This window comes from Sus scrofa, chromosome 10 (genome assembly GCF_000003025.6).
Source record: "Sus scrofa isolate TJ Tabasco breed Duroc chromosome 10, Sscrofa11.1, whole genome shotgun sequence".
Lineage (NCBI taxonomy): Eukaryota > Metazoa > Chordata > Mammalia > Artiodactyla > Suidae > Sus > Sus scrofa.
In genome coordinates this window covers 66,525,085-66,669,263 of record NC_010452.4, presented here as the reverse complement: position 1 = coordinate 66,669,263, position 144,179 = coordinate 66,525,085, and the positions used below count along the sequence as shown (strand labels likewise).

At 43.7% G+C, this 144,179-nt stretch overlaps 1 long non-coding RNA gene across 1 annotated transcript; it reads right to left on the bottom strand.

Moving 5' to 3' along the window:
• On the bottom strand, positions 91,704-131,558 carry LOC102157904. Its single transcript, XR_002336444.1, has 3 exons — positions 128,087-131,558; positions 105,114-105,267; positions 91,704-98,023 (listed from the first exon to the last, which is right to left on the bottom strand). It is a non-coding gene; the product is annotated as an uncharacterized LOC102157904 (long non-coding RNA).

Sequence of the window (144,179 nt, the reverse complement as noted above, 5' to 3'; positions counted from 1 at the left end):
CATAAAATCAAAGTGCAGACTCTTCCCCACTGCTGTGACAAAATCTGTCCCCCAAAGTGAAGCAAATCTCCTTGCTCCGCTCACAGGAGGGGGTGTATAAAAGTACATATGCACCTGCCCATACATACTTTCTTCATACCAAAATAACTATGGATATTAAACAAGAATGTATTTATTTGAAGAACAGATTTGAAAGATCAAGCTACCTGATTTCAAGACTTATGAAGCTACCACAATCAACACAGTGTGGTGCTGGCCTAAGGAAGAAAAGTAGATGACAGTAACCTAACACAAATTCTAGAAACAGACCTGACAAGGGCGCCGCGATGCTGCAACATGGAGGGCAAAGTCTTCAACCAACGCCACCTCAAATGCTACCTCACACCACAGAGGAAACATGAGCTGAAATCATAAAGCTTCTGGAAGAAAACCTAAGAGGATGTCCTCTTAGCCTGAGGTAGGCAAATATTTCATACATAGGACACAAAAATGCACCAACTGTAAAAGGGGGAAAAAAATAAAATCAACTTCATCAAAATTAAGTCTTAGGAGTTCCTGTTGTGGCTCAGTAGTAATGAACCCAACTAACATCCATGGGGACTGAGGTTCAATCCCTGGCCTCGCTCAGTGGGTTAAAGCCTCTTGCATTGCTGTGAGCTGTGGTGGAGGTTGCAGATGAGGCTGAGATCCCATGTTGCTGTGGCTGTGGCATGGGCCCGCAGCTACAGCTCTGATTTGACCCCTGGCCTGGGAACTTCCATAGGCCATGGGTGAGGCCCTAAAAAGACCAAAAAAAAAAAAAAAAAAAGTCTTCTTTGCATCAAAAGTTAAGAAAGTGAAAAAGTAGCCAAAGACTGGGAGAATATGTCACAATACATATATCTGCAAAAAGACTTCAATCCACTAGCAATAAAAATACCATACACACAAACACACACACATACACTCACACACACAGAGGGAAAGAGAGACAGAGAGAGAGAGAGAGAGAGAGAGAGAGAGATGGAAGCAGGGCAGGAAAGAGAGAACGTGCAAAAGGCCTGAAAATTGAGGTGAATATCCCATAAACACATTAAAAGGGGTCCCCCATCATTAGCCATCAGAGAGATGCAATAATGTGAGCGTGTAAAATGGTATGACCCTCTGGAAAGCGGCAGTTTCCTACACAGTGAAGGAGATTCCTACTCTGTGATCCTGAAAGTTCATTTATAGGTATCTGCCCAAGAGAAAACACTTGTACAAGACTGTTTACAATAGTCTTTACTCATAACAGCTCCAAATGGAGAACAACCCAAATTTTCATCAGCAGGGGGATGGATGAACTGTTTGTAATCATACCATGGATCACTGATCAGCAGAAAAAGAAAGAACGACTGATACACGCAGCAACACAGATGAATCACAGAAATATGCTGACCTAAGAAGGTGGACACAGATGGAAATGTTCTGTATGATCTCATCTATAGGAACATCAAGAACAGACAAAGCGAATTCTGATGATACAAATCAAAACAGGTGCTGCCAACAGAGGGTGGAAATTTACCGGAAGGGCACAGGGAACGAGGTTCTGCGATGACGGGAACGTCCTGTACCTCAAGTAGGCTGCTGGTCATGGGCACACACATTCACCAAACACACGGAGTTTACACTTAAGATCTGTGCATGTCACTGTATATACATGCTAACCTCAATTTAAAACATATTTCAGGTAAACCCTTCTGCGTCAAGGCAAGTAAATCAACCTTGTTGGTTAAAGCACTTTAAAAGTGCCCTTTGATAATAACCAGGAATTGGTTTAGAATCAAGAATGATAGAATCCTCTCCAAATCTCATCTATGAGTTTCTACATTACTCAATGAATTTATTATATTTATACTTGTACAATGATCACCACAACTCAATTTTATAGAATTTCCATCCCAAACCCCCAGCACATCCCCCAACTCCCCGACCTCTCTCCTTTGGAAACCATAAGTTTTTCAAAGTCTGTGAGTCAGCATCTGTTCTGCGAAGAAGTTCATTGTGTCCTTTTCTCAGATTCCACATGTGACTGATAGCATCTGATGTTGGTGTCTCATCATCTGACTGACTTCACTTCATGTAATTTCTAGGTCCATCCATGTTGCTGCAAATGCCATTATTTCATTCCTTTTAATGGCTGAGTAATATTCCATCATGTGTGTGGACCACATCTTTTCCATGTGATTCCTTCAGAGCATGTGATGTTTTCTGATTTCTGTGACTATGGGGTAATGTCTTGTAAAAATTTACCTCAATTCTTATAGTATCTGTCACCGTAGATTCTGGCAAAGACACACTAGGGAACTATGTAAATTCACTTCGCCTACACATCCCTCGTCTCCTTTGATATACCTGCGATGGCCGCAGGATGGTACAGAAAATTCGCTCAGCTGCACTTGAGTGCCGTAGTTAGAGAAACGTAGTGGAACCTCAGGGAAGAAGCAAATGTGGTCCAGCGAAAGACGTCAGCAACCCGACTAGATGCTGTGGGAGGGAGTATGGCTTCTGGCGTGCCCTTTAAGCTATATTTTAGGCATAGCGATTTGTTTAATTTCAGGTGGCTGAGGTGAGGAAATGCATGGGAGGCCAAAAGAAGATTGAAGAAAGTGAGAACAAAACAGAAACTGCCAAGTCAGGGCGGCTGCGTGCCGATATGAATGGAAGAACAGTAAGCATTTGGATGAGCTGGAAGCCAAAGATAAAAGCACAGTAAATTTCCATAAAACTGATTAGAGAGAGAACCATGCTCAATTAAAAAGCTACAGAAATCACAAATTTGGATTAAAGGGTATTTATTTTCTATTAAGCTTATATATTTAATGTTCATTTAACCTAAGGCTCTCATTATTTTTAAGTTTTATATATAAAACAATTTTTATACATTTACATACAATTCATAATAGTTATATATTGTACTATATATTTATATATATATAACATAGAAGGTTTTATATAAATATAACTTCTTTTTTAAATGTTTTTTATATTCTTGTTGATATTATATACACATAAGTCATCCTAAAGTTATACTCAGCCTTTGATTTTTCCAAGTGCTTTCCCCCACAGTGAGCTTAGTATTTTTGTAACCATGACAACATGCCCTGTAATACCTTTTTTTTGACATTCTGTACTAAGGGTTGGCTGAGAAGATATAGTAAAAACCATCTTCCATTTGATTAGGAAGGTCCATCTTCTTTCAGACCTAAGGGATTTTTAAAAACCCATCCCAGGTTATCCAGATTGCAAAGACCTTGCAGGGGTCTGACGGTTTTCTGGATGTGGGATTTCACTCCGAAACAATTTCAGAGGGAATGGATGACAAGACATTAGCTGCTAGAGTTGAAAAGGAAATGCTGTACGTGTCTCCTTCATGGCAGAATTGTACCAGGAGAGAAGGAACACTTTCTGTTCAGTGGAGCCAGCAGGTCAGCATTTGGTACAAGTTAGAACGTTTCTGAAAAATTCTATTGTACATGTGGACGACAAAGACACAAGCTGAATAAAATGAGGGAATGATAATATTCTCTTTCCTCGATATCTTCCCTCTGAATCTAAAGTATAATTCAATAGAGGAGAGGTGAAAACAGGTTATGAAGCAGGAGATGGCTCTTTGCCAGTTCATCCTGAAAACAAGCATTCTCTGCCCAATGCTGTCTTTTTTTTTTTTTTTTTTGTCTTTTTGCCTTTTCTAGGGCCGCTCCCGCGGCATATGGAGGTTCCCAGGCTAGGGGTTGAATCAGAGCTGTAGCTGCCAGCCTACGCCAGAGCCACACCAACGCGGGATCTGAGCAGCGTCTGCGACCTAGACCACAGCTCACGGCAACGCTGGATCCTTAACCCACTGTGCAAGGCCAGGGATCGAACCCGCAACCTCATGGTTCCTAGTCAGGTTCGTTAACCACTGAGCCACGACGGGAACTCCAATGCTGTCACTTTTCATAAGCAGTGATAATGAGTCAGAGGCTTCATCTGGATCTCCCACATAACTGACCGGAGACTATAAGACACGATGGCTAAACTTGAGCTGTTTTATTTCTTTATAGAGAAACCTTTGGAAAATAATAAATCAAACAATAAGATATATAATGTGCAACAAACAGCATTACCATGAAATCCCCAGGAGCAATGCAAACATCCTTTATTTTATTTCATTTTATTTTTGCTTTTTAGGACTGCACCTGTGGCATATGGAGGGTCCCAGGCTGGGGGTCAAATGAGAGCTGCAGCCACGGGCCTACGCCACAGGCACAGCAACATGGGATCTGAGCTGCATCTGTAACCTACACGGCAGCTCATAGCAACACTGGGTCCCAACCCACTGAACGAGGCCAGGGATGGAACCCGAATCCTCACGGATCCTAGTCAGGTTCCTTAATCGCTGAGCCACAAAGGGAACTCACCAAACATCCTTTCACATGGACTTTGCCATGCTGGGTATTGTGAGGATCACAGAGAATATGCTGAGACATTGGCAATATTCCAAGTTCACTTCAGTAAACTGCACTGCTCGAAGTTCACGATAACCATGTCCATTTAAACACTTTCCCAACTTGAGAATGTGGTTTGTTTTATTACAAAAAAGAACTTATCACAGTTTATAACACACCTCTTTTCCTAAAACTCTGTTCCATGTTAACATAGACTCCCAAATACGTTTTGAAATGTAAAGTGCCAAGTTGCTGTGTAATATTCCCAAGTCATGGAGATAGAAAAACATGAGTAAACACTAAACTCTAGTTAACAAACAGAACTTGTTTTTCACTTATCACTATAGTTGAATAAACCAGATCTGATGGACAATACACATTACTACATTAAAATACTTTCTTCGTTCCATAGATTAGTTTTCAGGACGAAACGAAACCACTAAATTTCGGCGGTAAGAGAAAAAAGAACGAAGTAGAGCCGGATTTAGGCCACCATGAGAGGGATGCTCCCGAAATCCAAGCACCTCCCACTGTCACCTGCCTCTGTCTGAACACGGGAAACAAGCGAGGTGACCTTTGGGAGGAAGGCAGTGCCGCCTCAGCAGTGCCTGGGAGAGCAGAGCAGGAAGGGAAAAGGCAGGGCCTCGTGTGACACCCAGGACCAGCACTGCCTCTGGGTGACACGTGAGTGTGAGTTCTGGCCACCTCAACCACCAGACCTTGGTCCTCTCAAAATCCACCCAAACACGTCAGGCACCCTCTCTAGATACGCCCGTCCCTTCCCTTCCAATCCAAAGCACTGGGACGAGCACACAGCTCGAAGGAAAGTGACGCTTAACCAGGCTTTAAGGAGGAGATTATATCCATTATAAATGTGCTCAAACCATGGCACATGCCAATCCATCTGCGGGATCCAAGAGCACCGGAGATTTACTCCTTAGCTGGACTCTTCCAAGTATGAATTTTCAAATGCAAACACGTGACATTCGGTTTCTTTTGTTGAGCCTCATTTCCAACAAATGAAAGAAACCTCATCAGCTGGATACCTCAGCCGATTTCAGCTAGGATTCCGTCCTCTTTTCAGGGACACATGGACCAGCCAAGTGGGGAGTGGGGAGAGGGGAGTCTGGGTTTGCACAGCGTCCCCTACCCTTGCCGGCACTGTGCGGGAGCCCCAGTTCTGCTGTGTCTCCAGCCTCGGGGTCACACCGACCGTTGTCCTCCCCACGGCAAACGCAGCCCTCCCTCCTGAACAGCCGAGGAGTTCCGACTGCTCCCCGTACACTGCTGGTGCAACAAGGGTGCCACCTGGGTCTCCCGAGACGGCCCCCTCCCCAGAAGCAGTCCAGGACGGGGTGTCAGGGAGGCAGGGTGAAGGCTTTACCCCCAGAACACACACTGACGTCTAATCTAGCCCTTCTCCCCCTCCCTCCTTCTCATCTTTTTTTTTTCTTGGGGGCAAGGAGTTTTTAGCTCCTCTACTGAAGGGAAACTAGTTCTTAATAACTGAATAATTACCTTTTATTCAAATGCCATGGATCTTGGCTTTTTTTAAAGATTAAGGAACAGCCACATAGACGAGCACAGTCAAGGCCTCTTGCTGAAACAAGAGGACAAGAAGCCACTAGGATGCCTGCGGGACTGTCTTCAGCGATGCTCCTTTCCCTTTATTCTGGACCCCAGGTGCAATCAGCAACGCAGCAAATTCACAGTGAACGCTTGTGATGAGGCATCAACAAGGAAGCGTTGTGCGCAAAGCCTCACACGCACCTCCAATTTTCAGGCGGGCCCTCTGCGCCCTCCTGTGCCCCCTTCTGGAGAGTTTCTAACAGCCCCCCCGCCCCCGTTTTCTCCCCCAGGGTATAATCTGGAAGTTCTGCTCTACTATGGCCACTTTCACTACCATGTCCACACCCAACCACAGTCTGACCTCTCAGAACTGAGCCTGACTGTTTAAAGTCAGAAGCCAAGACCTTATCTTCCTGAGGTCAGTGACCACTGAATGTCCAGCACAAGCTGTCCAGAGTCGTACTTCTTCCCCACAAATCTTCGTGTCCCCAAGTCTGTGTCTCACGCAAGTCCCCACACTCCAAGGAGGGAGGTGTCCTGTGGAGGGTTCTCTGAGAGGTGACACGACACACAGGAGGCACGAGGCGCTCCGGGAACCCGGGCCTTGGTAGGGAACCCAGACCCCCGAAGGTCCCCGCTCTGGAGGGCTCACTGTCCTTCTCCCCAGACGACCGGTCCACTCCCCTCCCGGCGCCCCCAGCCAGGTGTGCTCTTCAGTGGGCTGATTCCTCTGTGCTTCCAAGGACGGGTGCTGGGCTACAGCACGGATTCTAATCCCGCGAGGCGTCCTCACTGCGGTGCTGATTCCCACATCTCTAGGCCTCGACTGGGTGGTCTGAGCAAAGGGGGCTCTCAGCTGAGCCCAAATCTCTGGGCATCAGTGGGTCTCTCTCCAGCTGTGGATCCCTCCCAAGGCCTCCTACCACGCACGAGGTGGCTCTGCGGTAACTTTCCCCTGGAAAAGCCCTCGCTCTCTGTGCAGCACAAAGAGAAGGGCCACTGGGCCCCCCATCCAGGTCACCCCTTCCACGCTGGCCAGGCCAGCATCCTCTCCCAAGCCCAGGCTCCCACAGGCCCCCGGCCTCCACTTTTGGACCTCAGAGGAGGACTCTGCACAGCTTGACAGCTGAGGGCAGGCCCCTCGGCTTCGGAGGCTCAGGAGTTGCCCTCCTCTCCAGGAGAAACCCTGGGCGACCAAAACTCGGAGGCACAGATGAAGCTCCTGTGCAGACCCAAAGCAGGGCCGTGCCTTCTTTCTGCTCTGCAGGACATTGTTGGAATCTCCTAGAAGCGTAAAGCATTCAGCAGTATATTTTTACTGAGCTATAGGTGATATACAATATTATATGAATTTTAGGTGTACAATATAATGTTTCAAAAATTACACTCCACGTACAGTTATTATAAAATATTGGCCATATTCCCTCTGCTGCACACTATCTCCTAGAGCTTATTTATTTTCTGCAGGGTAGTCCGTGCCTCGTAAACCCACTCAGCGGTATTTTTAAGGCAGCTCACAGCCGTCTCGTCCTTTGCTTCAATGTCCCCACCTCTGCCGGGGGTCGTGGGTGTTGCCTGAAAACATTCTAGCCTAGGGTGTCAGCTCAGGAGAGGCTTGCAGCCCGCAAAGAATCTGCAGATCCCAGGTCTGTCAGGCACAAGGGTCAGGCCACAAAATTCAGGGGCAGGAGAAGTATCTTTTTATTTCTCTAAAATTAGCTTTAATTTCTACTTAGAGGCGCCATTCTTCCAGTGGTAGAACCACCTCTAGCCCCAAATCATGCCATTCCTTGTCTCCTGGAGCTCAGATACAGCACGAGAATCTGGCTCCAGCGTCCACCACCAGTACATAAAACAGATAAGACCCTACAGAGGAGAATGTGAGGGAAAAAAATCTCTTTTCAGTCTATTGACAGGTCGTGAGCTACGTGAGATATTTTAAAGACAGAACGGGGACTGGGGATCAAGAGGGTTCAAGCAAACATTAGCTAATTTCCATGCACACTGAACAACCGAAAGCGGTGTTTGAGGAAAACGCAGAATATACTAAACATATAAGATATGTGCACCATTTCCCTCCCTCCTGAGTGGTCGTTAACAGGAAAGCAGCACATCATGACCAAAATAATCCGAACAGATCACTGCCTTACCCTGGGTCCTGACTGCACTGACAAACAGACAACGCGGTCGGATCGGAGCCCGAAGGAGAACCACCTCGAACAGAAAGGCCGATCGGTATGGCATGAAGTTCTGTCCTGTCCTCCGATGGAATGCCATCCCACCACCACGGTGCGTCTGCCTGCTGACAGGACTGGGCCAGGGATCCCAGGGGAGGCAGCCCGGCACGGCCAGCGCCTGCAGGGAACCTGTCATCCAGGCCCAAGAGGAGGAGTGGGCTATGATGCCGCGGTGCGGGGTGACCCGGCCTCGGGTTGCTGCCGGCTGAGAGGCTGACCCGGGACTGGCTCTTCACGCCTTCCCCTGCTGGCTGCCCACACCTCTTCCCAAGGTCCTTCCCGTGGAACTCAAGCCCCGAGAGATCCTCCTTGAAGAGCAGTGATGCACCGAGGGCTCTCTCCGGCAACAAGGTCCTGGGAGAGTCGGGGGAGCTGCGGTGGGGTGACGGCCCCCCTTCATCATTACTTCTCTTTCACAGCCCAGTGCTATTCACCTCCTTCCTTTTATTAGCATCCTGCAGAACTGACGCCTGGAGCACCAACACTGGAAGTGCTGGTTAAATCAACTTCTCCAGACATACAGGCGAATCTTCTTCTTTTTTTCAGTAAGTATGGAGATTTGACCTCCCATCTTTGTACAGTTTTACCTGTAAAATTTTGAGTAGAGGGCCAGTGGCTGCTTATCATGAAGGACACCTTAGTTGCTTCCAAGTTTTGGAAATCACGAGTAAAGCTTCTCTAAACCACCACATGCGGACTGCATGGGACAGAGTTTTCAGGAGTGTGACTGCCGGATTCATACGGTACGCCTCTGTTTGCAGTCTTGTAAGAAACCGCCAAACTGTCTTCCAAAGCGGCTGCACCGCTTTGCACCCCCGGCAGTGAATGAGCGTTCCCGAAGCTCCACAGCCTCCCAGGATTTCGTGAGGTGGAGTGCTGGATTCTGGCCCTTCTACTGGGTGTGTGAGAGAAGAACCTTTGTCGTGGTAACACCCGGCATGCGAGGAGGGCTCAGGAGGAGGAGAGCCTTTTCCTGCTTGGCTGGGGAAAGCGTAAACCGGCACAGCCTCTGCATGAGGAGGGCGGCCAAGTGTCTCAAAAGACCTCACACGCTCACATGCACTGACCCAGGAGTTCTTTCCCCGGGAAACTAGCTACAGGAACAGTACGTGGGCATCGATATCCTTTACAGAGTCATTCTCAAAAGCAAAAAAGACGGATACAACCCAAATGAGATGGAATGACAATGAGATATAACCTAAAAGAGACGGCTGAAAATATTTATTATACAATAATGAGAAACCCCGGACCACCGTCACGAGACATATTGCGGAAGAATATTTAACTGTGAAGTTAAAAAGATAGGTTATATTTCAGAATGACCATAATACATTATAGAATGCAATTATTTTGATATGATGAGATTATGTAAGATTTGGGGGGGTTTTGGTCTTTTTTTCCCCTCTATTTTCCAAATTTTCAACAACTAACCTGTGCTACATTTCTATTTCTTAAGAAATTTAAAAAGCACATCAGACTCGGGCACAAAAGAGGATCCAGACAGACCACTACTGCTGGCCACTATTACCATTTTGATAGCTTTCGGAAAAACCTCTTTTGAAATTCCGGTCATATTTAAAGACCTATTTTTGAGTCCTTGTTTGAGGACTGGGTTATAAAGCTCTAAAGGAAAGTGACGATTGTGTGCCCCAACACAAGACTGACTCAAATTCAGGTGTTTAGCTGAGCTATAATATTTTAGGGCAGTTTACAAATTTCAAAAAAAAAAAATACAAGACTAATGTAAGTGAAATTCACTTTGGATATTTTCTATTTCAAATGTGACATATTTTCACCACACTAGCAGGCTGCTTGGAAAGAAGATGAAATATTTTAAAATAAATAAATCTTTTTTTAATCAAAATAACCTCTTTCATTTCAGCCTGTTGGAACCCACAGTTATACTGTACAACTGCCTAAGGAGATCCCAGAAAAAGGAGGAGCAGCAGCTGCCTTGGGATTAAAGAGCAAGGAAATGAAGGCAGAAACAAAGGCCCATGTCTCTGCCTTCCTTCAGCTACCAACTCAAATCTACACACAGCACTTAAAGGCAGTTGATCACCAGTCACTCTGCCTTCTGTCTAAAATGGTTTTTCTTCTAGAATCCTAGTAAGTCACATGAGCCAAGTTGTTATGGCAACAGGAATTTTTTAAGTAAATTAATTTCACTACAAGGCTTTTTTTTTATTTTTTGCTTTTTAGGGATGCACCCACAGCAAATGGTGGTTCCCAGGCTAGGGGTCTAAGTGGAGCTGCAGCTGCAGCTGCCAGCCTACACCACAGCCACATCAACGTGGGGTCCGAGCTGCATCTGTGACCTACACCACAGCTCACAGCAACGCCAGATCTTTAACCCACTGAGTGAGGCCAGCGATCAAACCTGCAACCTCATGGTTCCCAGTCAGATCTGTCTCCGCAGCACCACGACGGGAACGCCTACAAGGTGTTATTGAGACCAGGTGAGGGGCTTGAATCACAGCGGCTCCTTGCTGCTGGCAAGAGCACCAAGCAACCTCCCTCCCCCACCACTGCCCCCAAGCTGCCAAGAGCCACACCCGGAAGGAAAGCTCTTGACTTGATGACTGATCATCTTTTCACAGTGCTTACAGGAAAGTGACCGTAAATTGTGTGGGTTTCACTGCAAGTCTGCATACTCCATTCTAATCCTCCACAAAATGATGAATGAGAGTTACGCTCCCTGGCCCAGTGGACTCTGAACAACACAAGGAACTTGGAAGGCAGACAGTTTCCCACGTGGGCTGACGATACCTTCCTAAGGAGTTTACATCACGAGAAGTTCTGACTTTTAATTTCAGAAGAGGGGCTAGAAAAAGTCCGGGACATAAAATGACACGGAACTGAGCTAACACGCAGATGAGCGTGTAACTGAGCAGGGATTCTGGGACAGAGGGGATGTTACGCCAGTCCTTTCTCCAAGTTCCAGGTTCTCCAGGCTCGAATTTCCCAATTACTTTTTTTTAACGTGATTCCTAGAAAAGTACTCCATGGTCAAATAATTATGGGTTAGAGTTCGTAATATAGGCCCTTCCCCTTAGAAAGTCACAAAGCCACTGTGCAGATGAAGAAAACCGCCAAGCCCTGCTGGAATGAACCCATCCTAATTGTGTTTTGGCCAGTATTTCACAAACATTTTTTGTCACCAAACCTGTTTTTAAATATCTCCTTAGTTTTTAGTAACCCTTGTGAACATCAGGTGGATGCATTTGAGAAATGCTCCTTAAATTAAAATTTTGAGGTCGCAATTAGTAATAACAAAATATTCAAAATCTGCATTCAAAAGATCACTTCAAATTTAAGAATACTTATTTCCTTTTTACTAATTTCTAGGGCTAACAAAACCACTATTACTCCTCCGCCCCCCGATTTTTTTTTTTTTTTTTGGTCTTTCTGTATTTTCTAGGGCAGCACCCATGGTATATGGAGGTTCCCAGGCTAGGCGTCCAATCGGAGCTGTAGGTACCAGCCTATACCACAGCCACAGCAATGCCAGATCTGCGCCATGTCTGCAACCTACACCACAGCTCACGGCAATGCTGGATCTTAACTCAATGAGCAAGGCCAGGGATTAAACCTGCAACCTCATGGTTCCTAGTCGGATTCATTAACCACTGCGCCATGACAGGAACTCCCCCCGCTCCCCGATTTTTTAAAAAATAATGTGTCATACACAGACCTAACAGCTTTGCACGTATCACAGCAGAGAAGCCGGCCATGCCTCTTCACTAGAGCAGAATGAACACGTGTGCCTGCATGTACAGGGCACACAGGATGCACACGCACTCACACACTCACACGTGCACGTGTACACACACACTCCATAACAAGGAGAGTAACAAACGCAATGGCCACCCACTCACTTTCAAGCAGCATGTGTCAGAATAAAGCAAGACCCCTCTAACCCTAGAAGACAGGTTTACACGGTAGCAATCCGAAATTTCTGGAAGTGAAACAAACAGCAAAGAGAGCAGCAGGGGAGCAGATGAGATGGTCGAGACGCTCGGCAGGGCCCACGAAGCGGAGGGGAAAATGAGGCTCCTTTCTCTGTCAGGAAAAACAGAGAAACTTCAAGGGCTTGTAAGCTGCCATAGAGGCATCCGCAGCAGGAAACTAGCCAGAAAAAAAAGGATCATTGTGCCACCTTACTTCTCTAACGAGCAGGCAGCTTCGGGATTTCTAATATGTTTTCTTACAATCGACCCTGGTCATCTGTCCTTGTTAAAATTTGTACTCAGCAGTTTCCTGTGGTGCCGTGGGTTAAGGCCTGGTGTTGCCACTGCAGCAGCGCAGGTCTCTGCTGTGGCATGAGTTTGATCCTTGGCCTAGGAACTTCCACCAAAAAAAAAAAAAAAGAAAGAAAAAAGAAAAAACAATTGTACTCAGCATATTGTAAATCTAAAAAAAAAAAGTTAATGTGAAATGACTTGAAAAAGAACCAAATCAGCAGGACAAAAGGTTATTTCCCACGAGTATCTGTACACATTTAAAATAAAATTATATTAATATTCCTCGCACCCACATCTTTTGTCTCTATAGCGCATACAGAAGTCGTTGAGATACTGAGTTTGCCCATGAACCATAGCATGTTAAAAACCAATGTTATACAAACACATAGCCCCCCAAACAGGCGGTCCACAGACATGTAGAGAAAGTGGTTTTCCGAGCCATTTCTCTGAAGCAGGGGGCAGTCACATCCCCCGTCCCCGAGGAACAGCCCAGCCCCTCTCTCCACCAGAACTGGCTGTCCGGGAGCCGCCACGAGCAGCCCTGGCATGGAGGGCTGAGGAAGAGCAGGCAAACTGGTGGGGACGCGGGCACAGGACGCAGGTAAGGCGCTGGCGGAGAGCAGGTGAGAGGGTCAGCCTGGTGTGAACCTGGGCAGGAGCAAATCGGCAGACGCCAGCCAAGGCGCTGTGGCAGCCTGAACGATGTGTGGAAGCTCAGAACAGCGAATCTCCTGGGAAGAGGACAGGCGGAAGCATGAGGCTGCAACGCCCCACTCACAGAAAGAGCCTCTGAGGGGCTGTGGGGAGGCGGAGAGGAGGCTGGAGCACGGGCAGCCAGGGGCCCGGCAGGCGAGAGGCCTGCACAGAACAGGAGGCGGGATCCACGGGGCAGCAGGCTGGGAAGAGCTCCGCACCAGACAGGAGCTGGGCTGCCCCTCCGAAGGCAAAATGGACTGATGAGAATGTTTTGTGCCAAAAAAGTGGTTAGTTATGCCCGAACCAAAAGCTTTGATTTAGTCCAGGACACCTGGATAGATGGCACTGCTGGGCAGAGTCGGAGGGGGTGGCCAGACGACACGAGGGTGGCCCGACACGGCGCCTGTGCAAATGGCTCTTTCATTTTGTTTATTTTACTCGTAAAAGAAACTTATTGCGATAATCATTTCCTACACTCTACTTTTTCTTTTAAATGTCTACTTGGGTTAGACATTACATGGCTTGTAATGAGAACGGTAAAATGCCTTGTTCTTATTATGGTAATTTGAATAACAAATATAGAACGAAACAACAAAATAGCCCAGACAATAAGAATAACTGTTAACTCATTTTACTAGCTCTGCGGCCAAATTATATTTTTATAAATTACAGTGCTGATGGAGGTACCTGTGCTCACAGGTTCTGTGTTAACAAGGTCACCAGCCTAATTTGAATGCTGTTGCCCTCACACCTAAAGAGGGAAGCGGCTCCAGCTATGTAGGGCAAGCGGCCGGGAATGCTAATGAGTCTAACACATTGGTTCAAAATAGAAGCAAAAACCTTCAATTCATGAGGACATGACAGTTACGAAACCAAAGCGGAGGAGAAATAATCTGTGTTCAGGAATTCAGCTCTGCAACATGGCTTGAATTTTTGACATAGTTCTTGACCCAGGCCTGGCAAAATGTGCACATTGTAAATAGCAGGACAGGGAAGGTGACAAGAGACCGTATAATTCCATGACCGTGAACTTCGCTTTTAGAAGAATCAACAAAGACTACACTGAAAATATGCTTCACTTCCTTTTAAAATAAATTTAGAGGACCTATCACTAGCAATGTCATGTAATACAGGACAAAGTTGAAATTCAGAACTCACAGTGATACAAGTGGCATTAGCTAACAGTGCACTGGAATTTTAATTTGCAGGTAAGAATCAGTCGTTGTTTACTGTTCTTTTTTTTTTTTAAATAGAGATGAGATAAACTTTAGTAACATTAGTAAATAATAAATCTTCATCTTTTAATGCCTGTTCTCATTTCCTGTGCCTTGAGCTCGACACCACTTGCAGGAACTCACCGTATGCAACCCTTGAGGCTGCAGGACAGGAGTGGGTGTATCGCCACACACAGGAAAACAGTCTGCCCAAGGACAACGTCCAAGTGGAGGCCCTAGGGTGGCCAGAAAGGTCAGGGGCTTCAAAGGACTATAGCTCTGAATGACACATGACAGCATGATGAAAATGTCACCGAGCCCTCCCCACACACTGCCTGAATGTGCACCTTACTCCACACGAGGCCAGGCACAGAGGGCGGAGGCTCCGGGAGCTGCAGGATTCCATCGAAGTCTGATTTCTTGGGATATGCCATCCAGACACTGATTCTCCCATCAGTTCCCTAGCATTTGGGGGCGGTGGGGGGTGGAGTTTAAAAAATCGGAGAAGTAAAAAGCAATGCTTTTCAATACTCCAGGTGATGGGCTGGAGATATCAAAGTCCAGCCTGATCCTCTGGTGGGCTGTGCTCGCACCTGGCTCACCTGTGAGTGTCCCCAGTTCCCTCGATGACATCAAGCATCTGGAGGCCCTGTAAGTCCCTAAGAGCCCAGAGGCTTGTGAAAGGGACAAGTGGAGATTATCACTTCGGGCAAATGGCCCTGAAATACGAGTGATGATTTATCTCATTAGTCTGATAGCCTGAAATGTGTTCTAAAGAAAAAGATAATGTGGCAATCTGGGACTCATTTGTGCTTAAGAAAAAGTAGATTAATGAACTGTAGAAACAAAAAGAGCATCCAATTGGATCACAAAATTCTCTCTGAGTAATTTTACTTGGTATTTCAGGACCTTCAAAAAGTTTCTTAGAGCTAAAATTTATTTTATTTTTAAGAAAACTTACCCTGAGTTTTGAACCAGGGGAAATATTTTACTTATGGAGGACTTTTTTCTTTCTTTCTTTCTTTTCGGTATTATAAGGCTCTTTTTTTTTTTCTAGATATGGTAATGAGGGTGGGGGGACAGAAGGAAGTAAGAAGGTAAATGAACACAGGGAAATTCTCTAACAATTTGTTTCGATTTACATTCGACAAGGGAGAGATTCTTCTCTGCAGATTTTAAGAGATTTAAATAGGGCCGTTTATGTTCAGCTCAGTTAAGCCACTGATAATTCCATTCTATTAGCAGTAAAGTGTCCTCAGACAATGAAGCAGCCGGGGCGTCCAGGCCTCCATGGAGCACTGTGCGCAGAGCTCGCTCGCGCAGTGGTTACCACGTGCCGACGCTTCCCCTCCACCAGGAAGTGGTAAACCCACGGGCTTGAGGGTCCAGACGTGCTCCTTGAAGGAGCAAAAAGAGAAAGCTGGATATCTAGTGCACAATGAAAAGACAGGAAATCTATTTTTTTTTAATTTCAAGAACTCAACAATTGTAAGTCTTGAGATATTACTAAAGACAAAACGAAGCAAAAAGCAAACACACGTACACGCTGCTCCAAAGCATCCCAGGAGAATTCTTCTATTGAATTTACGATGGTAAGTGATGCCCCTCCCTGATCAAGATAAGCCACGTCATAACTGAGATAACAACGTGGATAAATGGCAAGGTTAGATGTTAGACGGGTGTGTACATCAGCATAAGGTGGACCGTTCAGTTCATCTCCGTCTGAGCAATATTTATTCTGGGTTCTGAGTATGTCAGGTACGAAGGGAACAAGGGTGAGAAAAGCCCTGTCCAATCCTCCAGAAACTCTCAGGCCAGTTAAAACCTTCCGTCTAAAACAGGGAAAGTTCTTTTTCTAGCAATGCCCAACTAGCTGGTTTCTAACCCACCAGGCAACTCAAAATAATGAGACACATTATATATTAGATGTTACGAAGAACATACACGTTAAATAAGCATCTGTTTGAAGACGCTGTTGACCTACCTGGGAAGGATCAATCACCTCGCTTCACTAATGAGAACATGGGGCACATCCAGTTAACTACCAGCTCTCCTTTGGTTAAAGTGTAGGAATAAGGACAGTTACAAGCTGAATTTCATCCCAAAAGATGTGGAAGTTTCACTCCCCAGTGCCTGTGCAGGTGACTTATTTGGAACAGGGTCTTTGCAGATGACTGAATTGAGGTGAGGCTGTTCAGGTAGCCCAACCCACTAGGACTGTCTCTTTGTCACAGGAGGGAATCTGGACAGACAGAGACACACAGGGAGAACACCTAGTGAAAAATGAAGGCAGGGGGCAGTCCAAGAAATACCTGGTTGCCAAGAAACCACAGCAGCGAGGAAGAGGCCACAGAGCCTCTAGAGGGGATCGAGCTGCCAGCACCGTGGTCTCAGACTTCCTGTGACACAGTAAGTTTCTGCTGCTCTGAGCCATTCAGTTTGTGGTGCTTTTTTATGGCAAGCAAACTAACGCAAGTATCAGGGAGAGAGACACCTGTGCCTGGAGGCTGAAGCCAGCCTGGGAACAGCACAGCCAACCGTCTCCAGCTCTTCTCCGTCCGCCAGTGCACCTAGATGCCAGCCTGTCAGAACTGAGAATGAACCATCCCAGGAGGAAGATGATACCACTCAGAGCCTCAAGATACTTCTACATATGCCATGATCAGCACCACTCAGGAACAACCAGGCTCGGACTAAAATAAGATGGGAACAACGAGAAAACCATTTTTTTAAAAAGAAGTTATAAAAATGGCTAATAAACATATTTTAGTGTGCTCAAAGTAATTAGTCAGCATGGAAGTGCACCTTGCAATTGCATTATTACACATCTACATTTTTACCAGAATGCCTTCAGTTAAAGACACTGACAAGAACAGGTGTTGGCCAGGGTGCAAAGCAGCTGGAGCACCGCCTTTCAGTAAACTGGTTTGAGTACTGTGGACAACTCATTGGCACTATCTACAAAGTTCCACCACATTTGGCAAACTGCCACACCTGGGTACATACCCACTAGAAATGTACACACATGTCCACCAAAGACAGGTGTGAGAATGTCCACAGCAATGTTTCTCAGAGTAGCCCCGGAATGGAAATACTTCAAATGTCCATCCAGAGCAGACAGGAGAACTACACAGCAATGGAACGAACACATAACTTATAAGCATGATATTAAGTGCAAGAAGACGGTGGGCTACATACCATGCGGTTCTGTCTGTACAAAGTACAAGATGACGCCATCAGATGAGGGTGTTAAAAATCTGGAAGACAGGTCCCCTTCTGGGAGTAAAGTCGGCCTAATGACAAGAAGCAGGCACTTCTCTAGTGAGCTTACATCCTCCGTCTCGGTCTGGAAGGTGGTTATACCCCCACTGTGATAATTCATCAAGCTGCACACTTATGATCTGGACATTTTTTTCTGCATGTTTCTCAATATTTTAATTGAAGTGTAGTTGTTATAAATATATATGTTACAGGTATATGATACAATGATTTACAATTTTTGAAGGTTTTACTTCGTTTATAGTTATTGTAAAATACTGGCTATAGTTTCTGTGCTGTACAATCTATCCTTGCAGATTACTTTATATCTAATAGTTTGTACCTCTTACTCCCCTAATCCCTGAGACTTCCCTTCCCCCCTGAACTGGTAAAGTACTGAACAGGTACCTTTTTCTCAGTATCAGTCAGCCGGCTTATTTTTGTTATATTCTCTAATTTGTTGTATTTTTTAGACTCCACATATAAGTGAGATCATTCAATATTTGCCTCTGTCTGACTTTTTCACTGAGCGCAGTAATGCCCTCCAAGTCCATCTACATTGCTGCCAATGGCAGAATTTCCTTCTTCTTATGGTTTAGTAGTATTCCATCGTGTGTGTTTACACATATAACACACTCGACATGTTCTAATGTTACCACTTCAAAGAGCATTTTTAAAATGCTTTAAAAAATGAGCTTTATTTATCTAAAAAAATTCCACTTATCAGAGATGCAGGAATTATGAGGAGTTACAGCTGCATTTGTCAATGTTCTCTAAAGAAACCGAACCAACAACCAATAGGATCAGTACATTATATACATATATGATGATCTGTTATAAGGAATTGGTCCTGGAATTATGGGGGCTAAGAAATCTGTAATGTGGGCCAGCAGGTGGAGACTCAGGAGAGCCAATGATGCAGCGGAAATCTGAAGACTGAAAGGCTCTCTTCTGGAGGATTTCCCCTGTTTGACAAGGCCAGTCTCTTAATTCTAGTCATGCCTTCAGCTGTTTGGGGGAGGCCCACCCACACCAGGGAGAGCAATCTGCTTTACTCTGAGTACCTTGATTTAAACATGAATCTCATCTATTGATTACCCTCCAAGTTGACACATAAAGTTAACCATCACAACAGCACACACTAAAGAAAGAGACCAAGTCATGTGATGGTATAGTGGGCAATGGAAGCATTGATGTCTGAAAAGATGAACTTTAGCAAGAAAACTTCCAATCAAGTCATTTGCAGAGATGCACAGCTTTTATGCAGCAATTAACAAGTCTGATGTGTTACTAAGACTAATGTAGCTATTAGCCCTCATTTATCAATACACAGTATAGAAATAATAAACTTTCATGTATTTTTTGAAGTATATATATGCAATATTGCACCCCCACCAGTATTCTGGCTTAATCCTGCCTATTCTGGTCTTTTGGGCATCAGCCCGTTTCAGACACTGCAGTCAGAGCATTTATCTTCAAATCCAAGACCACATGTGTTCACATTAGTACTAAGTTAAAAGCCCCCCTCCTCAGCTCCCCAATGCCCACACATGAAAAAGCCCAGATTCCACAGAAGAACGTTCCAGTCCATCGACCTTCTCACCACCCCTCTCACACACCTGCCGTCACTGCATTCTGGGCTCACTTCTCATCCTATTTTCATCTTGTTTACACATTACGCTACCTCCTTCTTCTGCCCACTGGGTCCCTGGACATGCTCTATGTTTTCTGATCTCCACATGTGCAGGCAAGCCTTTTGGCTATTTCCTAATGCTGGGATAGCCATCCCTACCCTGCCCAGCTCTCTGCCTGGAGCCTCAAGTGGAGAAGAGGCCTGGACTAAGTGTAGGGGCCAGCTTGAAGTCCCCTACTGAGCTGCCTGACCCAGAGCAAGCCACATGGCCTCCCAAACCCCTACTATCACTATCGGGGCTCAAAACCCGTCAATGGACTAAAGATGCTGCTGTAGGTCAAACACTTCTGCTCACACTCTGATTCATAAGGCTTTCCCATCTTATTAAGAAAATGAAAGTATAAAAGGAAACACAGCACCAACTCCCTTCCTCCATCCCCTTCTCCTTTCTAGAGGCAACCCATGCCATCAGCTTCTTCTTTAATGTCTCTGAGCTACGTTCTCCACGTACAAAAAGATTATTTTTTCTTCTCTTGCACAACTGGTGACATGCTGTGTTTGCTATTTTGCATACTGCTTTTTTTCCACAATATAAAATAAGAGATAGTTCCATACATCCACAAAAGAGTCTAACCATTCCTTATAGCTACACAGTATTCCAGCGAATGGATTTTCATAATTTATCTACTGCCTAGTGATAGCCATTTAGATTCATTTCCAGTCTTGTGCTGGTGTTACTACAATAAGAAACCAGTAGAGAATCTATTTCACAGGTGTGTGCATTACATTTATTGAGTAAATTCTTAAAGTGGCAATGCCAGGGAAAATGGCACACCCATTTGTAACTTTTAAGCTGGTGCTAAATTGCATGTGAGAGAGGTGCACCCACTTACACTCTATCAGTGATACAGGAGAGTGTCTTCTTCCTCCACACGTTTGCCAAGAGAATGCCGGCCTAAGTTCTCTAAGAGCATGGCAGAAAACACCACTATGAGCTTCTACTTCGACACTTGTGAGTTGAGTGTGCTTTCGCTTATTTAAGATCTTTGTATTTCCTGCCTTTAAACTATTTGATCATAAAATATGCCCTTTTATCTACTGAGCTGCCTGACCTTTCTTACTGATTTTAGGAGCCCTTTATGTATTAATGAAAAGAGTCCTTTATAATATGCATCACAAATGATTCTTCATTTGTTTTGACTGTGGTAGTTTTTAATATGTAGATAGTTTATTTTTTGTAACACTATTCAAAGCCTTTTTTCATAGCTTTTTGGTTTTATGCCATATTAAAAATGCTTCATCATTCAGATTATCTTTAAAATATCTTCCTGTGGTTTCTTCTTATAAGTTTATTTGTAGTTTGCATTCATGTCTTGGATTCATCTGAAACTTATTCTGCTCTAAGGCATGAGGCATGAATTAAAATTTATCTATAGAAGACATTCAAAAATCTCATGAACCAACTCATGAGAGCAGTTACTTTTTTTTGTAATAGTTTAATAAATGTCATTTGAAAAAAATACATCATTTCCAAACTAAGCTGTAAGTTTTAAACGTAAAAGAGGAGAATAATACACCTCTGGGCGATACCGTATCTTACACACGGCTTTGGCGTCTTCTGTCTGGAACGCAAGGTATCCCCTCCCCCACATATATTCCCTACAGCCCACAGGAAGGCGCAGGCTGGCAATCACTCACAGCCTCTCCTGTGCCGAAGTGTACGTGACTCTACCTCTCCCCCTTCCCCTGCCATCATCCTATCATCTTTGGATATGATTTATGGTGATATAAAAGGCAACCCTCCTTGTTATTTTATCTTGCATTTGGAATGAGAAAGGGAAAAGGTATTTCAAGCCAGATTATTAAAGAAAAGCTTTGACCCAGTGGCATCATCAAACGTCTAGGAAGAAACTTAATTATATCCCATTAAAAAGCTCAACGCTGTCTCGTGCCTTGAGCAAATCAGTGCAATCCGAGGTTCAGTTCAAGATTCTTTCCTCTACGCCAAACGCACCTCTGAAAATCTCATGGAGATCATGGCTAGCTTCCTTCACTGGGAAAGCCCAACTGGCATAAGCAACCACTTCTGTTATTTTCAGGTATGGGCTACCACCGAACGTTTTTCTACTCCCTTAATTTGCTACAAGTTGTCAGCATTATAACTTTTCCACTTCAGGCACCATGTATATAATGGTTTTATGAGTTTTTATTTAATTCTCCTTTAGTTTGGCATAATTTTTGGCTTAGAATTTCTAACACTTCTTTTATATATACTCTTATTTCTCCCCTTAAAATACGTATGAAAGAAGATGTGACACATGTTGAAAGAAGATGTGAAATTAAGAAGGACACTTTGGTTTTTATAGCAGAACATGAAAACAGGGAAGGCGGTGGACGCGCTCTGCAAGAGAGACTCTCAGGGCTCCATCGGGGAGCACCGTTTCTGAGACACTTATTATTCATGCAGAAGGAGCTGTCGAGAAAAAGTCGGGGGTATCTGGCTGGAAAAAGAGATTTGGAGCATTCAGTATAGAGAGAATAGGATGGAATTACTTTTAAAAATGTAAAGTTAGGAGAGAGAGGAGGGCCCGAGTTGGTAGTGGAGAAAGAGTCTGTGGGAAAGCGTGAAACCTGAGCAGATGAGACAGAGGAACAAGGTTCCAGGGGCTCAAAACAGGGAGGTGTTGGGAGAGGGCCAGCACGCTGACTGCTACAGAGAGACAGCAGGGAGGGAAAGGCTCACAGGCGTGGGGAGAAGGACTCAGTGAGAGATGGGGGACGCAGGTCAGAGGGGACTGGAAAGTGCCCTGGGGGTGGACACATGGAACTGCGGGCAGGAGTTCCCGCTGTGGCACAGTGGGTTAAGAATCCAACTGCAGCGGATCAAGTGGCCGTGGAAGTGAGGGTTTGACCCCTAGCCCAGCGCAGTGGGTTGAAGGACCCAGTGTTGTCCCAGCTGCAGCTCAGATTCAGTCCCTGGCCTGGGAACTTCCATATGCTGCAGGTGTGGCCATAAAAAACAATTAAAAAAAGAAATTGGAGACAGCAAGATTGGACAACTCGTCTCCAAATAACTGAGGGACGGAGTGAGGAGAGGGCATGGCTGGATGGAGCAGCAAACCAAGAAGGGTTATGGCGTCTGTGAGATCTTACAGCCGATGTGGAGAAACAGCAGGAAGGCAACCCAGGACTGCTGGGTGGTGGCCAAGTGCCCGCCTGACATCTGTGGCTATTAATTTACAAGGAAGCCTTGGGTGACTTTGGCAGCTGAGGAGGAAGCAGACAGCTGAGCTGAACCAGCAAAGGGGCAATCCACGCAAAGAGCCTGTCTTCAGTGAAAGAGGGACGAGCTAGAAAGCGGGAGAGAGCATCACCAGGTACCTTAAAGAAGCAGCGGGCGTTGGGAGAGAAAGGAAGGGAGGGGCAAGATACCCTGTGCCTTCCTCTTTCTTGTAAACAGGAACCCATCTGAGTAGGTCTATGGTTAGATAACAGGAGGCTTGGCTACACAACGCGGAGGTGTGGTTTACTAAGCGTCTCCTGAGCATCCCGGCTCCAGCACACTCACGCCTGCTGTTCTGACAATCTCTCAACAGGAGTAACATCAAGGCAGATTTATGTTATCACTAGAGGAAGATGAAATGGAAAATTCTGTAACCTCGCTGACAGTAAAAACTTCATCCTGAGTTTTCTGTATGGTATTTTAAGTAAATTCTAATTTGGGAAATGGAACACAATCAATCAGCTTTACCTAAATTTCCCATTTACCCAGTGTAACATTTTCAAGTTCGAACTGTGATATACTATCGAGCAGGTCAGGCGTGGGGTGGGCGTGCTGGGAGCACATTCTCAGATTTTGATATACGAAGTAACTCATTTCCCTGGTACCCTGCACATTCTGTAACTGAGCAGCTGAACTCTTTGCCAAATCTCCTTCCTAAATCAGTAGCGAATGATGTGACTGTGCATTTATAAAAGTGTGATACACAGGCGCTAAGAGCCCCTCAGTGGAGTGCACATTAGAATGCAGGAGGTGCCCAGAAAAGGAAAGGCAAGGCCGTCAGAGATGCGGGGAAGCAGTGAAGCTGGAGGCAGCACTCGGAACATGCCTGCTGTAAAGAAAACCTTTCACGGTAACAGAAAATAAAATGCTACAGGCCAAGTAACAGGCCTTCTAAATCACATCTTACTGATTCAAGTGTCCTCTTCTCCACTTTTGCCAGAGTCTTGCCTCCTGAATTCTGAGCCCACCCCGAGCAGGTCATTCTCAAAAGTTTTGGCCAATGTTTCCCAAATTCCAGTCCAAAGAATAAGGCTGGGTTGGCTGCCTCAAAGTTTCCCAGAAGCTTTGTAAAACGAAGATTCCAGGGTGCTTCCCAGACACCTTCATTCAGTAGGTCTGAGGCGGGCCCTGGGACACTGTAATTAAAAACAGATTTGCCCAAGTGATTACAATACCCAGGTACCCAGGCAGATCAGAGAATCACTGCTCTAGACGATCTAATGGATAGTATCCATAAATAACTTTAAATGGTTTTACAATAAATCACATAAAATTAGAAATTTTATCTTCTAAATGCTGATGCTCCTCTGAGCTCTAACACTTCAAAGATGATTCCATCAAGAGCAACTGCTTGGAGTTCCCATTGTGGTGCAGCAGAAACAAACGTGACTAGTATCCATGAGGATGCAGGTTCAATCCCTGGCCTCGCTCAGTGGCTTAAGGATCCAGCATTGCCGTGAGCTGTGGCTTGAATCTGGCATGGCTGTGGCTGTGGCTGTGGTGCAGGCTGGCAGCTACAGCTCTGATTCGACCCCCGGCCTGGGAAGCTCCATATGCTGCAGGTGCAGCCCTAAAAAGACCAAAAAAGAAAAAAGAAGCAACCACTGCGATGAGCCCCACCATGCCTCTGATACCACCACGAAAGGCAGATGCAAGGCATGTGCACCCCTGCTCAGTGTGCCGCTCTCTATACAGCGTGACCGGACAGACCACCAGCACCTGTTTCTTCAGAGTGATGATGGTACGTGGCTACTCAAAACCACCTGACTTCCCATCTCCAGTGACTCCTGATTCACTAAGCAAGACCAAGAATTCATGTGTCAAGCTATCATCTGAACCATGCAGAACCTAAACAGATACAATCACTGTGATGCTTATGTTGGTTGATTGTGGTGATGATTCAAATAACAACTGAAAAGCGTAACTCCACTGATAATTCAAAGGTTACCTTCTTAGGTACTGTTAGGAGCTCCAGCTCAAGAAACACAGATGTCAATACGCTTGTGAACGGTTTTATTAATAACTGTTTTATAAACTGTAGATGGAAAATAATATTTCTAAGTTAACTTTTATAATAAGTGATTTTAAATATAAATTAGCAAGCAAATTCCTTAACCAAGGATTTAAGTACATATTTCAGTGTGTCATCTAAAGCTGTAAAGGTTTATAGTTTTCATCTCTTTCAGGGAGAATGAACGGGTCAGTCCACAGCAGGCCTCTGCACTCAGTGAATAAGCATGTGTCGATACATAAGGTAAGAGGCATCCAGACCCAGTAGATGTGGGGAAGTTACTGGGCCCTGCTGAGGATGTAGTTAGCAGCTCCTCAATATGTGTGCTCTCCTTTTTAGCAGCAGAGCTCTATTTTCAAGAAGCTCCACAGCCATGAGAATAAAGAGCACACTCATCAGCCTCCTCTAGACTGGACAAGGGGAGTCATGTGACTAAGCTCCATCCCATCGGGTGAGTGGGAGAGTGGGTGCAGGTTTTAACTACCTTAACTGCAGTGGCATCCTTGCCCCCTCCCCTCATCTGCCCAGCTGGAGGACTGCAGGGAGCTGGAGCCAACCTCTTAACCAAGTAGAAGCCACTTGTTATGTGTGGTGGCTCTACAAAGACGGGAGTCACAGAGGCCTCATGGCAATGCTGGAATGACCACATCAACTTCATCTCTGTAAGACAGAAATAAACCCTACTTACTAAAGTCCCTGTTACTTGGGTTGTATTATTCGCCATCCAACCTTGTCTTGAGTGACTTGGTTCGCTTACTGGCTGACCCTCCAGGTAGTCAGTACTTAATCTGGTGCCCTTCATATTTTTCTCCCTTAACTTTAGCCAAATCAAGAGAGGAAAAGTACGGAAGTTCCCATTATGGCTCAGCGGGTTACGAGCCCAATTGGCATCCAGGAGGATGCAGGTTTGATCCCTGAGCTCACTCCGTGGGTTAAGGATCCAGCATTGCAGTGAGCTGTGGTATAGGCTGCAGATGAGGCTTGGATATGGCATTGCCGAGACTGTGGTGTAGGCCATCAGCTACAGCTTCGATTTAATCCCTAGACTGGGAGCCCCCATATGCCACAGGTGCGGCCCTAAAAAGCAAAAAAGAAAAAGAAAGAAAGTAAAAAAGAAAAGCAAACCTCAGGCCAGACTGACAACAGGCTAGTAACTGTCCCCCGACCCATCTCCACCCAACGCCCAGAAGAAAGTCATCGGGAGAGCCAGGTATTGGGCCAGCAGGATGGCAGGAAGGGTCCACGGGTCCATCTGCAGGTCACTAACATGAGCTGGAACAGGTAAGCAAAGCCGGCTGCTTTCAATAAGGTCAGGGGTGAGTTACTGCCACAGTGAGTGCCATCTCCTGAAGAGCAAGAAGGAGTGTGGAAACCTCAATACATTTGATGAAAGGTGCTCCATGGATGCAAAATATTACTGCACGTATCACTCATGGAAATGGCTGGTGGCAAAGGCAGAGTCTTAGAGGCAACTGGCTATGGAGTCTCTTGTTTTTAATACCATGTGTGCCAGCCAAACAGACATATGCCTTAACAGCTTTTAATTATTTCTGCTGTTTGCTTACTTCTTTGCATTAAACATAATTTTAGTCGTTTTCATCTGAAATCTCCATTTCTTTATTCTCAGTAATAATAATTTAATAATCGCTGCCAGGTCTGTGGAGGTTTTAGTGAAAACAATCAGTGTTTCTTTAAGCTGTAACCATTCCATTTATCTTGAAGTTTTGTTTTGTTTCTTTCCTATTCATAGTTTCTGCTGATCTTTCCTGGCAGGAGGGCAGTTTCGATTGCTCCTGTACAGACTTGTTTTCTTACCTGCGGCTCAAGAATCACCTTGTTTGACAGCCGCCCCTGGCAGCGCTACGGTGCGAGCTGTCTCTGGGCAGAGGAAGCCACCCCTGGTTCTTGAGTACTAACTTCGTTAATTTCATGGGCAATTTCTGAGAAGGGCGGGTAGCATTTCATTGTGACTGTGCTGGTTTGGACTGAATGGACAGTGTGTCACCAGGGAAGAGACGTCTTTGTATGGTTTCCCACCAGGCTGCATCAGTGTCACCCAAAAGCCAGCCTACACTGTCTACACCCTCAACCTGTGCTTCCAGGAATAAGCACAGATTTGAACAGCAAAGGAAAATTTGGCGTGTGAAATACCAACACGCAACCTACAACACTCTCCATAAACAATCCACACGAGGAATGGAGAGATGAGAAACTAACGCATAAAGCTGAGAAGATGGGCCTCGGGGGAAAGGAAAGCAGAGACGGTAATCAAGGAGGCTCCTCGCGGAACTCCATTTTTCAGGACACTGGAGAGAACCACAGGTGGGCTGCCCACTGGGTGGGGAATCAGGAGGCAGTTGCGTGTTCCTCCGAGTATGTCCAAAGTCCTTCCCACCCGGCAGGGGTCTATGCCATTTACAGGACAGCTCTGGGAGCCTCGCGTGGCGTGCTCAGTGCCGCAGGGATGTTCCGCACGTGCACACCTGCGCCTCCCTCTCTCCGCAGTCCCAGCTGGGCTCCCGCGGCTCAGACACGTCACTGCTTCCTTCTCTAGACCAGCATCACCAAGTGGAAAGAAGCCTGCACTGAGACAGGATTTCATCCAAATTAGAGCTGTCTGAGACAACAGATGCTGCCCACTTAAAGCTGAATTTCAGATAGACAACAGGTTTTTTGTATGTTATGTCTCAAATATTATTTCCTATTTGAAGTTTAACTTTAACTGGGTGCCTTGTACAGATGGATGGATGGATGGATGGATGGATGGATGGATGGATGGATGGATGGATAGATGGATGGATAGACAGATAGACAGACAGACAGCTACGTATGGCAACCTTAGTCCAAATTTCATTTCTGCCACTAACTCAAACATGTCACTTAGCATCAGAATTTCTCAGTTTCTTCACAGCTGAAAGGAAAGGGCTGGGTTGCTGGGAGAAAAGAAGGAAGGTGGGTGCCAGTACTTGTCTCCCAACATCTGGCTCTATGTTAATCCATTCAATGGCCTTTATTAATTTGACAGATTCTTACTGAAAGATGTCTTGTGTGCCAAGTGATAACTTCCATACAAGTCATCAAAGATGTATTAGGCAGTGGCATGTTAGTTAGGAACTAACAGCAGTGGCCCGTCTTACATTTATAGTGATGCTCTGATGAAATGGTTATTGGAAACATGGAGGATTTGTCACAGAATCAGTCATAAAGGAATCAGAGATTGATGTGATCCCAAACCTGAATATATTCCCTACACTCTCTGCTTCCAAAAGCTCTCAAATGACAAGACAGGATGGAGTCTTAGCACCAAAAGTACTCTGACTCTGACCGGTGGATGCTCCTGTTCATTCTTTTACCCATGTGCATGATTTAAGCCTTCCAGGTATCCCAGAACTGGCAATGACATGTTCAAGGCCAGGTCTGGTAACACAGTCAGCTGGACAGTTGTTTCCCGTGGGGCATTTCAGTGACGCTCAAGGTGGCGTGTCCAAATGCCCATTACCAAAGACAACGTAGGATGTGTTACTAATGAGACAACTGGATTCGTTTTTCTCCTGCTGACTTTCCCCCTGCAACTGTCCTTGGATGGGATTTGAGGAGTTTCAGGAAGAGCTAAGGCCCTGGGAGATGGAAGGATGTTTGTTGAGTACATTACTTGGAATAAAAATAGCCGAAAGCTTAATGGTATCTTTTGAGGTCATGGTAAAATGCCCTGGGGTCGGCAGTGGTCGTCAGAGTTGCGTGCAAACATCGCCCTCACCCAGCTGAAGAGATGACAGGTTTACTCCTAACTGTTCACGTGCCACCTTCTGAAGCGAGGCCATTCTCTTCTGGAGGGTCTGACCAGTGCTGCAAAGAGGAAAGGGCTCCCTGTGCCTGCAGTGACTGCAGCTCACAGAAGAGGCATCTGTGATCCTCTGCTATCTGAACAGTTGTCCACATACTGCAAATGTGTGTTGGTTTGTTGGGCTTTATTTACATATAAAATATCTGCTCATGGCTCCAAAGACGTAAGGATGTCTGTAACACTCAGGCAAAGAACAGTCCCCCAACAATCTCCCTTATTTCTCAGAGCAACCAATTTCAAATTTTTTGGCTGGTTCTTTTGTGTATGCTTTTTTTTTTAATAAAATGGCTATAATGCTACTTTTTGACTTCTCAGATACAGGCAAAACCTATGGACTAGACACGCTGGAAAATGAGGCTCTGCTCTCTGTCACCCCAGTACTCAGCCATCTCCATGGGCCTAACTATCTTCCGTCCTCCTAACTGAGGTGACCCTGGTTATGTCGATACTCTTTGTTTCTGCTGTTATGGTTATGTAAGCACTATCCACAGGGGAGGCAAGCAGTATAATATGATGATTTTTTCATTTCCTGTATATTTCATTATCCTGTTTTAAAAATGTATCTCCCTTTTGACTGTCTAGCTCTCTATACTTGCCCTAAGTTTAACCCTAAACATTCTGCTCATTCTCTAAATCTCTCCATCATTTCAGATGTATCAGGCAGCTTGTCAGTTCTGTCTTTTCGAATAACGCCTCTGGAGTTCCAGCCTGCCCCAACGTGCATTAGCCATCCTGTGCCTGATTGCTAGCATCCCATGAGCAGGACCTCCGATGCATTGCAATCCCTGCTTTTGATCCATTGCAATCCCTGCTTTTGATCCATTATCCTTCCTTTTAGAAGAAGTGTATTGTGGAGTACTTCCTGCGAAAGGATTCTTGAGAAGAAAGTACAGAGAACTGGCAAGTATAAACATATGTTTATTCTAATAATTAACAGTTGGGCTGGGTATAGAATTCCAGGTTTAAGGTCACTTTCCTCCAGGATTTTAAGAGTATTTTTCTATTGTCTTCCAGCTTCACTGTTTTGTTGAGAACTCTGAACATTTCCACCTTTGCTACTGCTGTATGTTGTCCTGTTTGCTCTCTGGAAGCTAAGAGGACTTTCTCTTTGCTCCCAATGTGATGTCCACTTAATGTTACACACATATTCAAGACTAACTAGCCAATAAATATGCAGTTTTTACATCCTGGGCACTGCACTAGATGCTGGAGATTCTCAAAAAACATAACAGACTCCAGACAGCACTCAGACTTCAGAGAGGTGCAGTCTAGGGAGAATCAGAGATGCTGCTTTCTAACACAGACATTTGCTGTAGATTTAGACACATGATCCAGAGGATGAGCTAGGAATCAGTAGAGATCTTAGGCTCCTATAGCTGCATACTTCGCATCTGCAAGGACCATTTCCTGTTCAACAGATACACTTGCATGAAAACCAATGCCAAAATCTGAAACAGGAAAATATAGATCCACTGTCCAGCCATGAAGCAAGCCTTGGCAAGCAGATTATAACAAGAGAGAGTCTCCTTATATCAAGAAAGGAAATGATACAAAAAGACCTTTGTTGTCATAAACCTTATTGTATGACAACAAACTAAGACAAAATTTGACAGAAATGAGAAAAAAATGGTGGGATCCAAGTCTGGAAGGTTTCTCCTCTTTATCAATCATTCACTGATACTTTCCTGCACAAACTAGGAAGGCTTCTTCTTCATTACTTCATTATTAGAATAAGCATCTGCTGATGCCAACAGGAAGCAAAGCTGTAAACACTTAGTCACATAGAAGAGAACTCTGTAATCTCTGTCTCCACTGCCAAAGGTTCCAGACATACTAATAAACCCAGCAGGCGAGGAAGGTCAGAACATTTAGCCCACCTGTGACTCATCAACATGTCCACCAGGAGTAATTTTTTCCATGATAAAAATATGAGATGAGGTTGGGGACATATAAAGTTTAGAATGGAAATAATGGGGGAAGAAAATGATGGATATATAATAAGTAAAGAAAGAGAAAAATCTGAGGTTAACCTGAAACCTTCCACCTGTTCTTGGGGATAAGGGGGAAGCAGAGTGCAGCATCAACAGAGGACCAAGATTTCAGACATTCTCTGTGGCCCTGGTTTTGGAGGCTAATCAGAGGGTCACACACAGAGTCCTCAAAAGGGACTGCTTAGGATGACAAATGCCTGGGCCCTATCCCAGACATACTCTATTAGAGTTTCACATTTTAAATAAGCTTCCCAGATGGCCCAGAGGCTACAAAAGTCTGGGAACCACTGCTTGATGCTGACCTTGAAGTGAGAAGGAGCAGTGACTGGAATATACAACTGCTTGGAGGGAACAGCAGAGGGAGGGGGTTTCCACATTGGATTTGGGGCTCATATTCAAAACAAGATAGGTAACCAGCATCTAGTCTTTTCCTCCTGGTCTCTTATCTCTCCCCATTCACAACCAGACTTCAGGATGCCATGCTATTATTCCTTCCAAATTTAAGACTGCTTACATGCACTTGTGCATCTGTGCGTGCATGCCTATATGCGCGTGTATGTTTGTCGAGGTAGGATAGTAACTGGGAGAAAGCCCTCTTAATCTTTGGTGAACAAGAAAAGGACTTTTACTTAAAGATAGGACATGATTTATAACCTTCTATTCATTTTTGTACGTAATCAGAAAACTTGAAGATTTTGAGCTGCGGTCGGGGGGCAAGACAAGGCTGACTTACAAGCCTTTAACAGGTTGAAAGACATCCCCTCGGACTATCAATCTTCTCCATCACATAGGAAGTAAACTACTGTCCTCCTTCCCCAAAGCCAAGAGGACTGCAGATCCAGGGGGCACTGTGGCCCACCAGATGTGCTGGGAGTCCAGGTGAGGCGGGCCCTGAAATTGGATCCAGGGGGACAAATTCCACAATGACAATACCTCTGACTTCCTCCTCTCACCACACAGCCGAGTCTAAGGACAGAGGCAACTTGGAGGTTTGCATCCAGCTCTGCCCACAGTCAGGCTGGTGGACTGATTGCAAATGACAGGAATCCAACCCAAACTAGTTTAAACAAAAAGGGGATTGATCCCTACATAACTGGAAATCTAGGGATGAAGCTGGCCTGACCATTTTGGGAAATGAGTATTCTGGGTCTCCTCCTCCCTCTCTTCTCCATGTGGTGGCATCCTCTTGAAGCAGAAGTAGATGGTATTACATAGGCACTGGGGGTGGGAAGGCAGCTGCAGCAGATGCATACTCAGCCCAACAACTCCACGAGAAAGGGAAAACACGCACTGTTCTCAGTGGCTGTTTATAAAACCCCAGGAAGAATTCTCATTGGCTAGACTGGGGTCACATGCTCATCGTGTGACCGACCGTTATGGCCAGAAGGAACACAGAATTGGCCAGTCCTTGAGGATGCGGATGGGGCGGTGATGGGATGACAGCATCAATCAGAAATCTCGCTGGGAAGTTCTCTTGTGGCAGCAGGTTAATGACCTAGAGTTGTCACTGCAGTGGCTCTGGTTGCTGTTGTTGTGTGGGTTTGATCCTTGGCCCAGGAACTTTCGCATGCCGCAGGTGCAGCCAAAAAAGAAGTAAAGAAATCCCACTGGGAAGGGCGAGGCAATTGCCCAAATTAAGAGGTGACATCCGTAGAGGAAGAGACAAAGAAACACTGAGTGGATACAAACATCCATTATTGTCACCTGCCAGCTTTGTGACCTCAGCAAATTAATTCCTCAATGCCCCATGGGGTTGTTATGAGCATTAAATAAGAGATTACACCAAGCCTTAGCATGTAGTGGTAATCAATACAGCTACTACTACTGTCAAGCAGTTTCCTTCTCAAGAATTTATAAACCATGTGAATATATGAGCATAACTAAACCCAATTTTATTTATATGATTGAAAATCCCCAGGAATTCCAATGTAGGCATTTGACGAGAGGGTGTAGAGAGAAGACTAGCACCCACCTTGCCAGCTAAATTGCAAATAAATCGGTGAATTGGCCTACTGTCCAGGAGAATTGTCAGGTGTCATGGGCATGATGGAGATTTAAGAAATGAAACGTGGAGAAAGCTCCTTGCTCTAACGAGTCTAACAGTCCCTGGTCACAGATTAGGGCCCTGGCTTTGTTAGAGGCGTGTGAATCAAGCCCCAGAATGAGGATGGCCCTCAGGCAGGACTGCTGGTTCCCAGCTGCTCCCCTTCAACCTCCTGAGCAGCTTGGCAGGACAGGAGTGGACACAAGAACCTCAGGGCAGCCACTCAGGCCTTCTCAGAAATGCGTGAGGAGTGCATCTGCGGGCTCCACAGGCCCTGAAGCTGCTGGCCTCATACAGCCGACCCCATGGGGAGGTGCACTGAGCAGCTCCCCTCCATCTGCAGCACACCCTCTGCACTCCCAGGCCTGGGACAGTGGCAGGTGCCATGGCTGAGCTCCTCCCTCTGTACCATGTGCTCCTGCAGGCTCCTCTCCGTGGGCTCCACCTCGGCCACCACACTTGCTCTTGGCTCCCACAGCCCTGAAAGGAGGCAGGCATATTGTCTGCTGGTCTGCTGCCACCCTCCTCTGCCCGCCTGCCTGTCCCTCCCTAAGGGCTCGTCAACTTCAACCCCATTCCCTAAATTGACTAGCCTCATTTTATTCTGACTAACCTTTTCTTCCCAAGAAGCAGAGCCCCATCTGCATTCCTTCTTGGATCAACTCAGTGCACACAAGAAAAATATTTATTGCAAGGACGCTGTGCAGCCAAGGACACAGACAAGTAGACTGACTTGGGTTAAGTGGGGCTACAAAGTCTGCTATAAGAACACAGCCCTCCCCGGAAAGAGCACGCTTCAATAGCTACTGCGTACCTCCGATGAAAGGCTACTCTGCTGCAGTTCAGGTCTGATCACCTGGGGGTCACCTGAACACCCCCAATGCCAGGTGGGAGCAGTTTTCCCAGATGCTCAAGGGTTTGCTGACCCTCTTTCTCAATTTGGCAGCACAACAGCCGAGGAAGAAAAGACTAACAATGAAAAGGAGGAGAAACAGACCCTGAACTTCCCTTGGGCATTTCAAGGGCCGTCCACAGTTACTCTGCTGACACTGCAGCCCAGAGCTGGCTAAATTAGACGAGATGTGTGTCAGAGGGCAGCAGTAATGATTTTCATGGATTTTAGAGTAAGAACTACCAGTTTGAATCCTGGTTCTGGAACTTACATAACTTGGGGAAATTAAGCATTCCCAACCTCCCAATTCTCAATTTCAGTTTTATAAAACAAGGGTAACAATGTGTCTCAGGACATTATTTCATAGAATTAAATGAGATAATTGAGTACAATGTATAGCTGGTGCCTCCACTCAGTGAGAGAAAGGACATGCAAGATGCCACGTATGGGACACGTAAGAGAGCTGCACATGTGGCACAGAGCAATGCTGCATCGGGGATCATTTGGATTTAACATGGGGCTTCTTCCTGCAAGGTGCAAGGTGCAGGAAGAGGCACCAAAGTAGGCAGAAATTCATTTATCATGAATACAAGGCATATTTTAAAACAGTGAATACACACACACAAAACAAAGACACAGTCGAGACACCTCGGGAAGGCTGTGAGGAGGGACTGAACGTGAGGCTCAACAGACAGGTTCAGCCACTCCGAGTGGCCCTTCTACCCCATGGTGGCAACTCAGACTCCATGCTGCGGGTGACCAGGAGCCATTCTGGGTGACACTTGGTCAAAATCAATGTCCCTTGTGTCCTGAAGGATGCTTGGGACTCGGATGCCCTCTCTAGGTCTGTATACAAATCACAGAAGGTCCTTTGAAAGTAAGTTTCTCCATCGTAATGGTTACCTTAAATATGTTTGAGTTCACACTTTTTAAGTCCTCTTGTCATGATAACCATGGTGACGTGGTTGCCCTTTTTCCTCCGTGGGAATCTGGGGGTGGGGGAAGGATATGCTCTACCCCAGGAGCAGGAGAGGGAAGAGTCCTGTGTGAGCACAGGCGCCTCCCCAGGTGCAGATGAGTGACTTGTGGTCTTTAAAAATCTCCTGTCACTGGTGACTTTGGATTCAGTTATATTTGGCTTTGAATCCCCTTACTGCCTCTGCAATGCTGTGTGACCCTGGATAGGTCACTTAACTACTCTAAGGCTAAGTTTAGGAAAATTGTCAGAATAATGTCAATGATAGAGCACTATTGTTAAATTAATTGAAGTAATTAAATTGTACACATTCTGAGTATATAATCGGAGTTTGAGAAAGGGTGCTTATTATAAAAAGAACTTACTTTTTTATTAGAAATACAATCCACTGGGCATTTTGTTTATGATGGGTCTCCTGGTATAAAGCAAATAGCACATAGAGACAGTTTCTATCATTAAAAACCTTCATAACTGGGTAACTGCTACTTTGTAACACAGGGAGACTGGTTCTCAGGGCAGGTGAGATCTGACGATGGGATGTGGGGACGCCCGTGTAGAGGCTGGAGGCCCTCAGACCCCAGAGGAAGAATGGAGCCGAGAGGAAGCTTCAAGGAGACGAGGCAGCCACGGGAGGGAGATGAGCTGGACGTGGTGGTGGAGAGGGTCCGAGAGACGAAAAGCCCCCGTCGCAGCTCCGAAGCTCCTGGCGAGGCCCCAGATCACAGCCCACCTCCGGGACAGTCGGATAAGCACAGTCTGTGAGTCATGCGCACGAAAAAGACAGGAATGAGCGACTGTCCACACCACTTCTTTCATCCCTGCTGCTGGCCAGCCATTCCCCAAACCACCTCTCTTCTTTTCAGACTGCTGGAGGAGGAAGGCTCCGCCGCACTCTTGCTAAAAGCGTCTATTCTGTGCTGGCAAGTACGATTTTCATGCACTTATAATACCGATGGGGAGACAGGATATGTGAGAGTCGAGTAGTGTTACAATACTCCTCTTCCTAAGGGTGGAAGGGGCCAAGTTATGGTATTATGAAGTGAGGGCTGAATTACTGGCTATTCTTCAGGAAAGAAGGAAGTCATAAAATAATTTGCTGTGTAAAAGAAATTTTATTTTCTAGAATGAATAGTGTTTTGAGACTTTCCAAAAGGTTAACGACAAGGCTGGGGATGGAAAGAGTCCACAATGTACTGGTTTGTAGACAGACAGACTTTTTTATACATTATGCTGTATGTCAATAAAAAGTTTATGTAAAAATTATATAGATGTCACCTTATCCTGGTATGAACTACTAGCTCTTTCTTGTTAAAAGACAAGGAAATTCTCACTGAGGCATAAGCAGTTGCACTATTTTAGGGAAACCCCTAATTCAGACATGAAGCTGTGGTAGAGATAAAAATATCTTCAGCAAATATAGTTTTATTAAATGGTTTCTGTGCTCGAAGATTTACCTGTTCCTTCAAGTTGCCTGTCCGCATGAAGGCATCTGAGGAAGCCCTCGGTTGCTGTAAAAGAGCACATGCTGCCAGAAGCAATCATCCAGGAGGTGTGGGAGAGCCCCTGCCCAGCATGGAGCCTGCAGCCTATTTAATCACTCTGTTTCAGATGTGATTAAAAGAAATCCATGCTCAGCCAAGAAAAAAGGCTCAAGAATGTGCCAAGGTCTTCTTAGAACACACTGATGCAATCCTCTGCCTGAATATGCAAAGCCAGGTGGTGCCAGTTTCGACTAATTCAGAGAAGTCAGTCTTTGAGATTAAAACCTGCCTGTGGAGCTAGCCTCGGCCTGCACACATGCAGGCATGCACACCACATGCAAAAGCACACACACACACAGAGGCATCAAGTGTCTAGTAAGGATATTGCACAATGCCAGGTCTGGAAAGAAAACTGCCACTCATTGCCAACATCAAAATTGTGATCCTCAGGACACATGAGTCTAGGTGAAACTAGGTCAGCTAGGTTCTTATGGAGTTAACTCTGGATCTTCATAAAAAATGTCTCCAGAATGAAACTGACATGCTATTATAGTCATTCAAGCTTCTGTCCCTTCTCTGGTTATTTTACTTGCTGAAACTTACTACTTTACATGAAAAATTTGCGTATTTTTACACATAACTATTTTTTATTTTATGTAAGGCAAATTTTCTTATACATCATTATGGAACTATTATAGGACCCAAAAATCAATAGATTTAAATCCCAGGTTATAGTTGAAATAAAAGAGCAGTCTGTCTGAGAAATACAACCCTTTTCAGACTCTCTGCTAACTTATTTTCCCCTTAGATTTTGCAAACTAGCCCTTCCTCATTTTCTGTTTTATTCCAATCTACCTTACCCCTAAATCATGTCACTATACACAGAGAGAGGGAGAGAGAGAGGGAGAGAGACTTTCTTTCCCAAATGAATGACTGTGCTAAATATTTATTTGGTTCTTGGCACACAGATCCTAAAACCTGGTAATCTCTGCTGTGATAAGAGTGTCTTCTGTATGCTAATTAGACAAGTGGTGGCTGGGGGCCCTGAGATAGATTCAGGATAGGGGCTGGTGGCCAGAAAAACCAAGGCATAATTTTTTTTTCTTTTTTCTGTTGCACCAGCTGCATATGGAATTTCAGGGATTGAATCTGAGCTGCAGCCATAACATACAGCTTAACTCACTGTGCCAGGACAGGGATCGAACCCACGCCCCCGCAGAGACAACATCGAACCCTTAACCCACTGTGCCACAGCAGGAACTCCAAGACCCAGGTGTAATTAAAGGGTTGGAACTTTTAGCCCCACCTCCATCCCAACCCCACTGGGACGGGGCTGAGAGAGTTCCTAGGTTGGTGGACACATGGAGGTGCTGGAGTGGGGGGCACCCAGAGAGGGCACGGAGCCCCCGAGTACCTCCCCCTCTCCTCTTCCCCGCCCCCCCATCCCCTCCCTGGGGCTGCTCCTGACTCGCATCCTCGATAATAAACGGATAACAGCGAGTGGGGCACTGTTCTGAGGTCTGTGAGCCGTTCCACCAAGTTACTGAAGCTGAAAGGAGGGGGTTGGAGGACCCCAGACTTTGTAACCAAATTGGACAGAAGAGGGGGCGGTGGGCAGTTCCTGCAATGGGCACCTGAGGAGGGGCTGAACCCCTAACCTGTGGGATGTGGGCTCAAGCCAGAAAGTTTGAGAACTGAGCCGGAGAGCAGGACACACAGCCGCACGTGCACGCGTGGGGGCAGACGGCTGTGCGTGAAAAGACGACATAACTTTTTCAACCCCTTCTTCTCATCCTGGGGCCCTTACACCAAAACAGTCGGCACCAGCTCCTTCCCTTTTATATAGCCTCATGTTTCTCTTACTGTTGATTTTATAAATAACAATAATAGAAAATGAAAAAGACAAAACTAACAAAAATTGAAATAGGAATTTGACTTACTACATACCAGAGAGTTATAAGAACTCTCCTCAGTTAGGCTTCACAAAAGTCCTTCCAGGTGGGTCTAGCCCACACACCTGCCCTCCTCCCTCCCCTTCCCATCAGTCCCAGCTCCCCACTCACCCCCTCTCACCTCATCTCCCCCCCCCACTCTCTGCTCCTGTTTTGAATTGTGCACCCTTACTGAGCCCTGGACCCTCCGCTTTCTCTTGGTCCCCCTGCCTCTCTGACTTTTCCCCACCTCCTAAACTGTCTTCTATCTGCTCCTTAATGATATCCATTTCCTAAGGCTCTTGCTTCTCTCCTCTTTTTCAATCTTCCAAGCCTCTGAGAATCTATACTGCCAGCCCTAATGGCTCTCCTGAAATCCAGACCACATTTCCATTTGCCTGCAAGATACGGGCAAATGGATATTTTGTGGGCATATCAGATTCCACATGTGCCAACCTTCCCTCCAGCTGTTTTAACAATGCCTTTCTGACACGATGACTAACAGCACCAACCAGCCAGCTGCCAAGGCAGACATGCCCAGGGAATCACTTACTTCCTCCTTTTGCCAGAGACCCGGACTACAACGCACCACCAAGCCCGCGGCCTGTGCACCCCTCCTGTCCTACCCCCACTGCCCTGTTCTAGGTCAAGCCCCCGATACCAACTGTCAACAGAGGTGCTTGGATGACCCCAAACTTCGGATTTCCCATCGTAGTTAAGCTTTACATCGCCCCCCCCTCAGAGACGTGTTTCTCTCATGTGCCTTGTTTTAAAAGCTCCTGTATGTCACCCTTCCTTACAGACGAAACTGAAGCATTCGGATATGACCTGCAAGGTTCTGTGCATTTAGCTCAAAGTCCAGATTTTTACCAATATTTCTCTGACTCCTGCCCTATTTACCCTACCGTGTAACTAAAATAGATTTAGATGCTGGGCCATCTCTCATGTTAGATTGGTTCTGAGATGAGAATCCCTCAAAATCACAATTTAACGTCAGAGCTAGCTGAATAACTTGTGACTATCAGCCTCAGTTTATTTCTTGCTGCAGCCCAGAAGAGACTAAAAGGAACAGTCTTTGTAAAAGTCTTTTAAAACACGCAGGGAGTTTCTAAGCCTATGATCCATCTATACTTGCTATTGTCTATTATTTCTATTGGGATAAAAGCACGTACCTTGAGACAATGGCCTCCGTTGTACTTCAGATAACTTATCTGAAGGGGGCTGACTCTGCTTCGAGGGGGACATGAGGGGGCGGTTCTTGCAAGTCTTCCCCCAGAGGGCAAGTGGAGGTGCTAAGCCGGCCAAGGAGGATGGACCGCATCTTAGGACCCTACTGATGCCTTTGCGTAGACCTTAAAACTGCAGTAGGGAAAGCACTCGAAGCCACGGACACCACATGGTTAGAACGGGGTGCTGCCCTCCGAAGCACTGAGCTTCCAGTGAGGAAACAGATAAAAATGGAGTGTGAGCATGTGAGTCAGGGATCTCCAGAGAAAGAGAACCGGCAGGAAGTGCCGATTTGGAGATTTCCATAAAACTTTGCTCAGGTGATCATGGAGCCTAGCAAGGCTTCCTCTGCACCTGGAGACCCGGGAAGCCAGAGGTGTAGTCAGTCTGAGTCTGACGGCCTCAGAACCAGGAGCTCTGGTGTCTGAGGGCAGGAGGTGGGTGCGTCAGCTCAGCTCGAGCAAAAAGCAAGTCTCCCCCTCTGTCCTTTTGTTGCATCGGGTCCTCAGCAGATAAGACGAAGCTCAGCCACACTGGTAAGGGTGATCCTTACTCAGTGGACCCACTCTAATGCTTCCAGAAGCGTCCTCACAGGCGCACCTAGAAAGAATGTTTTACCAGCTATCTGGATCTCTCCTACCCAGGCAAGGTGATATATATAATTAACCATCACAGGGAATAACAGAGTACCCGTTTCCAAAAAATAAGAGCTTATAAAACTTACTAAAAACACAACATAACAAGCAAAAAGATTTAAATGACTTATTAACTTTTTGCCTTCACCTAGAAAATTTACCAGTAGTCTTTCTTTCATGTTACTAATAAAATAAAACCATAAATTTGTTTTGGCCGAAGGGCATGATTAGGTGATTCTTTGAAGAGTTATATTTCCATACATCAGGGAGGACAGACTGCTTTCCAGCATTTCACAATCAATAACTCTTTCAATTTCTCAGTATGTGAAAGGGAGGCTCCACCCTCACATTGGGCACTTTGGGCATCTGTGGGGTGGGTTGTGAGCCTGTAAGCAGGGGGCAGAGGGGCAGAAAATACAACATTCTTTCAGTGTGACATTTTAATTTAACAGAAGCATGCCACCTGTTCACAGCAGATATTTGAAAACTACCAAAGTTGACACAAGACACCATTGAGGAGGAGCTCTGTGAAGGCTGGCTCCCACCAAACTCCCTCTGGCCCTCCATGTCGGCAGCAGATGGCATCACATGTAAATCGGGTAAAGCAAATGACCCGACCAGGAGCCAGTGGGCACAGTGCTGAGCCGATGAGGGCAGCCCGGGACCTCGAGGCCAAATGGAGGCCATCCAACAAACAAGCATTCTCTTCGGGACGGGACTGCTCCCTGGTGCGGCTGCAGTGGGGTGCCCACTGTACCAGCTGTCAGGGTTTGAGGCAGAATACAAGGCAGAGCCCGACCACTTGTGTCCCCGGAACAGAGTCCAATTGGACATAGCACAGGGGGATCATGCCCACCGCTGACCCAGAAGTTTCCCTCCGGCAGGTGTGCTCCGAGTCCACGGTGGGAAAGACAAGGGCAGGACGTCAGGCAGGGAGTCGCAACGCCACCATTCCTAACTGAGACTTCCTTTTGCCTGCTGCTTTCTAGCTTACACTTTCCCCAAACTAGGAAATATAATTAAGGGCTTTGGTTTAAAGCTCTTTCCTTTTACATATGTGAGCCTGAGAGCTATAAATGAATAAACCTAAATGGTAACAATGTCCACGCAAAAATAAATTCCCTAAAAATAGAGCGGGTAACATCAACAAGAAGGTGAGAAATAAGAGCGGCCACCATAAACTGCTCTCCAGACACTGTTTGGAGCTATTATATGACGCCAGTCCCAGGCACCTTCTAGGTCATGCTCTGAGGGACGGCAGCAGAATGAGTTACATTTCCCGCCGAAATATGACTTTACTACAACAATGGTTTGCAGGGAAGACCTGCAAAGAGATCTCTATCTTTGGTTTTCCAAGTGGAATTTACTGCCAATTCCAACTTCAAAGTTTCCACATAAAGCGTTAAGAAGAGTATTTTGCCATAAAGAAAAACTTCTGAATTATAAGGGAAATTTAAGGAAGTGGAATACAACTTTCCTTCCACCTATTATTAATTTTTTCTTATGCGTCTGGTGCTTCTCTCTGCAACCGGAGAGGTGAGCTTTCCATTGTGGCGTAAGGCTCCCACTGTGGAGGCTGGAATCTAACTTTGATAGTTTTTAAATGACTATTTGTCATTACGTTTCCGTTTTTTCCGCCAACTTTACCATGGTGAAATACTCCGTTCTAGAATTCTCTCCCCCATACCTCTGTAACTCGTATTATGTTTGGATCATTTCCCTTTGCTGCGACATTGCCAAATTCTCCGCGATCAGCCACATGCTTCGGCAACAGGAGAAGAGGCTGAAACTGCTATTGTTTTGCCCAACTGGCCTGAGTCAGCCGACGGGAATTCTGATTATATGCTCCTAGGCCAAGATGTGAAGCTGGTTTGGAAAACTTTTGGAAATACCAATCCAAGAACATTTCTTTCCGACTTATGTGTATCAGTCATTTTATTTCCTACTGAGAATTATTTATATCATTCAGAGTTTCCATGTACAGAAAAACATGACTGAAATCCCGTGGTTTCTGGAAATCTTTCAGAATGGAAAAGGAGGTGAAGTGAACCACTAATCACAGACTAATTTCACTCTTGGCCCTTTGAAAAGCATTCTGTCTTATGACCTTAGGATCTTTTCTTCTCCCTCTAACTTGCTGACATTTCATGCACTATGACTCTTCTCTCATAAGTTCCATATGGTCAGGACACTGGTTGAAAGACTATGGTCTTAATATACTATGTACTGAACACAGCAAGGAAAGATATCAAAAGTACACCACATACACATATGTATGCGAGTCTGCGTGTACGTGAGGGAGAAAGAGAAGGAGGGGAGGGAGAGAGAGGGAAATGAAAACTTGGTTGAGTTGGGGATTGACTGTCCCTTAGACAAAAGCAAAATATTAGTGAAAATTATCCTTCTTCCTTACGTTTATCCAACTCTGGATTCTACTTAAATTGAAGAAATCATCATCAATGTATCCACTCATTCTCTACACAATTCGTGAGCCTCTGGTGAGACCAGGTCTTCCTCTGGACTCTAGGGCAGCCGTAATGAAAGCAGTCTAGCCCATGGAGCTTCCATTAGAGGGAGAAAGATGGACAACAAACAAATGAGAACTTTACTGTCACAAGGAGAGAGGTGCCATGATGCAAACAAAGCGATGTGATGATGAAATTCAAGAAACTACTTCAGACTGTAGAGTCTGGAAGGGCCTCTCTGAGAAGTGACATATAAATGTGACCTGAATGACAATTTGTGTGAATACACATAATAAAATCACTTAGGGAAGAGAAGATGACTCATTTAAGAGCCCTAAACCAAGAACAGCTTGAGATGTTTGGGAAACATCAAAAAGTCCACGAGGAATGGGGTAGGAGTGGATACCAAGATAGCAGGGGTGGGGTGGAAAAAGAACACAGGTGGGGGAAGGTGGGGTAGGACCTCTTAGGTCAGGGTAAGCAGAAGCCACTTGGCAGGATATGAGTGATATCATCTGATTACAGCTCTTCATAGCTCACTCTTGCTGTTGTGCAGAGAATAATATAGATAAGAATGGAGAAGGAAGACCATATAGGAAGGAAGCCTAATGTGATGGAAGGAAGGAAGCCTAATGTGATGGTTCAGGCAAAGACGATGGTGTGACAGCAGGAAAGATGGAAGGAAATAGCGTTTAAGATGAGTTCTGGAAGCATGTGCCTTCCAATGTTTTAGCTTCAACAACTATAGTTATTGATGTGTTTTCTGAGATGCCAAATATTGAGAGAGAAGACAACATTCTGCTAAGTTTGAGACACTGACAGACAAAATTTTAGGTAATTGTACAAAAGTGGAGTGATGTTAGGACTAGAGTCAAAATGTGAGAATCACAGATTAGTAGACATTTGGTCCTGCCTGAGGTGTCTATTGAGATGCCTGGTTCATGCCAAAAGAGCCTTGAAATTTGGTCCTATCAAAATGCCCATGAGCATATTTGGTCCATGACAAATGGTCCTGTCAAAAACGGCCAAGCTTGGATCAAAAGCCCGTAACTTCATGTGTATTTTCATTTTGTAGGATTAATACATAAAAATACTGTATGTTTTTTTGGTCCAATAATTTCATTGTGGCTATACTGCCAATAATAACCTTGCCTGCCTCAGGAGCATACCTGGTAATGGCACACAGGGTTAGGTAGATGGGTTGGGGGTTCTTCCAGAATCTTCCAGTAGCCCTACAGTTAGAGAAATGCACAGAGAATAACGAGTTGAGAATATGACCTCTCAACCCATGGTGCATTAATGTGCCCCTGGGCATCTGGCTGGATGTGGCTGGATAGTTCCAAAGGGCAGAGTCTGAAAGGAGTAGCTTGATCAAGCTGCCATAGAAATCAGGCAGCTAACTGGCTGACATAAACTCAAAGTGTCTTGTAGGACTGAGAACTGGTGTGGTTCACCTCACACACTATAGTCAGGTGTAACAGTGGCCATGAGGGGACACCAGGCAACTAATTATCTCCCACTGCCCAGGGTGAATAGGCAATGTTTCCTCTGAATCAAAATCCTAGAGAGGTAGATGGCGAGAAGTATCTGCCACTATTCAGAGGGCTTTCAGTGGGGGTGACTCCCACGCTTACTTGCTAATCAGTGAGGATCACCGTGTCCTTGGCTGGTGCCTACTCACTGGCTGATCTGGTAGGCTTCCCTACCCCCAAACCAGCAGCCACTGGTCAGAGGACTACAAAATAAAATGAAACAAAACAGCCCTTCTTCCGTTGCTTGGCATATGACATCTCTATTTGAAAATTCTCAGCCAATATGGCAGAAATAGTGTACTTACAAAAAAGGAAACCCAGTGCTATGTCATAATGGTTTTTGTTACCATCTCCACTTCTTTGCCACAGACGAAAGTAAAAGGTACTGGAGCTGTGAAGACAGACTCTGCACACCCGATGTACAACTGGTCAGAATTCAGATAACATCACAGTCACTCAGGATGGGACAGGAAATCACCAGCACAACACTGGTGCGGAAGGAAGAGTAAGGAAACCCCTGCAAAGGTTAAAACAGCACACAGAAGAACCCAGTGGAACACCAACACAGGTGCTTCAAAGAACTCTCTGTGTAACTCATAATGAAGAGGTCCTATCACTGCTAAACTCATTGAAGAGGCAAATAAACAGAATTCAAAACAAACGTCAACCTCTAAACCCAACTTCAATGCACGGAATTAGAGTTCCAGAGGATATAAATTGACTACATGTGAAGAACCATTCCTTACGCTTGATTCCTATGTTCAAAATGACCAAAGAATTTTTATTTATACAACTTATGAAATACCGGGTATCGCATTAATCAGCATGGCACCTTCAAGACCAACACAGTTCACTCAATTATTACCGTGCCCAGAGAACCATTAGGTTATACCACGCCACTGACTTAAGCACTAATAATGAAAAGGCAAAAAGATACTTAGAGACGCACATGTGAGAAAGTACTTGACTTTGCCCAGGAAAGAAATCACGACATTACCCTTTCACTGTGCATAGTGGATTTCAAGACTGAAACACGAATGTCATCTGGCAACTCCTGCTAAATTCTCAAGCGAAAGGACGCTTGTTTCACTTCTGACAAGCACTGTCTGAAAATACTCTTTGTGTCTAACACTCCAGTATGTGACAGTGGAAAACAACCTAAGTGTGCGTCCACGTTGTTGGGACTTCCATTTGGAAGATGCAGATGAAAATCTGCATGCGCTGTGGAGAAAGGAGAACAAGGTTTACATGACCTGTTGGATTGCTCTGAGAGCTTTACCTCTGTGAGGGCATGGCAGAGGCAGAAGAAGACCGGGAGCTCCAAGATTTCCACCAGAAATGGGGACTGTTTATACATCAGGATGGAACAGATATCATGGGATGAACAATGCAGTGGAAGGCTGGCACAGCAAATCCCAAAGCAGATGGCAGTGCACCATCACCCTTCAATCTGCAGATCCACTGATGTGCTAATAAATGAACAGCAATGTAGCGAAAAAACTATCTCATTGAAGTTCTTTTTTTTCTTTTTCTTTTTTTTTTTTTTGGCCACACCTGTAGCATGAGGAAGTTCCCAGGCCAGGGAATGAACCCATGCCACAGCAGCAACGGAGGCTGCCACAGTGACAACGCCAGATACTTAACTCACTGTGCCACAAGGAAACTCCTCATTCAAATTCTTGTCACCCACTCAAATACGACCGCCAACTTCACAATACTGACAAAATCAAATCTGTATACCTGAAATTAACAGACATAACCAATATAAAGCCAATAATCAGGTCAATATACATGTGTGAGCAATTGCTCATCAACTTACGCATAAGCTTGCCAAACTTCCTTACTAGAAAGAACAAGAGTAAATGTGAGATCCAAAGTTCACTATGAAGTACAATTAAAATAACATAAATAAGTTAAATGTGTGCATCACTTAACAAACTATGGACCAAACATCTCAACAGACATTTGGGACAGGACCAAATGTCCTGCAAGACAGTCACAAACTTTTGGTGTTTTTAAAGCTATAGAATTAGCGAAACTGGAACTCCCGTCGTGGCGCAGAGGAAACGAATCTGACTAGGAACCATGAGGTTGCAAGTTTGATCCCTGGACTCACTCAGTGGATTAAGGATCCGGCATTCCCGTGAGCTGTGGTATAGCTCACAGATGCGGCTTGGATCTGGTATTGCTGTGGCTCTGGCGTAAGCTGGTGGCTATAGCTCCGATTAGACCCCCTAGCCCAGGAACCTCCATATGCCGCAGGTGCAGACTTCAAAAAGATGAAAGACAAAAAAAAAAAAAAAAGAATTAGATGAAATTATAAATGGTAAACAGATTGCAGATCCAAGATCGGAGATGCTCCCCCATTTATAATGGGGGCAGAAGGAAACAGGGTGAAACGGAGAAAGTTGAGATCTGACAGGTGGGAGGAAAAGGAATATGCTATGACTATTTCGTGTTGAATGTTTCAGAGATTAAGAAAAGCAGAGCTGGAAAAGTGACTGCTGCCTATAAGCTAGTGGTGTTAACCTGCTGCAGAGGCAGCGGATAAGAACAGGGATGCCAACGGCAGAGGAAGGGAGAGAAGCTTGGGCAAGGGTTTCAGAAACCTCACAGGAGGACAGCACAGGTGGGAAAAGGGCTGGAGACCTTCTGGGATCCCGGAGGTTAGTTTTGTTTTGTGAACTGTGTGATATTAAGGTACGTTTAATTTACATGTCTCACCACGTCAGCTTTTTCCATGCCATGTCTGAGTCTCTCTTTGCAAATCCTAACAGCATAAATTTGTGGTGATAAGTACGGTGTTTTATCATATATTTCACATAAAAGCAGAGACTGACACCGCCCAATCAAAAAGGGGAGAGCAGGTACCAAACATATTATCCTATTTTTTCTCTAATCTCTTCAGAAGGGATTGAAATCAATAAACTAACTCTTTTCGGAGGAGTGGGCTGAACGGAAATGATGCTTCTGTCTGTTTTATTTTTCAGTGAGGTCCTACAGGCGGAAATTTTTACCTAATTAAGGTAATGGGGTTATATGTTTACCAAGTACTGGTGGACTGTCTTTATCCCCCTTACAGTGAACCAACACTTTTTCTTGTACTTAAGTTCAAAATGTCTTGCTAGGAATGCAACCACTATAAATCCTGCCACCAGGGGCTGAGGGAGGGGACAGTGGGGAGGAGGCCTGAGGGGGTGACAAATGAGCTGGTCACACTCAAAACCTAGTGGTGAGCCCTGGACAAGGGGATGTTTCATTCACTGCACCTTTATTTCTGGTTTTGTTTGCCTGTTTTGTTTTGTCTGCCTGCATCCAAGGCATGCAGAAGTCCCTGGGCCAGGGATGGAACCCACGCCACTGATCTTCAACCTGTGGAGTCACCAGAGAACTCCCAGCGCTCCCTCATTTCCCATTTAAAATCCTGACAACAAATGAGAAATACAATGGAATTTTAAAGAAAGGAGAGCAAAAAACTGTGATTTTTTTTCACAGTAGTCACTGGGAATATGTCTCCTCCTTTTCCAAGACAGAAATCAGCCTTGGGCGAAAGAGGTGGGATTTAAACAGAGTCCCAAACTACGCTGGTGGGTGCTTCTGGAGCAGCACCTGTTGATTCAATTGTAGGACGATAATCTGGTTAACAAAATCTATAAAAAATCACTTCTTGGCAGACTTGGCTTCATGCCTGTTTTAGTCCAGAATCATGCTGGTTGAGGATGTAAACCGGCCTTGGGAAGATGCTCAGACGCAAAATCTCAAGGCCCGGCCCCCACGCAAGTCTGTGGTCATGTGTTTAGGACATCCTTGGCAAGCAACGTGTTTCCCTCTTAGACCAAAATCATTTGATGGCTGAATTCCTCATGGAAAATGTTATGTCTTCAGAGCTGACTTGCAAACTGTGGAGATGCCATGCCTTCTCAGCAGTACTATATAATAATCTAATGAAGTGGACGCATAATAATCCAGGACAATTTCAAACAGCTTCACTCTTCCTGTAAGTGAACTTCTTCTCCAACAATGCGCCCATGTGATTAATGCCAGTAGGTCAACCCCCTGGACCTCTCAGGGAAGTACTGAGTGAACATGTCTGTGCAGGTGGGGCTGGGCCATGATGTGGGGTGGGGTGAGGGTGGGGGTGGGCAGTGTTAAACCACCAGCTCTGGTGGGGTAGAGGGTCTCTGATTTATAGTGTTTGCCAATTTCCACAATGTAACCCCACGGCCAACTTCAGGGTCCTGATGTCATGCTACCTGGTGAAGGCAGTCTTGATCATAAATGTCCACAGTCAGCTCTGCAAAGGCCATGGGGGCCAGTGCGGGGGGACAGGGCAGAGGCCAGGCAGGTGGGAGTGACTGCCAAAGAAATGCCATCATGGCCTCCGGTGCCTGGCAAAGCTGCAAATATCTTACTGAGTAAGACCTGATGGCACCTCGATTCTTTTCAAAGCAGGGTTTTTGTAATGACTACTGCACTCACAAAAGTCCATCAAAGAATGGAGGGAAAATAGGAGCCCAGGCTGGAAAGAAAGCCTAATCTGGGTTCTCTTTTAAAAAGCAAATTTAGCACAAATGCCATTAATAGTTCCTAGACTATGTATTTTCAGGCATTCCATTCAGAGATGAACCTTGCTAGATCCCTTTCTCTGGTGATAAATAATTACAATACAACCTCACTGTTCCTCTCTTCAGAAAGTGATCGCAATGAAACCGTAAACCTGGAGCATCTTGGTCGGCACATGGTCCTTGAGAGATTTTTCCATAACCTGGGCTCCCAGGACACAAAAGTCTATGAGGCCAGACAAATGAAAATAGAACTGATTTGCAAAGACTTGCAAACGTCCTGATCAGCCACTCTGTGTAGGTCTGAATGTGACTCTGCATTTGCAGACGGGAAATCCTTTCCTATATCTGACCTCTGGATCGCACTTCTTCACATTTAATTAATTCCATTTGTATTACCCTAAATGAGGGCATTATCCTGCCACCTTTGCGTATAATTAAAGATACTGAAAAACCTCATGACTTCAGACTCCACTAATTGCCAAACTGTGATCATCCCAACAAGGCCTGCATGGCACAAATAATTAGATAAGCAAATGAACAGAATAAACAGGTATATAGGTGTATCAGGTAACCTGCTAGGAAAATTGTTTCTAAGCACTTTAGAAGCTTTCATCAAAACTTGTCTGAAGTGAAGGACTTTCTACAAAACAAGTCCATGGTACACACTGGATAAGAGCATCTACACGGGGGCTCAGGCCCTTAAATCAGAGAGGGAGGCTTTTTTAAGAGCTCTGGAAAACGTTTCTCAGGAAATTTGAGGAGGGGCTAGAAGGCTGGGGGCTAGGAGGCACTAAAGGCAACCAAAGCGCATTTGCTGAAACATGTTTTACGCATCAGGTCTTTTGTGACTATGCAATGACTTCTTGTTATTTTCGTCTACATTTTGACAGCTTCCTTCATTCTCTTACAATTACTCACTGACTGCCCACTCCGGGTGAGGCTCCCAGGACAGGGTACACAGCAACTGATGCACAGTTGTTTGTATTTAATTTTTAAACAATTATTCACATCCACCACTTGCAGGCCCTGTTCTAAGCACATTACAAATAGTGACTCATTTAATTTACATTCCTCAGTGAACTCACAGTACAGTTGAGGAGACAGTTTATAATAAAGGAAATTTATGGAAACGTCTATGAGGGGAGCTTGATACAGCCTGGAGAGTCTGAGGCCACACCTGAATGCATCTTAGTGGATAAGCCGTTTTTCAAGTGAATCACTGGGGACACTCGCAAAGCCAAGGGTGGGGATTAGTGAATCCAGAGACCAGGGGAGGTAGCCTTGCACATCCTGGTGGTAGACAAGGCTGTACTTCTCTTGCTCGTATAAACCCATGAAATGGCAAGAAACACAAAGCAGGGAAAGGGGACAGGGTGTGTCAGGTAGGTACTGACATTTGAAATAGGTCACTCAGAGAAGGAAGGAAACGTCCTCAGAGAAGGAAGCCTCAGAGCAAGGAGCAGAAGGAAGCAGAGCTGCAAGCCCTGAGGGTGCACTCAAAAGACACAGAGGAGGAGTGGCGATGGAGACAGAGTCAGAGAAGTAGAAGCTGGGGTGGGATGGGGTCCATGTGAATTTCTGTAAAGATCCTGACTCTGAATGAAGTCACTGGAGGATCTGGACAGGAAGGGGCTTAATCTCCTGGTTTGCATTTTATAGCATTTGTCTGCCTGATATTCTGGTTTCCTGAAGGGCAAGGACAGAAGGAGGGAACAGTGGTCAGGAGGCTGCCCCCTGCAGCCACCCAGGTGGGAGATGGTGGGCTCGGACCAGAGCGGGACTAGAGGACATAACTGGGGGACAGTCACGTTCTGGGCACCATCCCAAAGTGGCCTAGCTGAATTTGATGGCAGACTGGATGTGAAATGTAAGGAGAAAGCCCAGAATTTTGACTTGAGCAACTGGAAGGGCCAGGCCTCTCTTAGCTGTGGTGGGAAACTGTGGGAGGAACCTGTTTTTCAGGTATGACAGCCGACTCTGGGATGGCTCCATGACTGCCACCTCCCAGCGTTCATAGCCTATATATTCTCCTCCTCTCAGTGTAGGGGGCACCTGTAAGTTGCTTCTAATCAATAGAATACAGCAAAGGTGGCCGGACATGGGCAACGGTGTGCATGTGATTAAGCCACATACAATTGTAACTGGACCTGTTGGAAGATTCCCTCATCTTGGCCTTGAAGAAGCCAGCTGCCAGGCTGTGACCTCCCATAAGACAAGAACCTGAGGGTGGCCACCAGCTGCTGCCAGCAAGAAGAAGAGGCCCTCAGTCCAGGATTCTGGAAGGAACTGAACACCGCCAATACCAGGTGAGAAGATAAGCAGACACGTCCCTAGTTGAGCCTCAGGGGAGACCACAGTGCTGTCCAACACCTGGAGTGGAACCCAGCTAATCTGTGCCCAGAGTCCTGACCCACAGACACTCTGAGATAACAAATGTGTTGTTTTAGCCGTTAAATCGGTGGTGATATAGACAAGAAATATATCAGGAGAAAGACTGATTTTGTCTTGAACATATCTAGTTTGAGAGATAGGAGATTCGAGTGGAAAGGTGAGTAGGCAAGTTGATACCAGACTCTGGATTCGGGTGAGAGATCTGGACGGTTTGGAGGATTCCTCAGCTAGGAAGGATGCTGAAAGCCTGCCTCCTCCCTGTGTCTTCTGCACGGCTGTGTGTCTATGTCCTAATCTCTTCTTCTACACACACCAGCCCTACTGCACTGGGCCCACCTACACAACATTTACTCTGTAAAGACAGCCTCCAAAGAAGGTCATGGCCTGAGGTCCTGAGGCTTAGGACTTCAATAGATGAATTCAGGATTGAGACAAACCAGCCCAGAACAACCCAGGGCCCCGCTGAGGTCCGACCTGCCAGCCAGCATCAGCTGCAGCCTGTGAGTGAGGAGTGAGGGTGTCTTCCAATAACTCGGCCCTGGAGCTGGGCCACCAGCCCCAGATGCACACGTTGAGGACACTCTGGCCTTGTCAACCCAACCCACAGAATCCATGAGCACAAGACTGAGCTCTGGGGTCCTGAAGACTTGCTCCTCAGGAGGAGCAACTAAAATACACCCGGGTGGGGCGGGGACAGAACATCTCCATCTCCACCTCCGTCAGGCGCGCTTTAACGGGGAAACTGAGGCATGCGGGAGTCCCGGCTACTGAGAGGCAAGGAGTGATCTGAGCCCCAGCAGCAGGCTCCCGAAGGGGTCTGGCTGACCACAGAAACACAGCTCAGTGCCAGTGACCATGCTGATCTGCCCAGGCCAGGCCTGGTCCTCCCTGGATTTGCCTGTCTGAGCGTCCCTGCTACCCGCCCAGCTCAGAAGACACCCAGTGTGCACGGTATGTGCACCAGCACAGCCCTGCCTTGGCATCTGCAAGGCTTCTGCACAGATCCAGAATGGCACACGCTTGTGTGTGGCGGGGACCAGGAGTAGAGAGGGAGCCCTGAGCGCAGACAGCGAGGACACAGTCGGGGGCCAGGGTGCCCACTCTGCATGACCCTCACAGAGTCCTGTGTTGTCTCCTGACTTTGCTCTCTGTCCACAAGGCTTACGTATCAAAGGGAGCAGAGGCCACTCCTCAGGCTCTCCGTTCCAAGGACTGGTTTCTACTGACACGAGTGGCCAGCAAGACGCAAGGGGAAATCCAGCTGAGGTTTATTTTTAACCGCACCAGCCTGTTAGCTTTTTTGTTGTAAGAGAAATGGATCAAGCATTCTTCCCCTTTCCTCTCGCCTCTCAAAAGCATCTGGAGGATGCACTGCCTCAATTCTGGTGCTCACTCTTGGGGGAAAAGTCTTAAACCACACCTATTACAATGCAACATGGAACTGGACCCACAGTCCTCGCCTGCGTTTGCCTCACAGGCTGGTGCCTTCCCCCAACAGGAACAGCGGCCACAGCAGTTGCTGCGTATTTTAAGGGCCCCTCCTTTGAGGCAGTGGCACTGCTGCCTGGCGGCCAAGGGGTAGTGTCCGTTAAGTGGGGGGCTGTGCCACCCTGGCTCCTAAGTGATCCCCCCGGCCCCCGCCAGGGCCTCCCCTTCCTCTGCGGGTGCAGGAGAAACCGCCTTCCATCTTAACAATCACAGGTTCCATCCTGTTGGGGGCCTCGGGGCGTCCAGTCCTGCCTGACCTACAATACGGAGGGAGTAGCCACCAGGTCACACGGGACCAGGAGAAATTGATTTTTCTGGTTTCACTGATGTCAAGGGAGATATACTAACGATTAATAATTTACCTCCCAGATAAAAGCTGTTGTTGTCAACTTTGCTCCACAAGAGTCTCCAAGATCTTATCATCCCAGGTGCACGCACTACCGGGGAGGTGTTCGCTGAGAACTTGGACAAAAACCACAGCAAAAGATTGATGGTTGTCCTTCTGCCTATGAGTCCCTAAAAAGGAGCAGTGGAGGTGGTGACTGAGGCTACGAGGAATCCCCTTCGAGGGACCTGGAGCTCTGTGCTCAGAACTCTTCCCTACTCCACGCATGCTCAGGGGGCTGTGGCCTGGGAACACCCGCTTTGTTTCATTGCACTGAGAGAAGATGTGTAACTATTTTTCTCCTTTTTCTTTTCTGATCTATTCTCCCAGTGTTTCACTTCTGCTACCTCCCTTTACACCAGTCTCCATGAAATGATTAGGCAAATCAGAAGCCGAGCCGTTTTTCTGGAGTGTGGGGACCTGGAGAGTCACCGACTTCTGGATCAGGGCTGGAATACAGCTGGGATGTTGCACGAGCCAGCTCCCCGTTCCTGAGCAGGCTTTGGCTCAGGAGCACAAATAAGGCTGAATTAGATAGAGTTACCCATGCATTCATTCTTGAAGAAACTCTAGAACAGAATAAGAAAAGAAAGAGAAAGGATATTTTTACGTCGTAAATCAAATGTCTCTCCTTTGAGGCTTGTTGAATAGCTCCTTGGTAAGCTGCCCAATACTGGAGAAATACACCATTTAGCATTTAGATACCATGGAACAGGGGCCTGTGTGCTCTGCAGACTCGCACCTCTGGGTGTGTTTTGCATTTTGGGAAGGTAGTGCCAGGACACCTTCTGAGACCACGGTGCGTGAGGACCCGAAAGGCTCTACGTGGCCGTATGCAGCATGCTTAGCCGGCAGGAAGCCGGGATTGATTTTAAGTAATCTGACTTTCAGGTCACAGGTCCTTGTCAAACTACAGCCTAGAAAAATAGTATATTGATTTCCCAAGTCAAAAAAAGTTATGTCGATATAGAATTAGATAGTCACATACTTGCAGCAACTTCAAAGATGGAAAGAATACACATTTTGATGCAGGTACATCAGAGGTACATGTGGTCTCTTCACCACCTGCTCCTTCCAGTCTTACCCATCAGAGAAACACATCGAGTATCGTTCGTTTTTATCTTGAGAAACCGACATGTTATGTAAACAACACATTCTGTATCAACACGTTTTGTCAAACCCTAGAGTCTCTGTGCCTTTATTAGCTGTTCACACTACCTTACAAGGCACAGTTCAAGTTCTGGCTTGATCTCATCCTAATTATGAGACCTTGGGCACAATGCTGCATCTCTGTGCTCCAATGTCGTCATCCCTAAATTACAAAAATAGTATGATGTGCCTCAAAAAAAATTAGTGAGGAAAAACTAAATATAGAACTATCATATGATCCAGCAATCCCACTCCTGGGCATATATCCAGAGAATTCATAATTCAAAAAGATACGTGTATCTCAATGTTCACTGCAGCACTATTCACAAGAGCCAAGATACAGAAACAACCTAAATGCCCATCAGCAGATGAATGGATTAAGAAGTGGTACATACACACAACTGAATACTACTCAGCCATCAAAAAGAATGAAATAATGCCATTTGCAGCAACAGGAATGTGACTAGAGATTACCACACTAAATGAAGCAATAAGTCAGAAAGAGAAGGACAAGACCATATGATATCCCTTACATGTGGAGTCTAAAATATGAAGGGATGGGCTGGGGGTTTGGGATGGAAATGTTCTAAAATTAGGTTGTGATGATGGCTGTACAACTATAAATATAATAATATTCATTGAATTAAAACTAAACTAAACTAAAATATAGCACAAATGAACCTAGCTACAAAGCAGAAACAGATTCACAGACATAGAGAACAGAGTTGCAGTTACCAAGGGGTTGGGGAGGGAGTGGGATGGACGGGGAGTTTGGGGTTAATCGATGAAAGCTACTGCATCGAGAATGGATAAGCAGTGAGGGCCCACTGTACAGCACAGGGAACTGTATCCAGTCTCTTGGTATAGACCATGATGGAAGATAATACAGGAAAAGGAATGTGTGTGTATATATACATATATATATATATATATGACTGGGTCACTTTGCTGTGCAGCAGAAATTGGTACAACACTGTGAATGAATTATACTTTAATAAAACAATTTTTCAAAGAAAAGAAAAGGAAATATTGCCATTTGCAGCAACATGGATGGACCTAGAGACTATCATACTGAGTGAAGTAATAAGACAGAGAAAGACAAATATCCTATCACTTACAAGTGGAATCTAATTTTTAAAAGGATACGGAAAAACTTGTTATAAAACAGAAACAAACTCACAGATTTCAAAACCAATCTAAAGGTTACCACAGGTGAAATCATAAGATTGGGAGGGTGGGAATAATATATACACACTACTGTGTAAAATAGATGATTAACAAGAACCTACAGTATAGCACAAGAAAGTCTACTCAATAGTTTAAAATAATCTATATGGGAAAATAGAATGGATATATTTATATGTATGACTGATTACTCTGCTATACACCTAAAACTACATACAACATTGTAAGTTTACTCCAATAAAATTAAATTTAAAAGATTAAAAAAATTATTAAATCAGTGAGGACTAAATCAGGTAATATATGTGTAGGGCTAAGAACCACATCTGGCACCTAGTCAGTGCCTTACACCTGCTTGTTGCTATCGTCACTAACAGGTAAAGACAGTGAGAGTCACTCAAGTGCGTTTCAGTTCTTCTTCTTCTTTTTTTCAATGGCTGCACCCATGGCATATGGAAGTTCTTGCGCCAGGGACTGAATCCAAGCCACAGCTGAGACCTACACTGCTGGGTTAAGGATCCAGTGTTGCTGCAGCTGTGACACAGGTTGAAGCTTCAGCTCGGATTCCATCCCTGGCTGGAAACTTCCATACACCACAGGTTCAGCTGAAAAAGGAAAACAAACAAACAAACAAATAAACGATGTTTCTCAGTGGGAAACAGAAGTTCCAGGGAAATGGAAGTCTATTATAGGATCCCCAAGGCTGTTCTCTACAGCTGTTTTTCCTCCCTCTCCCTTCTAGCCTTTCAACCAAATTGATCCATGTTGTAAATAAAATGTCCATCGCACAACTCCACTTTGACACAGCGAGACCTAGACACACTCCACCACAATGGAATGATTACTCCGTCTTAATTCCAGATTCCCAGGTCAGAACACCTGACTGACTCACACTGGGTCTGGAATAACACAACAGAGGCCATCTCAGAGATTCTCCTGGGGGGAAATGGGGGGCCTAAGGGCCAGGCAGCCTCCCCAGAACTGTGCCCATTGGAGGGCCTGGAGAGGAGTACCCAAACATCATGAGCTACCATGAGCAAACTGATGGTCTTTTAAGATGGAAAGCAGATGGCCTCCTGTGCAGCGGGTGTCTGGCTCGCGATGATGCCATTGGGGCCGTGCTGGCAGAGCCATCGGCCCAACATGGCAGCAAAGTCAAAAGGTGACTATATGTTATTTGTTTTACTTAGTAAGATTCTGGGCTTGAAAGGAGAAAAGAAAGGAGTGGTTTGGTAGATTAGAGGCTCCTAAGTGTCCCATTTACTGAGCAATGGGCAATATTTATAATCTGGGACTTCAGGGCAGGGATAATTAGCACAAAGATTACAACAGGTGCCATAGGAAGAGAACCCGAACCAATTATGTAATTTATTTCCCATTAATGAAACCCCCACACATATCAGCTCTGTGAACAGAGAACTCTGTGAACTCAAAGTGTCAGGAGAAGGTAGACCCTAGCTGAAGAGGAGGCAGAGGGCTCACGCGAGGATATACTTCGACCCAACTAAAAATGCAATGACTGCCTCGCTGTGAAGACTGCTACAGCATAAAGGGGAGCCTCATGGCCCCTGGGCTTACAATCCAGTTCTGCCACTTCCCCCCATGGACTTTGGCCAACGACCTATACCTCTCTGCCCACAGCACCTTTGTCTGTAAAATGAGAGAGCTGTGGTGAGGATTAATATACAGTAACTAGGAAAGCCTCCAGTTTATAGTAGGTGTTATATCATTATTAGCTATTGTTATCATTGTTACAATTACTGAGAAGTCTCTGAAAAGTGGTGAAATCAAGCCCTTGAAGTACCATTTCCTTTTTGCCATTTCTATTCATACAATAATTTGTTCAACTCTTTAAATGACATGATTGGTAAGTTATTTATTAGTTACTTACATTACTTTATTACATCCGTTAAAGTGAGCACACAAACTCTTCAAATGAAGACACGCATTTGTGCTTCATCGAAATCACCTCATCTACCGTGCTCACGTGAATGTGGACTGGCTGCCATCCCTGAAGCATAATTAAGCCCTCAGAGGTCCTCGGTGACCACTGAATGTATTTCTGATGCTTTGGCCTGAAAATCACAGCTTTCATCATCGGATTCAGAGCTACCTTTTCAGTATCATCTCCCATTAATCCTGTACCAAACTCCTATAATTCAGTCAAACTGAGAAACAGGCCATATGTCTACCTTTGGCGTCTTCTTATGCTGCTCCCTTCCCCTGAGTTTATCTGTACTCACACAAATTCTTAGAAATTGAATTCAATTTATTTCACTGATTTACATAAACATCTTCAGAAATGAAAACTTTTAAGTGACTTTTAATTGTTAATTTCCTTTAAGTCTGAATCTAGAAGTATATTCATCCTTTCCCTTCGACAAGAAGTTAGCGATCTGTAGCAAATTACAATATAATGATTTAAATACACTAACAAGTACAAAGAAATAGCATGAAAACTTTATACCCATACATTCAACAATTTAGGTGAAATTCCCTGAAACACACAAGTTACTTAATAAAATGACTCAAGAAGAAATAGAAAATATGACTAGTTCTATAAGTCCATTAAGGAAAATGGAGTTGTAATTAAAAACTGTCTACAAAAATATCCCAAGCTCAGATGATTTAACAGTAAGTGCCATGAAAACTGAGAAGAAATAATATCAATTCTATGCAAACTCTTTAAAAATTATTTCCTAAAGGGGATTATATCTCAATCCATCTTATGAATCCAGTATTATCAATACGAAACCAGATGATGATAAGAAAAGAAGAGAAAACCATAGATAGTTCTCATGAACATAAAATATTTGCAAATTAAATCCATCGATATGTAAAAAGGACAATACATCATGACCAACTGGGATTAATCCCAAGGATGCAATGTGGGTTTATCAGTCAAAAATAAACCAATGTAATCCACCATACTGACAGAATAAAAGATAAACATCATATGGTAAGCTCAACAGATGCAAAAAAGCATGTGATAAAACTTAACACCCATCTATAATAAATACAATCAAGAAACTAGGAACAAAATGGAACCTCTCAATATGGCCAGCGACATCTAAGGAAAATCTACAGCTAACATCATATTTACTGTCAGAATGGAATTATTTCCCGCATATGATCGGAACAAGTCAAGGAAAGCTGCTCTCAGCACTTCTACTCAACATTTTATTGGAGGTTTTAGCCTGTGCAAAGAGAAAATAAAAGAAAAGTTAAGAAGTACAACTCTATTTAATCACAGATAACATAACCATTTACAAAGATATTTCTAAAAATTCCTTTAAAAACATTCTCAAACTAGTAGATAATTTTACGAGGTCACAAAATAGAAGGGTTAATATCAAAAATTAATTGTAATTCTCTATGCTAGCATAAACAATTGGAATAAATTTGTTTTAGTGCTGTTGACAATAACACCCAGAAAGTGAAATAGTTAAGGATACATTTAACAAAAATGTGTAAGAACTACACACCAAAAACTATAAAACACTGCTTATAAAAATTAAAGGTCACAAAAATAAAGATCTCTGTCAGTTTCATAGATTGAAAGGCTCAGTATTCACAGATATGTATTCTCCTCCAAAGTGATCTATAAATTCAATGCCATTCCAAGCAAATTCCCACCAGGATTTTTGGTAGAAACAGGCAAGCTTAATCTAAAATTTATATGAAAACAAAAAGATCATGGAATAGCCAGAACAATTTTGAAAAAGAAAAACAAGATTGGAGGACTCTGATTGATTTTAAGACCTACTATAAAGCTGCAATAACGAAGGCAGTGTGACAGTAACGTAAAGATAGAACTCTGGGTAATGAGACGGAATAGAGAGATGAACGTAGACACATATACATACGGCCAACAGGTTTCTGACAAAAGTCTTCAATTAACTCAATAGGGAAAGATGGTATTTTCAACAAATTGTGCTGGAATAGCTGTACAATCAAATGAGAGAAGAAAAAAAAATCTCAATTCTTACTTCACATTATTCCCAAATAAACCACAGGACTAAACGTAAAATCTTAAAATCATTAACCTTCACAAATCAAACAAAGGAGAAAATCCTTGTCCTGACTCAATCATACTCAATAGTAGGCAAAGATATCATGGGTAGAATACAAGAAATTAACCATTAAATCTTTAAGTTGATAAGTGGACTTCATAAAATTTAAAACCCCTGCATTACTAAGACAATGGAATCACAAGCACGGATTGGGAGAGAATGTTCATAATATGGTTATCTGATTTACAGAAAAGGCAAGGGATTTATTTGCTCAAACACTTCAACCCAGGAAGACACAGGATGAGGAGAAGCACGTGAAGATGCTCCACACAGTCAGTCACTAGACAAAGGCAAATTAAAACCGCAAGAGGTACCATTCACCTGTTAGAGCATCGATCAAGTGAACAAACGAGTAAAATCCTGAGAGGATACAAGTGCAGTGGGGTTGTGGAGCACCTGGAACTCTCCCCCACTTGGACTGCAAATGGTGCGCCGACTTTGGAAAACAGTTTGGAAATTTCTCATAAAACTAAGCATATGCTTATATTAAGTTAAACATATACTTATTCAAATATAACAGGCCCCAATGGAAACCACCCAAATATCAATTTGTGAACAAATTGATATGTATCTAGTTAGTGAACACACATCACAAACTGAAACAAACAACAAACTACAGATAACACGCAACAACATGGATGGACCCCGACACATTTAAGTAAATGAAAGAAGCCGTACACAAAAGATCAGACCCAACATATGACTTATTTATATGAAATTCCAAACTGATGCAAAATGGCAGCCAGCAGGAGGTAGTGCCAGGAAGTAGGAGGTGCAGAGGAGGACCAACTGCAAAGGAGCAAAGGGCACCCTGAGGTACAGTGGGAATATTCTAGATCTTGATAGGACCAGAACCCTAACTCTTTATTGTACATAAAATACACCCCAATAAATTGGACTTGAAAATTTTAGGGCAGGTGGGAGCTCTCAGAAGCAGAGTTCTCATTCCTAGGGCACGCCCTCCCTGGGTGTTTTATATATGTGAAAGCACCACCGCTCAGAGCAAGACAAACCAGTGGTTTGCTATGTCATACCATAAAGAAGCAAAACTGAGGTACAGTGAGAAGTCACCTGAGCATCAACGTCACCTCCAGGTCTCTAGAAGAACATTAATGTGTGTATATGTATATATGCATACTTATATGCATATATCAGAGAAATACATATGCTATCATTTCATTGAGTCAGGACACCCATGTTTAAGACAGACAAGTAATTTTGTGAAGCAAACCAGTATCTCCGACCACTTGATTTCCTAGGTGGACTTTTTGGATCTCCTTAATTGAAGGTATGCCTCTAGTTGCACAGCCAGTACCGACTGGTTTAGCAGGCCAAACAGTTCTTATCATAGATACAGAATCCTAGAACTTATACACACCTTAGCATACAGTATAAACCTGTCACTTTGCATTTCTGAAAACATATCTCCTTGACAAAAATTGGCTTCCACAATCATCCAGGAAGTTCACCTCAGCCATTCTGACCATAAATAACTGTCACTGTGAGGAATCCAGCAGTAATCTCGATGCTTCTCCCAGAACTGCTGACAAAACACATGATCTAGAAGACGGATGAGTAATTCTTGTTAAAGTTTGTTTTCTAAATTTGTAAAAAAAATTTTCAAAAATATGCCAAAGTTGGAGTTCTTGTTGCAGTGCAGCAGAAACGAATCCGACTAGTATTCATGAGGATGCGGGTTCGATCCCTGGCCCTGCTCAGTGGGTTAGGGGTCTGGTGTTGGTGTGAGCTGTGGTGCAGGTTACAGATGTGGCTGAGATCCTGTGTTGCTGTGGCTGTGGTGTAGGCCGGCAGTTGTAGCTCTGATTTGACCCTCATCCTGGGAACCTCCATATGCTGTGGGTGAGGTTCTAAAAAGCAAATACATTATGTACCAAAGTTGAACACATAGTGTAATAAATCTGTACAGGCCTATTTCCCAGATTCATTACTGCTCAAAAAGTGGCCATACTTATTTAATCTACCCCATTTTTTTCTTTTTCTTTCTTTTTTGATGCATTTTAAAGCAAATCAGAGACATCATAATTTAACTCCTACCTACTTTTTAGGATGCATCTCCTAAAAAGAGGACTGTTTGACATAAACACAATACTATTTTTATACCTAACCAAATAACAATAAATCCTTGGTAAGATATAATATATAATCTACATTCCAATTTCAAGAATGGTTTCAAGGAGTTCCCTTTTGGTGCAATGGTTTAAGGGTCCGGCCTTGTCACTGCAGCGGCTCAGGCTGTAAGCCAGGCTCTAAGCTGTCTCCTGTCAGCTCTCAGCAGGGCTGCCAGTGCTGGGAGGGGAGAACTCCCTACCCCGACCCTCAACCCCCACAAGACAAGCCCTGTCCTTGGCCAGAGATGCCTGTTGCTTTACATGCTGCCTTTATGCCTCTTAGATGGAGCTATTCACCCAAGAGGGCCTCCGCTTACCCTAATGAGCAGGTGAAAAGACAAGCTGGATAATCATCTTTTCTAATTGGATACAGATCCAACAGACTGATTCATTATTTCCATCTATGGCTGTCAATGTTCTGCATTGCACCCGATTAAACTAATATCCTAAATGTCTGTACTGCTGAAGCTGTCAGATTAACTTAGTCCCAAATGGGCAGCCTCAGTCTCCTCCCCAGGAAATCAGCTGGAGGGTTTCTAAGTGATTGCGAAGATAATCCTGCCCAACCTCTCCTCCATCTGGGAAGCCCTTGCCGCAGCCTCCTTCTACCCACACCATGAGTTTGCATCAGCAGAAATCCCTGTCTCTCTGACCTCTGCCAAGGCCGTGTTTTTAGGACAGCCTCATTCATGCCACCAGGCAGAAGACAGCCTCTGCCCCGACCATCCAGACTAGAGTGTTAGGGACTGACTGTGTGTTTCCCTAACGGGGACATGGAGAAGGCGGCCGATATTCAGTCATCTGTGGGAAACACATTGCTGGAGGTGGACCTGGTGGCAGGACTGCCTATCACTCACCCAATGGCCATCTTTCCTCCTTCTTTAATCATAAAGCAAGGGGTTTATCTGGGGCAGCAAAGTGCTCATCTACATTCTCCGCCTTCCTAAGTGTGGTGTTAGCCAGTTTCTGATTTGCCTGCATTAGTATCTTTTCAGCCTGATGAGCTGTCACAACTATCAGTAATATTTTCCATGGCTCTTTCAAACATATCCTTAGTTTAGACAACTAAAGTATATGGTCACCCTAGGTAGCAGTGACCCAAGAGATGTAAGTGGAAGTCATATGGGGAGTAGATAACCTCAACTGGGATGTGCACCTTTGTGCATACCCCACCCCCTTCCTCCCACACACTCCAGGAACACAGAAGTGAGGGTTGGTGCTCCAGCAGCCTTTTCAAACCATGGGGCAGCCTTGAGGATTACTAACTCCACATACTCTGTAGGGTAGAGCAGAAAGCTTGGATCCAGGTCCTAATGAACCTGATACTGCCATCCAGTTAAAGGATAGTTATTCCTGAACTGTTGTCAATTTTCCCTATCTGCTGCTAACTCATGCTCCCCTTCCACTTTAACAAGTAGACCAAGGTCATCTCTGGTGGCTTTCAATGTGTCCACTAGTGCAGGTGCAGCTACACTCCTTCGACTACCCTTTCCTATCTGTTACTGGTTGGGGGGAGGCACCAGGGAGATTCCTGTGTGGACCCAGGGAAGGGGGCTAGGAGCGGCAGCCAGTCTGGAGCTCTACATGTTGCTACTCATCTGCAGGCTCATCTGATGGTGTGGTGCAGTGCCAGGCTAGCTGGGGTGTTATTTGTCACTGAGCCCTAACTTGTAGGGGTCAGCCTGCATTTAAGAGAAGAGTGTGGAGCCAACTTTCAAGCTACACAATTACCACCAGTTCTGTGAATGGGCTGCAGCACGTGATTTGTGAGCCTCTACTTCCTCACAAGGAAAATGAGAAGAATAATGTCCACCCTACTGTTAAGAGGATTTAAGGCGGTAACATATTTTTAAAAACAAAATGCAGCTCTTAGCTTAAGCCTTTCTTTCTACCCCCGGTTCTACTTTCTCCTTTCCATTACTCTTTTCAAGATTTCTATTTTTCTCTGCTTTTTATGCTAAAATTCTCAAATCTACAGAAAAAGTGAAGAATAACGTAGTGAAAACCCTTAGACTGGATGCACCAATAGCCTTCTCTAAAGGACATACCTTCTCCTGCAGCAACACCTCAGCATGCCAGCTCCAAATGCAACAGGGCTCTTCTGCCCCACAGAGCACTCCCACCCCATGCCCTTAACACGGACCGGAAGTGTTCCCAGCACAGGGTCTGTACCCCAGGCCCCCCAGGACCCCAGACCTGGCTGGCAGAGCTGTGCCCCCTCCATCCAGCATCCATTAAAGATCACACACTCCCTCTGTCCATCATGTCCCTTTATCTGCCCCTGACTTTCTTCCCTTTTGTCTTTCATGATATTGTCGTTTTCAAAGAGTTCAAGCCAGTTGTTTTGTAGGTGTCTTATGGTATGACTGTTTCTATTTCTTCATGATTAGACTAAGTCTAAATATTTTGGGGGAAGAACATTCCACTGTTTTCTTTGAACTCATCACACTCAAGGGCAAAGGCCAGTTTGCTGCACTCTTGGTAACGTAGGGGACGAGAGATGGTCTCAGTGGCAGCTGTCCATTCCCATGTCCTAAAGGACCTCTGCTCTGTCATTAGCAAGGAAGGAGGGTGGGGACGGTTGGAAACCACGTACATATTTGGCTTCACAATCTCCCTTTCACCCAGCCCTTAGCATCCATGATGGTCACTGCCTGGTCACTACACCGGTGGCTGCAAAACACTTCCCAAGGTTCTTGCTTCTGCTTTAACTCAAACATCAAACATCACTCCGCATTTGCCTCCTGGCCTCTTTCTCTGACACCCTGTCTCTTGAATTCTTCTGACAGGTTCGTTTCTGATGGTCTTGAATCCCTCACATCCACTTCCATCCACAGCCAGCGCCTTGACATCTTATGCTTCTGCCCTTCTTCCCTCTCACCATCTACTATCAAGGAGGACGGAGGACAGCAGATGCCAGTGCGCTGTAACTCCCTCTCCTGCAGCCTCTCGGCTGCACCCTCCACATCAGCAAAGCCCCCGGAGCTTACCGAGTACAGGAGAGCTCCCTCATCCTGACTTTTCCTTTCTACTCATTGCCAAACAACTTGATGGACAGGGCTCCTTCAACCAGCACCACGGCTTCCCTCTGGTTGGCTGTTCAGATGCATGCGAGTCCGCAGTTTACATCTGTCCCTGCTGTCCTGCACCTGCAGGTTTTGCAGATCTGAGATGCCTGCCTGGCCCCGTGGACTGGGTGGGGCCAAGCAGTAGCTAGGCAATAGCACTGCCAGCGGGAAAAGTGCTTTGCCAAAAGCATGATCCCACACATAGAGACCCAACTGGTTGGTGAAGGATGCTTCCAGAAGAAGCAACAGGTGGCTGAGTGCGGAGGTGTGAAGGGCGGTTACTGTGGTGCCCTCTCAGGCATGTGCAGGGGTACATCCACATTTGGACGGTGGGGAGAGGAATGAGTCAGTGGGCAGGAACTCAGGGTGTGAGGACAGCAGTGGCAGAGAGCAGAGGAAGCCTGGGATGGCTCTACTGTGGGGGGGTTATGGTTATATCGTCAGATGGTAGAGAGGTCATTTAAGCAGCAGTGGAGGATGGCTGCAGGGAGGGTAAGCCTGGAAGCAGAGAGACCACTTCTTCTCCATTAGACTAACCCAGGGTGAAAGGGCAAGGCTCTGAGTCATAGCACTGGGCAGGGAGAGGTCACAGCGGGTCTATGATGAACAGTTAATTATTTGGTGGGCTCATCCAGTCTCTGAACTTCACATTTGCGGATGTGTCTCAAGTCTGTTCAGTGACTCTCTCTTGAGAGAGTCAAGCCGAAATTTTCAGAGGCATCCCAAACACAATCTACCTGAAAGTCAACTCTCAGAGCTCTGCTGGACTGCAGACCACTGCTTGGCATCCTGATTTGTGCTCACATAGGCAACATGCTCTCGGTTCTCCAGGCCATGGCAGGATTAGTTACACAGGAACAACCAGAGGATTCTGCCAGAACCAGAACGGTTTCACTGGCTGAGGGCAGCTGGTTATGGGCAGCTGGAGAGGCCATGACTTCGTCAAAGTGACGGAGTTCGTCACCGCCCTCTGTCCACATCCAGTGAGGGGCTGTGTCGTATAAACCCTTCCTTCTTCCACTATGTCGTCCCTTCCAACTTCACACCCCCTCTCGGACTGGGGCTGGATTATCTCACTCTCAACCACCCAAATCACCTCCCACCAATTGTTCCCCCACACCTCTGCGCTCACACAGCACAGCTTGCAGACTTACTGTGTGCCTGGCCTCTAGTCAGACCATCACGTTCCTGCCCAAACCGGCCCCTCTGAGTTTGGAGGCCACCGAGACATTAACTACAATAACACTGGTGATGAGCCCAAAGGGTCTCAAGAGTCTCACTTACAGATGAAGGAACTAAGCACTCAGGATCACTAAGGGATGCCCAGGCCACACAGAGAACCATCCTACTCCTCTTTCGCAGGTCGGCTAAATCCTTTCTCCTCCAAGAGCACCCACTCCCTGGTCTCTCTTCCTCTCCAGAGCAAATTCTCTGCCCCGGTGGCTGGATTGTCCCCAAGCTCCCCCTGACCACCTGCCGGTCTGCAGTGGACATGGAGGCACTCCCCCAGATGCCCCATCCAGGAATGAGTGGGTCAGTGAGGTGCCCGTGTTGGCTTCCAGAGAAGCCAGCTTGGGGTGGTCATGAACATTCAAGTGCAACCCTGGGCGGGCAGGAAAGGCTCAAACAGCTCCTACCGTGCAGCACATTCCTACGTGTGCTCAAAACTATGTCTCAATGATGAACGAGACCAAAGACAGACCTCCTTCTACTAAATCCTATTCCTTTTTTTTGCTTTTTAGGGCCACACCCTCAGCATATGGTGGTTTGCAGGCTAGGGGTTGAATCTGAGCTGCAGCTGCCAGCCTGCACCACAGCCACGACAACGTGGGTTCCGAGCCGCATCTGTGACCTATGCTACAGCTCACGGCAATGCAAGATCCTTCACCCACTGAGCAGGGCCAGGGATTGAACCCGTAACCTCATGGTTCCTAGTTGGGTTCGTTTCTGCTGCGCCATGATGGGAATTCCCTAAATCCTATGCTTTAGTGAATATATTAGTACCATGGACTGAACGTTTGCACCCTCACCTCAAAATTTACATGTTGAACCCCACCCCCAGTGTGATGGTGTTAGGAGGTGGGCCTCTGGGGGGTGATGAGGTCATGAGGATGGAGCCCTCACAACAGGATCAGTGTCCTTATAAAAGAGGCCCGGGAAAGCCCCTCCCCGCTTCCTCCAGGTGAGGACACAGCAAGACGATGCTGTCTATGAACCAGGAAGCGGGTCCTCAGCGGACATCAAATCTGCCTGTGTCTTGATCTTGGACTCCAGACTTCCAGCACTGGGAGAAATGAATTTCTGTTGTTTCTAAACCACCAAGGTACAAGTACCTTGCTATGGCTACATGAAAGGATCAGACAATAAGCAAATATGAATAACAATTTGTGATTAGCTATTCAATGCCCCGCTTTACAGATTCAACTCCATGTGAGCAGCATACAAATACAAAAACATCATAAAATATCTTGAAGTATCACCCAGACATGCATACGTGTTATAAATTAAAATAATATGAAGTGCCCTCTTTTTCCCGCCCGAAATAAAATGTAAACTTTGTGATAAAGTACATCCCCGCCCTCCAGTCCACCGGTTCGGAATTGTCACTGGGGGTTAACTGGAACTGTGGGCACTTCAAGGCCTGAAACTCGGGAAGCCACTGTGGATTTATCCACAGGCAGAGTTTAGCAACTCCTGAAGAGCTGCTGTGTCTGTGCGACAGCTCTCAGGCTACAAACACACTCTTAATTTGTTTGTCAAGAATCCTAGTTACTTCAGAAGTCTGTACCACTGTCACTATCAACACAACTTTGCTGTAGCAGGATCCAGCCCATGATAACACTTTAAGGCCATTAAGAATGCTACGTGCTCAGCTGCCTGGTAACCTGACTGCCTTCTGACACGACATCTAAACCGGAGTCTAATACGTCTGAACACACTTCTCTACCCACATCCCCGGAGCCTGTGCTCTGAAAGCAGCAGCTTATTCCTTCTGATCAACTCTGTCCCACACCAACAAAGGCACGTCAAAATCACGTCGGGGGCAGGAAAAAAATGATCTCAAATGCCACATTTATATGTCCTGCCTTTATTTTTTAAAAAAATTCATATAATGCCATCTCCATACTTTTCTACAATAAACGTGATGGATTTCAGCAGGTTTTAGCACAAGCAGGCTCACACTGCTTGTGCCTGGGCCGTGACTCTCCCCAAGGAAACTGCTGTTCAAGATGAGAGTGGAGGAGAGACTGGCCACGGCAGGCTTCTGGTAATTGCTGTCCTCTTGATTATATTTCTCCGAACTTTAAATCAGGATGATAACCCACAAGGGAGAAATCACAAGGCAGTTTCCATATGTAGCTTTTACATAAGAAGTTGCTTATTGGGTGAGAAATGTTAGGAAAACTGTAAGCAAAGAGGCACAGCCTCGAGAAGAGAGGAATAAAGAGGGCCCTGTCAGCGGTAAATGTCAAGCATGCTGGCTCTGCAGTGAAGCAGGCTTTGTCTCCGAGAGGCCTGGTGTGTCACTAGGACAAGGGGTGCCAGCTGAGACCGGACACTCTGCAAGCTTGTGTCCCTACTGCCACTGCCCCAACATCATGCTGCTGGGTCTAAACCAAAGGAAGGGACACATCACATTAGGAGTAAGGAGAGGGTCAGAATTAAGAAGAAAATGACCCGGATATACACAGCCTCCCTGCCCACTTCCCATCGTCTCGCTTTTCCTCCCCTTCTCCATGGCTCCAAGCTATAATGCAGGACGCGGCCCCCCACCTCCACAACCATCAACAGTCAGCCCCTGAGCCACAGTGGCCCCGGCAGCTGTGCTCGGGATACTGCCTGCACTGGCCATTCCTTGGGGAGCAGACTCAAGAAAGGAGGCATTTTGATCTTTCCACTTCTTTCATTTGCAAGAGAGGTAGGGAAAACAAAAGGAAAAGCAAAGTGCATCGTCACCAGGAACAGGAACTAAGAAACCCTCTGGTTACAAGGCGCATGGGCTGGGGTGGGGTGGGGGGGGTGGCGTTTGCTGCGGATTTCCTCTGGGCTGTGCAGGGCCGACACGCACAGAGACATATCGATCCTCGGTGGCCTGTCTCACTGCACGGTGGCAACGGTCTGCATTTTAACATACAGCCCCAGACACTGTGGCCGACAGAATGGACAGCAGCATTTGAGTCCAAGAACCCTGAGAGCAAGTGTTAAGTTCTAGTTTAGATGAAGAAAGCTACACGGAATGCAAAATGGAACAGCTACTTGGGAAGGGAGTGTAGTGATTTAACACTAAATATACTTACTATATGATCCAGCAATTGCACTCCTTGGTATATGCTGCAAACTGACGTCCACAGAGAAATCTGCATGAGGATGTTTACAGGACCTTTATTCCTAACTGCCCAAACCTGGAGGCAGCCAAGATGTCCTTCCGTAGGTAAACAGACAAACACTGGTACCTCCACCAACGGGATATTCTTTACTAAAAAGAAATGAGCTATCAAGCCATGAAAAGATACAAAGATATGGAGGAACTTTAAATGCATGTTCCTAAGTGAAAGAAGCCTATTTCAAAAGGGTACCTACCGCATGATTCCAACATGATGATATTCTAAAAAAAGAAAAACTATGGACGTGGTAAAAAGATCAGGGCCTGGAGGATAGGAAGGAATGAAGAGGTGGAGCCGGAGGGTTTTAGGGCGGTGAAACTTCTCTGGAGGACAGTACAATGATGGGCACAATGTCATTTGTCCAAAGCCAGACTGAATGCAGACAGCAGAAGTGAACCTGATTAAACTGTGGACTCTGGGTGATGATGACGTGTCAATGTGGGTGCATCCACTGTAACAGAGGCACCATCCTATCCAGTCAGGGACTCTGCTAGTGAGGAAGTCTGTGGGAGGATGAGGGATCCATGGGAAATGTCTGTACCTTCCCCTCTATGTTGCTGTGAACCCAACACTGCTCTAAAAAATAGTCTTAAGAGAAAGGCTTCGGGAGTTCCCGTCGTGGCGCAGTGGTTAACGAATCCGACTAGAAACCCTGAGGTTGCGGGTTCGATCCCTGCCCTTGCTCAGTGGGTTGAGGATCCGGCGTTGCCGTGAGCTGTGGTGTAGGTCGCAGACGCGGCTCGGATCCTGTGTTGCTGTGGCTCTGGCGTAGGCCAGAGGTTACAGCTCCGATTTGACCCCTGGCCTGGGAACCTCCATATGCCGTAGGAGTGGCCCAAGAAATGGCAAAAAGACGACCAAAAAAAAAAGAAAAAGAAAAAGGCTTTGGACACAACTGTACCAAGCAAAGATTACGGGGCTGACACCTAATTCCACTTATTTCCATTAGAAATCAATATCTGTAACTAGACTGGTTTTCACTGGTTAACAAGAATGTTCTGATGTACTGGGAAAACTAAACTTACTTTACATTTCTGTTTGAGAAAAACACATTGCTATATTAAAATCATATCTTGATGTCCTCATACTATGTTTTAAATTATAATATATTGTCATGATGATATTTCAGATTTAAAAGAAGAAAAGAAAACCTTACTTAAGTGATGTCTTCTAACTTACAAAGACAGTCACCTGTAGCTCATATAGCATGTCCTCTTGGAAACCATGATTTGCATGTGACATTTCTAGCTTTACATGTAACTGCCAATGTTGGTACCATGATTATGTTTCTACAGAACTTCAACAACTCAAAATAACACACTGGAGACATGACCAAGTGTTTAGCTTATAGACCCAAATCACTCCCCCATAGACATGAATTGGTATTCCAGTTAATTCTGTGTGGGGAAGCTAAATATATATTTGGGAACAATGACTTTCCCTGCAGAAACTCGAAGTATTCTTAGCATGGAATGATCTGACAACAGCAAGCTGGCATGATTTAACCAGTGTTTCTTTGGACAGCTGTTGGACTGGCATTTCATATGTGTAACTGAAAATAACAGCAAATTCCTTTGGGCAAGTTCGTGTAAATTCAATCTAATCTGCTAGTTTAGGGGGGAAATGCTATACCATTCCCCAGTAATTGGCACTTAGGAGTGATATCTATCTTAAGCAGTGTTAGGAGGGTGACATGGAACATTTTTATTCATTGGACTTGTCACTTGCATACAGTTTGCAGTGTTTAGTTGCAGACTGTGCTGGACTACCACTTAGCAGTAGTGTCCCACTGTGTATGTGTCTGTGGCTATTTGCATGGGCCCATCCTGGGAAGGATGTGAAGGAAAAGGCTTTGTTCACAAGACATTTCCCAACGTCACTGTGCGGCTTCACTCCAAACCTCCCAACTCCAGGAAGTCTTTTACGAATTGTTTTCCAAGGTTCTAAGGCCTCCCAAGGTGGGGCCTCTGGATTATCTGGGATTTGCAGGGAGGAGGGGCAGGCAGGGCAGAAGGAAGAACTGGTTGGGTCTGGCCCACCCCCACCCCCTACCCCAGGTTTTAATCAGCATTAACCTCCCTTCTGTGTAATCTCTATATTATACTTTGAAAAACATTTCAAACTGCTCTAAACTTTAGCGATCACTTTATCTCACTCGTTTATCCACTGGGACACGATGGGTTCCTTTGTAGGTTACTTTAGGGGAAATTTTAAAAATTTTATTCTGCCTCTTCCATTAAGTTGATCATACTACTAGAAATAAATATGGACAAAGGCCAGCCTGAATTTATTTGCGGCCTGAATAAGTTATTTAAATGAAATTCCTGTCCCTGTGTTCATGCATGTACAGTAAATGTAACTGGTCTAAGCAAGAGAAGTAAGATTTTAAGGACCTTATTTATCCTGAAAAATCACTGACCCACAGGAGAAAAATTAACAAAGATACAAACACACACATTTTTTCTTAACTATACTTAAACTAAATTTTAAAATTTAATCAGGTAATATAAAATGTATTCAATATGTAAAATAGATAATACATTTTAATTCTGCTCCATATTTTTCTGCTTAAAAGCCATTTAGGAGGAAGTGGTAGAAAAAAATCAATTGAGCACAGAAATAGAGGCAAGGAGGGGAAAAGCAACAAAAAGAGAAGAGTAAAGGCAAATCCAGGCTGCGGAAGTTTGGAGATGAATGTCCTTTCAATACCCTGCAGTCTCCTTGGGCACTGGCCTCCAAGGAGCTTATCACCTGTTACCCTGGACCTTCAACCAGGCCCGTTCATCAGCATCTAAGGAGGCTCCGGGCTTCGTGTGTCAGCTCCAGGAGGTTCTGCTCTGAACAGTGTGCCTGGAATAGCCCCATCCACAGGAAAATTACTTTCTCAGAAGCTGCTTAGACAAAGAACTCTGTTGCTTCATACACTGGGTAAGAATGAGCTGAGGCTGAATTCTGACACCTCTGGACAAAGAGATTCTTATTCATGTTTTAAGAAAAGACAGAGCTTACTTCTTCACAGACTTTCAATTATTTCCAAAGGGGTCATCTACAGCATTATATACCAGAAAACACTGTTCTCTAAACAGCTGAAATATTTTACTCTAAGGTTTTGATGTTTTTAAAACGTACTTAGCAGGTACTAAGTTAACGCAATTGAGCCTCAACCTGCTACTGCAAATTCTGAGTTGTATATACACTGAGAATCTCAGCTTTTACAGTGGCCCGCCATGGCTCATGGACCACCTGCAGTATTTGTGGGCACAGAGCTCAGTCGTCCCCCGGGCTTTGCTCTTGGTCAACAGAGGCTGCTACCTGGGTACATTTCATTTTCCTTTTTGTGTTCATGGCTACACTACCTAGAAATAAAATCCAGAATGATACAGATAAGCTGAAAATTAACTCTTCCATAATACCTTGCATGGATAAGACTATTAGAAATAATTGTGCCCTCCAATGTAATGGGGAAGAAGGCTTGAAGAATCCTAATAGGGCCCAAGAAAGAAGGGAAACATTAAAAAATAAACAAGAAGATAAAAATATGATTAAATATTATTTAATCGATTTTAGTTAAACCTGGAAGGTGGAGTCAGGACTGCGATTTCAAGAATCTAAAATGTTTTAATGATATGAGGTTAAAGGTAGGAAGAGACTACCAGGAACAACAGAATAAGTGATAAGACTCATCCTTTCAAAACTTTTTAAATTAGGATTAAAATATCAGACAGGGACCTGGATGACAGCAGCGTCCTCATGTCCCTTCCATACTGTCATTGTTATTGCTCATCAGTTGTGTGTAACTCTTCCCAAGGAGATAACGTGAGCTAGTTGCCAAGAGAAGGTCTCATGACTACAAGGTGATTACTTTCTACAATTACGTTGTAGTTTGATGACTACCGGATTACTGAAATTCAAATGCTGAAAGAGCTGCATGAGCTTGAGTGTCATTAATGCTTCTGCATGACACAGTTGTTTGGGTGGCTACTGAGAGAGGAATTAGACTTGCAATGCTGTGTTTTGCATTTGATGGGCATTTCTTGCTTCTGTCTTTTTAGCTTTCATCCTCCCTTTTCTGGCAATCAGAACTGCTCCTTCTTAATGTTCGTGTGCTTTGGATGGAATGCATTCCTATTCATTCCCAGAGTAGGCATTCAACCCAGGCCTCATTTTTTGGGGCGAATAACTCAATCCATTCCAATTCATTTCATTTCCAGGTCCTTTGCAGGAATCCTTAGGAGCCAGGCTCCCCTTCCCAGGGCAGCCTCCTGTAGCCATCTCTTCGCTACATGGGGATAGCCCACCTCGGCAGTAATCTACACAGAACAAATACAAAGACTGATCAATTCCTGATGACATCACTTGAGCACCTGGATTTACTCTTGGCTGAACTGTTCCACCCTTGGACCCTGAAGCTTCATGAATCAATGTATTTTTGTTTGGTTTTCATTCACTTTTGTCAATTTTGAATTGTAGTCTATCCTTTACATCTGATATTCCTAATTAATAGACTACGTTTAAGAGACATTAGTAAATTTAAAAGAATACATTAAAAAACACTAGGATGGTTAACAGGATCTGTAAATCAAGTCACTAGACAGTTCAAGAAATTGGGAACTCTTAGTTTGGGAAAGAAACAGCCAGATAAGCTGTCCTCAATATTTTGAGGGATGTCACTCAGCTGAGGGAGTGCATGCTCTGTATGGCCTCCTGAGGCCTGCAATGTCATCACCAGAGTTATTCAGATGGGGCTGGGTGACAGCAGTGTTGCCGCAAAAGAGATCCCTCCCCAGGGCAGCACTGATGTCTAACTGGCTGGGAGGTATTTTGAACAATGAGTCTATGACTCATCGTTTGAAATGGGGATTGCTTTCTTACTTTACAATTCACCCTACAATCACTAGGATAGCACGTCAAGAAAACTCAGACTCACTCTGCAGAAACCCAGGCAGGGGAGGAGAGAAAGGGGCCAATGAGAACAGACTGTATCTTGAACAACTTTCTGGAATACCACCAGAGAGCTCCGAGACATATCTGGGAGTCACTCAGACCCAACCCAACTTCTCCTTGGCTCAAAATCTCTCAAGCAGCTCCACACACCTGTAGCACGCAGTTAGGAGCTAAGGTCCTAGAGGGCGCTTGCTGAATTCTCAACAAGAAGCACTGGCAGCTACGTAAAACCATGGCAACAGCACTGACAGTGCTCTTTGGAGAGTTTCCTTCTTTGTTTGTTTGTTTGTTTGTTTGGCTATGCCCATGGCATGTGGAAGTTCCTGAGCCAGGCATTAAACCTGAGCCACAACGGTGACAATGCCGAATCCTTAACCTCTAGACCACCAGGGACTCTGAGTTTACTTTTTAGGAAGGCAAAATTTTGGATAATAGACTTTTACCTGGATTACATAAAAGTCCCAAGAATTAGCTGTAGTCACTGGCCATTAGCTCACAGTGGGTGATAAAAAATGTTGGCTGAGAGACTAAGAAGTTGCGTCTGTAAAAATCTAAAAATATTTTTAGTTATGAAAACATGATGGATTTTACTATTTAAGTGGGCGTTAAGACATCTGCAATTACTTTCATAAAAAGTAAAGATTATGCAGAAAAATATTTATTTAATTGTTTTGGCTTCTGTAGTTTACTATTTAATCGGCTAGTGGCTAAGATTTGCAACATGTATGACAAACACTAATTATATTTAAAAAAAAACTGAAGGTTTAATATATGAGTTTTGTAAACAGTATGTAAATGGAATCTAGATATTACAGAATCTGATATCAGAAGTGAGTTTAAGGATCAATGAGTGAGGCTCAACTGACATTCTCAAGGTCACATGACCACTACATGGTTAAACAGTTTTAGGGCTAGTTTCCAACAAGATTTACCTTCTTTTCTCATATACATAAAAACTCTTAAGCCTGTCTTCTCCACTTCTGTTTTGGTTGCTTTATATTAGATATGATTTTAAAACTCTGCATTAGTCTGCTCAGACAGAGTTCCCGTCTTGGAGCAGCAGAAACGAATCTGACTAGGAACCATGAGGTTTCGGGTTTGATCCCTGGCCTCACTCAGTGGGTTAAGCATCTGGCGTTGCTGTGAGCTGTGGTGTAGGTCAGAGATGCAGCTCAGATCTGGTGTTGCTGTGGCTGTGACACAGGCTGGCAGCTGCAGCTCTGATTAGACTCCTAGCCTGGGAACCTCCATATGCCACCAGTGTGGCCCTAATAAGATAAAAGACAAAAAAAAAAAAAAACCCCACAAAAAACAAAAAAACAACTCTGCATTAGTCTGCTCAGGCTACCGTAACAAAAAATCACAGGCTGGGTGCTGTAAACAACGACATTCACTTATTCACAGATCTGGGGGCTGGAAGATCAAGTCCTGTCAGGCTTGCTTTCTGGTGTGAGCCCTCTTCCTGGCAGGCAGACTGCCGTGTCTCACTGCACTTCACCTGGCCTCCAGCGAGCTCCAGGGTTTCTCCTTCCTCCTCGTATAAGGACGCCAGTCCTATCGGATTAGGGCCCCACCCTTGTGGCCTCAATGAACTCTTATGACCTCCTTTCAGCCCCCATCTCCAAATACACTGGGGACTAGGGCTTCAACATAGGAATCTGGGAGTCCGTAGCAAGCCCTTGTGTGTTCCAGCCACTGCTCTTGGTGTTTTTAATTTACTTATTTATACACCATTTAGTTAATTTATGTATTTACTAATTGCATTATCACAATATGTATTATCTTCATCCTGAAGGTGGGGAAACTGAGGCACAGCACACTCAAATAGGTCCATGGAGACTGCAGGTCCATGGAAACTGAGCCAGGTGTGGCAGTCTGACTCCCAAGTCCACGTGTGTTCACCCTTCCACCACAGAATCTCCTCACTCCTCTTTTATAACATAGGCTACAAAACCAGATTCATTTGTCTACTGCAGTTTATGGGTAGACGCCAATGGGAGTTAGTTTCCTAAAACAGATCTTGTTGGGTTGAAATCCACCCTTGAGTGGCCCCACATGCCCTACACTGTGGGATCTACTGTGGGACCAAGTTCCCCCTCCCCCACAATGCACCGAGAGCCCCTCCCTTGATCCTCTCCCCAGTTCCCTCTGCAGCCACACATCCCACCAGGCGCCCTGACCTTGAATCATTCTCTGAATGTGCCCCACGTTGCTCCTCTCAGTCCACAGTGGCCTCCCCTCCCTTCCTTCCTTCCAGGTAAGGTGCCACACCTGCACACACAGGAGCATGGATGACCCTGTCCCTCCTGTCCTCCCACCTCTCCTCCGTTCCCGATCGCCGTGTCTGCTGTCCGTGCCACTCTTACCTGTTTACATGCTATTCACCAACTCCCTCCAGTAGACAGTTGTCCTGGAGGGCAAAGGCTACGTGTGAGTTGTTTTTGAATGCTTGGTTCCCAAATTCAATCTGAAATATACCTGACAGCCACTATCTGTTGAATGAATACTCGCTGGAATAAAACGGTCTGTGTCGAATGTTTTTTTGTCGCTGACCTGAGGAAAGCCCACTGGAATTCAATTTTGTTGACATCTTCCTATCATCCAAGAGTGGGAATTGATGCCATCTACATTGAGGATCCTGAGTGGAATGCAAATCACTCCTTCTTGGAATGTCATTAACATATCACCAGACGGACTTGAAAAGAACTCTAGTGAAGAATTTGCACATTTTAAAAAATGAGAAGAGTTGTTCAGTTGTTCTAAAAATTGTCTCCTTTATTAATGCTGCCTTTGGAATATATTTGTTCTGTTAAGCATCTCATAATTAATTGAATTTATAGAATAAATATGTTATAGGCTTAGAAATAGTAATATTAAATTGTAGGGTCTCATTAAGTATAGAAAACTGAAATCTGTGCCTACAGCATGCAATTGATGAACCTCCCCTGTGGAGTGCACCTTATGTGCCTATGATATTAATGTATAGCTAGACACTTCTTCAGAGTTTTCAAAGCATTCACATATATTTTTTATTTGATAACCATAGAAATTGTGAGATATTTGAGCAGAAGGGTAGTTTTTCTTCCATTTTACTTCTAAAGAAGCTAGGATTTAAAGGATTTTGTAGGTGATAGAGCTAGAGCTAAAATCCAATCTTCCAGCCCCACTGCATATTAATTTCCTCTCTCTAATGCTGCCCTTAATCGTGGATGAGAATGGTAAAGCAAATGATAAAATTGCCCTTGCTTTAGAAATATGGACTCAAAGATGAAATTCATATATAGAAAATATATATGTTTAGGATGATAAAATAAATGGATACATTGTTTAAAACATGAAACAAAGTAACTTCTTTGTTCAGAAAATAGACACCTGAAAGTTAGTTTTAATTAAATAGTCATTGACAGTTGACTAGTACCAAAACAGACATACAGAGCAATGGAACAGAGCAGAGAACCCAGAAATAAACCCAGACACCTACGGTCAATTAATCTTTGACAAAGGAGTCAAGAATATAAAATAGGAAAAAGCCTGTCTTTTCAACAAATGGTGCTGAGGAAAACTGGACAGCCACATATAAATCAATGAAATTGGAACACACCCTCACACCCCTCACACTATGCACAAAAATAAACTCAAAATGGCTTAAAGACTTAAACGTAAGACAAGACACCATCAAACTCCTAGAAGAGAACATAGTCAAAACATTCTCTACATCAACTGTACAAATGTTTTCTTAGGTCAGACTCCCAAGGCAACAGAATTAAAAACAAAAATAAACCAATGGGACCTAATCAAATTGATGAGCTTTTGCATAACAGAAGAAACAATTAAAAAAATTAAAGACAACCTGTGGAATGGGAGAAAATGGTTTCAAATGATGAAACTGGCAAGGGCTTAATCTCTAAAGTATACAAACAACTTATACAATGCAACAGCAAAAAACCCAACAACCCAATTGAAAAATAGGCAAAAGACCTGAATAGACATTTCTCCAAAGAAGATATACAGATAGCCAAGAGGCACATGAAAAAATGCTCAACATCACTAATTATTAGAGAAATGCAAATCAAAACTACTATGAGGTACCACCTCACACTGTCAGAATGGCCATCCTTAACAAATCAACAAATAACAAATGCTGGAGAGGGTGTGAAGAAAAGGGTAACCTCCTACTCTGTTGGTAGGAATATAAATTGGTACAACCACTATGGAAACAGTATGGCTGTAGAAAACTAAATACAGAACTACCATGTGATCCAGGAATCCCACTCTTGGACATATTTCTGGGCAAAACTTTAATTGAAAAAGATACATGCACCTGTATGTTTACTGCAGCACTATTCAAAAAAGCCAACAAGGTTAAGAACTAGTACAGATTCCTGATAAGGGAAAGTTTGTTTTAAGAAAACTGAAGAACACTCTAAGTTAGGAAGTGTTCAGTTAGACCAATGTTTTAAGACAGGAAACCTCTTCTGATTCAGGTCAGACAGTAGTATTGCATGATAACAGAATCATTAATTATATAAATCTTTAAGACCCTGATACTGTTACTGAGCTAGGTGACAATCCAAACTCTTAAATACATATAGCCTTATGAGAAATGAGCTAGGAATTACTTACTGTTCTTTCCCCTACCCTTACCCTAGAGCAGATGGAGTATGTGTGTTACCTTTTTTGGTTTGTTTTAAAGAGTTTCCATTCTTGACTTTGCCTTTCCTTACTGTCCATATGGATCCTCTGTTCCCACATATATTTTTGAGGCTATGCCTTTCTGACTCCCTAGTTCATCTCTTTTGGTCCACCTGTAGATGCACCTGAAAAAACTTTATGGTTCAGTCTTTGAATTGATATAGATAAGAGCAAATTGAGATAATACTGCCTGTTACGAAGGTTGATTAGTAGAGCAGGGGAAGCCACCACATCTCTGCTATCAGACATTTTTGAGACTGTTCTCAACATCAGTGACAGAATGAAGGCACCATATTATATCTGATCAGCTCTTAACTGATCCATGTAGGTGGTCAGTAGATCAAAAGGAGAGGTTATAAGTGATGCTTTTCTATAAGCTATAGTATTGCACAAAGAAAAAACACTGTTTAAAACACGTCCAGAAATCGTTAACATGTGCTTTCCTAGAAAAATTTGCCAAGCAATTGAACATAAAATTTTTGTATTTTTCATATCATTAAGTTAAAATTTTAAATTAATTAGCACAATACCTAGGACATGGAAACAACCTAAATGTCCATCAAAGGACGTATGGATTAAGAAGGTGTGGTATATATACACAACGGAATAGTACTCATCCATAAAAAAGAACAAAATAATGTCATTTGCAGCAACATGGATGGAACTAGAGACTTTCATACTAAGTAAAGTAAGTCAGAAAGAGAAAGACAAATATCATATGATATCACTTATATCTGGAATCTAATATATAGTACAAATGAACCTATCCACCGAAGAGAAAGCCATAGACTTGGAAAACAGACTTTTGGTTGCCAAGAGGGAGGGGAAGGGAGTAGGATGGACTGGGAGTCTGGGGTTCACAGATGCAAACTATTGCATCTGGAGTGGATAAACAATGAGATCCTGCTGTATAGAACAGCGAACCCTATCTAGTCTCTTATGATGGAACATGATGGAGGATAATGTGACAAAAAGAATGTATATAGGTATGTGCAACTGAGTGGCTTTGCTGTACAGCAGAAATTGACAGAACACTGTAAACCAACTATAATGGAAAAAATAATCCTTTTAAAAATTTAAAAAAAGACATACACAAAATAAAGTCATTGTTGGAAATCAGAATTCTGAACAGTTATACCATAATTTAAAGAAAAACTAAATGTTGGTCAACAATGCTTTCATCCATCCATCCACCCATCCATCCACCCATCCACCCATCCACCCATCCAACTCTGGCATGTAGTGAACCATTGCACTTCACGGTATCAGATGTTCCTGGGTCAAATATTTTAATATCTGCCTATATACCAAAGCACAACAATATGAAGTGAGGAGTCTGTGAGGCAAAACAAAGATGAGTGGACCATATCACCTGCAAACAAGGTCAGCCTTGCTTCATAAGCCTGATTTAAATAATTGTAAGAAGAGAAAATTCCTCTTAGATAGAAGACAAAGCAGGATGTGTACTCAGGTGAAGCTGGGCAAATCTCCCTTCTCTGCCTATCAGTACCATCTTTTGTCTAAGTATTTCACCCACTACTGGACCAGGAACCTTTGGAACACAACAAACATAGTAGCCCCAGAAAACCACGCAGCACCTGCACACATGAAGGCAGAGGAGCACAAGTGTTAGCTAAACCACGTCTTACAATTGAAATGAACAGTAACACAGAAATCCACAGCTCATGTATGGTTTACCAAAGAGAGAAAATAACATCTGTGGAGCTAACTGCACGTCGAGGGCTACCAAAGCCTCTTTAAGGTGCTGCTTTATATCATTTCTAAACAACTTCATGAGGACAGGATGAGCAGTGAGGTGTGGGGCCTGCTTCATTTTATTCTACCAAGGATACCATGTAAGAGCAGATTGTGGCAGTGATTCCAGCATCTTGCTGCTTCCCTGCAGGTCTCAGTGCTGGTGACACAAAGGCAGGTGCTCACACTCACAGAAGAATGGAGTGGGCTGTGATGCTGCTTCTGCAGACAGGGGCTAAGGGGCTGTATGATGTTTTACTAAAAGAGAAAGAAGCAGTGGCAAAACACTAGGGTCAACTTGCTATTTTTACCAACTGGTCACCAAAGAAGAAAATGCAGTAACGTTCAGGGTTTATCAGAAATATTTTACTTTTCCTCCAAATTCAAGTATTTTAAAAATACCGTTAGGTCATCTTCCAAGATGGTTATCTAAACAATCAGAACAGCAGCCCAAGAGCTCTTCCTCCCTCGATCCCCAATTACTCAAAGACATGCTTTCACATCTCACTGCCCTGAGTAGACCCAGACAAATGGACATTTGAAGCTGACTAGCTCTAGCTAATGTGCCCACCTCCGTTTTTCTCAGAGTCAAATTTGTGGTCCACGTAGACTGTGTATTTATATCAGGGGGGAGGGTCTACATAATTAATAAAGCTTATTCTCAGTTCAGAAGACAGCAAATAAACGAGGAGCATGGACATGAAAGGCAGCCAATTCTTAGTCATGCAGCTGCTCAGCTATAGCAAGGTTAAAGCCTGCTTTGGAAGGCTTGGTGAGGTCAGAATATTCAGTACAGAGGTTTCAACATTTTCTTAAAAGTGCAGATAAATATTCACAAGGGGCAAAGGTGATAAGAAATGTCACAGAAATCTTGTCTTTAAGAGAGATGAAAAACAAGCCGGAGAGACCAATAATTCTTTCAAATGATGAATCAAGACTTTGTCTCACTTAAACATCAGCTTCCTGAACAAGAGAAATTTTAGCTCCAAGAGGTCCTCACAGATCCAAATATTTCTGGTTTCTTTGCAAGTGATGGAACTACAGATGGGACTGAGACAGACTTCAGTAGAAAAACCTCTCTCGAGGTCATTATTACCTCAACCCACTGGCATTACTTTTTGCAATTTTCATTCTTAAAATATTTGAGCAAAGGCCGCTTATCCATTGCCAAGGCAAATTTGAGTGACAAGAAATCTGAAGATTGATGTGACTCATAGCAAGTATTTAAGAAATTTATTACATTTCTCAGGTACTTCTGTGTTAGTAAAGTCATAATATCTAAGTAAATATTCCTTTGATTTTAGTTAGATGAATCAGGAGTCAAATCCTTCCCTTTAATAATACGTTACAAAGTAAAAGGCTTACTGAAATACGAGATACATTAAAGATGAAACACTGGGCTTTACAGCGTCTCTCATTTAATCAAATCACATTTGACATCCGAGTGTGTCCCTTACACAGTTTAAATGGTGCTGACAATTTCCAGTTGACAGGAACTGGCAGAGACAAACAAATCCAGAGTCCTAGAACTCCAACAATCTATTGTTTATAAGGTTTGTCTTTGGCTCACTGGGGATTCATACCTTTGCTCTAGGAAGCACCCTGTTTCCCTGCTATACAACAGGTGACTACTGCACATTCTTCGTGTTTGCAGGTGAGTTGCCAGAGCCTGCTGGTAACTCCTTGTTCACAGGCACCATTCGGCACACTGTCTTCTTGTTGGGCCTGCTTCATCCATCCTGCCTGACCAGGGAAGTCCCTCAGAGGGGACAGCTGGGAATGGCTGCTCATTCCCTTCCCCACTGATGCAGTGATCCTGGAGTGCTCCCTGGCAAACAGACTCTACATTCCACAAAATAAGAACCCTCCACTGAGATGCAGAATGGCACTGGCAGATCCATTTCTGACGGTGGTAACACCTGCTTCAGTTTAGAGGTCATCACCTAGAACTCAATATTTCGCCCAGTGGTTACCAAGGCTTATACATCAGAAAACTCAAACAGGACACATCAGGTTGACAGGTCTCTTAGTGCCAAGACACACATCTGTCTATATACAGAGCACAGAATATAAAGAAGGGGCAGCCTACAGGATAACAGCCCAACTTGGACCATCTGTCTTTTTAAACAAAGAAGATTGAGTATTATGGCCTTTTGAAGTCATTCTTAATTTACTCTTCCTTCTCTTTTATCTTCATTTTCATAAATGGATCTAGTGAAAAGACTGACCTGGTTTCTTAGAAGTATTTTAGAAACTTGAAATAACTTGAAGTACTACAGCTAGCCCCAGGCCCTCCAAACAGCTTCGAGCACTTGCGGGTAAATTTGTTTAAAATGTCCTGCAAGCAAAGAAATAAAAGGTATCCAAACTGGAAGGGAAGAGATAAAACTGTCATTATATGCAGATGACATGATACTATATATAAAAACCCTAAAGACTCCACACAGAAACTACTAGAACTGATAAACAAATTCAGCAAAGTAGCAGGATACAAGATGAACATACAAAAATTGACTGCATTTCTTTACACTGACAATGACATGTCCAAAAGGGAACATAAAAAACAATCCCTTTTAAAATTGCATCCAAAAAAAAAAACCCTTAGGAATAAACCTGACCTAGGAGATGAAAGACTTACATGCTAAGAAATATAAAACATTAATAAAGGAAATTAAAGATGATTCAAAGAAATGAAAAAATATCCCATGTTTTTATATTGGAACAATTAATATTGTTAAAATAGCCATACTACCCAAAACAATTTACAGATTTAATGCAATCCCTATCAAATTGCCCATGACATTTTTTTTTTTTTTTTTTTTGCAGAACTAGAACAAATAATCCTAATTTTTTTTCTTGTCCTTTGTATTTTTAGGGCCGCACCCGCAACACATGGAGGTTCCCAGGCTAGAGGTCTAATCAGAGCTGTTGCTGCCGGCCTACACTACAGCCACAGCAATGCCAGATCTGAGCCACATCTGTGACCTACATCACAGCTCATGGCAAAGCCGGATCCTTAACCCACTGAGTGAGGCCAGGAATAGAACCTGCAACCTCATGGTTCCTAGTTGGATTCGTTTCTGCTGTGCCATGATGGGAACTCCAATAATCCTAAATTTTATATGGAAACATAAAATACCCAGAATTGCCAAAGCAATCCTGAAGAAAAATAACAAAGCTAGAGGCATAACTCTTGTAGACTTCAGACAATATTACGAAGCTACAGTAATCAAAACAGTGTGGTATTAGCACCACGAAAAAGACCTATGGATCAATGGCACAGAATAGAGAGCCCAGAAAGAAACCCAGAAAGAAATGACAAAGGCAAGAATATATGATGGCGAAAAGAAATCTCCTTGGCAAGTGTGTTGGGAAAGCTGGACAGCCACATGTAAATCAATAAATCATACCCTACATAAAAATAAACTCAATGGCTTAAAGACTTAAATACTAGACATAACATCATAAAACTCCTAGAAGAGAACAAAGGCTAACATTCTCCAACATAAATTTTTCCAATGTTTTCTTAGGTCAGTCTCCCAAGGCAATGGAAATAAAAGCAAAACTAAATAAATGGGACCTAATCAAACTTACAAGCTTTCCACAGCAAAGGAAACCACAAACAAAATGAGAAGACAACCTACAAACCAAGAGAAAATACTTGCAAATGATGTGACAGACAAGGGCTTCATTTCCAAAATATACAAACAGCTCATACAACTCAATTAAAAAAAAATCCCAATCAAAAAATGGACAGAATACCTAATAGACATTTCTCCAAAGAAGACATACAGATGGCCAAAAGGAACATGAAAAGAGGCTCAAATCACTATTAGAGAAGTGCAAACTGTAACTATGATAAAGTCACAATGGCCAATATTATAAAGTCTACAAATAACAGAAGTTCCCTTTGTGGCTCAGTGGGTTAAGAACCTGACAAAATGTTCATGAGGATGAGCTAGAGCCCTGGCCCCACTCAGTGGGTTAGAATTCAGTATGGCCACAAACTGCAGCATAGGTCACAGATACGGCTGGGATCCAGTGTTGCTGTAGTTGTGGCTCAGGCTTGCAGCTGTAACTCTGATTTGACCCCCAGCCAGGAAATTTCCATGTGCCAAAGGTACGGCAGTAAAAAGGAAAAAAAAAATCTATAAATAACAAATGCTGGAGAGGGTGTGGAGAAAAGGGAACATTACTACACTGTTGGTGGGAATGTAAATTGGTATAGCCACTCTGGAAAACAGTATGGAGGTTTCTCAACAAACAAAAAATAGAGTTGCCATATGATTCAGCAATCCTACTTCTAGACATATATTTGGACAAAACTTTAATTTGAAAAGATATATGGACCCAAATTCATAGCAGCACTATTGACAATAGCCAAGACTGGAAACAACCTGTGTGTCCATCAATAGATAAATGGATAAAAAAGATAAGGTACATAAACAATGGAATACTATACAGGCATTTAAAAGACTGAAATAATGCCATTTGCAGCCATATGGATGGACCTAGAGATTATTACACTAAGTGGAGTAAGCCAGAGAAAGACAAATACCATATGATATTATTGATCATATATCATAAGAAACTCTTAATCTTTATTTTTAAAGAGTTCCACAGGAACTGTAATTATAATAAAATCTGGCATCACTGGTCCAAATTCCAAAAGAACTACTTTAGGAGTTCCCTGGTGGCTCAGCAGCTTAAAGATCCAGCATTGTCACAGCTGTGGCTCAGGTCACTGCTATGGTGCGGGTTCCATCCCTGGCCCAGGAACTTCTGCATGCCACGGGAGCAGCCAAAAAAACAAAACAAAAAAAAAAGGATGGATAGATAGATAGACAGACAGATAGACAGATAGTGAGTGTCACGACGGGGCACCCCAATCCCATAAAGCATCTGTTTATTACTGCTTGGAGAGGGATCTATTGCTCCAAGGATGTTCACCAGCAAGTCCCTCCCACAAAGACAGTAATTTGCTTCATTTGAGGAACACATCTTCCTTTTTTCTTCCTTCTTTCCTCCCTTCCCTTTTCTCTATTTTTTCTTTTTAAATATATAATATGAAGAAAAGAAAACTAGTTACAGGTGGACGTATGAGAAAATGTAGCTTTTCAAAACCTACATTTTCTCATACGTCCACCCAATAATCTTTGAAATAAGCACGATAAAGATGAAAGCAAACAGATAAGGAAAAAGAGGCTCAGAGAAGTTCAATAACCTCCAACTTCACACAGCCAACGACTTGTGAAGCAGAGATTCAAGTGTAGGCCTGTGTGGTTTCAAAACCCTCATCTTTCTGTTTCATTAAGTTGCTTCATATATAAAGAAATTGTGAAATATTTTTTTTTTAGAAAGGCAAGTGGCTGTTAGTATTCTTGTTCTATTTTTTCTTTCTAATACTTCTTCTATGTGTGGCCTTTGTCTATTAAGTATACAATTTATAAGCTGTTCCATGTAACAGCATATCTTCCAACAGATCTCATGTTATTATACAGCCATTATAACCTCCTCTTTGTTGTATAAAATCGTCTGTGACTATTACACTTATATTAACAGGTTAAATATTCCTCAGCTGTTAGAAGCCAGTATATCTGATGGACTTTGCCACAATGAGCTGGACCTGCCAGGCTGTAGGTGGTTCCAGAACTGCTCCCTGAATCCATCTCCTTCTGTAGCAAACCCGAGCTGGTTCTACTCACTGGATGGTAGAAATCCAAGTGGCTGATAAGATCATGTTCAGCACCTCTTCAAGTGTGAATCTAAAGCTTCCCACTGGCCAAAGCAAAGCCAATGAGATGGGATGGGTACTCTGCTCATTCTGCTGGGAAAAAGCACGACCCCACTGCTGGAGGGAGTGAGGCTCTGGGAACACCAGTCACCGACCACATGTGCTCAGAGTGGGCGGGATCAGAGTAGCATGTGCGTCTAGCCACAGAACTCAGAGTACAGCTGATGCTATTGTTGGATTAGAGTGTAGGCTACTAATAGCAGTGCTTTGGACTGAATGTTTGTGTTCCCCAAATGCCTATATTGAAGGCTAATCCCCACTGTGATGGTATTGGAGGCGGGACCTTTGAGAGATATTTAGTTTAGATGAGGCCATGAGAGTGGGGCCCCTGTGATGTAAACAGTTCCCTTATAAACAGAGCAAGCGACACCAGAGCACTCTCTCTCTCTCTGCCATAGCACAGTGAAAAGGTGGCTGTCTGCCACCCAGGATGAGGGCGCTTACCAGGAACTGAACCTTTAGCACTTTGACCTCGAATTTCCAGCCTCCAGAACTATAAGAAATAAATGTTGTTTAAGCTACCCAGTCATGGTATTTTATTAGAGTAGCCCAAACTCACTGTACTGGTAGAGACTGGGAAACCAAACAGGTTTAAGAACTATTTAAGGGCATCTGTTGGTGTCCTGGCAGGAAAATGATGGTACAAATGGTACACTGACAAGGGTTAATTGACAAGGTTAATAAAAGGAATATTTACAACAGTATAAGAAGTGCCAAGAAAACCAACAGTAAAGTAGTGCAAACAAGCAATAGTAGTTACAATCCCTTGACCCGAAGCAAGTTTGGCCAGAACCATGGATGGCCACATCCATGGAGGAAGGTCTGCTTTAGGGAGCTTGGCAACAAGTTCACAGATGGCTAAGGCCATGGCCCAGCAGAGAGGGAGCAGGCGAGTTAAACACCCCACCCTCTTTCCTTCTGTGCCTCTTCCTGGCTATACTCACCACAAAGGCCAAGAAGACCAGACAATACTATCCACAGAAGTGAGTGTCTGAGAACACAGACAGGACAGAAGGCGGCAGGAAATGGATCTGGAGGGACATGAGGGCCATCACTAGCATTACCTGTCCTTTTCACCAGTTAGCACGCAAGTCCTCCTTCTTTTAGGTAGAAAGACATGCATACCCAGCACAAGGAAACGCATTTTCCATAAACCACTGTATTCTTATGGAATTTAATCTACTTCCACCCAGAACCAAAGTGATAACGTTATCCACATCCAGAGCCCTTCACGTAGAGTAGCAGGATCAGAAGACATAGGGAGGAAAGAAAGAATGAACATATAATGTGGATGCTGCAGACCTGCCTTTACAAGACCTAAATTCACCTTCCTAGCTTCCTTATTTCACTGAACACGCATGTTCCCCTGCCTTTCAGCTGGCATGTTGGCTCACAGAACCGTTTGGTTGCTTGTCTGTTTGTTTCTGCCTAAATCTTACTGATAAAGGATGCAAATTACTTGATGGTCCTGCATTTACCGAGTTCCTATCAATCATCATGATGGGACTCAGGAGCAGCAGGTAGCAACTCAGTGAATCCCCGGGTTTCAGAGACGATCTCCTGCACCTCACCGTGTGAAATCAGTCCCAGTGACAGGTTCATCCTTTCAGGTCATGCATTGACCTCCTTCTATGCCCTCAGTTCCGTGAGGTAAGGAGTCCAAAATGGCCAAGGGCAGCCTTCCCTTTGAACCCGGGAAAACTACAGCTGTGTTCCCAGGAGCACTCCTCCCTTGGACACCAAGGCTCCAGATTCTGCAAGACTGCAGAGATGGGAAGCAAAGTTCTGAAAGTGAAAGCGATATGCTGAGAGTCAAACAGCACTTCTGCATCTACTCCTTGGCTCCTGGACCCACAGTTTGGCTGTTGGGGAAAAGAGTGATCACTGGTTTAAGGCCTGTACTATTTCTGACAGGACAGTGATCTAAAATTGCAAGGAGGGTTTTGTCCCCTAAGGAATTATGGATGGTAGGAGCACTGGTGCCATAATCTAGCCCTTATCATACTCATCACAGGTTTCATCCCAGCCTCTTCCAAGGGATAAGAAGACCAGTAAACTCACTGCCAAAGTTCTCTGCCAAAAGACAAAAAAAAAAAAAAAAAGAGTTTCTGGAGTTCCTGCTGTGGTACAGTGGGTTAAGGATCTGACTGCAACAACTCGGGTCTCTGCAGAGGTATGGGGTCATTCCCTGGCCTGGTGCGGTAGGTTAAAGATCTGTTGTTGACACAACTGTGGCACAGGTTGCAGCTGCAGCTTGGATTCACTCCCTGGTCAAGGAACTTCCATAAGCCATGGTACAGTCAAAAAAGAAAAAAGAAAAAAGAATTTCTCGGTCAGAGACAATGGTTTCTGTAACAATGTCTTAATGAATAAGGCCTTCTGTACCTCCACAAAGGAGGGTGATGGCACAAGTCTTATGGGTACGGTTGTTAGGTAAGTACTTGGAATATCTCTGAAGACAAATCACTGCCCTCCACCATGAAAGCTTTCTGGAGCCTCCACAGGTGTCTCCCTCTGCCACACACACTTCTGGGTCTACTGAGTCTACTGGGGAAGAAGGTCTAAGTGCAAGATAGCTTCTACCATACCTCAGGTCTTTTCAAAGCTGGGGACTGAGACAGCCAACATGATATATGTCACCCCAAAATCCAGAGAGACCCACAGATGGCCATGCCCCTACCCCTGGCCTCTCACTCTGGAGGAGACATCCCCACATTCAAAACAAGTGAACCCCAAGGAGCCCCCCCGCCCCCTCCGGCTCCAGCAGGCCGCTGGGCATCTGCAATGATCATCCCTCATTCTGGCAATTCAGTTACTTGTAAACACGGCCTCTCGAGTCTGTTTAGCAGGAGGGACTGGTATAACAGTCCAGTGTGATATTCTATTGGATAGTCAGGGCACTTCCAAACTAGTGTCAAGAAGCAGCAGGCTGGGTGGGCATAGCCCCGTGGTAAGGCAATAAAGGTTTATGGCTTCCCTGGCAGATGCAGGTAAACTCTGCCTGATTATCTTTATTGATGGGCATTGCAAAGAAAGCACTTACTCAACCAACGGGTGTATGGTACATACCAGTGGCCAGAGGCTATGTTGATTTATCCCAGGGAAGATACCACATCTGGCAGAGCAGCTGTGATTGTTGTCACTGCCGATTAAGTCTGTGATAATCCAAGTCACTCTGCAAGACCCATCCGGCTTTTCTACCAGCTGGATGCACTCGTTAGAGGGAAGTGGGACAGGAATCCCTCCTTTGCATCTTGACATCTCCATGAAGGCACAAACCCCTGCTTTTCTGCTGAGTAATTCAAGTTACTATTTTGAGGATGAGGGCTTTTCCAGGAATTCCCATGTGGGTCCTCCCACCATAGGAGTCCTTACTTCAATGGTAAGAAAGCCTATGTGGAGTTCTGACAGTTATTAAATATATGAATAGCTTCCAGGGCTTTAGAAACAGCCACAAGATAAGCCCACAGCCTAACTGAGCCCTCTGTGAAACAGATTCATGCTGGGAATCTAGCACCTTCTACCTTAAACCCCTTTTTGATCAAAAACCATGGTGTTAATTCATGTCTTTAGGGATTAATGTTCTATCAGAGATATTACCTAATAGTTTTTAGAAAATCTGGAGATTTCCCTTACCCTGCACACAGCTGTTCTGTTAATAGATCTCAGATCTTTCTGGGGGAGGCTCAGAAAGGCCACAATCTGCCTCATGAATGAGTGGCAAGGTTTTCCCCACATCTGGTGGAGACAGGTGGATGAAGAGACCCCTCACAGATCTATGGGAATTTAAAGGGGGCTGAGAGTGGGCACAGTGAGTGGATGCAGGAGAGAGAGGACGAGAGAAATCCAGAATCCCATTGTGATGTGTTGAAATTAAGACCCTCTGAAACATCCAGGTGGCAATGTCTAATAAACACTTAGATACAGCAGTCTGAGTCCGAAATTTCAAAGGAAGTATTAGCAATTAGATAGCAACTGAAGCTATCAACCTGGAGATGAACTTGGTGGAAAGGCAACATTTAAGGTTTATGTAGAAGAGACACAGCAAAGAGGTCTAAGGAAGATCGTCCAGAGTGATCAAGAAAAACCACAAGGAGGGGCTACTGCAGAGACTGAAGGAAGGCAGTGTATCAGGAGAAAGCAGTCCATTGCTCAGAACCTGCTGGAATTTCAAAAAGGAGGAAGGAAAAAAGCCTCTTGGGTTTGGTGACATGAAGATAACCAGTGACCTTTGCAAGAGCTGTTTCTATGGAGCTTGGAGGGCAGAAGCCAGACAGGGTATTCACCCAGTGTGACAAAATGCGGCATATATCGAATAACTCTGTCCTTCAGAAACCACGTGCCTTGACATGTTTTGCTGCTTTCATGCGTTGGACTTTGGTGCCTCTGTCACCACATTTTTATGCTCCATAGTCCAGTGATGATTTACCCACTGACAAAAATCCGGCTCAAGCCTCATCCACATACTGGTGAGGCTGGTTATGAACAGTTAAGCTTCCTGAGATATTTGTCTTGTGTGTTTTTTCCATGACGGAATAGAAGGAGCTGGAGCAATGGTGAGGCTCTTAGCATGTGAAAAGGGAGCCTTTTAATGCCAGTCATTAACACAGCATCATCTAACACAAAGAAAAACGAGCCTGGAATTCTTCACACCAAACATCACAGCCTTAAATTCCTCCCTAAAACTATGGCTAGAAACTCAGACATTTACATGTTTTGTTATGTTGAGGTTTCGGGGGCACTTCTTTAGCTTCTGGAATATTCACTCACGCAAAGCGTTTCTCTCTTCCCTTCTACGAGTCCCTGAAGTCTGGATCTCTACATCCATCCAGTGACCCTTCACACTGCGATTCATAGTTGAATTACATTTGGGCATGAAACCAAGGTACTAGTTCCTTTGGGGGTTTAATTATTACGAAGAGATAGAAAGTCCGAGTAAATTTGGGATTGAGTCACATAAGCACTCAATCCCACAGCACTCACTTGTGAGGACCAGAGAGTCTGGGTAACCAAGCATTAAACAGGGGTCTTACTACCCGTTAAGTCCGTCATCAGGGTGAGCCTGAAATAGCACCAAGAAAGCCAGGCACTGACTGACAGCACCAAGAGTCTATTAAAATCATTTCTATATAATGACTCTGAGGAAACTTAATAAAGAGATTCATTCCTATGGCTTTAGTCATTTGTTTGGATATAAATGGCATTCTTATAGTTTCCACATCTCATATTCATTACAGAAGTGGTTTGGTCTTCTGTAAGCCTAAATTGTTTCCATGTGATAAGAATTTACACACAGTATAAATTCCACGTTTTGACTCCTGGAATGCAGATTAGTCAGAATCCAGGCAGACGAATCCATCAAAATGTTGACTTCTCTTTAGACACACTTCTTCACTCCCAAATGGAAATAGAAGCACATTTCTCACATGGGACACAGGGGTCTGAAGGGACTCATCTAACATATTCAGAAATGATCAAGGATTATGGCTGAAGAGGACACCACGGTTAGCTGGTCAGCAAACAACGTGCCAACATCAAGACTCCCACCGTGGGCTGCACTTAAGAGCATAGGAGGATTCACTGACCATCACCCTCCACCACCTGCTGGGGTCTGACCGTGTACCCTGTGAGGAATAAGTGCAAAGAAAGAGCAGCTACTGCAGGAGGAGGAAACAGTGACATCAAAAAAGTGTTCCCTGCAGGATGCTAATGGCTCTGCAGCAGGACCTCATCCAATGAAGCAGCAGGAGCACTGGAAGCTCAGAGGGCTGACCTATCAGGGCCTCTCTGAAACCTAGCCGGGCCTGTCACGTGCCTGGGCACAAAAGCCCTTCTGTGTCCCCCGTTTTTTTTGTTTTGTTTTGTTTTGGCTTTTTTTGGCTTTTTAGGGCCATATCTGCTGCACATGGAAATTCCCAGGCTAGGGGTCAAATTGGAGGTGCAGCTGTCAGCCTACACCACAGCCACAGCAACATAGGATCCTAGCTGGGTCTGTGACCTACACCACAGCTCACAGCAACTCTGGATCCTTTAACCCACTGAGCAAGGCCAGGGATTGAACCTGCATCCTCATGGATACTAGTCAGGTTCATTTCTGCTGAGCCACAACGGGAACTCCCCTCATTTCTTTTTTTTAGGAAATGGGCCTCATTCAGCTTCCATGGCCTTCCCTGAGTTCCAAGGGGGCAGGTTCAGACAGTTGCTGATGAGAAGAGAGGGGATGCGGAGACAAGGGAAGAACAGTCAAACAACAACAGCACAGCCTTGGGCCATGATCCGGGTTCCCTCTCAAGGGAGACATGGAATGATGTAGGCATCTTACACACCTAAGAGAAAAGTTACATTCCCTACACTTCTTTAGGGATGGACACTTTACAACTGAACAGCTTGGAGACCTTCCTTGGGCTTCTGCCTTATGCTGCTGGACTGCGCCCTAAACATAATCACCTATGGATTAGGCACCCTGAGCACAATCGCCTGTGAGTTAAAGATTATACGCACATGACGTTTTTCAGGAACTTTCCGAATTTGTTCTAATCTCTGATCAACATGCTGTTTTCGCAAGCATTGTTACTCTAGGAGAAGTTAAGGCGCCATACCCCAGAAGACCACCCTGGAATCACGCTGAGATCTCCTGACACCAGCTTCGAGGATGACTAAGATTCCCTGAAAAAAGAATGCATGTTTGCCCCAGTCCTGATTCTTATCTGAAACCCTGTTTTTCTCCTTTTAGACTATAAAATTCTCTGTATTTTTCCTCAAAGAGGGGAACAGTCTTTAAGGCAATAGCCTTGCAGAGCCATAAAAGCTATTTTTTTCTCCTTCACTCAAAACTCCGTCTCCTTGTTTCTGTTCAGCACTGGTGGACAAAGGCGGAGTTTTGGCAACGTCTCTGAACAGAGCTGGCTCCTGAGCTCATGGCATCAAACTCCAGAGGCCATACCTTTATCACCCAAATCTATAACTTATCTGGCTCCTGCCAGTGTCCAGCATTTCTCTGTAATGCCCAAATCCCTGACCTTCTTTCACAGCTTCTTTAACTATTGGCTGAGCATGAAGGTAACGTGGAGGAACTGAAAGTGATCTCGGCATTAAACATCATCGCATTATGACTGCAACTCTGTCAAATCACAAGCAACAGTGAAGTCTCTAAAAAAACGATTTTTATGTTCAGGAGGCAGAAATCGAACACACATTTTTCTTTTTAAATAAAGACTTTTTTACATTTTAAGAATGTTTACATAATTAATTTTTCTAAATTAAAAGTGCTGCACAGTTTTATATTAAAAAAAACCTAAATGTCCCTTTTTTGAGAACTTAATTAATTTTGAAGGAGACAAACTTGAGTAGATTCAGAGAAGCAGCAGGACAATACTGACACAGACAAATCATGTGTGATTTTGGCCAGTTGCCTGAAATTCTCTCTTAAGGTGAGTGTGGAAGTGTCAGGCTAAGAAAACTAACAGACAGAATCCCCTGGGAAGCCAGCTCTTTGGGAAAAAGTAAAATGACTCATCACAGCAAAGGAGCCATAATGAGGGAAGAGGGAAAAAAAAAACTTCTAAAACGACAGTGCCAGGAATCTCCCCATCATTAGAAAACATGCAGACAAGAAAGGATGATGTGAGAATGACGAGCACGGCGGGCGTGCGCAGGGCTTTCCCCCCATCTTTCATATTTCTGAAACGTGTTAAATATGCACAGATTTTTAAGAACAAACATTTTAAGTCAGACATTCCATTCAATTTGTGCAGTGCTGAAATGACCGAATGGACATCTGACTAGAAAACACCTGAGAACATGTGATCTTACTCACAGCCCTAGCATCTGATAACGGCACTAGCAGCACTCCCTAACCCCTCAGGGACCCTGCCCTGGGCCAGCCTTGCCCGCACCTTCCCACTAGCCGTCAAGCGATTCTGCAAAGCAGTGGCTCCTGTTCTCCTGGCAGTGGTCCATGGGCAGGCGGCTGACCGTGGACACGAGTGCAACCCAGGTCACACGCCGAGCTAGACCGCCTCCCTCAAACTACTGGAAATGTTCATCTCTAATCACTTAGTGGGAATAATCTTTAACAGTATTTTATGAAAAATGCCTTAGAAACCAAAATGTTTAAAACACAACAAAGTGGTTCCGTTTCACTGCTTTCAGCAAAATCTGGATTAGAAGTGAAATATGAATTTCTCATTGATGTTTTTGTTTTAAGGTGTGGGAGAGATGTTTAACAATTTTGGAGGCACCGATTTACGGAGGAATAATGCTTAAATAGAACTAAATATTTTTTCTTTCTTTTCAATTTGTTGCTTTGTCATAAACTGGCCTATTTAATACTTCAGTAATCTCTTTAACAACCCCAATTATAAAGGAGATGGTCAAAAAAAACAAGCTGTCTCAAGCTGGCCGTGATGAAACACAGCTACATGCGGTCTTTTTTCTTTTTTATTATGAATGGTTTCCCAAATGATTTATGTGTTTTCTTAACAGATGTAGACATAATCATTAAACAGATTAGCCACTGGCTAAGTTCACCATTAATAATCTGGGATTTGTTTGGGGAGATGCTTTGTGCAAAACACAGGCGAGTGGTCAGAACACATCAGGGTCTAGAGAATGATGTATTTCTTTCTTTAGGATCCACTTTACAAGATGGGAAAACAGTCACACAGAGCAGCTGTGAAAAATTCTTGTCCCGGAGACGGCGCTGGCCTCAGCCACGAGAAGCTATGTGACCTGTAAGAGAGTGATGCTGATAATAGTAACGTCCCCCTCAGAGGCTTTGCTATGAGCAGGAAAGAAGAAACTGCACTGAACAGGCCTGTATGAAGTGCTCAGTAAATCGGCTATGTGAGCAAGCCTTGAAGAACTTTGGAAAGGAAGAGACAGTGAGACCCACTGCGTTCCACAAGGTGCCATGATCTAAATAAGAAAAGGCCATAAATATTCTAAACAGATCATTGTTTGCAATATTCACTCCTGGGGAAAAAAAAAAAAAAAACTACAAACATTACAACTTTCATTGGAAGAGCTATTTTACAGGATAAATATATGGTTTCTGGGCAGTACTTGGAAGTGAATGATAGGATGCAGTTTCCGTGATCTCAGAGCTAATGGGTTCTTTCCACTGTCCTCCAAGTTCCAGGCAGAAACCTCCTGGCAGAGTCTCTCATTCCAAAGCAAATAACAGCATTGGTGGTATGGTGATAAGCGCAGCTGCCTTCCAAAAGCGAATATGACCACGAGGTAGAAAAAACTGTATTTTACTCCCTGGTGACACACAGTGATTAGTCACTGTCCCATGAGGCAACTCCTGACACTTAACTCCACTGGTGGTACTTCAGTAAGCTCTATGAGAAACACTACTCTCCCCTCCTACCTGAAGTTGCTTGGATTTTCATCATCTTCCCAAAGAGATTCACCCAAAGAAACCCCACAAGCACCCACACTACACGAAGTAGGACTGAAAAAGTCTTCACCTGGTCTGGCGGATCAGAGACCCCGGTGTGCAAAGACCCACAGAGGTCATCTAGTGTCCCTTATGCCACAGGAAAAGCCACCTTCCCTGTGGCTCCACGGATTAAAGGTGCCATTAACGTTCTCCTCATGGCCTTTTCTTCTCATCCTGTTTCGGTTCTCCACTGTTTCCATTTGAAACCTCCCCACAGCTTAAGTACCTGATCAGACCTCCACATTACTCGAATTCACACAAACACAACCTCTAATTATATTGTGCTGGTTGTTCACACTATCCAAACAGATTCCCAGAGGGGAAGGGGTTACAATGACGAAAGGAATCTGAGTATTTCGTATCTCACTACTTTTCTGATATCACCGAACTGCTGTAATTCTAAATATGGCTTCCCCAGTCTTTAGAACTTCTGCCTATTTCTCACGAGGACTGTGAAGGATATTAAGGTCACAGTAGTCTAATTCAGCATTTCCACACTGTAACCTACAGAGCTCGTGCTAAGGGTATGCCTTGCAAAATTAGTCCATGGACCCTTAACTGTATAAAAGCCGGAACAAATAACGGTAAGCAGTAGGCCACTACTGAAGGAGTTCTCGGGCTCCTGAGCGCATTCATATACCATGACCTTCAAAGAGAAGAGAACACGCTCTTCAAAACATCCGGCTTAGTGTCAGAAAGGGAGACTATATAGAGATTCTGTAAAACCAGAGTTTCAAAGACTACATCCCAGAAAACGCTGCTCAAAAATATGGAATTCTTTTCTAGAACAGGGTTGGATGCAGGGATAGTCCAGCGGGTGGCTCCCTGGGGAGCCAAGATGAAAGCAGGGAGAAGAGGCTAGGGCAGTGAGTCAGCCCTGGAAACCTCACACTAGCTGGAACTGCTCTGAAAGAGAGAAGTACTCAGACCCCTGAAGGAGAGGTGGGATAGCCCAAGAGGAGCCTGTTTAAGCGCAAAAGGTCTTTGAACTAGGGACACACGGATTAATGCTACCACAACCCTCCTTCTGCAAATTCTCCTCTTTAAATAGAGGTTGACTAAATGCTTAAACAGGACAGATACCGATCTAATCTCTCTCTCAATGTTAAGGGCTAGGTGGGTTCTGGTTCTTATTTTATAGTTTCCTCTTCCTGCATCTAGTCGTCAGTCTCTTGAGGAATACATTCTATGTAAAAAAGTGACAGAATTACCTTAAATTTTAATTGTATTAAATATCTTATTTGTAATCCCATTTATAGAAACAGATTCAAAGAACATTTCTTGAAGGCTAAACTTAGGAAAATTTTAATACCCTGGCACAGTATAGAAGGTAAACATTGACCTTCTCCCATAATGAATAACATTTCATATGTATCATGTATATCCAACCATCTTCCACTACAAACTTGCTTTTTTGTTAGATTTGAGGTCCCTTAAACACAATATCCTTTGTCTAATTTTTACCTCTTTACTCAGGGCCAAGTCCAGAATATGCACCCAATGAGGATTTCACAATAATAAAGATCAAAACAATGACTTTAAATTTATAAAATCTGAAATTCTAAGACATATTTCATTTCCCAAAATGTTTTTCACTTTAGTGAGTCAGAGAAAACATCAATAAAGTGAACACCTATACTCAGAGAAGAATTTTTCCCCAATTCACACTATTCGACTGACATTCACAGATACAGTGAATCCCTCTGCAGGTTTTTATTTGTTTGTGTTACAACTGGAAAATTATTCCTCGTTCTTATGATTTTTACTGAAGATGTCATGTTTGGAGTTTCATGTCATTATTGGAAAACTTACTGCTTTTTATTTTTCATTTGAGTGTTTAAGAATTTTGTACACTTAGGCCATGTCTCTTATGTAAAAGTGGCTGGGTTTTGTCTTAGTCGCTATTATTTTTGTAGATAATCTGTGTGTAATTTTGTTTTCACAGACACCATTTTTAACAGAAAATTATAATTCTCTATTTCCTCAACTTTAATTTGGCTGGTGATTTGCTGGTGGTAAATTTAGAACAACAATAAGTGACAAAAAAAATGGTAACAACTCTCTCACAATGGGAACCTGAGATGTGTTATCAAGTATCTCCTAGAGAGTTGAAAACTGTTCTAGCCATTTTTATTTTTTTATTATTCTTTTTTTTAATTGTTCTTTTTTGTCAGTATGCAGAAGTTCTTGGGCCAGGGACTGAACCTGCCCCACAGAAGTGACAATGTCGGACCCTTAACCAGATGAAGTACAAGGGAATTCCATTGTTCTACATAAAATGTATAAAACAGTTCATTCACCTTCAGAGTATAAGGGAATTATAAGGCATGGCATGGAAAGTGGACAACATAATATGTACCTCAATAATTCAATAAATAGGATCTATTTTTATTTTCGTTAAAGACATCAGTGTATGTGACAGATCCAGGTGTGAAATCTTCCTGCAGTGAAACACACAAATCTCTTTTCCTGATGTAACATAAACACTATAAAAAAAACAAAGTAACAAAACAAAAAATTCACACAAATAAAATTATATTTTAACTATTTCACGATATTTTATTCCGACAAACTACTGACTGGATGTGAGGTATGATTCCTTGACAGACCTCCGCTTCGTATACAAAAGTTACCTCACCACCTGCTAGTGGTTCTTCACAGGCACTCTGTCCATCTCTGCTCACATGCTTTGGCTTCATTCATCCCGGAGTTTCTGTTTTCTATATCGTCATTTAAAATTGCCAAGATCCTTCCTTCCGCTTCAACATTCAAATCCTGTTAAGATGCTCTCTGAAGTGCCTCCTGACTCATATGCCATGAGCATCCATCACATTTGGTCTGCCCTTATTTAATTTAAATCTTGATATTTGTTAATGCCATGTTTCATCTTGTTGGGGTGTTGTCATTTTACCGTATTTATTTTTTTTCCTTAGAAATATATCATGGACCATGAAATCAGAGATGTCCCTGCAGACAAGAGTACAGTGTTAAATCTGCACAGGCAGGGCAATACATAAATTAAATGTATTCAGCATGGAATGATTAACATAGTGGAGTGCTGTTTTAGAAGTCACCTTCGAGAAAACGGACAACTTTCTTACTTCATTGCATCCTTTTGGGTTCAGACTCCTTTAGTGATGTTCCCCCCCTCTCTGCAAATCACTCTTCCAGAAAACATCTCTAGGTTGCACTATCTTTACTCCTTCTATATACTATTCTCACATTAGGAAAGATCCTAACGTGACTCTGTTGTTTCCAGTATACCTTGACTGGATAGTTTTTTGAACATAAGATAAAATGCAACCTTTGAAAGGCTATTTATCTGTCTTCAGAAAAGGTCACGGGAAGAATGCCATAGAATTTTTCAAATGGTTCATCCATCAAAAATGCAGCTCCCCATTGATTCTTCCTGAATTGTCAATTTCCAAAAAGCCTCAGGGACAAGCCTCATTCTGTGAGAAGAAATCCTTGAAAAGGAAAAGGATGAAGTAATAAATGAACTTTTTTTCTGGTGTTTTCCTTCGGGAAAGATAGTCAACTTGCTCTTAGCTTCAGGCAATAGCATTTCATGAGCAGTCTGGGCAAAAAGAATTTGTAGTGATAGTGATAATGTGAATTTGGCAATAGAGTTTTTAAAAAAAGTCACTCCCTAAATATGAAGTCCCTATAAATGATCTGTGCTGGAGAAAACTATCAAAGTCCAGAAAGAAACTTATTTACCTCAAAGTAGATTGTTAAATACAGTGTCATATGTTGACCAAATAAAATATTTTTCAAAAGGAAGTGGAAATGTTATAGCAAAATAAACCTCCCATCTGGGTCCATGAGCCAATAAACTAAAATAATTGAGCAAATCTCCTAGATTTAATCATTTCTAGTACTAAAAATAATTACATTTCATGAGTGAAGGTGATTAAGAAATACACTAGAAGGGTTATTTTTTATAGCATATTACCTGTCCCACACAGAACATGTTTTGGGAAATACAACTCTGCCCCTCCCCCATTGTCACCCTCTTAATTTGACACCATCCAGGCAACTGCTGCCATCACTTAGTATTTGTGTATTTGTTCTAAGTCCCATGGGTTCCAGATTCCAAACTGAATTTTACCTTCATGGACAAGTTCCACGGCAACTAATGACAGTATCGGGGTGCAGAGCTCAGCGCGGACACAGTCCATGTGAGACCTCAGCCCAGGTCCAGCAAATACAAAGGACGCATGGTCTGTGTGGTGCACACACATGAACCACACCGAAGAGTGATGAGTTCTGAGAGAGAAAGTGGAAAGTGCGGAGAGGACCAGACCCAGGCTCTAGCTGTGTCATGGGAAGTGTGCGGCCCAGGTGAGCCCAAGGGGCCGGTGGGAGTTAATCCGGGGTATAACACACACAGACACACACAAACTGCACATACATGCTTGTGTGCATCCAACAATATGCACGAAAAACACACAGGCACACATAACATACTCATGCACCCACACATAATACATGACACACGTGGCAGTGCATGTGAGGTGTGCATGTACACACTCAAAACACAGGTATGTATGTCTACACACCACACACAGGTGAGAGTAGAGGAGCACGTTGGAGCATTTTCCAGCCATAAAATCTGCATAATTAGAGAGAGGTTGAAAGAAAGCACTGCCTGAAAGAACTGGGGTTATTGCTGGATTTCAAAAACGAGAAGGAACAACAGGAACTTCTTTCGCGTGCTGTAACTTATTAACCATGAATTCTTAAATGCCTGCCATGGGATGACTGGCCCTGCAGCAGTAGGTGAGGCCTAGTCTACCAGGCCGAGGAACAGGGGAGCTGATAATCTGTGGGTTTGCTGGGCCTGACTATTTGAAAGGAAAGGAACTTGGTAAAAGATCAAAGGTCATGTAGGAAGGATAGAATTTTTAGAGACCAACTTGAGTCAATTCAGCTCTCTTATCAATACTAGGATTTTAGCCCAGATGTTATAAAGATATAGAAGTGTTATTCTTCCGCCTCTGCAAACTGGCTTCCAAAAGCTGCAGTTTTTCATTCTTGGAAGTTTCAATTAGATCTTTTTATATCTTCTATCTCTCTCCTCTTTATATGCATGTTTTCTTTACACTAATTGGCGTATGTGCAAGATTATTAACAGCTATTTTAAGGTTTCTCTGCTCCTTCCATCATCTCTATCATTTCTACGTTTTCATTGGTTATTTTTTCTCCCGTAAGTACATGTTCTCTTCTCCTTCCCATGCCTGGTAAGCTTCAACTGGAGGCGTGCTGGGCTGCACTGGATTCTTGCAGAGAACGCGGACCTTTGTCCTGGCACACAGGCCATTTTAGTCTTTGTAAAACTGCTCTGAGGTTTGCTGAGCTACATCAAGGGCAGCCTTTCCACTAGGGTTGCTTTAGCCCCACAACTAAGCTGTGACCCTTCTGAAGACTCTAACCAGGCCCCTGCTCTTTTGCTCTGGCCACTCTGGTGAAGCATGCCTTCTTCCCAACCCCGAGTAAGGCCCAGGCATACAAGGCCCAGGCATGCTGGGTCTGCTGCTTTTGGCCACTTCCTGGAGGTGGATCCCCCAAACTCAGATGTGGAGGTCAGTTCTAGTCAGGCCAGAGGAGACTCTCTGATGACCTCAGCTGCTGCCTCTTTGCAGCTCCTTCTCTACAGAACTCTGCCTCATGGATTTTAGCCCCTTGGCCTCCTAAATTCCATCCTCAGTGTCCTTGAGGCTGTGGTCCAACTTCCTCTCCATGGATAGTGGTCTGGAAATTCCTGAGGCAGAAATCTGAGGCAATTTGGGGCTGCCCCTTGTTCTTCTTTTCTCAGGAACCTCTCCCCTGGGCTGCCAGCTGTCCAATGTCTGAATAATGTTGTTCTGTATATTGTTCATATTTTTACACCAAGAGAGCACCCCTGTAGCCTAGATACTTCATCAACTGAATGAAGATGAAGTTTGAACCAAGGTCTGCCAGATAGACAGATGACAGATAGATGAATGGATATAGATACAGTTTATATATAAACACTCAGATTTATTAGCAAGCATCACATACAGTCATACAAAGTATCGATAGCTGTGAAATATTCTCTCTCCCTGACTTCAGTTCAGATGCACCAACCAACATCATGTACAGAAGGCTTTCTCTCAAGAGACATCACAGGGTCTGACAACCAGTTCTGCAAGAGGCAGGATCTTTTCTTCCAGAGATGGGACCAAACGTCTCCTGACCTCAGGTACAGCAGGGATAGTGGCCAGCTGGGTTTTACTGTGTGCTGACATACCATTCTTCTCCAGCCAAATATCTACAACCCCACAGATTCCAATACCCCAAAACTTCTGTCATTTCTTATAATAATAAAGCAACTCTAAACTGTCAGTAGGAAATAGGATTATTGTGTGTATATTATATGCTGATCAGCTAACCCTACCATGTTTATGAACACAAAAGGTACAGTATTTGTGAGGAAGTAAATACCCAATATATGACAGAATACAATACAGTAGGAATGAATGAAACTATAGGTTTCTGAGATGAAGGAAAATAAATATTGGGAGGGTAGACTAATCACTGGGTTACTTTTCCTCTAATAATACGTAGCACTATGCATCTCTCATCTGGCTCCAAGGCCATATCATACCAGAGTGGCTGGTAAATGAGTATTTTGACCTCAAACTATCCAAAGTCAAAGACGGATGGATCCTGCAGCTATATACTCAGAAATGGTGGGGAATCTTCTTGGGATTTCTAATGTTAGTAGAAATATGGTGGCTTCTTGCAAAAGGGTGGACAGAGAAGCACACACAGGCTGCTCAGAGGCTACCCAGACCCCTGGCCTCTTCAGGGGCTACTGGTCTCCCCCAGCTGTTTTTCCCAGGGTATATGTGTGTCTCCAGGACTGGATAAAAAGGTCAACATCTCTCTCACTTAGAGCTTCACCAAGTGCAAAAATCAACCATGGTAAATTTGTAAAAGCATTTACGTACGGAGTATAGTATCGTTTCACTTTTCTGCTCCCCACATAAATAAAAGAGCAATTCATCTAGTTTTCTATGAGCCGGGTCAGAGAACCCTGGACCACACACCAGGAACTCAGTACCAGTTTTACCTTGAGTTCCTTCTCAGAAAACAACAGGCACATAAGCAATGGTTTTGGTACTATAATAAAGCAGTTTTCAAACATGAAAATCAGCACTATCTAAAAAATAATCTACACAAACCCCAAGACAAGCATGTCTGAAAAAAGTTTTATGCTGATCAAACCTGCTACTGAATGGAAGAAATACAGAAAGACAGATGGAAGGAAGGAAGTCAGGCACCTTTGCTAAAGAAGCCGTCTTCCCACAAAGTCTGTGCCTCTGAATGACAATGCCTGGTTTGTATTTTCTGGGTTTTCCCTGCAGCTACTTCCTTAAGAAAAAGAGAAACTCTGCATCCCGCTTTCAGTCAAACCATATACGGAAGAGTCTCATCAGGAGATTTTTGAGGCTCATGAAGCAGAGCCTAGAAATACCTATTAGCAGAGGTCTGAAGTGCATGATGAAAAAGTGCATATATATGACTTCCCTTTTAAGGAAAAGAATTTCCTGTGTCACTCTTGTCCTGAATGTGCTTTTTCTTTTTTTTTTTAATTCAACAGCTCAAAGCACACTTGGAATATACATTTCATGCCTGCTGACAGGTGAAAGGGGAGTCAAATACAAACATACTAAGCTTACAGAGAGTGGAAGAGGTGTTTACACCAAGAGTTAGTATGTTTTAAAAACAAAGAGAATGTATTCTATGTTTAAGGTCTGATCAAATGTTTCTTTTCCTATTAAAGCACTGGTAGCTTCAGAATACATACACTTCTTTCACCGAGACAGAGTATTAATGATATCCATGTAACTGCAGTAGTACTACAGTTAATAATGTAATGAATTACATGGTATAAAAAGTATGATGTAACAGTGGATACAAATTAATGATGTGATGTGATGGTGGCATTACTATAATTAATAACAGTATTATTAGTTATACAGTATAATAGTATTTGTATAACAGTGGATTTAATTTGGACAAAATTTCCACTGTGATTTAGTATTATTACGATTAAAAATAGTATGAATAGTTACACAGCATTCATAATGTTATACAACAGTGGGTACTAGAGAAGGACATCCACTGTGACTAGGTATTGCTATAGTTAATGAGGGTATTATCAGTTCTCTTGTACAAACAATGTTCCATTTGTGACTGTGGTACTCCTACTCTTCCCTCAGCTCCCTCTGAGGAAGAGAGGCAGAGGAGAGATCATTGAACCAACCTTCCATTTAACATTCCATTCTCTGAAAATGCTGGGTGCTGTTGCACATATACCAAATTTCAAGAGTAATTTATAACTCTCTTTGCAGCTTCAGGAGGGTAGTTGCATCTCTTTTAGGGAAATCAAACACTGGACCTCAAACAGATAATGAAAATAGTTGATATTAAATAACGCATGACTGTCCCCTGAGAAAAGGGCCAGTGACACAAAAGAAATATGATTTTTGCTTATTGGATATTTAAAGGTGTGGAAATTATCATTAAATAACACATGATCATAGGTCATTGATGATTTTTTTACCCTAAATTACTTTTTTTCTAAATTTTCCACAGCAAGAATATATTAGTAGTTTTAACCTAATTTCTTTTTTTTTATAATTTTCTAAAATGACCATATACATTCATAGTTTTATAGTTCTAAAAAAGGGACTCAGGCTTAGCATGGGAAAGCGGAGAATGCCCACATTTCACAGATTTGAAACCGACAAAGAACCATGGCAGAGACCACAGGCTCTCCCTACAGATAGTCATAACCAGGCTGAGTGAAGGTCAGGAACCAAGTCAGCAGGCAAGCCAGGCTGGCCCAGGAAGCCGTGTTCTAGAAAGGAAATTAGTACACGCTCTTCTTAAAATCTGAAAATACATGTAATCTGTAAATACGCACAAGCAAAACAACGTATCTCATATACTAACACAAAGAGAGAACATGAGCTATATTTTCACGTTACTTGCTGTATGGGTATCTAGGCTTACAGAGCAAACACTTCTGCTGGTTGGCTGTCAGATGTACTTTTGCGTGCATGCGTGCATGTGTATGTACGTGTGTGTGCGCGCGCGCGTGCACATGCATGCCCTCACACATGCGAGCGTGCTCACACACGTATACATGCACACTGGTGTGTCTGTAGCTCCAGATTCCAGAGTCTGTTAAACTTCATCATTGTCTATGAAAAATCTAGACAGCACCACCTCCCAAACAAAAGAGAACAAACAGCTTAGAATGTTTGCAAATCACCGGTTCTTAAAGCAGCGACCTGCTAAAGCATGAAGTGTTAGGAGCTGCCTTTCCCTTAGGTGGGGCTGATTTATAACGAAAAATTACAAATCTGTTCTCAAGATGTAACCAGGATGGATTCAAGAGACTCAGGAGAAAGCTGGCTAGCAGAGATTATCTTCAAAAACTCCATCAAAAACTCCCAGGTTAAGAACCATTTCTCTTATCCCTAGAAACCCCACTTTGGGTTCAAATTCACCTCAACGAAGAGGTTGCTGTCAGCTAGTGGTGCGCTCAAAACAGGAGGAAGACTGTCTTAGCTCTGGGAAGGAAAAGAACTGCCTGGGCTCTCAGCCACGCTGGATCTTTATGTTGCCTGCCATAAACAGGGGTGCTCAAGATCACCCCACAAGCAGAGGGGCTCCCCAGTGTCCACATGTCAGGGGTCCCACTCCCTTCCTCACCCAGGGCAGGAAACAGAGAGGGCAGGGGTAGTGAGCTCCCTCCCGCCACCTCTAGGCAAAGCTCCAGACAAAAAAGCATCAGCCATCAGCGTCATGTTAGAACCAGCTGCAGAAAGCATCAAACACCAAGATTGAACACCTTAAAGATTTAAGTGGGAAGTACTTCTTATGAGGAGATATTTGTCGTAAAGATCTGATATCTAGCAACATGAAATACATAGTTACTACGAAATGTAAATTAATGCATTTAAAGCAATATGTAGGATCCCTCCCTTGCGTGAAATCCTGGTCTGCCTTAACTCACCAGTTAACGGGTGTGTCCTCTTTTTCTTTCATTTATTCATGCGCGTATTTGTTCTTTCATCAACTGAAGAGCGGCTGTGGGCCAGACTCTGTCACATCATCATCCACACACACAATTTCAAGCGATCACCAGTGCCAGGGGTTTCCCCAGAAATCTGAGGAAGAGAAGAGCTCATTAAGTGTCAGTGGCCGGGGGCGGGGGGGAAGTCCCCCTCATCCAGAGAGAACAGGGAGTGTGAGGCCCCCTGGAATAGAGGGAAGGATGTGAAGATGAAGCCTGAGGTGAGAGGGAATCTGAGCAGAGACAGAGTGTGGTGCCAGTGGTGTTATCAGCCACATTACAGTTTGAGGGCTCATCAGAAAGCCTTGAAAATCCACTGGAGCATTTAAATGTAATAAGAAATGCAAGTGCAGAACAGAAAAAATGAGCATAAAAAGCAGGGGACAAGCGGCGACATAACACAGAGAATAAGCAACGACGAAGTGGGGGAAGGATGAACGGGTGCGGTCGGGAGGAAAAGCACTGGACCGACGGGGAGGCTGGTGAAGGGCTCCACCTGCATGGGGCCGGGCAGGCGGGCTGCTGGGGAAGACGCCGGGTTCGGGCTGTGCTCTCAGACTGTGTTGACTTTCTCACTGTGGCGAGGGGGGCCTGAACACCCGAATGAACTGCCAACCTAGGGCTGGATGTGCTCTGCTGAAGCTCTGACAACGGGGCTGGGATTGGAGACAATTTGTAGATCACATATGCACAGGAGCCAGCCCAAGACACAGGCTAAATCAGATCCCGGAGGTGAAAATGGGCAGAGAAGTCTGAGGCGTCAGCCATGAACTTGTCTCAAGTTGAGGGTCAGGCAGAGAAGCCTAAGCCAGAACAAGAGACTAAGGTGAAGCAAACGGAGCGGCCAGAGCAGAAACGTATGCTGGGGAAAAGCGAAGGAACGGCGACCAGACAGACTGCATTCTGCTGAGTGCAAGCGCAGTTGGGGCAAGAGGCACCCCTTCCAGTTCACGACCTAAAGAGGGAAGTGACGTGCAGTGTTAGTACATGAAAAGTGAGTGAGGAGTGAGCAACGGGCTCCAGGGCTCTCTTTCACGAGGTGTGGCTGTGGATGAAGAGGGAGAGAAGCTGGTGGTGGGAGTGGGGGTGAGAGAGGCTTTTCTCCCTTCAGCAAGGGATGGACAGCAGGTGGAAGGCAGCCCTTAGAGAGAGAAGCTGGGAACAGGAAAGAGAACTGTGCCCAATGTTTGTGTTCCCAGAGCTTAATGGGGGGGAGGCATACGCAGAGACGAGAACTGGCCTGAGGCTGGGGAGGAGGAGAGGACCAGCAGATTCAGATCCACCTCAACTTCTGGAGCTCCCTGTGCAGACCCTAGAGAGCTGGTGGGCCCCGGGCTGCAGTTTGGGTCTGCAAAGAAAGTCTGAAGATGGCACTGGCCCACAGAATGCCTACAGGCATGGCAGCTACTCCCCGTCCACAGGGCTACCTCCCTGGGCCTCCGTCCCTGCGAGGAATCTTGAGGTTTGCAGACCTGGGCTGTGTCACACCCAGGCCAGGACCAGGATGAAGAAGGTGCTGTGAGCATCTCTCCAAGGGGGCGTCCAGCACTCATCTGGGGGCAGGGTTGAGATCCCCAGGCCTCTGAGGAGAACCCCAACTCCCCAGGACAAATAAGATAGACCCACTCCTCCCACCCAGCAAGTGCCCTCCACAATAACTTTCCTTAGTTATAGTTCTTTCTATAATATCTGAAGCCCAACTGAGGGGTTCCCATCATGGCTCAGCGGTAATGTACCCAACTAGTATCCATGAGGACACGGGTCTGACCCCTGGCCTTGCTCAGTGGGTTCAGCATCCAGTGTTGCTGTGAGCTGTGGTGTAGCTCGCAGACACGGCTTGGATCTGGTGTTACTGTGGCTGTGATGTAGGCCAGTGGCTACAGCTCCGATTCAACCTCTAGCCTGGGAACCTCCATATGCCACACATTTAGCCCTAAAAACAAACAAAGAAACAAAAACCAATTTGAAAGCATTTCCAGGGAGAAAAGGACATGCATGGGTATGGAGGTGGGAAGAGACATCTAAGATTAAATGCCACCTGCATTTCACTACAAAGATTCATTTCCATTTTTTTAAAGAGAGGTTTACAGTAACTTTATTCATAGTTGCCATAACTTGGAGCTAACCAAGATGTCCTTCATTAGATGATGGATAAATTCAGATAGTGGAATGTTTTTCAGTGGAAACCTGGAAGCCTGAAGCTGTGAAGACCCATGATGCTGGAGCACACAGTGAGGGGAGGTACCACTAGGAGGCAGGAAGAAAGAAGAAGGTGACTGACGTTTGCTGACCCCATACGACAGCTGCTTTTAGCATCTCCTAAAACCTTCACAACAGCCCAATTAAAGAGACTTTGTTGGGTCCAATTTGCAGGTGAGGGGACAGTGCCCAAGGGAAAGTGGGGCCCGGATGTGGGAAGTGGGGGCTGAGGTAAGGACTCCGGACTTGGGAGTGATGAGAGCAGGAAAAGGGAGCTGACCCCAGGTCAGATACCACACTGACCACAAGACAGGGCCCAGTGGAGAAAGGAGAGCAGGCTGCACAGGAAGACAGGGGTCACATGAGCGGGACACCGTGCCAGTCCTCCTCTGCTCCATCCAGGGACTGCGGGTGTGAAAGACTCACTGACCATGGGGTCAAGGGGCTGCTGAGAAGGGGCCTAGGCTGATGGCCACAAAAAGACACATGTGTCTCAAAGTCACCCTTCTTCTGGGCAGCAGCCTTAGCCAGAGGAGGAAAGAGCTGACTAACTCCACTGTGCATTTGTTTCCTACCTGCCCCCTGTAGGTGTTCTGGGGGTGGTACTAGAAACTGTTATGGCTATCCTGCTGGGATGTGGTCATTCCCAGGAAGCAGTACAGGGATGACGGGACGGCGGCCCACAGCCAGACAAGCCCATTATGGAGATGAGAGCTACTGGGGGCTTCCCAAGAAGCAATTTCAGGGAAAACATCCAAGAGCCACTTAAGGGGGACATATGATAAAGATGAATGATAAAAAGGACAAGATAGTGAATCCCAAGAGAGGTAGGCAAAACCAAAGCCATATAGAGAGAGATGGACGCTGATGGGTACAGACCTACACCAGAGGGAGACATGAACAGTAGGCCAGTGTTTACAGCCAGTACGGATGAAACTCAGGCATTTCATCTGGAATTCAGGGTTCCAAGTATTTATGCAGTAAGTTTTAACAACAACAACAAAAAAAGGTGCAATAATGAATAAAATTTACTCATCCCCGAAACAATGTATTACTCTTGTCATTAAGAAAAAAAAAGAAAAGAAAAGAAAATGAAGACCCAAGTAGTCCAGTGTCACGTGATTAGGCCAGGACACAAGCGCACTTAGGAAGAAGCACCCCCTTCACGGGATCTGCTGGTTAAAGGTTCACTTCCAATTACAGCTAAATGTGCCAAATGTTCATTCCAGTTCAGCAAAAGCTTCCTCTGAACTGTATGGATTTATTTCACATTAATCAGCTATTGTACTCAACATGCTAGGGTGAGAGGAGTCGTTTACTTGATCAAGTCAGGCGATACGGAGCACAGACAGGCGTTATTAATACCACTTATCATCCCAAGCTCTTAGCTTGCTAAATATGTGAATCTTGTTACCACGTGGTTATCAAGGCAGAGTTATGAAACGCCCCAGGGCCGACTCTGCAAATGCAAGTCACATATTCTGCAGGAGGTTCTGGAAGAGGGGCTGAATTCTATTCCAGGAAGCAGAGGAAGTGTCACAAGACAGACATGCGCCAATTTGAACTGCCAAGTGGACCTCTTCCCATTTTACATACCCCGTGGTTTCTAAATAATGCACATGTCAGCTGCACGGATACTAGACGCCACTATGGGTTCTGACAGGCTGCCCCAATTCCCATCAGTCAGGGCCCATGTCTCCCAGGAAACTCAAAGTGAGATTGGGGAAGGTAGCCAAGTGGTTGGGACTCAGCTGGAAAGTGGATTCTGGAACATCCAAAGTCTGAGAGACTGGTTCAAATTGAGAGAACTATGGAGAGAGTCTGGAGAACTGACAGGGGCATGGTAGGATGAGGCAGCTTCCAGTTAGAAGGCCATACTCAATCCAGCACTCTTAGAATGGCCTTTTTGATGCAGAAGTCCAGATGCTAAGGAGAGAAGCTCTGATCTCTCAGTAAAGAAGGAACACTCTTGCTCTGTGAGCCTGGGGAGGTCAAAAACTAAGTTGAAGATGAGATTATTTCATGTGGGCATATTCTTCAAGTCCTCCTCTTTCTCCTGAAGGCCAGCATCATCAGCACACACTGCCTTCATTTCTGATGCTTTCATCACACCATTTTTCTATCAGACAGAACAGTCATTTCCCAAAATCTCCAACCTGGATACTTTGTTCCCAAGATATATCCATTCCCTCGTATTTTCAATACGCCACCACAGCATGACTGGGATGTTTTAAATTCACACCTTCCCAGCTCACACTTCCATCCCACTAAAGGATCTGGTATGCCTGCAGAGCAGTAAATTTCAGTTTTTAAAATTGTTGTTCTCTAGTGCTTGTGAGTCATGCAAAGGGCAATGGCTTGATGGTTTTATTAAATGTACAGGCACCACGGTTTGAAAGATGTAGGGACTGAATGTCTGTGTCCCCCCAAAATCCGGCCCTTCAATGTGACAGTATTAGGAGGGGCCTTTGGAAGATGATTAGGATTAGCAGGGTCAGGAGGGTGGGGCACTCACAGATGGGATTAGTGCCTCTAGGAGAGTCTGGGGAGAGCTTGCTTTGCCCTTCTCCTGCTCTCTCAGCCATGTGAAGATGAAATGAGAGGCTGGCATCTGCAACCAGAAAGAGTTCTCCCCAGATCCCACTCTGCTAGGCCCCTGATCTTGACTCCCGGCCTCTACCATCATGAGAAATAAATGTATGCCTTTATAATCTACCCAATCTGCCATATTCTTGTTGATACAGTGTAGCGGCCACAGCTGTCTTAGAGTATCCAAGAGTGTTCAACCTCCAGATATTAGATTAGACCTTAGGGAAAAAACATGCTAATGATTCAGTGACCTGGCAACCCTACGCATATAAAGTGAGCAGCAGGCGCAGCCTCAGCAGAAAAAACAACTAAAATCTTTAAATTTGAGGTAATTCCAAGACTATAGCTAACACAGGAGTTATATTACGGCAGGGATAAATGACTAGACATATAAACACCAGAAGAATTTCTCTCAGTCAAGCAATGGTCTACTTGACTGAAATTACACTGCAGAACTTACTTGGAAATGGGAAGGAAGAAAGTAGAAGGAATAACTGGAAGCACAGATTTTCTGCAATCTACTTCCATCACTGACCCTTGGAGAACTCAAAATTTGCTATTCATGGACTTGTTGGAAAGTAATCACAGTGGCGCTAAATTTGGACTACTTGATTAACTAATAAAAGTAGACATGATATAAAACTTCCAAAATATTAACTGTATAATTTGAAAACTATTTTAAAATTACTTTAATATTTGATTAAACGTAGATTTGTTTTAAAATCACACTTTTTTAACCAAACAGGACCAGTAACTAACTTTGATTCCTAAAGTGGGAGCATACTTGCAATTTCATCAAATAAGGGATATGTGCCAGGGTGCCTGGAGGGGACTGAGCCTATGACCTATGCTGATGTGAAAAACCAAATATTTGCCATGCCTCCTGATTCCCTGGTAATTTAATTTCAGACTAATTAACAGAGAATTTGACAGTCCCAATTAACCTGATAATCAAGAATCCCCATATAGGAGAGATCTCCTGGAGAATTTTCTATGTGGGCAGCCACTTTAACTGTCATCTTGAGGTGTCCAGAAATCTAACTCAATGAAATCGGTGGCACTATTTCCCCAGGAAACATGTACTGTTTTCAAATCCTCCATGTACAAAGTTTCATAAATGGCTGATTATTAACGCATTGGATCAATACTGCTATGAACAGGAGGAACTGACTGAGCTCCTAACGTGTGTGTTAGGAGAGGTCCTCCTCACATGGCAGTATCTGGTGTAATCCTCAAACTTCCTAGAGTGAGATCTTATTACCCCCTTAGCCGGCATGGAACCTGAGACCACAAGTACCCAAGTAAGCGTCCAGAGTGAGTGGTGGGCCCAGAACTCCTTCTGTAGCCTGAAACCACAGCCTGGCTCCTTCCACCAGCCTGCTCAAAAAGTCCTAAGCAAAAATTATCCGATTTACTCATCCATTCATTTAATCCCTGTGTTGTACCCCCAAATTATTTTAAAGTCATTCCAAGTAGCTTTAACAGAGTGAACTTCTTTAACAAGATTAATTCAAACTATATTCACAAGTGCTGAATGAATTTATGTGCCAAATTAGAATATATTACAAGCTCTTGGTGTTCTCCCAAAGCTCTTTAGATTTAAAATTATAGAACATTAAAATAGGCTAATCTGATGACACCAGTTGTCAAGCTGTGAAATACTCTTGACACCACTTCTCAACTTACGTGCAAAATAACCACACAGTTAAGGGTCTCTGAGGTATGCTGTGTGTATGCATCTCTGGAGCGAGGACGCGGTAGGGTGTTCTCGCACTTATACCTTCAAGGCTTTGTCTACATAGACCAGGATAACTGGTGGACTCAACTCGTTTCAAGTAGGTGTCAGCCACATGAACAGAAACCATAAACAGACAACTCACTCATTCAAAACTCTAGACCTGCTTGCTCAACATAGATCCCAGTAAGAGAATGGGATGTGGTGAACTTCAGATTAAATTTAAAAAGTAAAAAAAAAAAAAAATTCAACTTACTAAGACTTCTTAAAAATTTTATTTAGGGCTAAAATTCCATTTTGTTACACGACATAAGCCTTAATTTTTCTCAAGTGCACAGTGAATTCCTCTCGGGATACTGACTGCTGCTTCCTGATAATATTTATAATGTTATAACGACTTAGTATTTTTAGCCCTTTGAATTAAAGTTTATAACTTTTATAGGTGTATATCAAACAAAAATATTTCACCAGAATTCCTTTGAGGATCTCTGAATGTATTATTAGAGTGGGTGCCAATAACAACTTTTCACAAAAATCTATTCATGCTCAAGTTAGGATATTGAACATATGGTTTGTGGAAATATTTGATGCATTTGCATAAGACATACAAGTTTTGGAAGAATGACCATTTTAATCAGGCTGACTAACTGAGATGAGAAGAGGGAGGTGTGACCATCTGTTTAACTTCGTCTTGATTTTATTTAGCACCTGGAAAAAAATTAGATTTGGGCCACTTCTATGCCAAGGAAATATGAAGAACCCATCTAGGAATGCCTCTCATGTCCTTCCCAAGGAAGGGAAAGGTCAGCTTTGAAACAAACCACACAGATACACACATAAAGCTTTTACCCTCTAAAAGCTGGAGTCAGGCTCCATACCTCACTTAATAACTCTGGGTCTTGATTTCAGGATTCTGAAATAACATTCAGCACATATGCTAATATTTTCTGATACACATCAAGTCAAATGGGAAATAGGTAAAGTCATTATGCATAGGAATAACAGAGACTTCTGAACTGAGAGAGGCAGTTATACAATTGGCCAGTTCAGGGCCATTTACATACTGGTTATACGTGGGTACACTCTCTTCTCTATGAAGGAATGTCTCTACAGGAATACTGACACGACATAAAAACAAAGGAATTAAGTCCCAAGCTATATTTCAGTGCATAAAGAATGTCTAGAACTTAATAGGCATTCAATAAACATCAAATGAACAATTAAGAACATTCCATGGTTTTCCAAAGATTTTTAAATAACAGATTTGAACTTAAATATATTTTCTTTGTCTACGGAAATTATTATGAGGCTTGTGTCACACAGTTCTTGTGAGTCACAAGGGAAGTCCATGTCATGTAGTTCTTGATGTAAATCATGTGACAGATATTTTGATATTGAAATTTTTGAAATATTCTTGCATTCTTGACTAAATACCCTTTTGTGACAGTAATTTCCCCTTTCTCACTCTAAATTTGGTTGTATTCTCTCTCATATCAGTCTCTTTTTTGCTTTTCTTCTTTTTTTTTAGGGCCACACTCAGAGCACACGGAAGGTCCCAACCTAGGGGTCAAATCAGAGTTACAGATGCCAGCCTAAGGCAAGAAGGAATCCAAGACTCATCTGTGACTTAGACCTCAGCTCACAGCAAGGCTGGATCTTAACCCACTGAGCAAGGCCAGGGATGGAACCCACATCCTCAGGGATACTAGTCAGATTTGTTTCTGCTGCACTACAACAGGAACTCCCTCTCATATCAGTCTTATTAAAGATTTAATAATTAATCTTTCAAAAACAGCTTTTGTTGCACTTCTCTATTGTATTAATTTCTGTCTTTATAAATTCTTATTTCTTAATTTTACTTCTTTTGCTTATCCCACCCCCACCCCACCCCTGCTGGCTTTTCTAGTTGAAAATTCAGCTTGTCTGCAGTCTTCTTTGTAATTCTAATTAAATGTGTAACTTTCCATCTGAGTATTGCTGCAGGGCTGTCCCTTACATTTTGATATGTAATGCTTTCTTTGTCATTCAATTTTCAGAATAGTACTTACAATTAGCTTTTTAATCCAAGGGTTGTTTTCATAGCATTATTTTAGGTTTTTTGATACAAGGGTTTTTTTTTGTTTTTTTCTTTTAAGCTTAATTTGTTAATTAGGTCTCACTTGATTGTATTTTTAGTAAACTTAGACTGTTGAGCTATTTTTTTTTGATAAATATATTAAGACATGCAGAGTAACCTGTTCATAATCCTCTTTTTGTAAATATTTCATAAGGGTTGCAGAAATGGGAATTTATATTTTTATATGTAAATTTATAAAATACACGTATGTATACACGCACACAAAAGTGCTGTATACTAGATTATTAATTACCTTTTTTGTATACTTAAGTTGAAAATTTCCCAACGGAATTTATTTCTCTGAATAAAATCTATTTTCCCTTTAATTTTGTCAGTTGCTCTCTGAATTTTTAGGCTGTAGCATGCATAACTACTGCACCTTCTGATTCATTTGTCCAATATTTTCTTTGTCTCTTACTGTTTTGAAGTAAACTGCGTTTCCCCTTAATATCGCTTTTTGTTCATTTGCTTTATATTTTCATGATGTATATGAATCTTTTTCCATACTGTAACTTTCAGCATTTCTGAATAATTTTATGTCAATTATAGATCATACATTGCTACATCTTTCTCATCAAATCTGTAATTTGAAACAAATACATATCTTATAATCATTGTATTAAAATTTATCGTTTTATTCATGTTTCTTATATTCAATATTAAACTGTTTTCTCATTTTCTTATGCTACTTTAAAATTAATTCAATTATTCTGTGGTTATTAGCACTATCTCATGTCTATGTTTCTCCATAAGCTACAAGAAAAAAAATCCCTTATGACACACTTCATAGATGTATGGTTAAAAAAATAATGGTGAGAGTTCCCGTTGTGGCTCAGCAGCAACGAACCTGATTAGTATTCATGAGGATGTGGGTTTGATCTCTGGCCTCGCTCAGTGGGCTAAGGATCCATCAATGCTGAGAGCTGTGGTGTAGGTCAAAGACGTGGCTCGGATCTGGCAATGCTGCGGCTGTGGCGTAGACCCGCAGACCGGCAGCTATAGCTCCCATTAGACCCCTAGCCTGGGAACTTCCATGTGCTCCAAGTGTGGTCCTAAAAAGCAAATAGTAATAATGATGATAATGATGACGGTAAAAGGATACACAGGAATTTACCACCACAGTCAACAAGTAACATTACCAAGGAATTCTGAAAGACTCTTCTCATCAAAAACTCCACATTCCCACAAGTAACTGCTGTCTTAAAATTTTGTTTATCATTGTATTTGCACTTTAAGTTTTCCCAAACATGGTATATATTCCTTATCAAGATGGTGCTTCACTGGGGTATTACTGAAATTTATATAAATGGAATTCTACTCTAAGTGATTTGCCTTTTTGCTTAACATTGTGTTCGAGAATCATCTGTGTTAATATATAAACAGGTATTCATTAGTTTTCATTCAAGTATACATTTACAGTTTAAATAAGTCAGAGATTATTTTCCATTTGCCTGAAAGTGGACATATGGATGAACTTGCTTTGCTTTTTGCCATTACGCATGACGCAACTACAAACATTTGAAAATGGGTGATTTTTCTCTACCAGGTATATTGTTAAACCTGGTATTCCTGCCAGTCTGGTCAGGGAGAAAAGCCACTCCCTTGAAGCTGTACTTGCGCTTTGCTGGGTACCAGTGACAGAGAACACTCGGGTGCCATTTCTCGGCATTTATTTAAAGTGTACACTCAATGCCTCTTGACAGTTCTTTACAGCCATGAAACCGACACCACATTAAGACACAGAATGTTTCATCTCCCCCAGAAGCTTTCTCACACTCTGGAACAGTCTCTGGATCGTCAACACTGACAGGTCCAAGACAACCATGACTGTGGACTGGTTTGTACTCTACGGAAATGGAATCAAATACTACCTACCCTTTGGTATCTGTCTTCTTTCACTAAGAGTAATGATTCTAAGATTTATTTAAGTTGTTGTAACAGTAAATCTTTCCTTTTTATTGCTGAGTGGTACTCCGTTATACAAATATGCCAGTTTTTATTTATCCATTCATATGTTGATAAACATTGACTGTTTCCTGTTTGGAGCTACTGTGAATACGAGTGTCGAGTGTCAATGTACAAGCTTTCGTTGGTCATATGTTCTCATCTCTCTTCAGCAAATACCTAACTGTGGAAGGGCTGGCTGTACGGTAGATGGGCATATCTTTTAACACAGCTGAAAGGAAAATCTTTCTCCACACTCACAGAATGCTTTCATACTCCAAGTGTGTGGGCCTTTTCCACCCACTCATTTCCACCAAGTAATTCTGCAGTTCTCTGCAGGTGCTGCCTGGATTATTCCACAACTGGACTCAATTCTGACAGTATTTACCCACCATCTGACACACAGGTTAAGGCCTCAGTCCCACAAGACTGTCCTCTCCCCCAGTTCAGATGCCAGCTGCAAGTCCAGGTTGTTACCTGCGCTTTTGATTGTCAGGCTATAGACCAGAGGTTCCCATGACCCCTCCTGAGGTTTACCGATTTGCTAGAATTGCTTACACAATTTAGGAAAACAGTGTACTTACTGGATCACCGGTTTATTAAGAAGGACGAAACGCAGCAGCAGCCATGGGTCAGAGATGCCTATGGCAAAGCATGGGAAAGGGCACAGGGCTTCCATGCTCCTTCGGGGCACACCACCCCCCATCCCATCCCATCCCATCCCGTCCCGTCCCAACCGGGACACTCTCCAAACCACGTCCTTCTGGGATTTTGTGGAGGCTTCATTACACAGGCATTACTGATTAAATCACTGCCCCACTGCTGATCAACTCAACCTACAGCGCCTCCCTCCTCCCTGGACTTTGAGGTTCTGGACCACCTGGTTGGTTCCCCTGGCAACGAGCCAAGCCCCCCACCCTTAGGGGCTTTGCAAAAGTTACCTCCTTAGCATAAACTCTGGCAAGGTTGAAAGGGGCTTGCGAAGAATAACAAAAGACACTCCCTTTGTCCTTCATCTCACTTATCACTTGGGAAATTCCAATGTCAGGAGTTCTGGGGACCTGGGTGTAGGTACCAAGATCAAATACGTATTTCTTATTGTAAATCACAGTACCACAACAGCTTTATGAAAATTTAATTCACATAGTATATAATTCACCCACTTAAAGGGTACAATTCAATCTTTTTTCTTATAGTAACGGAAGGGTACAAACATCACCACAATCAATTTTGGAGTATTTTCATCACCCCAAAAAAGAAAGGCTGTACCCATTAGCAAGCACTCTTCATCTTCCCTGATTGTCCCAACTCCAGACAACCACTAATCTACTTTCTGTCTCTATACATTCTGGATATTTCATGTAAATGGAATTATATCTGACCACTAAATGGTCTTTTGTGACTGGCTACCTTCATCTAGCATACCATTACAAAATTCATCAATGGCACAACACATGTCAGCACTTCATTCCTTCTTATTGCCTAACATGCTACTGAATGGATACACTGAGACAGGAGGGAAGGGGCAGGGCACAATCTTTAAAAGAATGACACAGCCATTGAGGATACAACACAAACTGGTTAGAACCTATCAGGGCCAAGACAGCAGAAGGTTCAACTTCCAGTGGACCTTGAGCTTCATTATACACTCACTCACTGTGATAATTAGCAGCTAAATGACACACCCATACCCACAGGTGACATGACAGTTCTGAGGCTGACCATAAAAGGCCAAAAGGCAGTGGCCCAATTCCTGGAAATCCCCACCCTTCCCCAAAATAGTTGAAATAAACTTCCCACTTGTTAGCCTATGAAATTCTCAGCCTATAAAAACTAACCACTCCATTCCATATTTCAGAGCTGCTCTTGCCTTCTGAGATGGCCCAAGTTCTAAGAGGCACGTATCTCTCTCAATACATCTCCTTCTTACCTATCATTTTTCCTCTTACTAAATTCCTTCCAAGCTGAGACTCAGTAAGTCCTGAGACTAGGAGTGTGATTTCAATTACAAGACAATGGGTTCAAGTCCCAGTCTGGGTTTTGGCCAGGTTCAAGTTGTGTGATTTCAACACCACATCTTATTTATCCATTCATTAGTTGGTGGACATTTGGGTTCTTTCCACTCTTGGATTTTCTGTAAAATGCTATATGAAGATTCAGGTTCAAGTTTCATGTGGAATTATGACCCATGCAGAACCCTGTAGGGGCTTCATTCACCCTCTAGGACTGTCACGGCAGCTGCCTGGCAGCCCTGTGGCCACAGCGTTATCAGCTCTGGCGACAGCCCTGTGGCTGTAGCCTACCAGCTCCAGCAGCTCTGTGGCTGCAGTGGATCAGCTCTCTTACCCAGTGAGAAAACCAAGCGAGCACTCGGAGAGTTGGTGAACTCAGGATTATTACGCCGGCGGGCTTAGAGGAGATCACTCTCCAGAGTCTGAGCCCCGAAGAAGGGTTTCACAAGGCTTTTATGGGCTGGCTCTTCGGGGTCCGTGCTTGGCGGACTGGAGTGAGGTCAGGCAAGGTAGGAGATGTGGAACAAGCTTACAGAAGCAGCTGCGTGGGGGAGGGGTGGTTAGGGGCAGTTGGCTGGACTTTGCTTAGTCATCATGGCCGGGGTCTCTCCTTTCTACCTTTATTATTGGGACATTTTTCTCCTACAGGACCTTCCCTGAGTTCCTAAGGTTGCTAATCACCAAAGGGAGGGAATACAGAAACAGAGGAGGAGCAGTCAAGAAACAGTAGTGCAGCAATGAGGCAGGGTCCTGGTTCCTCCCCAAGGGTGTGCGTGACACTGTTTTGAGTTCCTGTGTAGGCACTAAGGCCTACCCAGGTGGAGGATGGTAACTAAACGCTGGGCATTAGAGTCCTGGAACACAGCCCTTTTACCTCACCACCAACCAGTAAGAAGAAAGTCAGCACCACAGTGGAAGATAACTAAGGCTCTGACCCCTCCTCAAAAGATTAACTGCAATTAACTTCCCTCCCTCCTTTTTAAAAACATTCATGGTCTAGCAGAATCTTTGGAGATGGTTCTTGGACAAGAGTCTCCCTTCTCCCCTGGTTGCTGGCCCCCTGAACAAAGCAATCTTTCCTTTCCAACCAATGCCTATCTCTCGAGGATTGCTTTCAAGCAGAAAGCAGCTGAACCTCAGTTCCATAAAAATTATGTTTTTATTTTTCATGGGTATTGATCTAGGAGTGGAATTGATGGATCATATGGTAACTCAATGTTTAAACATTTTGAGGAACTGGGTTTCCTAATGCAGCTGCACCATTTTTCACTCCCAAAAGCAGTGCAGGAGAGTTCCAATTTCTCCAACATATAGATGGCCATTTGACCTTTAAGAAATGGCCAAACAATTTTCCAAAGTGATTGCATGATTATACATTTGTACCAGGAGATGAATTCCAATTCCTCCACTACCTGGCCACCATTTGGTATGGGGTCAGGGCTCTAAATTTTACCCTTCTAAGAGTGTGTGGTCATGTTCCATTGTGCCTTGAATCCAAGTTCCTCTGAGTAGAGACGTTCCCACATGGTGGTGTTTTCCCATAACTGGAAGGCGAAAACCACAGGGCCATTACTTAGAACTTGTGTCTTCTCTTAAAACATTGAACACTATCAATTTCCCTATAAACACTGTATGTATCCCACAAATATTAATGTGTATTCTCTTATCATTCACTTCAATACTTTCTAACTTCCTTTGTGATATTTTCCTTGACTTATGAATTACCTAGAAAGTGATATTTATTTTCCAAATATTTTGGGGTTTTCAAGATAACTTACTACCTTTGATTTCTACTTTAATTCTGTTGTGGTCAGAGACCGAACACTGTATGATTTCAAACCTTTCAAATGTATGGTTTTATGGCCTAATATAGCTTACCTTGGTAAATGTACCATGTGTACTTGAAAAAATAGTACACTGTAATTTTGGGGCACAGTGTTCTACCATCAATTAGAATATGGTGTTGGGGAACCAAACACTAACTAAAACCACCCACCTTAGCCAGGCATAGTAATAACTGTTGGCATGAGTTGCCTCACAACAGGAGGCCCCAATAAGGAACACAGTGCTGCCCCCAAAAACAATCCAGGAGAGTTCAGGAAGGGCCAATAGGAAGGAAGAGATGCCCAAGCTCCCAGAATCCTGGGTGCTGGAATCCATCTTGGCTGAGATCTGCAAGTATCACCAGGAAGGACCCTGAGCTCAGACGAAATATGGGCCAAGCAAGATGACGGTCCACAGACAACCTGGAAACTAACCCCGTTACCAAAAACCTGAAGTTGCAAGCCACTGGAAGAGCAGTTTTCCTGGGTTCCCCGACCGACTGCTCTTGGCCAGACACCCCTTTCCAATAAAGTCTTCTGCTTTGTTAGCACATGTGGCTCCTCAGACAACTCATTTCCAAGTGTTAAACAAGAGCTCACTCTCAGGCCCTGGAAGGGGTCTTCCCCGCTCCTGCAACAATAGTAATAGAGTGGGTCAAATCATTTATGTCTTTACTTAATTTTTGTCTATTTGTTCTGTGAGTTGCTAAAAGAAGGATTTTTAAATCTACTATGTTTGTGGAATTTCCTATTTCTTCCTTTAATACTATTGATATTTTCCTGATTTATTTTGAGGCTCTCTTCCTAGGTACATACAGATTTATGTTTGTTATGACTTCTTGATGAATTGATACTTTTATCAATTTGGAATTCCCTAATCCTTGATACAATTTTCATCTTGAAATTATGTGTAATTGCTGTTAATAAACTCCAGTTCTCTAATGCTTACTGTTTAGGTAGCATATTTATTCCATCCATTTAATTTCAACTTTTGTGTAGTTTTCAATTCAGAGCAAATCATCTTTTATAGACAGTCAAGAGCTGGGTTCTCCCTTTAGCATCCATCCTGATACTCTCTGTCTTTTAAATGGAGTGTTTAGCAAGTAAAGAACCCAACTAGTATCCATGAGGATGTGGGTTCAACCCCTGGCCTCACTTAGTGGGTTGAAGGATCCAGCATTGTGGCAAGCTGTGGTATAGGCTGCAGATATTGCTTGGATGTGGCATTGCTGTGGCTGTGGCACAGGTCAGCTGCAGCAGCTCTGATTCAACCCCTAGTCTGGGAACTTCTGTATGCTGCAGATGTGGCCCTAAAAAGAGAAAAAAAAAATGGAGTGATTAGTCTATTAACATTTAATGTGATTATTGATATATTCAGATTAAGTCCATCATTTTATTATTTGTTTATCTGTTGGTCCCTGTTTTTCATTTGTTTGTTTGTTTCTCTCTTCCCTCTTTCCCACCTTCTTTTAGGTCATACAAATGTTTTAAGTTCTATTTTGGAAAAAAAAAATGGCTTATTTCAGCTGTATGATTTGCATTTTTCCATGGTTGCTCTAGAGATTACAATACTCATCCTTAACTTTTTACAGTCTACTTAGAGTTAATATTGTACCATTTCATTTAAAATACAAAAATCTACAACCATATTAATCCATTTACCTTCTCTAGTTATTTTTTACACTAAATTATCATATATGGTACATATATTTTATAAATCTCACAGGACAGAATTATAATATTTACTTTAAACACTCATATGCTTTTATAGAAATTGTGCAATAATGCCTTTTGTGGTTGCCATAAATTTCCCATTTCTGAGGCTTTTCATTCATCCCTGAAGATCCAAGTTTCCTCTGGTTTCACTTTCTTTCAGTTTGAACAACTCTGTTTAGCATTTCTTGTAGTTCAGGTCTCCTGGCAATTATTTCCTTTGGTTTATATTTTCTGAATAAAAATTTCTGTATTTGTACGTTGTTTTAAAAGGATATTTATTTCTACTGGACATCAAATTCTGGGTTAAGCGGTATTTTTTTTCTTCTTTTAGCAATTCAAAAGCTTTTTTCCGCTTTCTGTGGCCTCCATGACTTCTGGTGAGAATGTGTGATAATTAAAATCATCATTCCCCTATGTATGATTTGTCATTTTTCTCTCAGGACCTCAAGGTTTTCTCTTTATCTCTGATTTTCAGCAGTTTTTCCATGATAGACTAGACAAGTTCTTTTTTATTTTATTCTATTTGAGGTTCACTGAGATTCTTGTATCTGTCAATTTATATCTTTCATCAAATTTGGGAATTTGTTTCCTCAAATATTTTTGTCTCATTCTCTTTACTTTTGCACTAAGATTCCTTTTGTTCTCTGTCTCCTTTCCTTCTAGAACTTCTTTCACACATAAGACTTGTGTGCCTTCCCTAAGACTTCATCCATTTTATTTTGTCTCTCACTTCTTCAGATTTTATAATTTTTACTACTCTATCTTCAAGTTCACAGACTCTTTTTTCTAGCATCTTTAATCTGCAATTGAGCTCTTATAGTGAATTTACTATTTGGCATATTTTATCTATCAGTTCCAGATTTTCTATTTGGTCATTTCTGTATTTTCTATTTCTCTACTGTCATTTCCTGTGTTTTGGTTTGCTATGCATATATTTTCCTTTAACACAGGCACAGTTTCAACACTGCTTTAAAGGTCTTGTCTGATAATTCCAACCTGAGTGCTCTCAGGGCTGCAATGACTGATTATCGTTTCCCTTGAGTTGGGCTGACACTTTCCTGGTTCTTTGTAGGTCATATAATTTTGGATTCCATCTACCACTATGTGGAGATTTTGGATTTTTTTCCATGGCTTAGAAGAGTGTAGATATTCTTGTTTTAGCAAGAAAATAACTTGACTAGATTCAGTATAAAAATCATCATGTGCAAGGTAGCCAAACTGTATTTTAATTCTTTAAGTCTTTGTTGCAGCTTCTATCTGTTTGCCATTCACGTGGGATCCAATATTCAGCCATGGGCTGTGTTTACACTCAGAATCAGATATCCTTCTTTTTGTCCCCTCCTCCATGGGGTTCCCCATTCTCTAGTCCTTCTGGCTGCTCTAAGCTTCTCTCCCTGGTTCCTTCATCCCAGGAGATGGTGGGATTTTTAATCAGAGTCTTGCTCATCCAGGGCACTTTCTGCCCCAACAGAAGCTTACCTAGCCATAAAGACTAGAAGAAAAATAGAAATGTGTTCCACTTGCTCACATTCAACTCCCCTCCAGTCCCCAGAGCCCTAAGACAGATTTTTTTAAAAAAATCTCTTTGGGAATTTATAGCTATTATTAGTGAGCATGTTTAGTAGCATGACATCCACAGAAAGTCCTAATGAAATCTCTACATGATGCCTCTGTGTCTTTTATGCACTTTACCCTCTGTCAATTTCTTACATGCACACAATGAAAACATATATGTATACATACGTATTCTGGATTCTAAATACATGAATACTTGTGTTTTGAATGTTTTATTCAAATTTATGGCTTGTCTTTCAATTTCCTGGGATAAACTGAGTTTTTTAAATTAAGTGTAGTCAGGTGTATCAATCACTTACCTAATGGTGTTCATGTTTGTGTCTTGGTTAAAAATACTTCCCAAATCTCATGATCATGTTTTTTTTTTTTTTTAATTTTCTTTTTTTTAAATTTTTTTACTTAATGAATTTTATTACATTTATAGTTGTACAACGATCATCACAACCCAATTTTATAGCATATCCATCCCAAAGCTGCAGCCCATCCCCCTACACCCAACCTGTCCCCTTTGGAAACCATAAGTTTTTCAAAGTCTATGAGTCAGTATCTGATCTGCAAAGAAGTTCATTGTGTCCTTTATTTAGATTCCATGTGTAAGTGATACCATATGATGCTGGTGTCTCATTGTCTGACTGACTTTACTTGGCAGGATAATTTCTAGGTCCACCCATGTTGCCGCAAATGCCATTATTTCTTTCCTTTTAATGGCTGAGTAATATTCTATTGGGCATATGTGCCACATCTTTATCCACTCCTCTGTCAATGGATATTTAGGTTGTTTCCATGTCTTGGCTATTGTATACAGTTCTGCAATGAACACTGGAGTACATGTATCTTTTTGAGTCATGGTTTTCTCTGGATAGATGTCCAGGAGTGGGATTACTGGATCAAACGGTCATTCTATTTTTAGTTTTCTGAGGAATCTTCATACTGTTTTCCACAGTGGTTGCACCAATTTACATTCCCGCCAACAGTGTAAGAGGGTTTCCTTTTCTCCACACCCTCTCCAGTATTTACTGTCTGTAGACATTTCGATGACAGCCAGTCTGGCTGGTGTAAGGTGGTACCTCAGAGTGGTTTTGATTTGCATTTCTCTAATAATGAGTGACGTTGAACATCTTTTCATGTGCTTTTTGGCATCTATATGTCTTCTTTGGAGAACTGTCTGTTTAGATCTTCTGCCCATTTTTTAATAGGGTTGTTTTTTTGGTATTGAGCTATAGGAGGTGTTCATAAATTTTGGAGATTAATCCCTTGTCAGTGGATTCATTTGCAAAGATTTTTCTCCCATGCTGTGGGTTCTCTTTTTGTTTTGCTTAGTGTTTCCTTTGCTGTACAGAAACTTTTAAGTTTAATTAAGTCCCATTTGTTTATTTTTTACTTTATTGTCATTACTCTAGGAGGTAGATCCAAGAAGATATTGCTGTAATTTATGTCAGAGTGTTTGGCCTGTTTTCCTCTAAGAATTCTATAGTATCCAGTCTTATATTTATGTTTTTATCCATTTTGAGTTTGTTTTTGCGTATGATATTAGGAAGTGTTCTAATTTCATTCTTTTACATGTGGCTATCCAGTTTTCCTGGCACCACTTACTGAAGGGACTGTCTTTTCTCCACTGGATATTCTTGCCTCCTTTGTCATAGATTAATTGGCTATAGGTGTGTGGGCTTAATTCTGGGCTTTCTATCCTGTTCCACTGATCTATAGTCTGTCCTTGTGCCAGTACCATATGGTTTTGATGACTATAGCTTTGTAGTATAGTCTGAAGTCAGGGAGCCTCATTCCTCCAGCTCCATTTTTCTTTCTCAGCATGGCTTTGCCTATTCTGGTTCTCTTGTGCTTCCAAATAAACTTTAAAATATTTCATTCTAGTTCTGTGAAAAATGTTCTTGGTACTTTGATAGGGAATGTACTGAATCTGTAGACTGCCTTGGGTAGTATAGTCATTTTGATAATATTGATTCTTCCAATCCAAAAGCATGATATGTCTTTCCATCTGTTCGTGTTATCTTTGATTTCTTTCATCAGAGTCTTATAGTTTTCAGAGTACAGGTCTTTTGTCTCTTTAGCTAGGTTTATTCATAAGTAAATTTATTCTTTTTGATGTGATTGTAAATGGGATTGTTTCCCTAATTTCTCTTGCTGATCTTTCGTTGTTAGTATATAGAAATACAGTTGATTTCTGTGTATTAATTTTGTACTCTGTGCCTTTGCCAAATTCACTGATGAGCTCTAACAGTTTCCTGGGCATCTTTGGGATTTTCTAGGTATAGTATCATGCCATCTGCAAATAGTGATAGTTTTACTTCTTCCTTTCCAACTTGGATTCCTTTTATTTCTTTCTCTTCTCTGACTGCCATGGCTAGGACTTTCAAAACTATGTTGAATAGTAGTGGTGAGAGTGGACATCTTTGTCTTGTTCCTGATCTCAGTGGGAATTCTTTCAGTTTTTCACCATTGAGAATGATGTTAGCTCTGGGTTTGTCAATATATGGCCTTTATTATGTTGAGGTAGGTTCCTTCTACGCCCACTTTCTGAAGGGTTTTTATCAGAAATGGGCACTGGATTTTATAAAAGGCTTTTTCTTCATCTATTAAGAAGACCATATGGTTTTATTATTCAGTTTGTTAATGTGATATATCACACTGATTAATTTGTGGATATTGAAGAAGATCAACAAAACTGATAAACCCTTAGCCAGACTTGTCAAGAAAAAAGAGGACTCAAATCAATAAAATTAGAAATGAAAAATGAGAAGTTACAACGGACATCACAGAAATACAAAGGATCATGCAACTATATGCCAATAAAAACTGTATGCCAATAAAAACTATATGCCAATGAAACAGACATCCTAGAATAAATGGACAAATTCTTAGAAAAGTACAACCTTCCAAGACTAAACCAAGACAAAATAGAAAAGATGAATGGACCAGTCACAAGAACTGAAATTGAAACTGTGATTAAAGAACTTACAACATAGAAAAGACAAAACAAACAAACAAACAAAAAACACCTTATAACAAACAAAAGTCCAGGACCAGATGGCTTCACAGGTGAACTCTATCAAACATGTAGAGAAGAGCTAACAACTATCCTTCTGAAACCATTCCAAAAAATTGCAGAGGAAGGAACACTCCCAAACTCATTCTATGGGGCCACCACCATCATCCTGATACCAAAACCAGACAAAGATACCACAAAAAAAGAAAATTACTGGCCAATATCACTGATGAACATAGATGCAAAAATCCTCAACAAAATATTAGCAAAACAAATACAACAATACTTTAAAAGGGTTGTACATCATGACCAAATCTCATGATCATGTTGATATTCTTCTTACATTCTTCTAAAAATTTGAGGGGGTTTTTCCTCCACATTTAAGACTTTAATTGACCTGGAATTGACTTTTATTTGTGATGTGATGTGAGAACTAATTTCTTGGAGTTTAGTTTTGGTTTTCGGGATGGAAAACCAAAAATCAAATGCTATAATGTACTAAAAATTCAGTCTATCTACCTCTGACCTGCTGTGGCAAATCTCTATTGAGTATCTGTAAATGAGTAAGTCAATTAATAATATCACATCATAGAGCTGAGTCTAATACTAATGCATGTGGAGGCCCACAGACAACCAAATGGTTGCAAAATAAACTTTGCCAACTTCAGGACTTCGCCTCGAGTTGGTTGGGTCTGCACGTTATTCAGTCAAGGACCTCAAAGTGCCTCTTAGCCTGACTAGGAAACAAAGTGAAAACTTTTCTTCTCCTTTTATAAATAAACAGAAACAGAGATGTAGGTAGCTGGCACAGTCATCACAGACCCTGAAATAAAACTGCCTGAGTTCAAAATCTGATTTTATCACTAACTAACTTAAATGATTAACCCTCAGGAAATTATTTGACCTCTTTCACTTAGTCCTAATTGCTTATTTTCAAAATGCTGACAATAATTCATTCGCACTTGAAGAGCTGTGATAAAATTTAACTGAAAAAATAGGTGGACTTCACCTGGCAGGATAATCAGCAGATTGTCATACAGAGAAAGACTTAGCTAACCAGATAAAACAGAATGCTGCAGGGCAGACACTACAAACTGATCCATTCATTTCCACACCAAACCCCTTCTGTCTTGACTTTAAGTCCTAAGAGTGGAGATTCAAAAACCACTTTCACAGGTTTCCTTGCCTCTAGAATCACTCTAGCCACCGGCCTTCTGCCACACAGGCGAAATCCACAGAGAGTGAATAATAGGAGATGAGAGCCATGTCACCATTCAAGCATGGTGGTGAAGGTGTCTTCTCAGTGGGACCAGTGAGGATGCACTTCTAGTCCAAGAGATATTAACCATGGCAGCATTGCTATGACAACAGTGGGGAATGAGGACTTCCCCTCTTACTCCAAGCTGAACAGCTTTCAAACCCTGTTTTCTACCTCTTCAGAAGATTGTCTGACTTATCTAATATTTTTGTTCATCCATTCAACAAATATTTGCAGTGCACCTATTACATGCTCCACACTGCTTATCTGTTTTGGAATACATAAGCTGGTAGTCAGGTGCTAACAATGCAGCAGGTGAAAACAAATATAAATGTGCAACAGAATGAATAAATAATCATAACATAAAGGAGAAGGTGGAAAGGGTTCTGGCAAAACAAGAGGTAGAGTCAGAAAGAGAGATCTGGTGTGCCAGAAAAGGGGAGAAGGCCGCAACGGTAAGGAGGGGGCTGGTAGCCTCATGGAGCAGGTAAGATTTGAAAGGAGGCTTGAAGGAAGAAGAGAGACTCCCACGTGGATGTCTTGGGGAAGCGCACTGTGAGAGGAAAGAGCCACGGCAAGGCTGGCGGGCAGGGTTTGCCAACCCTGCTCAGGGAACTGTATACCTGCAGCTGCAGCAGGGTGAGCCTAGGATGGACGGGGAGAGAAGAGCTGGGTTACCAGCAGCCTCTAAGATCAGACACCTGAGGTCCAGACACACAGAATGGCCAGTTCTTCCCTGGGACACAGTCCCCCACCCCCATCCTCTCTGGACCATTTATTTGACTTTTCTGAGGCCCATCCATCATCAGCTCTGAGTTCTCTCTGGAGGCCTGACAGCCCCCGCCTCCATGCCCTCAACCACTCTCTGGACACCCCTGCACTGGGCTCTGCCTGTGACCTGTCCTTCCTGGGCCGCCAGGAGAGGGAGTGAGTCTCACTCACCTCTGTGTATTCGGCTCCTCTCCGGAAGAGATTCAGCCTTTAGAAATGGTTGGTGCACAAATGAACGAGGGGATCAGTGAAAAAACTTACAATCTCTATCTTCCCTCTTTAGGTTAATTCATAGTTACAGCCTACATTACCCAACGGCATACACATCACAAGCGAAATCATTCCAGGATTTATAGGTCCCATCCACAATGTTCTTAATGCAGTATTGCTACAGTGTAAGCTCCCTTCAACAATAAAATAAATTTGACTCAAATGGTTTCAGTGAGGAACCAACTGTAATGAGCTAGATCTCTCTTGTTTTACACCCTAGCCTGGGAGTGCACTGAGCACTTCTGGGTGTGCTTTCAAGGCTGCCAGGGTGGCAACTGGTGACTCACAGCCACAGTACCAATGCCCTGTCGATGTCTTCTCGGGTCCCAAAAAGTCTTACATACTATTTAAATATAGTTTAATACACTGAATACACAAACTGAATACACAATCAGCTTACCTCAAGTTTTTACTTTAGAAGTTTTGGTCAAGAAATCTGTATATGACACCTTCATGTACCCAAATAAGGAAACACATGCCTATAGATAATTTTATAGTGCTTACTTGTTATCATTGCGTCATACACCTATATGCAGGCAATTCTGAGGAAACCAGAAGCTTAAAGACCAGAGAGATTACACAGGGGCCTCCTGATTACTACACATCCTCCTGAACTTGCTGTACTTTACAAAGTTGGTAACCCAGTCTATTGGTAAACTTGGTAGGGCTGAAGTTTACTCACTGACGCAGTATATTTGGGGGAGATTTAGTATATTTTTAAATACTTTGTTGCTAAACCCACTTCCCCCAGAGTGTGTTTATACAATGCTAATCACTCACACAACTATCAAAAGGTACCTTGTATTACACCAAATACCCCCAGATGACTAAATCTGAATGTATTAGCACTCGGGTAGATTTACCCAGATTAGGCCTATCCATAGAAAATGCAATTTGGACTTGTTATTTTTAAAATTTTAAAGGAAGAAGATTGTTTTTTACCTGTACAACATTTGATCTGGGTTGTGCATCATATTAAACACATGACAAGACAACAATTACTGGCATTAGTTACATTTCTGTCTGAACAGTTTTAGGAAAGAACATCTGTAGGTATATGTCCTGGTAGATTAAATACCTTTCTCTTTTTTTTCCCAAAATTCAGAGATTCATTTAGCTTTTCTTACCCTGTTATTTTTAAGGTGTATTTTAAATTAAATTTATGCAAGTCCAAAAGAAATTCATTTCAGTTTTGCTAGTTAATACATCAGATATATACATTAAATATGGAAGGAAATTACGTGTTTATAATATTCATTATCTGTCCTGGAATTTGTTTTATCTATCATTTACTCAATAAAAAATCTTCTGTAAAATTTGAATTCTCTTCATCTAATTTGTTAACATGTCTTATTAAATTATGCACAATGATAGGAAAGCTATGAGCTCAGAAAAGATGAAACAGGTGTTTTGTATTCTGTTTCACTTCTAAGGGTCTGTTTAGTTTTTCCAAATATCAGAATGGTCATTTATAAAGAAACTTCTATGTGTACAGCACCACCTCATTATCTAGCATACGGTATAGCAGAAGGTCTCATAAATTTCACAGACTGCATATTATCACAATACAATCAATAAAAACAGCATGATCATTACCAGATAACTGTGTAGTAAAAATTTTATTTGAACCTAAAATTCAATAATAAAATGAACTAGGATTTTCTATGAATATTTTGTATCTTGTTATTTCTCAAGAGCAAGCAGAGAAAAGTGACAGTCAAGCATCGCCTTTTTAAGAAAATAAAACACAGAAGGATCACTGCAAAATATGGTTTTGTTTCCTTAACTTTTCATGAATTAAAGAATTACTCATTCTTCTCTTACCCTGCAACCAGGTTAAATGTGGAGATTAACCTTCCAGGAAATGACCATCTAGAAATTAACCTGATGTTTCCACTGACCATATACAGTGTTACTGGAATAATCTTTTAAGTTACTAGAGTCTTCACTATCACCTTCTAGAGCCTCGAGCGTTACAGTCTGCACTGGCTACACCAGGACCAGGTCACAGTGAGGCACCGTGCTATTCACTAAATCTCACCATCCATTTGCCTTCCAGAGAAACATACTGAAAATGACAGTTTGGGCAGTGGGGGTGGGGGTAGAAGGTTCTTTACAACTTTTTTTAACTAGAAATACAATTTTTCCCTAGATTGTGCTACTAAAAGGTTCAGATAAGAGAATCTGTAAAACATACAGGAATTTTACACTCTGTGAAGTAAAAATTATCTATCATTTTTCAGCTTCATGCACAAAGAATTATCCTAGCCAACATTCTGAGGTTTTATGACATGTAAAAATGTTAGAGCTGGATGATACAGAATCTGAAGGTAATTCATGTCATTCTAACATGTATTTGTCAAAGAAGCATTTGCATTGCTACCTTTTTCACATTTAGCTTAGAAGAGAGAAACTGCACATATCAGCTCACCTCACCTAAATCCTGCTCAGAGTCCAGTCCTGCAGCTCCAGGAGAGAAAGAAAGAGCACAGGGCACTAGCAGTGGTATATTATCCTTAATAAAAACCTACCGAATCACTGTCTCTATTTAAACACTAGAGCAGCTACGGTTTAGTGAATGCTTGCAATGGGCCAGGTACCACACTAAGCACGTTTGTGAGACGACCTCATTCAATTCTTACAGTAACCTTATGAGCTAATAACTATTAGTGTATATATTTTTCAGAGGAGAAAACAGGGTTTTCCAGAAATTTGTAGACAAGCATCTGGATTATGCAGCTGTCATTGTAAAGCCAGTATCTGAGCCTGGGTGGCAGGGCCCTGCCACATGCCAGCCCACAGTGGCAGTACAAAAAGTGGCTCCAAAATTCTTTGTCACTTGGCTCATCACGAGGTGGGTCTCTCTCCTCACCTTGATCTGGGCACCGTGACTGACAGAGAGGACATAGCTAAGGGGATCCCCGGCTGGCAAAGAGGGGCTGGGAATTCAAAACTCAGAGACACCATCCGGATGAGTTACCAATGCTTTGCCTTCACAGCTCCTCACACTCCAGTCAAGGACACTGGCAGGTGGCGGGAGACAAACACTCTGACCCTAGATGTACATCTGGGACATGCAAGACCCGGACGGTCAGTCACAGCCTGGGGATGCCAGTCAAACCCACAACAGCCCTGGACAGGGACCTTCCAGGAATCCTCCCGCTGTTGCTCCACACTCCAGCCCACCCTACGCTTCACCTGCTTCTTCTGTTCCCTGTTCCTACCTTGTCCTTTCAAAAATGGTCCCTTCTCATCTCCACTCACTGGTTGGGGAGCTGCCCCAGGCTGCCTGTTCTAGCATGGCCTTCCTACCCACTGTCTGCTTCCCCCACCTTACCTAGTGATCTGTTTTGACACCCCCCCCCCAACCGCCCACCCCGGCCCATCGCTGTTTTTGGCTTTGACAGCTCTATGAGTATCCACTCTACGGACGGACGAGAGACCAAACTTAAATGCAGTGATAGACCACCTAAGTATCACTTAGGGGAGAAGGAACTGGGTACTTACTATACAACAGGGACTGGTGGAGTCTTTACCAAGCCTATTTGCAATTTAAATAATTTCAATTCAAATGTATTAAAGCGCCTTCAAAACAAAACTAGTCTAGAGAAATGATACTGGAATAACAACCTCTTTTTGATCCATTCACAGACCTTTCAAGCCTGGTCCAAATCTATTCCTGGGACTAATCAGTGCAGCAGCCTAGTTCTAAAGTTATTACAAAGAGAAGACTTGGGGGAGCCTAGCCTGAAGGAGGACCCTGTCTGCCTTGATGTACCTGATGGCATAATAATCTTTAAAATAATTCCATTCATAATACAGATCTATTGACATGGAAATTTTCATTAAAATCATTCAAGGAACCAGCTAGCTGTCAGCCACACACAGACATTGAGACATCCTATTAACCTGGTTCTGTGTCCTGGCCTTTCTCTCTGGAAAATCTGGGATGCCCTACTGGAGATTTAACTGATTTAGGGAGAAAGGAGATCATTCCACAGCTAAAACCAAAGGTGAGGCTCCGGTTTAAACAACTGGTTCAGAAAAACACCTCTGCCATCCCCACATCAGAGTCATTTATCTGATTTTTTTTTTATTTAAAAAATTTAGAGGAACCTAAATAAATAAATAAGTAAATGCAAATGCCAACTAGGGACATGCCACCACAAAAAAAGATTTTTTTTTTTATGACATGTTGAAAACAACTTATCTTCCCAAGCTGAATTTGAAAGTCAACTCATCAGAAATAATAACGGACATAAAAATGAAAATTTCCTGGAGTTCCCGTTGTGGCTCAGTGGTTAACAAATCTAACTAGGAACCATGCGGTTGCGGGTTTGATCCCTGGTCTCGCTCAGTGGGTTAAGGATCCGGCATTGCCATGAGCTGTGGGGTAGGTTACAGACCCAGCTCGGATCCCGCGTTGTTGTGGCTGTGGTGTAGGCCAGTGGCCACAGCTCCAATTAGACCCCTAGCCTGGGAACCTCCATATGCCATGGGTGAGGCCTTAGAAAAGACAAAAAGACCAAAAAAAAAAAAAAAAAATTTCTGTAGCCTCAACATCTGATAAACAATGTAAAAATTGGAGAAAATGTTTCCCACACATATGGCCACAAAGAGTTAATATTCATAGAACATAAATGACTGATAATATTTGAAAAGGAAAAGACACACACCTCCACAGACTAATGGGCAAAGTATATGAACAAGTAATTTTGAAAGAGAAAATACATATTCTGTTTTCACCTACCTAATTACGAAATGCTAAAAATAAGTTACAGCATCCAATGTCGTCCCAGATAGATGGGAGGAAGAGAAGCGCCTCCTATATTGCTGACAAGAAGACAAACTGATACATACTTGCACAAACTAATTTGCTCATTCCTATCAAAAACTTTAAAAGAAGCAAACCTTTGGCCCAATAATTCCACTTTGAAATGGAATAAAATCATTATGGATATACCCAAAGATTTAACTTTAAGTATGTTCCTTGTTTACACCTGATCAAATATCTGAAAAATCTGTTAACAGTACATATTACTGTCCCATTTATGTGAGAAAAATATTTATATGAATATAATATATGGTAAAAAAAAATAACACTTAGAAGTATATACAGCAAAGAAGTTATTCCAGATGGTGGGATGTTTTTTCTTCAATAACCTAACAGGACTGTTGTTTTCTCAATAATCATGTGTTATACCATTAGATTTTTTTACTGAATCAAAAAAAAAATTGTTTTGGAATTCCCTTGCGGCTCATTGGATTAAGGATTTGGCATTGTAACTGCAATGCCTCAGGTTTAATCCCTGCCCATGCATGCAGCCAAAAAAACAAAAAGAAATTTTTAAAAAAGAAAAAAATGTTGTCATTCTTTTTTTTATTAGAATATAAATATAAATGCTAAGAAAAATAAGTAAAAGAGATAGAATACTTTGGTATGTAAAGTTATTTGTAATATACTGACTTATCATGAAACAATGTGATTTAGGAACAAAAATACATATGCAAGGAAAGAATACATCAATAAACAAAAAAAAAAGTCCTGTTGTCTAAGTGATGGAATGATGAGATGTTTATTTTTGTCTCTATTCTTATCTTCACTAATTTCTTTATAAGAATGTTGATTATTTTCTAGGAATACATATTTTAAATCCAGCTCCTGTGCGTTTTATAATTACACAGAATAGCTTCCTAAAAGTGCTAAAATCAAACTATTGCATGATCATTAGACGTTAAGGGGAAAAAAATCATCACTTAAATTGCATCCAAGTATAGCAGACATAGGCACAGGAAAAAATACATTTTATAATTGGAAAAGAATATTATCTCCAAGTGACAAAAACAAATATTTTCAAACAATTATAGTTATGTTTGGTATGTTCCATAGAGACACAAAACAGCATTAGAATAATGTGTCAATCAACTTTATACAGACTCTACTTTGTAATAATCCTACAGAAAATGATATCAAATGCATCACGTGACTTAAAAATAGGTATGTCAATACATTTTTTTTTCCCAACTAGATGTATGACCAATGCTTTTGTTTAAGGGTTCCTCCCTAGATAAACAGGAACACACCACAATCCACAATTAAATAAAGCTGGGAGGGAATTTGCCCTCCACAAGGGGCAGGGTGCTGAGAGATAAGGGTTCTGCTCCACCCTCGCCAACCAGCCCATTTGGAGAGAAAACGTTCCCAGCGGAAGAGGAAGCACAGCTAAGGTTAAGTCTCATAACTTGCTTAATTTCTGCCTTGCCATCTTCAGATCCTCCAGGTGTTACCTCTTAAAAGGTCCAAACACACAACAGTATTACAGGACTCGGTAAAAGAGAAGGCTCCATCATGCAACATTTCCAAAGAGTCTAAGGGAACGGGATCCCTAGAGACGGAACCACAGGCAGGCACGGGTCCCCGCAGCAAGGGACGGCTCCCGGGCAGAGCCAGAGAACCTTCTCCATTAGGGGAGCACTGAGGAGCAGATTCAGAGGCTGGGGAGCCGGTCGTCTCGGGCACACCACTGACGTCCTCTGAACCCCGCGTCCTGGTTATTTTCAAGGGGGAGCGCGTACCAAGCCCAGAGGCTGCTCCAGAGCAAGTGCCTGAATCCCTCAGTCATCACTACCTTCTCGCCGGCGGTCCTGCTGCAGACACAGCCGTGACAAGGCCACCAGAACCCCGCTCTGCAGCGGCTAAAAGGCCAGGGGCAGGGCGCCATCACCAAAGCGCGGAAACAGCCGTGCCTGGCGGGAGGAATCTGGCTCCAAAACACTCTTTGGATGATCCACAAAGCTTCAGAGAAAGAGTCACAACACGCTCGCTTTCTACCGCGAGACACCGTCTACAGCGGATAAAGCTAGGACACGGCCTGTCGGATCATCAAGCAGCCTTCCTGCCCGCACGCGGCCCGCGAGCCCTTCCCCGCCCGCTCGGCCTCCCCTCCCGTCCAACCCTCCACCCGCAGCCTGCAGACAGTGCCAGCGCCAGGGCCGCCTGCAGGTCACCGAGCGGGGCCACCAGCCCGGCCAGCGCCGCTCAGCCGTCCCCTCCCGGCCGCCCTGGGAGCCCGACCCTCAGCGGCAGCGGACCAGCTCCTCCTCGGGGACAGCCCGGCCCCTGACGGGAGGCTGGGGGCGGGGGTCTCCCCACGACGCACCTCCCCCCCAGTCCCGGGAGCGAGGGTTCCAGCCGCGGACCCACGCCTGGGCCGCGCCCCGCGTCCAGCTCGGGGACCGCCCGAGAGCCGCACACTCACCGTCGGGAGGGGGCCTCTTGGGGCTCCTCAGGGGTCAGGAGTGGCCTGAGGCCGGCCATCCTGTCACGGGCTCCTGGGGTCGCAGGGTGGCCTGAGGCCGGCCGTCCTGTCACGGGCTGCTCAGGGGTCAGGAGTGGCCTGAGGCCGGCCGTCCTGTCACGGGCTCCTGGGGTCGCAGGGTGGCCTGAGGCCGGCTGTCCTGTCACGGGCTCCTGGGGTCGCAGGGTGGCCTGAGGCCGGCCGTCCTGTCACGGGCTCCTGGGGTCGCAGGGTGGCCTGAGGTCGGCCGTCCTGTCACGGGCTGCTCAGGGGTCAGCAGTGGCCTGAGGTCGGCCGTCCTTCCACGGGCTCCTGGGGTCGCAGGGTGGCCTGAGGCCGGCCGTCCTGTCACGGGCTCCTCAGGGGTCAGCAGTGGCCTGAGGCCGGCCGTCCTTCCACGGGCTCCTCAGCGGGTGCAGTCGCCTGAGGGCCGGGCCTGGAGTCCGAGGCACACGGTGAGCTGGGCGCCAGGCCTGCAGGCGTGTCTGTTGCGCAGGCTCTGGAGCCGGGTCTGGGGCTCCACCGGGTCTGGGGTCCGGTTATGTCCGGAACCGGTCCACGTCTGCCGTTTACGCCTGGAAGTTTACGGCTGGGGAGTTTTACGACGGAACCCCAGTTTTACGTCTGAAGGGTTTACGGCTGGGGCGGTTTACAGCCGGACCCCAGGGTTACGTCTGAAGGGTCTACGTCTGGGGGTTTGCGACTGGGGCGTCTATGAGTCGGACCCCACGTTTACGTCTGAAGGGTTTACGTCTGGGGGGACGGGTTGATGCGTGGGGCGTTTACGACCCGGGCCCCAGCTTTACGTCTGGGGGCGTCGTTTGGGGGTTTGTGACTGGTGGTCTATGAGTCAGACCCCACGTTTACGTCTGGGGGCGTCGTCTGGGCGGGTTTACTCTGAGAGACTTAGGGCTGCGGGGGCCGGGGTTTGTGTGGGAGGAGGGGTTGGGCCGGGTGTTACCTCTGCCCCCGGGTTTAGATCCGCCCCTGGCTGCACATTAGGACCCGGGTTCAGGACTGGGCGGGGGTCCTCTCCGGGGTGTTTACATCAGGCCCAAGTTTGGGTCTGGACTCCTGGCTTTTTCACGCTACCAGGGGCCAGCTGCAGGCCATCCAGCTCTGTTGGGCTGGTGGGGCTCCTGCCCCCGGGCCCCTCAGCAGTGTAGACATTTACACACTTTCCAAGCTCCTCCTCAAATACCATATGCTACCATTTCTGTGCGGAATCTAGAATATGGCACAGATGAACCTATCTACGGAACATAAACAGGCTCACAGACATGGAGAGCAGACTTGCAGTTGCCAAGGGGGGCGGGGAGTGGGATGGATGGGGGTTTGGGGTTAGTAGATGCAAAGTATTTAGAATGGATAAGCAGTGAGGTCCTACTCTACACCACAGTATCCAGACTCTTGGGATAGAGTGGAAGATCATATATATATAAAAAAAGAATGTATATAAATGTATGACAGGGTCACTTTGCTATACAGTAGAAATTGGCATAACAGTGTAAATTAACTACAATTAAAAACAAAAACAACAACAAAAACAAATGCTTTTCCTGAGGATCTGGTTTCAGTCCAGCCCGAATCTTTGTTCTGGGATCCCCTTTAGAGATGCCTCAACTTCTGGAGGGGGGGGGGCTCAGACAGTCACAGAGTTGGGAGAGGCAACTGAGAGCTAGGGTGGGGGGGACAACAGGGTTCACCTCCCTCCATGGGAGAAGAGCTGGTTCCCCTAAGGCCTGGCATGTCCCACAAAGAGAAGCAGAGCTGTGTGAGCATCCTGGACACCCTGCGAATAAGGCCCAGACTAAAGTAGGCGTAACTGCATGTACTTGTTTGCTGCAACCCATCTTAACTTCAGAATCTTGCCACACTTGTGTACAGAGGTAGCAGGAGGCAATAAAAAGAGTAGGCATATATGGAGAAGAGTGCTTCCTCCTCACAGGGTAAGTTATCCTGCTGTCTGCTGGTAAGGAGGCCTTGAACCAATCACCTGGCTCTTCTCCTGGGAAGGGAAAGTAGGACAGGATGCTGGCTCCCCTCACAGATGTAAGCATGAGTAGCCAACACATCCGTAGAATTGTTTTTTCCTTCTATCGACCCAAAAAACTAGATCCGTAGTCCCTCCGACATTCTGGTGTCCTGCCTGGGAAAGAGATTCATAGAATAGCGTTAAGCTCTAGCTCCAGTCCAGACAAGACAGTATAGACCCATCTCTCCCTTCTTATTCCTACCATGGGCACGTAAAATCTGGAGATGAGTGAGAGGCAGAGGGAAATGTCAAAATATCAAAGGAGAAAGGTGGGCTGCTTAGGTACCAGGACTCAGGGAACAACAGAGGCGGAAAAGCCAGAGAACCCCTCTCCACCTGGAGACAAAGGCAAAAGGGATCCCACACAAGTGACTGGCACCCCTTCAGACATCCCAGTTAGGGTGTTTGGGGGCTCCAGAGATACCAGACAAACCAAGCAGACAGCAAGAGCTTGACAAAAGGCTCTGAGAATTAAACAGCCATTGGAACCACGGCCCACAAGCATAGAACATAAACAGGGTGAGTGCATGCAAAAATACGTGATGGAAATGGGACCCGTGATAGGCAAAACTCCAGGGAGCAATAAAAAAAATCACTTATACTAAGAACCAGGAAAATCACAACTTAAATGAGTAAAGGCAATCTACTGATGCCAGCACGGAAATGAATCAGACACTGGATTTATCAACAAGCATTTGAAAGCAAACATCATAAAAATGCTCCAGTAATCCATTATGAATTACCCCCCAAAATGAAAAAAAAAAATCTATTTCAGAAAATAAATGCAGTTATAGAAAATAACCAAGGTGAAATCATATCACTGAAAAATAAATAAAAAATTCACTGGGTGGGCTTCACTAGTGGAGTGTCCTTTTGTGTTCAGCCCAAAGCCTTCAGCATGCTCCACACCACTGGCAGACCAGGTCCATACTTGATGCCAAGTCAACGTTCAGCCCTCTGAAACCTAAAAAGATCATCAGAGACCTAGCAGAAAAGTCCAGCCTTGCATCTACATATCTAAAAGTTACAGGTGAAAGAATTGCCCTCAAACCCCAAGTGTATTTTCTCTTTTTTAAATTTCATTCATTCTGCAATTATAAATGATCAGCCCCTGTGTGTTAAGGATTATGGTAGATGTCATAGATACTTAAGTAAACAAGTTAGTCTTTGCACTCAAAGAATGCCTACTAGAGTGCCTGTCACGCCTTAGCATCTTTGCAAACCAAGTTTCTTAATGTTCAGAAGCACGGCTTTTGGCAACCTGCCCATGAGGGTTCAGTGACCTGGGACATTGTCAGACTAGAGAAATAAATGTTTGCATGGGAGTAGAGACTAAACCTTTTAGGTATCAACCTCACACTAGTCAAAACATTTCTCTCATATTTTCTAATCTTGGAATAACCAAATTCCTAAAATTCAGATTCCAAGTGGAGACAAGGAGAGGTGACATGTGTGGGTCCCGGGGGGAGGGAGAGTGAGGGTGGGGAGGTTGCCTACAGCTCGGCAGTTGCCAGTCCCTGGATGCACACACAGTGAAGGGGAAGCACTTCCTGTGGGCGAGAATAGACTTGGTAACCAATCCACCACTTTTTCTTTCTTTTTTTGGCCATGTCCATGGCACATGGAAGTTCCGGAGCCAGAGACTGCACCCACTCCACGGCCGAGGCCCGAGTCACAGCAGTGCCAATGCCAGCTCCTTAACCCACCGGCGAACTCCCCATCCACTGTCCTTCCATGTTTACCTAGTATTTAACCTTATCGTGTGGGATTCAGGCGCCGGACTCCTCGGGTCAAAGATCCCTTCAGTCACATCTAAGAGTCCCCATCCACCTCAGGATGGGGATGCCTCTTGCTTTCGGCATGGCGAGGTCTGGAGGCTCACTCTTTTAGGAATCTCTCTTCTTGCTGCTGACACCACCTTATGGACTGTGAACGGGAGAGGCTCCCTCTGCTTAGAAGCCCAGGTCAGTGCAGCTGCCAAGAGGAAGGCAGCAGGCAGCAAGCCACCCACACCCCTGGTCTCTCCCCAGAGTCTCTTGTCTTACGGGAGATCAAATCCACACCTCCAGGAGCACACATGTGATGTTGAGGCCAAAACACTAGCAAGTAATAAGAGACCTTCTGTTTCTGGGGAGCGTCCTCCAGTGTAGTCAGTTCCCCCTTCAGAACCAACCAGCATGGCTGAGCTGTGGGAGAAGCGATTTGGGCACTGGGAGCTCTGGATCTGGCCCAAGAATGTTCCAATTCACCACAGGGAGTAAAATTTAATGCATGATGACATAATCTAATACTTAATTGCATAATTTATTCTGTTGTTCCAAGAACTCATTCCTAATGGAGGCAAGCCAGAGTGCACAATTAGAGAGAGAGAAATTTTGCGCTAAATTGTATAATGTTTGTTAATTATCCCACAAGTTTCAGTAGAACTGTCTGTTCCATTAAATTGAATGATAATTTCACATTATTTTTTATTTGTATTTATTTATTTTAAATTTTTTATGGTGGGTTGAACTTTTGGTGTATGGAAGTTCCTAGGCAGGGATCGAATCTGAACCTGAGCCATAGCTGTAACCTACATGGCAACACTGGATCCTTTAATCCACTGTGCCAGGCCAGAGATTGAACCCACATGGTCCTGAGCCACTGTCATCGAATTTTTAACTCACAGCATCCCAGTGGAACCCCTCACATCCAATTTTTTTTTTTTGGTCATTTTCTTTTTAGGCCCCACCAGACTAGGGACTGAATCAGAACTGTAGCCACTGGTCTACACCACAGCCACAGTGATGCCAGATCCGAGCAGCATCTGTGACCTACACACAGCTCACGACAACGCTGGATCCTTAACCCACTAAGCGAGGCCAGGGATCGAACCTGTGTCCTCATGGATACAAGTCAGGTTCGTTTCCACTGAGCCACGATGGAAACTCCCTTTGTGTTTTTTTATTTTTTATTATTATCCCTCCCCAGAGTCTATCAAAGTACGAAGCACACAGTAGGCATTCAGTAAATACCTGACCGACTAAACTCTTTATGCAAGGTGAGTCCTACTTCCTTCCCCTGAGAACTGCCTCCGCCCGTGCTCCTCATCTTGAGCTTTTCATTGAGGAGTTTTGAGGCTGGTAAAATGAGGAGATGCAAACTAAAAAGACAGAACAGATATGGAGATTATAGAATAACTTTAGAAGAATCTCACAATTCACTAACTTGATGGAACTATAAAGACTATGATGTCAGAAGGAAATGAAGATAAGAAAGAAAGGAGGGAGGGAGGAAAGGACGGGAGGGGAGAGGGGAGGGAGGAGGAGAGGAGGAGGGAGGGAGGAGGGAAGAAAGGAAATGAGCAAAGAAATAAAAATTGGAATAAAATTGCTGAATTTTTCATCCCACCGTGTGGCTGGAAATAACAAAAAGAACATAGAGAACTAGAAAAGGGGAGGAAAGATAACCCAGCCCAATAAAAGGGTAAAACAAGGACAGCGTGTTGGCGGTGGGCCAGGGAAGTCTCGGATGAAGTGCACACGTTACAATGTTCTGTAGTGTGGACATGATGGGGGTGGCGGATGCAGGCAGTCTCTGCTTCAGCATCTGAGTACGTGCACGAGCCCAGGACAAATGACCAAATGATGGACCGGAAGGCCATCCCTCTCCCTCCTACGAGGGCAGAGTCTGGAGTGTGCATCAGTCTCACCTTTCACTTGTCTAGACAACGGTTTCAGTGTCAAAATCAACCCAGCACGTATTCCAAAAGTAGACCATGATGAAGGCCAAATCCTAAAATCTTTTACAACATGTTTTCAAACATAGACTTATTTGTAGCTACTGTGTCTTATTCTTGCTAAGGCCATCAATTTCCTTGCTGCAAAACACAACAAAAAATTCTGTCTTTCCTAGTTTCCTCTGCCAGCCTGGATGACTTTTATCCTCCCTCTCTGTGCTCCAGTTTCATTCATTCTTAGACTCCTTTCCCCCCACCCAGCCCTTAAGCGTTGAAGTTCCCTGTGTGATCTCACAATTTCCCTGGTGATCTTGGCCATTGCCGTAGCTGTCACCAACTGCGTGCAGCTAGAACCCGAGCTCCGGCTCTAGCCGGGTCTCTCCTTTGAGTCGTGCATTTACCTAACAGCATCTATGCCTTTTCACCTGAGTGTCTTCCCATCCCTAAGCCCCAGATCTGATGATCAGGAAATCCCTCTCAAAATCACGGCTGCAAGGTCTGTTTAATCCCTTTATTCCTGTCCTTCCTGATTTCATCGTTCATCTTTCTCAAGTATGCCATGGAAGCAGCCTTCTAACATCTTTGCCTTCCATTTTGCCCCTGGGATAAAGGCTCACAGAGTACCTTCCTAACAAACCGTACACTGGATCCTGCCTCCCCTCCCCACTTTAAAAGGTGCCCGCATGATCTTCAAGAAAAGGTCCAGATTACTTAGCTGGGAGTCAAAGCATCAGCCAACTAGCCCTGGCGGCTCTCTTCTCATTCCTGCCATCTCTGCCCTTTCACTCAGGGGGTGGTCCCTACGCTCCTACAAGCCCTCCCTCTCACATCCTTCCTTTGAATAGGATGCTTCCTGTGTGTGGAAAATTCTTACAATTTCTTAGCCCCTTTTCAACCAGATACTTCCCTTTTAAAAATTCAGGACTATGCTACAGTGTCCACACCTTCAGGAAGATTTCTCTGCTGCCCTTTTCCCCTTTGAAATTGACAGCCATCCCATGAGCTTTCAGCCCATCCTAGATCCTAGCAGTTATCAACTTAGTTTTAATTACCTGTTTCTTTAGTTGTCTGTCTATAAACTACTCTCCTCCTGCTGGATTATAAACTCTGTGAAGACAAATAATGCAGTTTATTTGGTTTATACAGAAGTTGCCTATCACAGTGGTTGATGTGTGATATGTCCTCCACAAATGTTTGTGGAGTAAATGCATGAATGAATGAGCAAGTGAAAACAATTTAACTTGCAGAAAAGAAACTAGAGGAGTTCCCTGGAGGCTCAGCAGACCAAAGATCATGCGTTGTCACAGCTGTGGTTCTGGCTACAGCTGCGGTGCAGGTTTGATCCTTGGCCTCGGAACTTCTGCATGCCCTGGGTGCAGCCAAAAAAGAGAAAGAAAAGAAACTAGAAAACCTGTAAAGCTTTAAAAGAAGACTGTTACTGGTTATATATGTCAATAGAAAGTGAAAATTTGGCAGAGGAAAAAAAAAAATCCAGGGGGTGTGTTCTCTTTACCCAAACTAACTTGTGTTGATATGAAGTTTAGGAGAAGACTAACAGGAGCATTTTCTGTGAGTTTCTCTTCTGTTATCTCAAAATATCTGAAATGGGTTGAATAGCAATAGCGTGTCTAAATGTATTGGTTCACAATTTGAAAGAATAAACAACAACAAAAAAGTGTCTTCCTTAATGTAGGCACATAAAAAAAACAGTAGCTACATGCAACAAATAATACTTCAAAACAATGTTCAGTCAATAATTTGACAGCTTTGCCTCATTGCATTTTCATTCAGTATTGCTGTTGCAATCCTTACTATTTTTGTGTGTGTTTATTCAAGTCTTGGACATTTTAGTAACTCAGTTTACATCTTGGTTATGTAAAAATCACAAGCATATGTCTAGATGTGGGTCTTTTTTATTTGAGCTGTTTGGTATTTTGGGGAGATTTTGGTCTAAAGACTCATGTTTTTTAGGTCTGAAAAATATTCTTGCTTTATTTCTTTTGTAATTTTTTTCTATTTTCTTATTTTTCTTTGGCTAAAATTCTTGTTTTTTTTTTAACCTTTCCTGAATTCGTTATCTATATGTTTTACCTTTTCCTATCATCTTCTGCATCTTTGTATTTTTCTCAGTTAAATTCCAGACTAACGTAAATACCTATCTGACATCTTGAAATTCTACCATCAATATCAGGAGGAGAAAGAAGGTTGAACCAATGACAGCACGCCATATAATGTCTTTATCGATAGTGCCGATTGAATTAACTGTGTGCTAAGCAGAGCTGTAAAGTAGCTCCAGGAATAGGGCAGAAGGGCAGTTATCCCTTCTGGAACATCAGGGAATTCAAGGAACATCAGGAAACCTCGATAGGGTTTACCAGCTCTGTCCTTGGTGCTGGGTGTTGTGACAAATAAGGCTTTGTCCTTGACCTCTAGGGCTGGAAGTTTGACACACGTTATCCTGCCACACTTTAGCATAGTAAAACCATTCCAGGCTTTGGATAAAGCTCCTCGTTAGATGATGATGGAAAAATATTAAGTTTTCCTTTTAACAATCTTACAACCACTACCCATCCTTATAATCCACCAGAATATCATGGGCCAGTCAGGGTTCAGGTTCTTTCATTTACTCGGGTTCTCTTCACCCTCCTGGGCAAAAACACGCAAGTGTTCATGTCTTACCTGCAGGAAGCAGCCGCAGCCCTTCGCACACGCCCTGTGCTCAAAGTTACTGCTCTTTCTTCACCTGTCACTGGGTCACTCAGTAGAACCAACATTCTCAGTGAATTAGGAGTACACAAGCTTCGCATTTTCCAATCTTCAAAGAAAAGTGAAAATGTGTTCAGCATGTTATATTTCTCATGACAATTTTGTCAGTGCGCACATATTTTTCACTCTACCTGCATTCTGGAACAGGTGGTAGGGAAGGGGGAGAAAGGAGAGGCT